Source organism: Arachis hypogaea, chromosome 6 (assembly GCF_003086295.3).
Source record: "Arachis hypogaea cultivar Tifrunner chromosome 6, arahy.Tifrunner.gnm2.J5K5, whole genome shotgun sequence".
Classification (NCBI taxonomy): domain Eukaryota; kingdom Viridiplantae; phylum Streptophyta; class Magnoliopsida; order Fabales; family Fabaceae; genus Arachis; species Arachis hypogaea.
This window is the reverse complement of record NC_092041.1, coordinates 6,074,934-6,205,878: the sequence shown is the minus strand read 5'-3', so window position 1 is coordinate 6,205,878 and position 130,945 is coordinate 6,074,934. Positions and strand designations below refer to the sequence as shown.

At 34.2% G+C, this 130,945-nt stretch overlaps 13 protein-coding genes and 2 long non-coding RNA genes across 31 annotated transcripts; 9 read left to right on the top strand and 6 right to left on the bottom strand.

The window, feature by feature from the left end:
• Positions 1-22,195: 22,195 nt before the first annotated feature.
• On the top strand, positions 22,196-25,577 carry LOC112695624 (uncharacterized). The gene is made up of 8 exons (XM_025748035.3): positions 22,196-22,403; positions 22,755-22,840; positions 23,038-23,233; positions 23,897-24,051; positions 24,302-24,445; positions 24,535-24,638; positions 24,792-24,945; positions 25,195-25,577. Exons 2-8 carry the CDS (start codon positions 22,766-22,768, stop codon positions 25,282-25,284), a joined length of 918 nt encoding a protein of 305 aa, XP_025603820.1. The 5' UTR covers positions 22,196-22,403; positions 22,755-22,765; the 3' UTR covers positions 25,285-25,577.
• A 96-nt stretch (positions 25,578-25,673) lies between these two features.
• Positions 25,674-29,562, bottom strand: LOC112695623 (aspartic proteinase). Its single transcript, XM_025748034.2, has 14 exons — positions 29,403-29,562; positions 28,470-28,842; positions 28,329-28,389; positions 28,138-28,232; positions 27,933-28,045; positions 27,649-27,817; positions 27,505-27,544; positions 27,338-27,402; positions 27,107-27,220; positions 26,949-27,001; positions 26,641-26,794; positions 26,425-26,544; positions 26,195-26,283; positions 25,674-26,059 (listed from the first exon to the last, which is right to left on the bottom strand). Exons 2-14 carry the CDS (start codon positions 28,827-28,829, stop codon positions 25,975-25,977), a joined length of 1,518 nt encoding a protein of 505 aa, XP_025603819.1. The 5' UTR covers positions 28,830-28,842; positions 29,403-29,562; the 3' UTR covers positions 25,674-25,974.
• Positions 29,563-34,310: 4,748 nt separating this feature from the next.
• Positions 34,311-37,036, top strand: LOC112695622 (uncharacterized). 2 transcript variants are annotated; one of them, XR_011862835.1, is made up of 3 exons: positions 34,311-34,650; positions 35,649-35,826; positions 36,418-37,036. It is a non-coding gene; the product is annotated as an uncharacterized lncRNA (long non-coding RNA). The 2 variants fall into 2 exon arrangements; XR_011862836.1 differs by having other exon boundaries at positions 34,312-34,650; positions 35,649-35,833.
• A 1,094-nt stretch (positions 37,037-38,130) lies between these two features.
• LOC112695621 (uncharacterized) lies at positions 38,131-41,989 on the bottom strand. 3 transcript variants are annotated; one of them, XR_011862834.1, is made up of 7 exons: positions 41,552-41,984; positions 40,723-40,844; positions 39,539-40,059; positions 38,954-39,298; positions 38,644-38,713; positions 38,484-38,570; positions 38,131-38,349 (listed from the first exon to the last, which is right to left on the bottom strand). XR_011862834.1 is itself a non-coding variant. In XM_025748032.3 (6 exons), exons 3-6 carry the CDS (start codon positions 39,178-39,180, stop codon positions 38,298-38,300), a joined length of 453 nt encoding a protein of 150 aa, XP_025603817.1. In that variant the 5' UTR covers positions 39,181-40,059; positions 40,723-40,844; positions 41,552-41,989; the 3' UTR covers positions 38,131-38,297. The 3 variants fall into 3 exon arrangements, 2 of the variants coding, with proteins under 2 accessions (XP_025603817.1, XP_025603816.1); XM_025748032.3 differs by having other exon boundaries at positions 38,131-38,380; positions 38,484-38,563; positions 38,644-38,706; positions 38,954-40,059; positions 41,552-41,989; XM_025748031.3 differs by having other exon boundaries at positions 38,484-38,563; positions 38,644-38,706; positions 38,954-40,059; positions 41,552-41,989.
• A 1,792-nt stretch (positions 41,990-43,781) lies between these two features.
• Positions 43,782-50,608, top strand: LOC112695620 (tRNA (guanine(37)-N(1))-methyltransferase 2). Of its 8 annotated transcripts, none has more exons than XM_025748029.3 (12): positions 43,782-44,252; positions 45,583-45,739; positions 45,873-45,970; positions 46,153-46,257; positions 46,630-46,692; positions 46,939-47,012; positions 47,540-48,077; positions 48,158-48,277; positions 48,475-48,633; positions 48,817-48,923; positions 49,132-49,206; positions 49,313-49,714. In XM_025748029.3, exons 2-12 carry the CDS (start codon positions 45,642-45,644, stop codon positions 49,370-49,372), a joined length of 1,497 nt encoding a protein of 498 aa, XP_025603814.1. In that variant the 5' UTR covers positions 43,782-44,252; positions 45,583-45,641; the 3' UTR covers positions 49,373-49,714. The 8 variants fall into 8 exon arrangements, 3 of the variants coding, with proteins under 3 accessions (XP_025603814.1, XP_025603815.1, XP_025603813.1); XR_011862104.1 differs by lacking the exon at positions 43,782-44,252 and adding an exon at positions 50,381-50,608 and having other exon boundaries at positions 45,510-45,739; positions 47,552-48,077; positions 49,313-49,515; XR_003150451.3 differs by lacking the exon at positions 43,782-44,252 and adding an exon at positions 50,381-50,608 and having other exon boundaries at positions 45,510-45,739; positions 49,313-49,515.
• A 285-nt stretch (positions 50,609-50,893) lies between these two features.
• On the top strand, positions 50,894-52,234 carry LOC140173409 (uncharacterized). The gene is made up of 2 exons (XM_072196602.1): positions 50,894-51,077; positions 51,376-52,234. Exon 2 carries the CDS (start codon positions 51,376-51,378, stop codon positions 52,111-52,113), a length of 738 nt encoding a protein of 245 aa, XP_072052703.1. The 5' UTR covers positions 50,894-51,077; the 3' UTR covers positions 52,114-52,234.
• Positions 52,232-55,326, top strand: LOC140173408 (uncharacterized). Of its 2 annotated transcripts, XM_072196599.1 has the most exons (4): positions 53,319-53,454; positions 53,602-54,187; positions 54,284-54,839; positions 54,921-55,326. In XM_072196599.1, exons 1-3 carry the CDS (start codon positions 53,446-53,448, stop codon positions 54,751-54,753), a joined length of 1,065 nt encoding a protein of 354 aa, XP_072052700.1. In that variant the 5' UTR covers positions 53,319-53,445; the 3' UTR covers positions 54,754-54,839; positions 54,921-55,326. The 2 variants fall into 2 exon arrangements, with proteins under 2 accessions (XP_072052701.1, XP_072052700.1); XM_072196600.1 differs by lacking the exons at positions 54,284-54,839; positions 54,921-55,326 and adding an exon at positions 52,232-52,422 and having other exon boundaries at positions 52,507-53,454; positions 53,602-53,715.
• A 1,846-nt stretch (positions 55,327-57,172) lies between these two features.
• LOC112695619 (probable L-cysteine desulfhydrase, chloroplastic) lies at positions 57,173-62,243 on the top strand. The gene is made up of 2 exons (XM_072196598.1): positions 57,173-58,679; positions 60,302-62,243. The coding sequence occupies exon 1, from the start codon at positions 57,302-57,304 to the stop codon at positions 58,673-58,675; it is 1,374 nt and encodes a 457-aa protein (XP_072052699.1). The 5' UTR covers positions 57,173-57,301; the 3' UTR covers positions 58,676-58,679; positions 60,302-62,243.
• Positions 62,244-62,415: 172 nt separating this feature from the next.
• Positions 62,416-65,911, bottom strand: LOC112695618 (uncharacterized). Its single transcript, XM_025748023.3, has 2 exons — positions 63,261-65,911; positions 62,416-62,978 (listed from the first exon to the last, which is right to left on the bottom strand). Exon 1 carries the CDS (start codon positions 65,611-65,613, stop codon positions 64,099-64,101), a length of 1,515 nt encoding a protein of 504 aa, XP_025603808.1. The 5' UTR covers positions 65,614-65,911; the 3' UTR covers positions 62,416-62,978; positions 63,261-64,098.
• Positions 65,912-70,731: 4,820 nt separating this feature from the next.
• Positions 70,732-74,052, top strand: LOC140173577 (uncharacterized). Its single transcript, XM_072198057.1, has one exon. The coding sequence runs from the start codon at positions 70,732-70,734 to the stop codon at positions 74,050-74,052; it is 3,321 nt and encodes a 1,106-aa protein (XP_072054158.1).
• A 2,192-nt stretch (positions 74,053-76,244) lies between these two features.
• On the bottom strand, positions 76,245-78,241 carry LOC140173325 (uncharacterized). Its single transcript, XM_072196433.1, has 2 exons — positions 77,445-78,241; positions 76,245-77,355 (listed from the first exon to the last, which is right to left on the bottom strand). The coding sequence occupies exon 2, from the start codon at positions 77,022-77,024 to the stop codon at positions 76,350-76,352; it is 675 nt and encodes a 224-aa protein (XP_072052534.1). The 5' UTR covers positions 77,025-77,355; positions 77,445-78,241; the 3' UTR covers positions 76,245-76,349.
• A 2,944-nt stretch (positions 78,242-81,185) lies between these two features.
• Positions 81,186-85,325, bottom strand: LOC112695616 (uncharacterized). The gene is made up of 3 exons (XM_025748020.3): positions 84,614-85,325; positions 82,556-83,996; positions 81,186-82,474 (listed from the first exon to the last, which is right to left on the bottom strand). The coding sequence occupies exons 1-3, from the start codon at positions 84,867-84,869 to the stop codon at positions 82,288-82,290; spliced, it is 1,884 nt and encodes a 627-aa protein (XP_025603805.1). The 5' UTR covers positions 84,870-85,325; the 3' UTR covers positions 81,186-82,287.
• Positions 85,326-95,687: 10,362 nt separating this feature from the next.
• On the top strand, positions 95,688-99,962 carry LOC112695615 (nuclear envelope-associated protein 2). Of its 6 annotated transcripts, none has more exons than XM_025748019.3 (6): positions 95,688-96,142; positions 96,648-96,910; positions 97,184-97,291; positions 98,191-98,652; positions 98,760-98,861; positions 99,463-99,962. In XM_025748019.3, the coding sequence occupies exons 2-6, from the start codon at positions 96,719-96,721 to the stop codon at positions 99,631-99,633; spliced, it is 1,035 nt and encodes a 344-aa protein (XP_025603804.1). In that variant the 5' UTR covers positions 95,688-96,142; positions 96,648-96,718; the 3' UTR covers positions 99,634-99,962. The 6 variants fall into 6 exon arrangements, with proteins under 6 accessions (XP_025603804.1, XP_072052687.1, XP_072052690.1 ...); XM_072196587.1 differs by having other exon boundaries at positions 95,937-96,142; positions 98,025-98,652; XM_072196586.1 differs by lacking the exon at positions 96,648-96,910 and having other exon boundaries at positions 95,727-96,142.
• Positions 99,963-100,345: 383 nt separating this feature from the next.
• On the bottom strand, positions 100,346-102,720 carry LOC112695614 (uncharacterized). The gene is made up of 4 exons (XM_025748017.2): positions 102,444-102,720; positions 101,340-102,176; positions 101,172-101,241; positions 100,346-101,002 (listed from the first exon to the last, which is right to left on the bottom strand). Exons 1-4 carry the CDS (start codon positions 102,502-102,504, stop codon positions 100,861-100,863), a joined length of 1,110 nt encoding a protein of 369 aa, XP_025603802.1. The 5' UTR covers positions 102,505-102,720; the 3' UTR covers positions 100,346-100,860.
• An 18,347-nt stretch (positions 102,721-121,067) lies between these two features.
• Positions 121,068-122,558, top strand: LOC140173324 (uncharacterized). The gene is made up of 2 exons (XR_011861942.1): positions 121,068-121,238; positions 122,432-122,558. It is a non-coding gene; the product is annotated as an uncharacterized lncRNA (long non-coding RNA).
• The last annotated feature ends 8,387 nt before the right edge of the window (positions 122,559-130,945 follow it).

Sequence of the window (130,945 nt, the reverse complement as noted above, 5' to 3'; positions counted from 1 at the left end):
TTTGCTAGGATCATAGTTATTACCACTGGATCATCATGTCCAGGGATTATTCCTTGCCCATCTTCTTTTGTGAATGAAATGGTAGGAAGGTCGGGTGACTCTTCCCCGACCTGATAGACTCTTTTGAGATGTCTTTTGCGAGAGGATTTGGTGAGTCCCCCTCCCGCAAATCCTCCTGAGATCATATGGATATGTCTCTTTGGGGTCTGCGGTGGTGGGTCTCTTCTATCCCTATCATCTCGCTTTCTCTTTCCATGACTGTCCGACCTTTCTATGAGATATCTATCAAGCCGACCTTCTCTAGCCAACTTTTCTATCACATTCTTGAGGTCGTAGCAGTCGTTTGTGGAGTGACCATATATTTTATGGTACTCGCAGTAATCGCTGCGGCTCCCCCCTTTTTTATTCTTAATGGGTCTAGGGGGTGGCAATCTTTCAGTGTTGCAAATCTCTCTGTATACATCCACTATGGAAACTTTTAGGGGAGTATAAGAGTGATATTTCCTTGGCCTCTCGAGACCGAGTTCTTCCTTTTTCTTAGCTTCCCTTTCCCTCTCTTTAGTTGAGGGAGGGGGTCCAGGTCGCCAACTCAGGTCTCTCAATTTGGCATTTTCCTCCATATTGATGTACTTTTCAGCTCTTTCTTGTACATCACTTAGAGAAACGGGGTGTCTTTTAGATATGGACTGTGAGAAGGGACCTTCTCTGAGCCCATTGACTAACCCCATTATGACTGCCTCTGTGGGCAGGTCTTGGATCTCCAAACAAGCTTTGTTGAACCTTTCCATATAGGCTCGTAGAAATTCTCCGACCTCCTGTTTTATTCCCAGGAGGCTCGGTGCATGTTTCACCTTGTCTCTCTGGATTGAGAACCTCATCAAAAACTTCCTTGAGAGGTCTTCAAAGCTAGTGATCGATCTCGGGGGAAGGCTATCGAACCACTTCATCGCTGCTTTCGATAAAGTGGTCGGGAAAGCTTTGCATCGCGTAGCGTCGGAAGCATCAGCTAGGTACATCCGACTTTTGAAGTTGCTTAGATGATGCTTTGGATCCGTGGTTCCATCATAGAGGTCCATATCTGGGCTTTTGAAGTTTCTCGGAACTTTTGCCCTCATTATGTCCTCGCTGAAAGGATCCTCTTCACCCAAGAGCGGCTCTTCTTGTTCGTCACGGGAGTTGTGACTCTTGAGGGAAGATTCCAGCTTTAAGAGTTTTCTTTCTAACTCTTTTCGCCGTTCCATCTCCTCTTTTAGGTACTTTTCAGTTTCCTTTTGCCGCTCCCGCTCTTGTTCTAACTGTTCCAGGCGGCTGTGGACTAACCCCATGAGTTCAGTTACATGGGATGGTCCTCCTTTTTCTGATTCGCGCCATTCTGAGGAATTTACCTTCGGGTTCTTTACTCCGGAGGTGCCTTCTCTATGCTGATTGTCAACTTCCTGGTGGAGGGCGAGGTCCGCATCGTTATTGCCTGTGTCCAGATTCTCTTGTTCAGAATCTGTCTCCACATGGCCTTCTTCGTGGGATCTGTTCGCCATCGATGGATGATCTCTTGGGTCCCCAGCAACGGCGCCAATGTTACGGTGGGTAACCGGAGATTAATAGAATGGATGACGTTGGTTGGCCCAAAGGTGTGGAGGAAGAGATTTCCGAATGAATGTGCAACTCGGGTGACTCCGTCCGACTTGTTTGTACGAGGAGAGGGGGTGGTACCTGAGGGGTGTCAGTGTATTTATAGTGGTGAGCCAATAACCACCGTTGGAGTAGTGCCGTATCTTTTGGGTGTTAACCGTCCCTTTATCTTAGGGAGGTTAAGATATGGCTTGATGAAGCGGGTAGAGAGATTTTAGGGGCGGTTACTCATTTGAATGAGCGTTTATCTGCCAGCTAATCTCATGTCCGATTTCTTTAGCGTAAGTCGTAGTCGACACCGACTTCTTATATGAAGGTCGGTGCTTAACTAGGGTTAATCCTTCGAATTAGGCCTTTTATTTGGGCCTAGGCTTTTATCATTGGGGCAGGATAGGAACAGTTATGTTATTTAAATTATAGTTCTTTGGCACTGAAAACAAGGTTATTGTTCATAAAAAACTCTTTTAAACTGAAAAAATTAATAAAATTACACTTATATGTTGATTTAAAAGTAATTTAATTTTTTTATTTTATCAAATTTTTCACTTTAAATATTTCTAATCTCCTTTGAAAAAAGGGACAGTATTATTCGGTTGTTAGTAATATAAATTGTCCCGTATGTTGCATTTCTTTTTATGCTACGGGCTTATTCAATAGGGTTTTAACTGATTCTTTTTAGCAAGGCAAACTTGTCCAAATAAAAAAAAATACGTATTTGAAGAATTAAAGTCCAAAAATCGTATTTGAGAAAATAATAAAATTTTTAATTTTATTTTAGAAAAAAAACTTTCTTTTTCTACTTTCCAAATACTTTTAAAATTGATCAAACATTTGAAACTAAAATTATAAACTACTTGCATTAATTACCAATAAGTTTGAATAGGAAACAGAGTATTTTACAGAAAAAAATATATTCAAGGATGCAAAAACTAAGTTATTAAAGAAGAATATGAGCTAGGTGATAATTGTGAATTGAAGTGAGAAGCATCAGAAGGAACACATGCATTATTGGTATCTTAGGAAAGTTCACTTTAGAACCTTTACTTATTACCAAAATACTTGGTCGATCACCAATCCATCATTATCAATCATGTATTGCAAAAGTTGTTCATTCAATAACACTATAGATCGAAAATATGTCTTTACCTTTAAGCATGGCATATCACTAACTGATGATTTTGTTTTTTCTGGTTTATGTTACAAGAATCCAGCAATTGGTCCAATAAAGATTAAAGAAAAGGAAGTAGACATGACAAGACAAAACAAGGAAGGAATCTCCAAAATCTCTGGTTAGTACATACGCGTTGTTAGTTTTTTGTTTTCTCTTTTGGGAAATTGCATTGTGTAGTGTTTACTACTTATTGTTTATTATTATTATTTTGTTTACATGAGAGGATACATCAAAGTTGCATAACATGTGCCTTCAATATTTAGAGGCTATGCAAGAAAGAGCTTAAACACCATACACCCAAAGGTGAGGTTGATGGCATAAAGGTAAAGGGGATTCTAAACCTACCAATATCAAGGGACAACTCGTTTAATCAAATTCAATTAGTGTCGCTATGTATTTTCCTTTCCCTTTTTTCTAAATCTCCTTTAACGATAAAATTAGTTTTTTTTTTTTGTGATATTTACTGGTCCAACAACTCAAAGATTAATTATTGAAAATCTAAATTTCATTCAAGAATTTATCGTTGGTCAATGAATTGATGCATGTACAAAGTTAGATTTAATCCGTCAACATTTACTTAAGCACACAGATAAATTAACTACTCAATTTAAATTAGTTCTGTAAAATTAGTGTTTAACCTTGTGATTATGGATAGCAAATAAACTTTAGTCCATTGGATCGATCCATTTAGCCAACCAAAAAAGATAGATTTAGATATTAATTTTATGTTGTTTAGAATAGTTTTTAATTACGAGTTATTGAATTTTGTAAAAAAATCACTTTATTTTCTTGCAATTCATCTAATTTTTTTAGTTTCGATTTAGGTTAAACTAAAAAAATCAATTTAATTCCTAAAAAAAAGCTCAATTTTCATTTTATAAATTTTATTTTAAGTTTTTATTTCGTTGCGAAATGAGAGTGTATTTTTGGAACTACATATTTAAATAGGATGGACTAATCCATTTGGCAGTATTTGGATAGTGTCTTTAAGACATAAATACATAGACACAAATACACAGTAAGACATAGACACATAATACACAATTTTTTTTGCTATGTTTGGTAATGATGTACAAGACATATTGATCTCAATCAAATATCATATTTACTCCTATCACTGCAACACTACTACCAACATTGCTTTCTACCATCACTGCCATTAATTTTGCAGCCTCAATCTAAAGAACTATGAAATATCATTAAAATCTTTAATCGAATAATCAAATCAATAATTTTTTTATATATAAAAAATTAAAACAGAGATCCAAAAAAAAGAAATTTGAACAAAATATATTCAATGAAAAAGAATAATAAAAAAATACAAAAAAAGCACAATTTGAAAAACAGATATTGAGGCGGTGAAGACAGATTTATATACAGGGAGAGGCAACGGAGGCATAAGTGCTGACACGAACCAACAAAGGCAAAGGAGGTGGGTGAAGATAGATCTAGAGGCAAGGCGAAGCAACAGAAACATTGACACAAGCGACGAAGAAGGGAGGCGAATCAAGGCAGATCTGGAGGCGGTACTGTTAGGATTTGGTTGAATTAGTCCCACATTGCTTAGGATAGCAAATGGAGTGGGTGGCCTAGGCTATAAATATGAGGCTAAGTTCTCCATTTGTTTTTGCACCAGTCAGAAATACTTTAAGCTTGTATCTGATTTTTCTTTTCCTCTGTACTCTTTGATTAGAGAGTGTTGTAAGGTGTAGTTAGATATTTGCTTTGAGAGAGTGTGGGTGTACTGGGGTGCCGGTGAGAGAAAGAAGTCTATGTGTTGTAACAATTTTCACATAGTGATATTCTCTGGTTGTCATTTGACAACGGCCGTGGTTTTTTCTCCGGTAATTGGAGTTTCCACGTTAAATTCTTGTGTTGTGATTGTATCTATTTTATTTTTCTGTCAAAGGTGTTTTCTCAAGGGGGAATGGTGTCTTATTCCCAACAAGTGGTATCAGAGCTTCGGTTCGGTGGGATTTATTCTTAGTATGCTCTGTGGTTGCAGCCTAGTCTGAACTTCCACATCAGAAAAGAATTTTGTCCTGTGGCTTGAGGTTGATCTTTGGTTGTTGTTATTGTTGCTGGAAGGCAGTGTGACTCTGTGAGAGTGCAGTTTGGAAAAGGTTCTGGCTAAGGAAAGACCTGGTATTTAAGTGTGTCCATTGTGACCCACCTCTCTTTCCTGGGGACCCTTCCTAGTGCATGGTCTACAGTTGAGTTATACTATTCCAGTATACGGTTGCAACAATGTCAGGATATTCAAGTGCTGTGAAGCTTGAAATAGAGAAATTTGATGGAAGAATCAATTTTGGCTTGTGGCAAATACAAGTCAAGGATGTGTTGATACAATCAGGTTTGCACAAGGCGTTGAAGGAGAAGATCTCTGGTATGAAGATGATGTTCTCTAGAAGACAAGAAGTATCCTCATGGTATTACCGCACTGCCATGGATAAGGATGAGTTATAGCAATTGGGTCCACAATTGCACACGAGCATTGGTTGGCGTTGAGATGCAAGGTGTGTGGCGGAGTTAGGTCGATGGCTGAAGAACTTCCAGGAAAAGCCAATTTGGAAGTTGCACCATGAATTTTCAGCAAGGTTTCGATCTGTACCAAGGTGAAATGCTTGGAGTGGTCTAATTCCAAGTGAGTATACTTTCATGGTGGAGTATGATAGTTCTCTGAACTATGATTGTCGGTATAGACAATGGCAGCAAAGAATTGTCGGTGTTGACAATGGAAGCTGAAGATGTGTGACTATTTCAATCAAGGTGGAGATTGTTAGGATTTGGTTGAATTAGTCCCACATTGCTTAGGATAGCAAATGGAGTCGGTGGCCTAGGCTATAAATATGAGGCTAAGTTCTCCATTTGTTTTTGCACCAGTCAGAAACACTTTAAGCTTGTATCTGATTTTTCTTTTCCTCTGTACTCTTTGATTAGAGAGTGTTGTGAGGTGTAGTTAGATATTTGCTTTGAGAGAGTGTGGGTGTACTGGGGTGCCGGTGAGAGAAAGAAGTCTATGTGTTGTAACAATTTTCACATAGTGATATTCTCTGGTTGTCATTTGACAACAGCCGTGGTTTTTTCTCCGGTAATTGGAGTTTCCACGTTAAATTCTTGTGTTGTGATTGTATCTATTTTATTTTTCTGTCAAAGGTGTTTTCTCAAGGGGGAATGGTATCTTATTCCCAACAGGTACGACGACGGGGATGATGGAAGGCAACAGGGAGGCGGCACAACGATGGTGACGGCAACAACGCTGAAAGAGAGATGAGGACGACAGCGGAAGAAGAGAGAGAAGGCAAAAGAGAGGAAGAGAGGTGGACAAAGGAAGGAGGCAGTGGCAATGCCGGTAGTGGTCGCGGTGACAATAGTGAAAGGAGAAGGCAGTGGTAGAACAGAGGTTGGAAGGTAGAATGAATTGGAAAAGAAGAGGGACAGTTATGAAAAGATAGGGTAAAGGATAAAATTGAAATTTTAAAAAATTACTATGGATAAAATTGAAAAAAATTGTGTCTCATGGGTTAATGTCTCAGTGTTACAACTTGAAGGAGATACACAAAATACATGCATTTTATGTACATCTATGTGTAATCGTATCCATCAAAATTTTGTGTCTCAACAAACAAACAGTATACACGTTCCACTGTGTCCATGTCTCTAATGGACATGGACATGAACCAAACGGGGCTTAAGGAACAGATTTTGGTAGGACTAGACAGGCATATCAATTGCCACTTTTATTTGTGTTATGTATAATATATAAATAATAAAAAATGTTTGGTTATTTTGTTGGTCTTATAGTTTTATTAAATTTGTAATTAAATTTTTATATTTTTTAATTGAGTTTCTATACTACTTTTAATTTTATAATTAGATAATTTTTAGTGTAAAAAATGTTAGAGTTAACTAATATGTTTTCACAAATTGAAGATATTCATAATTCAAAACTTAATTAGATCTTTGACCGCATATATTTTAGAAGAAATATTCTATTAATTTTAATATTTTTAACATAAAAATAACCTAATTACAAAGTTAAAAGCAATATATGAACTCAATTGAAAAGACAAAAAGTATAGAAATTTAATTAAAAATTTAATAAAACTATAAGACCAACATAGTAACTAAACCAAACAGTACTTTGAACATAAAATAGTGGGTGAAGTGTTCTCTTTCTCCCGTACAAAAAAAATTCTAGAAGACTTTTGCTTTGAGGGTTGTCGTCGCCGCTCCAACCTTAGTAACGACAGCCCTCCATCGTTTTTTCTTCTCAACCTCCAAACTTCTCCTCCCTCTCCTTTGTTCTTTTTCACCCGACCTACTTTCTTTGTTCTTCTTCTCTTCTCTCAATATTTTTCCCTTAGTTTTTCGTGTTTTTTTCGGTCTCTAGTTTGATTAGATCCGAAAATAAAAACTCCTTTTTTCTTATTCTTTCCTTTATTTTTCTTCCACTTTCTCTTCCTCTCTTTTTTTCTTTTTTGATTTTAGTCTTTTTCTCTGAATTCTGTTTCTATTTTTTTTATTTCTAGTTTATTTTATTTTATTTTTGTCTTCGTCTACAATTGTCACCGGAGGCTGTTATCGGACTTGAGTAAATTAGCTCTATGTTTCTGATTTTAATAATCGCTTCGTGATTTTTTTTTCTATTTTATAGGGATACTTTTGGTTTCCTTTATAGTTGCTAGATAGTAGTGATTTGATGCTACAGATCTTTTTAAATTTAGAAAAAAAATTCTATAAAAAAATATTTTTGTTCATCGAAAAACTTTTAAATTTAGAAAATATTCAAATTTATATAAAGAAAAAGATGTATCTTACTGCCTTACAGCATGTGTATATAAATATAGAAACAAAAGTGATTTAAATTTCTCTTTTGTTTCTATCTTTTAAGTTTTTAGTAATCAAATATTATTTTTTTATTAGATTATAATTTGATATATATATATATATATATATATATTTATTTTCTTATTATCGATATAAAATTAATATGTTTATGATATTTGTAAGTGTTATTTGGCTTCTCTATGAATGAAAAATGTTTTTTTTTTTCTAAAAAAAATAGTAGTTAAACCAATAGAAAAAATAATTTGATTAGAGTGTAGATGAAATTAAAGTTCTGATATAAACCCAAGTAAGCAATTATATTATATAACGACAATTTAGGAAACACTGCATCTATGAATTCTAATAATAGATATGTATTCTTTATTATTTAATCGAAATTTAATTGATGTAAAACTTCACGACTCGTACTTCAAAATATTTTAACATTTTCATAATAATAGTGTAAAGATTAATCAATGTGGAACATTATTATTTTATATGATTAGCATTTTAGCGGTTTAGGTACATCTCACTTCATTATTCATCTGCAAGCACATGAAAGCAACAAAAGCTCAGAATAAGATGGAAGTTGAAAGGAATAAAGGTGGCTTGGAAATGAAAGAAAGTGGGTTTTAAAGAACACAACATAAGATAGAAAGATTGGGTGATAGAAACAGGTAAAACGTGCATCCATGAGCGATATGATTATGCATTTGAACCTAAAAATAAAAACATTACGACCCCTCCTCGTGGAAGCAAGAAGGATTATTCCTTGAGCTGGAATCACCTAATTCAGATTTTCTGGAATCACTTTCAATATAAAAACAACATTCTATTGTGCGCTTTCACTGTTCAGGTGTCCTTTTGGTGTCTTCTCATTGTAACTAAGGCGCGTCTGTTTATAAACTAAGGCGCGTTTGTTTATAAAGCCACTGAGACAGTGACACAGAGATATACGATTGTGTTTGACAGAGGGATATGGACAGAAATAATATGTCCAGAGATACTAAATAAGTATATTTTGTGTCTATCATGATAAGAAAGACACGAAGACACTAACAAGAGATACAACTTATTTTTTATTTTTTTTATTATTCTTGTTAATTTTTCATAATTATATTTTTTATTAGGTGAATTCTACTCGACCCCCTCTGAAATAATATGTAAGTTACCCTTCATGATGTGTCACACTTTAATTGGTCATTATCTTAACTATAGTTGGGTTATTTTGTAATTTATTATTTTAGATAGGTAATTGTATAATTTTTTAAAATATTAAAATTCTACCCCGTTAATTGAAACACGTTCTCACGCAATCTCTTTCTACAGTGCATCATTCCTTAACGGGTCATTGAATTCTCATGACTCGTAACTTCCCGTTCTTCCCAGCGCCGACTTCATTTCTATCTTTTGTCCTCTCACTCAATCCTTTTTTTTGGCCATAACTCATGAATCACTCCTTACCAACATCAACATCATTAATGGTTAGTTCAGTTATTAAATTTTTTTATTAAAAAATATATATTTATTTAATTACATGATGGAATATATATTCATATGTAAAATATAATATAATAAAATAAATCTATTCAAAATACTTAAAAGTATATTTAAAATCATGAACATATAAATATAATAATAAAATTTGTACTCTAACCAAGTAAACATATTTTTTATCGTACATAAATTATTTAAAAAATAAATATATTATTAAAATTAATAATACAAATTTAAAATAATAAAATCTAATTTTTTACTGTATTTTTATAATATTTTTATTTTTTTAATTTACAATTTATTAATACTTTATTATTTAATTAATGATTAAACAAATTATTTTTATAAAAAATTATTTTTTGTATTATCTTAGAGAAGAGACCAATATAATAGTTTAAAAAATAACGTAAAAATAAAATTTTAAATAAAAATATTTAATATTAAAATTTTTAAATACAAAAATAATTTGTATAAATATTTAAAAGATAAATATAAATATATGCATAAAATAAATAAAACAGATAAAATGGGAGTACTCATGAGAAATAAATAATTATTTTTGTCTTCTTTATTTATTTTAAATATATATTTTATATTTATATTTTGAATATTTATACAAATTATTTTTGTATTTAAAAATTTTAATCTTAACTATTTTTTATTTAAAATATCATTTTTACATTAATTTTTAAACTGTTATATTGGTCTCTGCTTTAAGATTATACGAAAAATAATTTCTCATAAAAATAATTTGTTTAATCATTAATTAAATAATAAAATATTAATAAATTAAAAATTAAAAGAATAAAAATACTATAAAAAATACTTGTAAAAATGTTGAATTTTATCATTTTAAATTTGTGTTATTAATTTTAATAATTTATATTTTTTAAATAATTTATGTATGATAAAAGATATATTTACTTGTTTAGAGTACAAATTTTATTATTATATTTATATATTCTGATTTTAATTATACTTTTAAGTACTCAGAATAGATTTATTTTATTATATTATATTTTACATATGAATATATATTCCATATATTATTTTTAATGAAAAAAATTTAATAACCGAATTAACCATTAATTATGTTGGTAAGGAGTGATCCATGACAAAAAAAGGGGATTGAGTGAGAGGATAGTAGATAGCAATAAAGTCGGCGCTGACTATACTGGGAAGAACGGGAAAGTTACAAGCCATAGAAATTCAACGACTCATTAAGGAATGATGCACTGTAAAAAGAGATTGCGTGCAACTAAGTCAGCGCTGCTTACCGGGTAGAATTTTAATATTTTAAGAAATTATACAATTACCCATCTAAAATAATAAATTACAAAATAACCTAACTATAGTTAAGATAATAACCAATTAAAGTGTGACACATCATGAAGGGTAACTTACATGTTATTTTAGAGGGGTTGGGTAGAATTTACCTTTTTATTATTACATTTTTCATCTCAAATTTTTTGAATGAAAATAAATTAGATTTTCATAATTTGTTCTAGTTTATTATCAAATAAAATACAAAAACATAAAATTTGTGTCTCTGTCTATCAGTGTCTTATCCTATCCTATTTTTAGTGTCGTGTCCTATTCTCGAAAACAAACGCAGTCTAAACTCCTAATAAGGTCACATCACATTTATAAATCACCTTTAACTACCTCCATAACCATACTTATATTTTAATTAATTTTAAAAGGATAAATTACTACTGTTTTAATTCTTCCGGTTTGAGTTAAGTTATAATATTATTTCTAATGTTTGAAGCATCTTATTTTTATCTAAAATATTTTATTTCGTCTTATTTTAATTTTTTGGTCAAAATTGAATTATTTTTCTTTAAAAGAAATCCTTTTTTTATGAGAAGTGTTAGGGACAGTAACTTTTATAATTTATAGTTATTAAATAATTATCAATAATGTTTTTAATTGTATGAGATTTTATTCAATAATGTTAAATTATTTACTTTTTTTTGTTAGTTACATACCGATCAGAATTTAATAAAATTGCTGGCTTTCTAGACTTTTCCTTCTTTTATTATAACTTTCTTCTAGATAATAATAAAAATAATAAATGACCATTTGTACCCATGAAAGATGAAAACGATGACATTTGTACCCATGAAAAATCGAAACTAATCTTGTACCCATGATAGATGTTGTCCGTCTAACAAAAGTGCCCTGCCTTGGATCTGAACTTGGTTCGTGGGTTTCCGAACCTACGTGGCACTCCCACCCCCCCAAAGCTCCCAGCAGCATCAGACAAGCCAAAATTTTCAATCAGCAGCCTGAATCAAAATAGTGAAAACAGCAGCATGAATCAAAATAAACCTAAATCCACTATCCAACTCAGATTATCTAACAACCTAAGCAACTAACATGCATTTCTAACTAACCAAATTAAGCAAAATGAACTAAAAGCAATACAATGAAAGAAACAGAACTCAACAAATGAAAATAGAAACCTGAAAAGCAGAGAATGAACAGGTGAAGGGAATATGATGGCTAAATTGGCCGGGGCAGAAGCGGCGGCCTGGTAGTGGCACTGCTTCAATTGCAGCAGCGGAGAGTGAACGCAGCCATGAAACAGAGAAAAACGAAGGGGATGGAAGACACAGGGGCTGCACCATGTTCTGGTCGTTCCATGGGAGAACGGAAAACGGGGCTGGAATTGCGACGGTGCTAGGCTGGTTCGCGATGGTGAGACAGGATGACAGAGAAGGAAGAAGAAAGGGGGAAAGGGGCTCATCGTCGGTGTCGCTGTGGCTCGTCGACGGCGCGGCGGTTCGGCTAGTGAGGGAGAGGGAGGAGAAGGTGGCCGGTTCGTTGGTGTGGCTGAGAAAGACAGAGAACACGCAAAGGGGAGAAAAGGGAAGAGGGTTGCGGTGGCTCGTAGAGGCCGACGGTGATGGTTGGCGGAGCTAGGGTTCGGACAGGGGAGTGGTGACGGGTTGAAACGCCGTAAGGACGCTGCGGAGAAGGTTGGGTGTCGCGGCTGTTTGGTGGCAGACGAGAGGAGACCCAGAAATGGAGAAGGTGGTCGCTGCCGCTCAGGGTTTTGGTGGAGAGGAGGAGATGGCGCTGTGGTTTCTGGGCTCAGCGGAGGTGAGAAGAGGGGAAGAAGAAGAGAAAGGGGCGCGGCGGTGTGGGTTGTCGCCGGAGGTTGTGGTGAAGAAAGGTGGCTGTGGCGGTGCTGAGGTGATGGTGATGGAGGTTATGGTGGGTGGGAAGAGACAGTGATGGATGGGGATGATGATGAAGAAGATGAAGATGATGATGGTGAATGGTTGGCTCAGATATAGCTTTGGGGGGTGGAAGTGCCACGTAGGTTCGAAAATCCACGAACCAAGCTCAGATCCAAGGCAGAGCATTTTTGTCAGACAGCATCTATCATGGGTACAAAATTAGTTTCGAGCTTTCATGGGTACAAATGTCAGCGTTTTCATCTCTCATGAGTACAAATGATCATTTATTCTAATAAAAATCATAATTGCAATGAGTAGTTATAGTGATTTGAGAAAAAAAATACTTATTTTCTATTTTTTTAAACAAATATTTATTTTATATTTAGACGACAGACTTTTAAAAAAATTAATATTAAAAAATAAAGTATTATTGGCTTTTAAAAAAGATAAATAACATATTTTAAAAAAATGTATTTAAATATGCTTAAAATTTAATAAAAATATTTTATTAAAAAAACTTTTTTTTCAATTAAACAAAGGTGAGTTTGGATTGATTTTAATTTTTTTAAATATTATTTTTTAATAAACAAAAACTATTTTATATTTAGATAGATTTTTAAAAAGAATTTTTAAATATTAAAAATATTTTTTGCTTTTTTTTTAAAAGTAAAGTATTGTTGGCTTTTAGAAAATTAATTTATTTTTTTAATATAAGTATTTTTCTTAAAAGATGTATTTAAATGTGTTTAAAACTTAATAAAAGTTTTTATTTTTGATAAAAAAAATACTTTTTCCATTTAAATAAGCCAATTTAAATTAATATTAAGTCAATCCAAACTAATACAATAAAAAAACTAAAATATAACAAAATAAGTTATTTAAGATAAAAATAAATTAAAACGTTCTAAATATTAGAAACAAAATTAGAACTTAACCTAAACAATAGAGATGACTAAAGCAGTACTTATCCAATTGATAATTAGTCGCTGATTAAGAGCAAATTTAGATTATGCGTATTGCATTTTTACATCTCTATCTCAAATAATATGGTCTAGCCGTCTAGAGCATTTATAAGTACAGACACTATAATTTTTAGGAATAAATTAAATCCCTCAATTTTAATATAGCGTGAGCATCAATTAACCATGCAGCAGTGAAGTGTAAAGTGTAGCAATAATCTCTAGACATTTACCACAATTTTCTGATTTTGTTGGAATATCTTTTTAATGCTTTGTTAATTATACAGGCATATAGTGCAATTGGAATTACATATAATAATTATTGAATGGAGAGTGTTATGGCAGAGTGTTAGATAAACAACGATCATATTGAATAATATAAACAACCACCAATTAAATAAAAATACACTATATTTTTAAATTATCTACCTAAATCTTAATATTAAAATAACCATTCATACCCCTAGTAAAATGAACATCCGATATATCTATTATTCACATTATTTAGTATTTTCATTATCTACCTATATTTTTTTTTATCGAATTGAAGGACTATCTAATTCCACTTCAAAGTTAAAGCGAACATTACTAAACAATAACCAATATATACATGAAAAAAAAGAAAATGAAATATATAGTTATTACTTACTAGTTGCTACTGTGCTATACTGTTATGAAAATAAATTTATGAATTATTAATATGAAATCTATAGAACTTAAACATATATAGCGTGAAAATTGTACCCTTAAGTGTTCTAATTCATTATTCTTAGATGCATATATATGAATCTAATAATTAAGCATGAGAGGAGAATTGCTGGGATCGTAATTAATAGAACGAACTCATTGTTCATATGCATGTTACAAGTAGAAGAAGCATTTTCTTATGTATATATATATTGATGAACACACCAAGTTCACATCAATAAATAAATAAACAAGATGTAATAAATTGATAGAATAATATATAGTTGCATGTAGGGTAGGGTTAGTAGAAGATGAGAGTTGCAAATCAAGTTGAAGAAGGTTCACAGAAAGTACGGCTCCTACGGTGAGCAATGAAAGCATCAGCTTTCTTGTCAATGCCGGGTTCTGCAACACCCCAACGACCTTTGTCTTCGTCACTTGGCCACACTTTTCCCCATGAATCACACATTTCACACTGCCCTACTCCTCTGCTCTTCTTCCATTTGAAGACCCTCAAAACAAAACCAGACAAACTCATCAAAGAAGACTTCCCTTGCCTCTTGTTACCTCCCATCTCAACTTCTCAATAATCATAAATTCATAGTGCTGCTCAATTTATAGTGCTAATTGCTGGGGGAATAAATACTACATATATAGTACATTCAAAAAGGAGAAAAGTTTTTAAAATGTGATATTTTTCAAAATTGTCTAATTATAAAGAAATTATTTTTGAACAACTACTTTAACTTTTTTTATATATATTTTGATTATTTTTTTTGTATAACAACAAAAGAAAGAGAAATAAAAAAAAAACGAAGACTAACTCTTCTTCAGACTGATTTGATTCTGAAAACAGGACAGGACAAGACAAAACAAAACACAAAAAAAAGAGACACAAAAATTAGTATTTTATATTTTATTTAATGATAAGTTAAAATAAATTATGATTTTTATTTTGTTCATACACAAAACTTGGGAAGAAAAATATGAATACAAAAATTGCGAGAAAATATCATTATTTGGAGTTCGAATATATTTAATTAGGTACGCACTTGTTCATTTATTTTGTAAGAAAGTCAGCCACACCATTTGTCTTTCTTTTCATGAGATTAAATCGCACTGTCTAAGATTGATAAAATTTAATGTTAAAAATCTTCATGATTATATCTCTCTCTACTCTAATTTAGACAATCTAATTTACACTCAACTTTCTTGAATTCTATTTCCCAAGCCAGCGGCCAAATCGCAATCAATTTTATAATATTTTGATAGAGTAAAATAGTAAATAGTGAATTGTATCTAGCTAGGGAAGAATCTAACACAATGAGCTCGATGGGGTTCAATGGTTGGTACCACATTTTGGTAAAAGCTAAGGCACATTTTGTGTGGTCCGCTAGTTTTAGTTTTGTACTTGACACACACACACTTTTGGTGAAGACTACTGTCAATAATGCACGATTGTTGGTTATGCTTTGAATTTTGTACTTGCTTCTACTCCTATCAAGATTCACGTTATTACTTAAATTATTGCTTCTTTCTCATTCATGCACTTTATGCAATTCACTTTTCTACACTTTGTGCTGCTTATGGAATCAATTCTTTATTTTCATGGCTTCACGCCATTTATGTATAACATAATTCACACAACTTTCAATCTAACCTAACACTCGGCTGCATATGTTTGAATTTCTCCATTTAATCAGGTTCGATCGTTACTCCTCCCAACCTAGTAAAAGCTTACCCTAATTTTGTGCTCACTGAAGTTTTTTACCTAACACCCTACTCTTATTCTATGTTACTGATTAATTAGCTTCATATTATTCATGAGCGAGTATATATATAAAGTCTCCTATTGTCTAAAAAAATTACGATTATTTCAAATAACATTGGTTAATTTTGTCATTTTTATTTTTATCTTTTGTTGATTAAAAAATTGTATTTTATTTTTTTTACAGTTGTGTTATATATACAAAAAAAAACATTCATATAAAATACATATTAAAATACAAAATAAACACTAAAAATAAATTCAATATCATACATTTATACACAAACATATATTGACTGATTTGACCATTTCTTTTAACTAACAGATTATCTGTTTATTCCATGAAATTTATTAATTATGTCACGTTATTATTGTACCACTCAATTTATGATAAATAGAGCTATGCGTTCATTTGAATGAACTTCTTCAGAAAAGATGAATTAAAATAATGGTTAGATTTATCTGAATAATCAAAATTAAACATAAATTATGATTTCTTCCTTGATGGAAAGTCCCTGCAGGCTTGATTTGCATGTAATTTGGTAAAAAGGGATAAAGGAAACTCGACCACAACAGTGGCTGACATGAATCCAAATGTTAGAGTACGGTTCTATCTGCTCCTTAAACACTTCTTTGACCAACAATTCCAACACCTATCATTCACATTCACTTCATTTTTTATTCATATCACATTTATAAGTTTTCACCAAACTTCGGATAAGTGTAAATATCATTTGTTACTATTCTGGATATTGGCAGAGCAATAATTATTAGTTTATTACAAATTTTGTATCAATCGAGACCTTTTTTTATATTAAATTAAGCATGTTCAATTGTAAAATCAGTGATCATGATCACTTGTTATGTGCCACCTAGGTGTAAGAAAAGTATCTCTTTATCTATCTATTTATCTATTTATAATATATAAAAGCATATACCAATTCTCTCCGCAATAAATTTAAGCCATTTTTTCTTTACTAATAATGTCATATCAGCAATTCTAATTAATGACTTGGCAAAAGATAAAAACCAACCAATTACTATTTAGTAAAATTAGTAAAATGTTTTTAAAAAATTAAAACAAAAAGCTTTTATCTATTATTATTCAATTGAAACATCAAGTACTAATTAAATGCAATAAATATATATTAAAAGTATCATAATAATAATTATAAAAAATTTCAGTTACAAATATTCAAATTCTACAACTTATACATATTAAGACTCTTACTACTCTTTATTTCTTAATCTCTCATACTAATTGTCAAAATTTTTTGAATTTAATATAACATTTTTATATATTTTTCATTTTTATTCATTTATTTTTTTAATTATTTACAAACAGACAAAAAACCGCAAAAAAAAAGACAAAGTATAGCCATTAATACGAATTGAAAAATGAAAAAAAAAGAAAAATACAATTTTGTATAACTCTAATATAAATAACCTATGTCTTTTTTAAAAATAAATAAATTCAAAATCTATTTATAATATGTTCTCTAAAATATTTTTTAATATAACATTTATTAAAATATACTATATAGTATAAATAATCTATCTCTCCGTGAGTCTCACTCTAGTATTATAAATAACAAGTTAATTAAGAATATAATTTCAGTAATTATTATAGATGCTAGATAACTTACCTTTTAAATTAATTTTGAGTGACGAATTAAGCTATAATTTATAATTATCAGTCTTACAAACTTCTTTGGTATGCCTCAACTTCAACTAAGGTATAGATATAACTTGTTAGTTAATTAGCTTTACTAACTCTTTGGAGTTTTTTTTTTAATACAATATTGTAGATATCAAGACACTCCGATGTTTAAGTAAGTATTTATTCGAACAGCGAAGAGTTTTGTAAAATGATTCAAATGAAGTTATTTTTCTCATGTGATTTTACAACAATTGGGACAATGTGTCCGTTTTTACATTTATAGATCAATTACAAGAGAAGCTTTGAAATGACAAAGTTATTCTTGTTTATTGATGTTAACATTTATTTATTTGTTTGTAGTTGAGAGAGGAGTACATGATGTAAACTGTAATGAATAATATATAGTACCTAAGTACAAGAGATGGATGAGAGTTACAATGAAATAAAAAATAATTACAAAATAAAAGAAACAAAATTGTTACTTCTGGACATGATGAGCTGCATGGCAGTGAACTTCAGAGTCAGAAATGCGTTTCTTGTATTTGGCAATGAAAGCAGAGGCCTTCATGTCAATGACAGGATCAGCCACACCCCACCTTCCTCTGTCTTCATCACTAGGCCACACTTTTGTAACTGCCTTTGTCCCTTCTTCATAATAATAATTACCTCTCTGCCTGTTGTTTGATTTGAAAATGCTGAATACAGACATGAATGATGAAGATTTCCTTTGCCTGTTGTTGCCCCCCATGGTTAGATATGAATGAAAAACACACACACTAAGACTAGTGTGTTGTAGTGTGTTGAGTTAAGTAGAAGTTGGAGGCTAGGTGTGTCTCAATTTATAGGACTAGGCTAGCTTTGTGAAGCTGAGAAAAGGGTAGGGTGTGGAGAATCTGATTCAATTGTGAAACCATGCAATGACCAACATTCATGGTTCAAATGAAAACTGACAGTGGAACAGTGAACAATGTTCCAACTTTAATAAAAAGGCACATTTTCTGTGGTCCAGTGGTTTCTATTTGCCCTTCAATTTTCACTTCACCCTTTTCTTTATTTGTAAGACAGATACATTTTATTATTGGATCTTCATGCATGACTTTTGTGTACATTTGTACGTACGTACTAGAGTAGAGTAGAGTAGAGTAGAGTAGACTTATACCTACCTACCAAATTTCCTTTTTATGCACTCACTCTTATTATTGCTGGTGCACTAGGATTTATCCTTTCTCTCTTGGCTATACTAACATGCATTATTCACTCTATTGCAACTTTACAGCTGCAAATTTCTTCACTGGGCAACAATTTTTTATTCTAATCTTAGAAGCATAATAACTAAACTTTTAGCATTCATTTCACAAAACTTGGAATATAATGGCCTTTTCTAATAACAGAGAAAATATTGTATAGAAAGTAGGACTAATGAACTCAAGTTCTTTCAGATATACTAATTTCTTAATCTAAAGTTAATTAACTCAAAATTCCAACAAATTTTCCATCAGCTTGTATAAAAAATAATTTGTGATCAGGTTAAGATTTCCATTAAGGGGAAAAGCAAAATTGTATATGGATGAGATATTTTTGTGTGTTTACAATGACAATGCCTAAACATAAAATGAAGACAAGAAATGCATAACTTTAGCATAAAGAATAAGAGGAATTGGGTATTGAGTGAGTGAAGTGGTCAAAAAATGCTTTCATGTTTTTGTATTTTGGGGCATATAGTGATGAGTGTAAGGTTTAGGTGTTTCTCAAATATTTTAAGACAAAAAGAGAGTTCTGTTTAGGTGCTTTTTGAAACAAAGTTCATTATTCTTCTAAGCTATTCTCTACCAACCGTAGAAAAGTACTTAGTGCCTTTGAGATGGTGACCAGCTAAGAGATCAGAAGAAAAAGGTTCACAAAAAACAGTATTACATCACAAGTTTAATTTCAAAATTGCTGTTCTTGGAAGGAAAATGAACTTTGGTTCTTTAATTTCCATCATTATCTTATTGCCTTCAAGCTGTCATGAGGAATCTGCAAAAAATCTTAATTATATTAAAATTAAAATACCTTTTAAGGGCCAAGGTTTGGCATACCAACATGTACTTTTAGGCACACGGAACTGTATATATTATATGTGTATTCCCTTTTCTATATTTATATATAAAATATAATTAGCCCCTACAATAATATATTCCTTCTTGCTATTTTAAGCCATTGTGATGTGATGGTGCTTCTCTTTGCTGTAATCACATTTAAGAATAATGAGGACAATCTTATTAAACGAGTTTAGCTTCCTTCCATTCATATACTTTAGATAAAGATCATAGCTGTTATAATTAAGAAGAAAATAAGTTCACTGAATTGAGTATGTTATAAAAATTAAAGCAGGATTGTGTGAAAGCGATATCTATCTCATAACATCTTCTGAGAAGGTTAACTTCATTCCTAGGATTTTCAGCATAATGCTATCTATGTATGTATATAGAGCTATGTGAAAAGCAACGTGGAACTAAGCTAAAGGTTCTTTTGATGCAAACGTTTCATCATCACTACTAGCAAAAGCTGCAACATACATATAAATTAAATGATCTTTTGGTTTGGATAGACAAGTTTCTCTGTACAATTTATTCTCTTCCTTTTCGATATTCTAAAACTTTATATCTTGTACATATATATCTATCTAGTCTAGTACAAATTTGTAGCTATTGTGGGATTTATCTTAGAGATATTCGCATCTACTGCGAATAAAATAAAATGGTAATTAATTATGTTAAAGGGTCCTTAATTAGATATATAATTAGCATGCTTTAACTGTTTTTGCGCTTTAATTTTCGTGATGGATTAATATCTACATATAAGTGTTTTGTATTTACAAGCTTTACAAGTCTAAATGAAACCCATCCAATAAACGGGTTGCTTGTTACGTGCATTTTTAACAGAATTTTAAATCAATTCAAATCAATTAACGCACAAATATATAAGTTCCATTTTTCAAAATATTTCGTTTTTTTTCGAGTTTCTTGCCGAATTTGTTGGATCTCCTTCATGCTTTCTCTCTTTGCTTCGTTTTTTTTTATTTTCATGGTTTCTGAAATAGCATTGAAATCGTTTTGAAGATAATGGAACTTTAGAAATACACCCAAACGATTACATAAATACACCTAAATGGTTACAAAAATACACCCAAACGGTTACAGAAAAGATTATAGAAATACACCCAAACAGTTACAGAAATACACCCAAAGGATTACAGAAATACACCCAAAGGATTTAAAAAATACACCCAAAACAGGGAGAGACAATATATTTCTTCTTGAAATCTTTTAATGTTTTGCTGGTTAAGGATACATGGTAGAGACAATCTAGAAGAAAAACTTAGAAAAACAGTAAAATAGTACCTTGAATAATGTTTCTTCCTTTTTTCTGGTGATTTTTGATGGAGATTTGTATCTTTTCTTCTTGATTTCTTCTACTCTTTGCGAGGCGTTTTGATTGAGGAAGAAGAGGAAGAGTGAACGTGTTGTGGAAGGGGCGCTTATTTTTTTCATCATGGTTTGCGTTTTGATCGAGGAAGAAGACGAAGAGTGAATGTGTTATTAAAGGAGTGCGTGTTTTTTTCTTGGACTTGGAACAACTTGTATAACTTGTAAGCCAAAAAGCTTGTATGTGTAGCAGGCCTCTTTAGTGATATGGTCTCCATAGCAGATACAAGAAGTTGATATAAACTAAATAAACTGGTGCTTGTTACTAGTAGTAATCAATTGCATAATAAGAATTTTGATTCTTTAAATTTTGAATTTTTATTTTAGATGATAAAATGTGATTTCTCGTTCTTAAATAATTTTTTTCTCATATTTTCTCTTAATCCTACTTATAAAATAAATAGTGAGATATCACATTTTTTTCTCTAAAATAAAATTTAAAATTAAGAGGATCCAAATCCGGATAATAATATTCATCATTTTCTTTTATTATATTTTCTAATTAATAAATTTCTCTTCTTTAGTCACTAAACATAAATTTTTGGATATTCATTGGCCAATAATCAATAAGTAATTTCTAATTTTGTTCAACTACATCTTTTGATAAATAAAAATTATTTATAAAATATATCGTTTAAATAATTATTAACTAATTTATTATTATCTAAGTTCTATTTAAAAGTTTGTTATTAACTAATAAATTATACAAGGTAAAATTCAAATTCAATAAACAACTATCATTTATACTTGGAGTTTATTCTTAAAAAAAATTCTCACTCTTTAAGGGTGAATCATTTCTTAGTGTTAAAAATTAATTTTTCATCATAATTAGAGTCAATATGTTAAAAATAAATAAATAATATAAAATTATTGGGTTCAAATTATAAAAAATAAATTCTACTAATTAAAAACCGTTGAATTATATTGTCTTCATCTAACCATTAATCTATTTATGCACTAATATTAGTGCAAAATGATGTAGCATCAAAAAATCATTCACCTTTTTTTTAGTTGTCTACGGTATCTTTCAACCCAATAGGTCAAGGACTAATTTGTTGTGGATCTGAGTTCCATTTAAAGGTCTACCGTTGTGGATCTGAGCTCCATTTAAGAGTCTACTATTGGTCAATGAGTTGCTGCATGCACAAGATGGAATTCGAACTCTCAACACTTACTTAAAAGAACTAGTGAGCTGACTACTCGACTAACCCAAGTTGGTTTCATTCACCCTCTTTTATAGTTTGGGTTTTAGGCTTCTTTCAATTTTATGAAAGATTAGTTTAGAATTTTTTGTAGCAACAGAAACGGCCCAAACCCATATTTTCAAAAGTCAATAGTCAACACGGTCCATTCTTAATTAGTTAATTAATTTATGTTTTTCTTTTTCTTTTCTTTTTTTATTACAAAAATAAATCGGTGTGATCCGTTTATTTTCGTGATCAAATCTGAAATATCAATAAATCTGAATGCTGAAGACTATGCATTGAAATCCCAAAACATCATCCAACGCAAGCACCGTATCTTTGCCATAACAACTTTGAATTAAGGTATCCTCTTTCCGATACCATACACTCTTCTGAGCTAGGGTTTTCTCAATCCATACTCTCTATTTATTTATTTATTTGTTTATTTCACAGCTGGGTTTTGGTTGAATTTCAAAAGGGTTGTGCAAAATCCTAGCTTTTCAACCTGGGTTGGGTACTTTTAATTTTATGTAACTTGAACTACATGGATATATGTACTATATAGGCCTGCTTTTCAATTACCCGGAGCTTGTAATTTCATATGTATGTTCAAAAGCTTGTGTTTTGAGTAAGGGTTTTTGATGTGCTTGTTGATCCTATGTCAATAAATATCTTTGCATCTTATTGTTATGTTTGTTTCTTGTGACTTTGCAGCTACATGCATAATGGACTATCGTTGGACCAATGGCAGACAGGACACTGGCAGTGGCCGAGACAGGAGACAACATAAAAGAGACCAGGTACTAGATTTGATTTCTTTGTTTTGTTTGTTGAAGAAGCTGTTTGAGTTTTATATATATATTTTTATCTGCTACAAGTTGCTGATTTAAGAAAATTAACATTTGATACTGGTAAGTGGTAAATCAATTATGTCAGCTTGCACAACTATTGTTGTTATTTCATTTCTATATGTGTTGAGATGAAGTGCTTGTTACAGGCATATCAGGACTCCTTTGTTGAGAATTCGTTGGAGGATTTTCGTTTGCCGATCAACCACAGGCCAACAGAGAATGTTGACCTGGAAAATGTAGAACAAGCATCCCTTGATACGCAGTTAACATCATCTAATATTGGCTTCAAGCTTCTCCAAAAGATGGGTTGGAAAGGAAAAGGTCTTGGGAAGGATGAGCAAGGTCTGTTATTGTATTATTTTCATCAATAGTTATCAATCTCTTCCTCTCTTTAATCTACTTAATAGGAATGCATTTAGCCATTGTCTATCCTTGTATGCTGTGTGACTTTCATTAAGTCCTTTATCATCAATTCTTAGTGGTGTTGATGAACTCACAAGTTTTTCTTCCCGCTAAATCACTTATTGCAGTGGTATATAATACCCTATGAACATTCAAAACTTAAGAATGTACATCTCACTGTTTCTTCTTTCTTGTCCATACATCTGCATGTAGTTGTTTTCATAGACTATTGCAGCAATTATTGTAATTCTATCTGTTATATTTTTTCTTTTCGTAAATTTTGTATCCATTAAGAATAAGAATAGTTCCCTATGTGGCATTTAGAAACTCCATTTAGTGTTCTGCAAAGTAAAAACACTTTTGCAGAAGAGTTGCGATACTTCTCTTGTGCTGCTTCATTATTTAATTTGTTAATGGTGGGCTTGCACTTTACTCTCCTGGTAGATAGTCATTTTGGTAACAAAGATAATTTTATTTTCTTCCTTTTAAATATTAATTGTGTATGTTCCTAACTATGGGATGCTTTGGCAAAATACAATTTGGTTTTGCCATACACTTGGATCAAATGATTTCTTTGTTAAATTGTCCATCTAATTCGTGTAGGAATCATTGAGCCAATAAAGTCGGGGATGAGAGATCCAAGACTTGGGGTTGGTAAACAAGAGGAGGATGATTTTTTCACCGCAGAGGAAAATATCCAGCGAAGAAAACTAGATATTGAGTTGGAGGAGACAGAGGAAAATGTGAGAAAGCGGGAGGTATGCCTCATAATTTCCTTTGTAGTTGTTCTTAGTGCATGAACCATGTAGTAGTATTGAGGTTGATGTATCCATTTTCTTAAACCTGAACCTAGTAGCAGAAGGCAGCATATACCATATATGCATGTCTTTTGACCGGATTGGTATGTCATAAGGAACCATCAACTTTGGAAGATCTTGAGAATTTCCTGCAGTTTTTATTACCTGGTGGCTTCTTCTGCCCTGCTTCGTGCACATTATGAAAATTCAGGTGTTAGCAGAACGCGAACAAAAAATTCAAACCGAAGTGAAAGAAATTCGAAAGGTGTTCTATTGTGAACTCTGCAACAAGCAATACAAATTGGCAATGGAATTTGAAGCACACTTGAGCTCTTATGATCACAATCACAGAAAGGTAGTCAATTTACTTAAATACTAACTTGGTTCCCAAATTGGCACAAAATTTTATTTTTCTTTTAATGCAAATTCCTTGTGTGATTACAGCGTTTCAAACAAATGAAGGAAATGCATGGTAGTAGTAGCCGAGATGATAGGCAAAAACGAGAACAACAGCGTCAAGAGAAAGAGATGGCGAAGTTTGCTCAAATGTATCGCTCTTATACCTGTTCTACCTTTTGTGTGTTGATCTTTCTGTAGAGTTCTTTTAGTCCCTCTTGCCCCCTTATGTTTCTTCCATGGGTGGGTTTTAACTTCCTTCTTCCCATGTCATCTTTTACTCTGAATCCCTTAACACTAATCAGGGCTGATGCACAAAAGCAACAACGACTTCAACTGCAGCAAGAGTCTGGATCAGCATCAGCTTCGTCTGAATCAAAAACTGCTACTGCACTAACAGATCAAGAGCAGCGGAACACGTTGAAATTTGGGTTTTCTTCTAAAGGCACTGCTTCCAAGGTATATATATAGATCAAAGTTTTGTAAAGAAATCAGGATTTGGTCTCATGATGGTTGGGTATATGCTTAACATCTTTCATGGAATTGCATCATTGACTACTTGATGTTCTGTTCAAACTCAAGTCTTACAGTTCCTACCGAGACTTTTTTAACTATTCAATGTTGCGATATTTTTTTCGTCTAAAACTCAAGGTTTTCTGTCTAAAATATTTGTATGGTAGCACTGATTCTTCCCCCTAATTCATGCAGGTCTCGGTTGGTATCAAGAAGCCAAATATTGCAAAGAAAAAAAATGTTCCCATTTCATCGATTTTTGGCAATGATTCTGATGAAGAATAGTGGAACCTTACTCTTGCTGCTCTGACTCAGCATGATACTACCTGATATATCCTCCAAGTGGATTGGTTTATGTGAAATGTTGTATTTGATATTTGTCAGAATTGTCAGATCAAGAACATAATATTTGGGTTCTATTGATTTGGAGAGTTGGAAGTTGGGAGTTGGGTGAAAACAATATACCTGAAAGAAATATTATTCATGGGGTTGAATTCTGTGTCAAAGGATTATATGTGCGTGAAAGAAATATTATTGATGTGACGCTATTCTGTCTTTAAAGGGATTATTTATGTGAATCACTATCCCTGACACTTCACTTACGATATTGCATATGTTGTTTCAAATATGCATGTCTTATACGCCATTTGATTTTAAAAATGAACATCAAACCATAATACTCAATACCAATTTTATTCATAAATTAACAGTTTCTCTTTGGTAAAAAAAAAAATTGAAGAGATACATATATATACACTGGAAATCCTGAACAGTGTTAAACATGGAATGAAATGAAACTCTCTTAATGTAAAAAGCACAGTATTTTACTATTTTATCCTACATTCATAAATACATTTGTGGAATCACAAAGTGAACCTGAAATATAGTAGTAACAAGTTTTAAGAGCTGCTTTACAAATTACAACACGAGCAATATTATTACAACATCATGGAAGATAATCCTCCATAAATCTGGTTAAGCAGATTTAGCAAAACCAACTTGGAGATTCCCGTAGTCAAAGACAGTGTGATAGACCCTCATGAAAACATCCCCAAGAATCCTGCACACAAATAAAGTAGTATCACAGAAAAAGGACAAAGCTCAGTATCATGTGTAGTTAATCCCATACCAAAGCAAGTTTAAGCATAAATGCCTTTAAATTGATTGATAAATTAATATAAACAAGGTAATATACCAGAGAGGTCCCCTTGGAGCAGGAACATCAAGAGCAATAAACCCACTAAGGCAGACCTCTGTAATGCCTTCTCCAGTTCTCAAGATATACTGAAAATACCAAAAGCAGTTTTGGAATTAACACAGCAAACTCACGTGTTAGTGTTAGCTGCAATTCATAGAAATTAGAAAATAACAGCATAATTAGTAGTGAAGGTAATTTTCCAGTTCACTGAAATCCCAGGGCCTAACCTGGTCTGGTGTAAGAACGAAAGGTTTATCGCCAATAGTAAAGGTAATGTTTGGCATCCGAGAAAGACTATCACAGCTTATCACTGACTCTCCAGATGGGCTTGGCAGGCTCTCACAAAGCTGCCAATTTTCAAAACAAACACTCAATATATGCTTATAGCATACAAGTACGAACTACGGCTCAAGCTTGTTAGCCGGATGATTCAGAAGGCTTACTTGATTTACATAGTTGAATACTCTATCCTTCGTATTCTTTTGACTTAGTTGATTTTGGATCCAAATCACAAGCATCTGACAAGAAGAACACAAAGGAGTATCTTTGGCAGACACCTCACTCTGAACCTTTTCGGTCACCATCTCAATCCCAACACTGCACAGTAAAGGGAATGCAAGTAAATCTAGAAGCCTTAAGTAGGCCGGAATATTGCAGAACAAGCAAGGTAGGTTAAAACCTCAAAAACAATGGAAGCAGAAAAGAATACATCAACAGGTAAAAAGGCTTATCAAATAAAGGATTTCCAGACCTCTTTTTGCTAGAGCATAACCCAACTTGCGAGCATATTTCTCCTGGTTGTACCTGCAGACCCAGATAAAATTTATGTTCAATGAGTGGAGATGCATCTGGACAAATGTCGGCCACAAATCATGTTCAAATGTTCACAGGGAAGGCAGGAAAACATACCCCTGACACTAAAAGATCCCAGATCAACTCTCCATATTGAGAGACAACTTCCTTACACTCTACACTCAGAACTCCTTCAGCACCAATAGCATGGTTGATTTCAGCCACAACAGGCTAAAATCGATCACGAGTCAGTGTATATCATAGAACAGAACTCCGTGTGAGAGGGAAAAAGGAAAGAAAAAGAAAACCAAAAAAGAAGAGAAAAGATGCAAGCATGCAAGCACATACAGTTGGACCAGCAAGCAAGGATGTTCCAGAGTCCACAATTGCAGCGCAGCCACCCTCACAAACACCTAAAAATAACAATGATATTTGATATACATAAATATTACAGAATTTGGCGCACTTCGAAACAAAGAGCGAAGTTGCAAATTGTTAGAGAACAATAAATTCACCTGTTGAAACACCTCCAATATAAAAATCTCCCATCTCAATCTGAGAGAGAAAATTTTCACGTTAAAATTTTTCTGGTGTAAAGGATTATATTATACATATATAAAAGGAATTCCTAGATAAACTAAATCTTAAATTTTGCTAACCTGCCAGTAACCTTTTGTAGTAACTGGAACATAAATGTGTTCTCCTTTGAAGTGCTTAGGGTCAACCCCACCAAAAACTAGTTCACCACCCTTTTTCGCATTTGGATCCCCACTGAGCCAGAAAGAGAATACCTTCTCGTTGACAAGATTTTGATCCATCATCTTGTACCTATGGTTGTAAAAGAATGAACCATAAATTAAAAGGCACAGTAAATATTCATCATACTTAATCTAGCATGTAAACCAGACACATACAAAAACAAGAAAAGGGTCAAAATATATACCATACTGGCACTGATTTCTCGACTGAGATCTCTTGAAATCCAAGCCCAAGTATGCCGTCAAACTTCGCTGCCAGAAAGGTAAGACTTCCTTCACGAGTAGCTTCAATGAAATCCTGCAGATTATAATAGTGACACGTGTAAATTTGCTACAAAACCAAGCAATTTATGTTGGGAAGGAAGCTCATGAATAGAGTCAGTCTCTCACCTGATTCTTGACAACAGCATCACCGACTTTAACACTATCTTGACTGAAGAAACCAGATATTGATCCAGTACCATAGGCTATTTTACATGATGTTCCTGATTAAGAAGTTAGCAGTAGTAATACTATAATTCAGTGTTTTCATCAATCAAAGTTCAACATAGTGAACATGAATACTTCAAAGATAACATTACCATTTTTTATGTATGTTTTAGATTTCTTTGGCTTGTACCAATTGTGTGTATAGCAAGCAAGCTGGAAAAGAACATTAAGTCAATAGGATAAACTTGTATTTACAGGGTTGCAAAAGCACAAAAGTTAAGCAGTGAACTCACAGAAAAATAGCACTTGGAGGATGGAACCCAAAGGTTGGAACTGCCAGTATCAAATATGACAGTAAATGGCTGTGGAGGTGTGCCGATTCCGATCTCGCCAAAATACTGAGCATCCATGTAATTCTTCAAAGGTACTATATCTTCACCATTTGACCCAACAAAATACTTCTCATATGCACCCATGATTGGCCTTCCAGACATTAAGACTTCTCTCGCCTTTTTAGCAGCATTAATACTTTGAAGATCAAGAGGCCTTTTGCTCAGACCAACTCTCAGAAGTCCAAATGAGAAAGAAGGAAGAAGTGAACAACATGTTACAGCCCATAAACAGAAAACCAGTGCCAAATGCTTGGCCCCCATATTCAGGGAAAATCTGTCACCAAAAAGAGAAAAGAAACTTCAAGTAAGTTGCGCTGAATACAATGCTAACTTTACACAGTATAACAATAATGACACTATGAAAATTTAGTCTATTTTCTACACTACCAGAGCATCAGCTTCGTATACAAATAATAAGACATAAAATCAGATAAACTGATAAACAGAAAGTTAGATATTATTAGGCAGCTGCTGGCTTCATTTTCTTACTAAGCACTCAATGCTTAACGTGAAAATAGTTGACTTTCTAATATCTAAGCTACCACAGTGAGTTTTGAATTTGATCAAAAACGATTTTTTGTTTTTCCAGGTATGGTCAATAAGGCAGTGACGGAAAAAAGTCAAAGTTTAAAACGGGACCAAATCCTTTAACTAATGCTACAATTTCATACAGATCCCGAAGATACGAATAAGAATAGAAACATCAAATTCAAGACCAAAGAAAAAGGGAGAGCAAAACAAGATCGTATTCAGATAAAACACCGGGGATGAAGGATTATTACAGCAGAAGAAGTAAAGGAGAAGTCAAAGACGGAATGAAAAGAAAAATGAAACCTTTGTTGGTGGATTGAAGCTTGAAGCGCAGAGCTGAAATGGAAATTGAAAAAGGAGTGAGTGAGGTGCACCCAAAAGTTGGAAGGTCGCTAGTCGCTACCCAATATTAATAATCAATGTATCCTCCACGTTGGCCAAACCAGTTAGACGATAATTCAATTTCATCCATCAACGCAAATTTTAATTTAATTTTTAAAATTTTAATTATCTTTATTTAATTTTCAAATTTTATAAATATAATTCATATTAATTTGTATATTGTTTTTATTTTGACACTTAAATAGTCCAAAAAAAATATAATAAATAATATTTATTAAAAATTTTTTACTTAAAACAAATAATCCAATATTTTTTTAAAATATTTGAGCGTCAAAATCAAAATAATATTATTTTATAAGTTTTAGCATGATATTTAATTATTTATGTCAATATTTCATTAAATTTTTTATTCAAAAATTATTCTAAAGACTAATATAAATTATGTTTGTAAAATTTAAAAACTAAAAAAAAGTAATTAAAATTTTAGGTACTAAATGAAAATTGAATTCAAGTATAAATTCATGAATTAAATTGAATATTAACTTGTAATTATATTTTAAAAAAATTGATTTTTTTAAAGAATAAAATATGATTTTTATTTTTATTTTTTAATTTTTATAAGATTTAATTTTATTTAGTTTTATTTTTAATATTTTTATTCAGTTAATTTTATCTTTTAATATTTTTTATTCATATCAAAATTATTTTTAAAAATTCTTTATTTTGTTTATAAAGTTTTACATTAAATTAAAGTCTAGAAATAATTTTGATATAAATAAAAAATAATAAAAACAAAATTAAACGTAAAATTTAAAAGAAAAAAGCATAATTTATTCTTTTAAAAAAAAGTAAAATTGTACTTAAAAAAAAACAATTCGCTTTTTATGAAATTGATTTTATAAAATAAAAAAAAATTACAACTCATGTTGCTAATTCTAAAACCGTAGCGATTCATGTTTTTCCAAGTAAATTTCCCATAATTTTTACTTTTTACAATTATTTATCATCAACCAATGATATTAAAATCTTTTATCCCATGATAGTCACCTTGTAATTATTTCTGAAAATTTGTATTTTTCATCAACTAAATTGATTCAATTTATTCGTATTTAATTTGATCAAATTTAATAACAATAATAATATACAAGTATAGATATATATAAAAAAATAATAAATAATTCAAAATATAAACGACAACTAATTATTTTTAATTAATATTAAATAATTTTTTAAAATTGTTTTTGAATTTTTAATTTGATGACATTTTCAATGATTCTGTATACATATTCTGTTTCATTTTGCGTGTCCATATTATAATCAGTAATTATCATCTCTTCAGGTTCAGCTCTAGCTTCTTCTTCATTTATTTATTCATTTATTTTTGGATGACGGTATTACTTTTGAATTATTTCATTTATTTACAGTACTTATTTGTTACGTGGAACTTATTGTGTTGTAAAATGCCAAGTAGATTCGTTGGTTACTATCGGATTCATCGTCAGTATAAACAGAAATTAAGTATTAAAATCTGGGATAACAACGAAGCAACGATAAGCACATTACGTTTACAAATTTCCACATGACGTTAACTATTTTGAATAGGCTAATAATAGAGTATTTTTATTTATTTTTTGATAAATATATAAGCAGAAAGCTTGAACTGGAAAAAAAAAGTAAGCAAATACATAGAACAATGTTAACTATGCATTAAATATTATCATTTTTAACTAATATTTGATCAACAATAATTTATATTTATATTTATAGATATTTTATACATAAAAATATATAATTTATATTTTTATTTATTAAAATTTTATACACATAAATTAATCCAGTTTATATTTATATTTTTAAAATTTGTACACATAATTAATAAAATTTATTTATTAAAGATAATTTAATATTTATATTAATTAAATAATAATAAAATTTATTAAAAATTACTCACTTCCAAAAATTTCTTAAATACATAACATCAACGTATTTCTGATACTAATACTAATTAAGAATTAGATTCTTCGTTTTAGCAAGTTGTGGTGTCTCATTCCAAAAATATGCAGATAATATCTTCAAAAATGTTCCGTAAGGTTGAGAAATGGCATTTTAATAATTCATGTACGCAACCAACGTCTACTATATTTTTTCTTTTTATAAAACTTCAGTTGTGGTTGCTTGTCATGTATGCCAGCCCTCGTATAATACTCCATTATGACAACAATATATACCATATGCTTTTTTTTTCTTTTAATTTTATCCATTACTATTAATTATAGGAGTTACTTAGATAAGGATGTTTAAAATATTTTTTTTAAATATTTTTTAGTAATTAAAATTCAATACGTATAATTAATTAAATTATATTATTTTATCAAAATTAGATCAAATAAATTAATTTAACTAAAAAATCGATAAACTATATATATATATTTGACTAACCCTTCTCTTTTCTTCTCTTTTTTCTATGTTGTTATAAAATTGAGATTTAAGGTTCTCAAAATTATATATATATATATATATATATATATATATATATATATATATATATATATATATATAATAGAAGTATTTCGATCATTTTTTATTATAGGATTATTGTAATTATTTTTTATAAAAAAATAATTTAAACTGATTTAAGATTTGATTTATTGATTTTTTGGCCATATTAATTTATCTGATCAAATTTTGATAAAAATAATATAATTTAATTGATATGTGTATTAAATTTTAATTACTAAAAAATATTTTTAAAAAAAGATGTTTTAAGTGTTTTTACCGGTAATAATTATTATTTAAAACTTTTTTAACAAGGGCACACACAATGGTCTTATTTTATTGTGTTGCATTAAATGTTTTCATTGTAATATATGCGCAGTTTAAAAAGGATACTGAGATGAATTGTTATATTAAAGGTTGTCTCTTGCACCTCCGGATGGGAGTAGCAACACTAAAGTTGAATCTTGCACTATCGTGTGTAAGGAAGGTACCTGGAACTTTCGTAGGATAGTTCAATGGTACGATTTGTTTTGTTTTAATTATTTTTTGGCCTTTTTTGTTTATGAAAAGCCGATAAGAATAATGACTTAAATAATGTCTTATTTTGTATTTAACAATTTGTTTACGAGTTTCGATAGAGAGTCAATGGAATATTTGTACAATGTGTATAATGTGTTATTTATTTGACCTAATATAAATTAAAAAATAAAATCACCTATACTATCCAAAATAATCATATCATGAAATCAATCATTTTAAAAACGTAAACTGACTAATAATTATATTTTTAATATTAAATTGGACATTCTTAAACTTTTCTTATACATATTGTATAAATATTCTATTGATTCTTTATACTTTCTCTTTGTGGGTATATACATGCATTCTATTTTCTTTATTGCTCCGCCAAACACACTATTAATCATTATTATTGATAGCGAACGGGACGAGACACTGACGTACAGTCGCAAATTCTGCTTAACTTGAATTTGTTCTTAACATCCCACTTTGCATTAACCACTTTATGGATTACGTCCTTTTCCGAATGCTCCATTTGTTTCTTCTTCTTTTTTTTATACTTTTATAGGATTAATATATCCTATTATTATTGGCCTTTGCCCTACCCTATTTTTTTTCTTTTTTTCAACATGCATGTCACGTGCAACTATTGAAAGCTAAGGTCACGAATGCTCTAATGTTCGTTTTTTAATCTCTCATAGCTCTATGATTTGGAATATCTCCACCTTATGTATTGTTTATTATTTGCAGGTGTACATGTTAGAAGAACGAAGAGCATGCAATTCAACAAATTACAAGTGTATGGAATAGGCAACCATCTCATAAGTTTTACCAGTCAGCCATAATAATCGCTTGGTAACTTGGTAGATCCTGGATGTGCGTCCCATGATAGGGATTTTTCACTTTAGTCCATTACAATCTAGTATGGACTCACTCTTACGAAAATAAATTTTTTCCTGATACAAGCCCAACCCAATTATAATAATTTTTTTCCGATGAAGATGTACCTATCGAAAAAACATGAGGCCTAAGCCTAAAAAACCCATGACCAAAATAAAAAAAGTATGTATTGCATTTAGCAGATAACTTGGACTGCGTTTGTTTTCAGAGACAGAGGACATGACACTGAGACATAGACAAAGACATTATGTCGATTGTCGAGAGACACTAAATTAGTCTATTTTGTGTCCATCATAACAGAAATGATACAGAGACACTAATAAAGGACACAACTTATTTTTTTATTATTCTTATTAATTTTTTATAATTATATTTTTCTTCTCTAATTTTTTAAATGAAAAAAAAGTAAGAATAAATTAAATTTTTATAATTTGTTCTAAAGTATCACCAAACAGAATACAAGAACACAAAATTTTGTATCTCTATCCTTTGTGTCTTGTTCTCAGTGTCTTGTCTTGTCCTTTTTTTAGAAACAAATGCAGGTGTTGGTGGACTAGTTTGCGAAATAATAAATCTATCAAGTATCTATAATGGTGTTTACTTCAATACGATGATAAATTCATACGTACCAATACATTTAAAATATAGATAAATAATAATAAGTCAATAAGTCATGTAAAATTTATTTTCTATGTCAATATTAGATTTTAAAAAAATATATATATATACCATATCACTAATTTTACTAAAATATTTTTATAATTTAATAAAAATAAAAAATATTTTTATTTAATTTTATAAAAAAATTAAATATCTTTTTTTATATATTAGACAAAAATTACTCATTATTTAATTTTACCGTTTTAAAATTTAAATAATTTTAAAAATAAAAACAAAAACACATTTAATAAAATTATTTGTCTCTTTATAAACCCTAATAATAATTCATACCAAAAAATTAAACAAATCTAGAAAATACTACAAGAATTCATTTGCTTTGCTTTGCTGGTTTCTCACATATCTCTTCCCTTCTTATCACTTTGTATCTCCCTCTCTTCTCTTCAATCTTGCCTCTCCTCCCCGGTAAACAAGACAAAGAAGCTTCCTCCACGGCGCCCTGCCAAGGTCACCGCAACTTTCGCGTGCGCCTCACCCAGCCGAGGAGAAGCGTCAGAGAGCGTCGCCATCTTGTGCGTTCCAGAGAGCGTCACCGTCTTCTGTGTTCCAGAGAGCATCGTCATCTTCCTGGCCGTCTTCCTCGTTTTTCATCACCGTAGTCAGCCTCTCCCTTCTGGTAATTCCCTCCCTGTGATTTCTGTGATTTTAATTATTATAGCATTGTTGTGATTTTGGTAATTAATGTAATTTGGTTTGATTTCTGTGATTTTATATTAGTTGTTGTTAATTTTGACAAAATGAAAAACTTAAGCATCAATGTGAGAGATTGTTGCTGGAGCTTCTGGGATTGCTATTTTGCCTGGAATTGGGGCCTCATTAGGGGAAGTATTAATTGATTGTGTATTGGCTCCTATTCTGAATATTTGGATGAGCTTATTTTGCTTTCTTGAAAAAAAAAAAGGAAAAAGAAAAAAAGGAAAAAGAAAAAAGCATCATGTTTTTTAATTAATATACGATGAAAAGAAACTTTGATTAAAAAAAAAAAAACTGATTGTAGGAGTTCTTTAAGCTATCTAAAATCTATAGCTTACTTTAGCATATTAGAAGAATCATGTTAGTTTATTCATTTATTTTTTTAATTAACTCTATTCGGCATCTTTGATCCGAGAAGAGCAAGCAAATACAGCATTAAAATTTTCGTTACATGAACAAGCTTTCATCAAATCAACCATTTATATATTGAAATAGTGTATGATTTTGATTGTAATCGAGTCTCACTGATGTGATAGTGGAAACTATGTCTTATATGAACAATAAAAGGTAGAAAATAAATTAAATGATATATTGATCTGCATAAAGCCATAAACTCGAGTCTCTAGTTCAAATAGAAATTCACTCCCAATTTCTCTGAATTCTTACAAAACAATGAACTGCCTATGTATTATTCCCTCTCATTTTCTCATCTATGTTCATCACTTCACCCCAGTTCTCATTTGGCTATGCTCTGAACTTAATAGAATGAACATTCATTTTATTTCAGATTTTGGCTTATTAACAATGTGTATTAGTCTTTACTTGTCTCCCCCTTAACATATGTTATTATGTTTTGATGTTTCTTCATCTGTTGTTTAGGAAAAGAAAATTTAAAAGCTGACTAATTTTATGGTTCTCCAGGTCTTTTGCTGATGGATTTCCAAATATTTTTATAGAAAATGCAGAAGAGCTCCGAGGTCAACATGTTGCTTTTCTGTGAGAAAGACTTTGAATTCAGAACTGTGGCATGCTTGTGCTAGCCCTCTTGTCTCTTTGCCTCAAGTGGGAAGTCTTGTTCATTACTTTCCCCAGGAACATAGTGAGCAGTTACATCTCTTCTTGTGATAAAATTTTCAGATAACTCTTTTTAAGATTTACTTCGTTAATACATAATCACATATAGCTTTCCTTATGAATGTCTCTGTATGGCCTCTTATATGCATTCAGGATTTGTCTTAGGTTCTTCTTTGGCAAGTTAGCAATAACATCACACATAGCTAGGACCTGTATTTTTTAGTGATGCAGAATTATACAGTTCCCTGGTTTCTTTCTTTATTTCTTTTTGGTCTAATTAATCAATAAATCTGAAGTCATTCAATTTTTTTTGGTGTTTTACTAATTCAGATTGCAGCATGGAATTGGTTTAGGTCCTACGTACTGGTACTTCCTAATATAAGACACATTGTCAATAATTTATTTTAGTATCTTTCTCATCCTAGTGCTCCTATATTGCTATTGTCATTCTTTGGGTATCTGCTTGTCAGGAAATGTTCAAGCTTAGTATTTCTTTATGATGCTATTTCATTCACTTTTCTCTAATTTTATGCACTATTAATAATCGTGAATTTAGTTTATGGTGAATCAAGTCTTTTAAAGTTTTTGCTAGTTGATCATTGTTCTTTTATTCTAGTTAAGGCTTTACAAACATTGAAGAAGGCTTTGGGGCTTCCTCCCAGGTTTGGGTGGAATGGTGATCCTTGTGTTCCTCAACAACATCCATGGATTGAAGCAGACTGCCAGCTAAACAAGAGTAGCAGCAAATGGCTCATTGATGGACTGTAATTTCTTATTACCTTTATTAGGTTTTTATTATACATTTTGTTGTGCAGACCATTTAGTGGCATCTTAGCTTAATGATTACCTGCTTATTCCATGCAGTCTTTTCTTTCTTGTTACAAAACCAAATACCATTTCTTTTTTTCCCCTTTACCACATAGCTCCCTAAGTAACAAATTAGAAGCCAATGGTTATAGGTGTCTCTGCCCACAGAAAACTTGCAATCAGATCCTGTTAATTTATTTTGGTTTACAGACAATGTTTTCCTAAATCATTTGGGAAGTTTAAGTTTTGGTTTGCTTTGCTTTTCTTTGGTTTATGAAAACATCCCTTTCTATGTTCCCTTTTTGAATGTCCATATCAACTCCACTCTGCACTTGACAAAGAAGTTTGTACCACTAGGGCATGAAGCCATTATGTTCATGTTGAAAACTCAAAATGAATATTTAATCTCAATATTATTTGTTATTTCATGCTGTTTCTGTTGATGAACAGTGGTATTGACAATCAAAGTCTAAAGGGCTTCTTGCCAGATGACATATCCAAACTACACAATCTATAAACCCTGTGAATTATAAGTAGATTATTTTCTGTTTAAGGCAAAGTTATTGTGTACCCTAATATTTATGTCAATACAATTCTTTTTTTAAAAAAGTAATGTGTGTAAATATCGGATGTATAAACTATATAAATTGTACTGGTGACAATTAAATAACAAGTACCGATTAATCTTTGAATAATTTGTCGAACCTTTATATTTTTCCTTATTTTTAACTCATGACTTAATAAGAAATAGAAAGAAGTAACAGAATCTCTTCTATTCCTCATGCTTATTTTATATGTGCACTTGGAAAAGTAACTAGCTTGCAAGTGCTGTAAGAAACTTGTTTGTCCTCCATCTATTTAACCCGTATTTCAGATTTGTTGAGTTGATTCCATTTTCATAGTTCACAAAACACATGGTACAATTCCAATGTGTGATTATCATGTTCAACACTGTTGAGTTGGAAATCAGTAACAGCATTAATCCTTGTGAATTGAGCAGCAGTTGTTGAGCAATAAAAATGTATAAAATCCATGGGGAAAGATATTCTTTATATAATATATTTATGATGCTGTTTTTTTTTTTACAATGGTAGTGGATATTCTTTGTCAAGAAATTACTCCCATTTGTAAAAGCTAACCAAGGTTGAAACTAGCCTAAGAGGGTATTAGGGAAATTGAGGCCATCACTTGAGTAAATTGAAACTTTGAAATTAGGGAGATCAAGGGGATCTTTAAAACATCCCATGAACATTCTATTCTCATTGGCAGTAATACATGCATTGTTTTAATTCTTGTTAGAATTCTGGTCTAGTTAAATCATGTTGAAAGGTGGAATGGTTGGTTCCGAATTCCGATATCATAGACCTATGAATTTATATATATCATAATTTACACGTGTGTTGCATCTTGCTATTCAAGCTGGCAGAAAAGTCAACCAACCTGAACCATAATTGATGCAAAATCCAAATAAGGTTCCCATCTAGTATTATCAAAGCATTCAAGAGAACACAAAGTCGGCGAATTATCAAAGCACCTCATCTAGAGCATTAAAAAAAATAGAATTTAATAACTAAAGGTAAAAAATATAAGTAAATACAATATTTTAGTGAAACTGTATAAATAAAGATAAAATTTTGCAACAAGGAAAAAGCATAGTTCTCCAAAAGAGAATTGTCTATCCGAAATTTGTCAACCAGGAAAACAACAATTTGCCGGAAGTGCTGAGGATCTTTTGCAATAGCTGCATGAACATCGAGAACTAGTATTACAACCTGTTTGTTTTTTTAATTAAAGAAAAGGAAGATGAATCACTGATAATTCCAGTAAATTGCCTATTTCAGAAAGCGAAATTTTGGTGTATTAAAATGAATTTACCTTCAATGCAATCTATATCCTGCACTATGAACATAGTAGTGTCACCATGCGCTATCTGGTGACTAGAAGATCGTGCGATCCTAAAGTCTACAACGATGTTAAAAAACAGAAACCAAACAAAATTTTCAGTACACCTTTTAAAGAACAAACAGAGACTAACCTTAAGGGAATGATGAATATCAACACCATCTCTTGACAAGAATCTAAAGCAGCAACATTCATCCTGCAATCTTATTTCCATCATGTCAAATAATAATTTCTGTATCAGTTTTATAACAGTTAAGTTTCCTAACTAAGAAATATGAAAAGAAAACAAATTTCTGTATCAGTTTTCTACTCAATAATTTGAACACATCCATGAATGACCATAATAAATAGCCTATTATGTCAATGTCACAAAAGTCTATGATTCAAGATCCTATACCATAAAAAAATGAAGAAAATTTAAAATATAATATGTAGATTATTACTCTGGCTTTTTGTTGTTGATGGCATCATTCAAAAGTCCAACCCATGTATAACTATCACTGGGTCCACTAGAATACGGCGAGACATGGGATAACTGAGGATATGATTTACTTCCAGCAATAGAAGGATAATAGTTGAAGTACGCCATGCCATTTTGAACAAGATGAAAAGGAATTGGGAGGACTCCACCATAAGGTTGATAAGGATGGACCATTGGATAATGATGCATAGGATATTGTGGCAATCATGGTTTCTTGGTTGTGGCTACACCTGCAACTTCCGACACTTCTATTCCTGGTGTGTTGGTCGTATCTTTTAATGTCTCGAGTTATAGTGATCTCTTCAGTCTAAACATAAATCAGAATTTTCAAACAATTACGGTACAAAATTTAATAAAAAAAACTAGTAAGACAAGCTAAAGTCAAGTAAGACTTTTCTCAAAGTCTTGACCTCACTCTCCTTTAATTTCTCAATTGCACTTAGGACAATGTTATGTCAATGCTGAGTGAAAGATTAGAAGCTCTGACTTCATTAGAAGCCCATAATTTTCTTTGAAGTTTTCTCATTTTAACAATCTTTGTATATACCATTTGAGGTCCACCAAATCCAATAATCCTAATCATATGTGTAATCTTCTTCCGTAGAAGTGTCATCTTCCTCATTCCGTCTAGCCTTGTAATGGGGATCCTCAGTACCGCCAGTGCCTCCATCCATCATAGCTATTGTGCCAGCACCATTAATATCATAACCAAAGCCACCTCTTACATCATGGTCATGATCTGCACTGGTGAACTCGTGTATTTTGGCATTCTTGACTTCTCACCTCACAGTCATGCTTCTCAGTGACACTAGGTTCATTGCTTGAGGTTTCTACTTGATCTCTGTTGCGCTTCAGTGTAGATGCAGTTGATCCTGCAACTATAGTATCCTGCAACTTCTCTCTCTTCCAGGGGTTCCACCGATCACTCCATCCATATCTACACAAGTATTCTCGTAATTCTCTTCGTTTTCAAGAGTACTCTGCATAGCATTTAATTGCTCCTGTTGCTTAGCAAAGAGTACTTGCATCTCCTCAGTAATGGAATAAAATGCCCGTAGTTGTGTTTCCCTGCATGACATCAATGAGCTTCAGTGGCAAAATCAAAGCATAATGCAGGTGTAGATGTTGCCTCATAAAGTTAAAGTGCCGATCAGCATTTAATACAAACAGTGCAAAGCTGCAGCATGTTAACCAATAGGGACTACTAAACAAAGCTGATTAACTTAGCATGAATGACATATCCAACAGATGAATACTAGGATCTGCAATTTTCACTGCAATGACATTGTTGAGTAGTCCATTCTAATAAATACAATAAAAACTATTCAGCCGTGGTCCTACTTTTATTTAGGCTCAATTGCTCTGCTACTGCTTTCATATTCTTGTAGATGTTTATACTTTATACATCCTTTATTCTTCATATTTTCAGGATACCTGAATTCCATTCAGAATCTATGATAGTAATGTTCACATAACCATAATATACACACTAGTGATAATTCTAATTAAGAAGTCATAGAATTCCCGCTCTTGTCTATTTTAATCACCAATTTTAGAAAAAAATGTTATATGTAAACTGTAAAGCAAGCCAAAGATTTACAGTATTCAAGTAAAGTAGCCCATGCTGCGATGTCCTCTAATATTCTTTTCTACATACAGATTCATTCTTACATAATTTTCAAACTACAGTTGTCCGGTGATCATATTAAACAGAAACAACTTGTTCCTTACCAAAGCATAAGTCTTTCCTTGGCACCTCTTAATCTCCTCCTCTCAAAATCTAGATCCCGCATTGCGGCATTTATCTCAAGCTCAAGAATAGAAACTTTATCCCATGCTTCTTCTCGAGCTTCCTGCTAACAACAGCAACAAATATTCAGTTTCGCATAAAGAAACTTCACCACCAAAAGAAAAATAAGAGCTAAAAATAAATAAATAAAAAGATAGAAGAGAATAAGAGGGGGGGGGGGGATATTGAATTAGAAAGCTGAAGCAACTTATTAATTAGAATTTCTCAGTCTGGCAACATATAAATAAGATACTGTCATACTCTGAAGTCTCACGGAAATAAGCCATTAACAGTAACAGCAATCGGTGGAAAGCAGACATCATTTAAACAAACACCTATATACAAAAATAGATTTATCACCTAGGCAGAGCAATGATAATGGAATATTTAATCACCCAAGCAGAGCAATGATAATGGAATATTTAACAGCACAATAGATTTATCAGAAGCAACACCAACATTTTTCCAAAGAAGTACAATGTGGACGTGATTAGATACAATAACAGATTCAGAAAAGAAGGTGAAAAAAGAAACAAGCATTCTCTGAATACAAACACAAGAAAGTCAAATTACTACAGAAAAATTACATGAAAATCCAGCACATAATTACTAAACCAGCACACAATAACCTCAGAAAATCCAGCTAATCAGCAAATCAATTTGAAACAAATAACAAGTATTATCAAAAATCAATTGCTAAACCCTAAACCAGCAAGCAGACGCCAAGGAAATGGCTGTGAAGTGCGAAACTGCGAACAGAGTATTACTTACAGGCGAACAGAGAGAAGGCGAGCTTGGTGATGACAACGACGCGGTGGGGGCTGCAGTGGTCAAACCCGTCACTGCGGTGGCTGCGCTAACCCCTGGAAGAGAGAGAAGTTGCAGGATACCATACCAAAAATGCTACAAAGGCAGGATCAAGTGCATCTACACGGAAGCGCAACAGAGATCAACTAGAAAAAGCAATGATGCTGGTGAGGTGAGAAGTCAAGAATACCAAAATATACAAAAGTTCACCAAATCATGTAAGAGGTGGCTTTGGTTCTGATATTGATGGTGCTGTCACAACAGCTATGATGAATGGAGGCAGTGGCTGTACACTGAGGATCACCATTACAAAGCTAGACAGAATGAGGTTCTCAGAGAAGAGAGGAGAGGAGATGAGTTTGTGCCTTTGATAAGAACAGATGGGGTAAGGGTTCACTACTTGAGTTTTGCGTTTTGCCGTTTTTCCCTTTTGTTTTGTTTTGTTTTTTTTTTTCTACAGGACGAAACGGCGTGTTTTGGAGGGTTTTTCGAATCGGAAACCCTCCAAAAAATCGGACGGTTCTGTTGGTTTATTGGTTAATTAACGGTTCGATCGATTTTGTAACTAGTTTTTAGTCAGGCGATTTCTAAACCTACTCAAATTTGTTTGGTGATCGATTTTTGGTTAATCTAATTAAACTGGTTAATTCAATTTGGTTTTTAGAATTATGGTTTAAATATTTTGAGAACAGTTTTTTCACCTTAAATTTTAAGGGGGAAACCATTTTCAAGAGCTATGGCTTAAATTTTTGTTTTATAGCTTATTATTTCAAACTAGGGGTGACAAGCAGGAAAATCCGCCCTTAGAGCCGTCAAAATGAGCAAAACCCATCAGATCAACCCGTTTACCGGTTTAAATGGGCGGATTTTGCCTCTAAAATTAAATCCGTTTAAATTTTGGGTTAAACGGGCTGAGTTCGATTAACCCGAAAAAAAATGACGAGTTAAACGGGCTAGCCCGTGGGCTAAACGGTGGCCCGTTTACTTTTTTTACATTTAAAAAAAAACACTTTTAGTTGATATTTTTGCCAATCCGACCTAAAAATCCGAACCATCAACAAAAAAATATTATTTTTACCTAAAAAGTAATATTTTTTGTCAAAATATTTTTCAAAAAATAAAATAAAAAGATAAACGGGTTGGTCCGTTTAACCCATCGGAATGACCATAAACGGTCCAACTGAAAAATTATAGCCCGCGAATAAAGCAGGCTTAAACGGTCCAGCCCATTTAACCCACAGACTTAACACCGGGCTATCCCGTTTGACAACCCAACCCGCCCCATCCCGCCTCGCCTAGTGAGACGGTCCTAGAATCTTACCCCGCCCCGCCTAACTGTAGGCTGGCGGGCTAAGCCTGCCAAATGTCCTTTTTTTTTACTTTTAACTATTAAATAATATATATAAAGACATAAAAAAAATTCTTCTATTTTTTACTTTTAATTATTATAATTTCTAAAGGTATAAAAAAATTATAATTTTTATATTCACAAACATTAAAGTCTTTATTTTCATCTAAAACATAATTATAATTATTGCCTCAAAAGCAAAATAAACATAATTATAAATATTATCTCCAAAGCATAATTTAAAATACTCAATTTTCATCTTCATTTTCTTGTAAGTTGAGTTGGGAAAAGTTAGTTTTTGGCAAAAAAAATTACAAAAAATACCCCGTTACCAAAAACACACTAAGCCCGGCGGGAAAACCTGCCCTGCCCCGCCAAAGTCCACCAAAACCAACGAGTTAAGCGAAATTTTGCTATTTGGTGGTTCCAATTTTTCAGCCCAACCCGTTTTTTTTTTTAATTAAAGAAGCACAAAACGTAAAAGCCCTAGAATAGCTTCGGGCTCCATCTCTTCACGTCTCTACAGTTAGTCCATTATTCTTCTTCGTTTCTGGAGAGTCATAGCGTCGCCACCGCTGCAAGAGCTCTCACCTCTTTTGTTCCTGTGTGAAAGGTGCACAACGTGTCCCTATCTGTTATGTTTAATGTTCTAAAAACCGGTCGAAACGAAAACAGTTGGCAAACACGGTTTGAACAAAAGACAAAATCGTCAGATTTAAAAACCGAAATTTGACTACCAAACCGGCCAAGAACCGGGCTGTTGAACTGAATCGGGACTCGGCCGGTTTTGAAATTTGGCAAAAAAACGCTGCGTTTTCCTTTCACCCACGGTCCACTCACCCCTTTGGCCCTCCACTCTCACCTCTCGCTCTCTGTAGTCAGTTCTCACGTCTCCAGTCTCCACCTCGAGCTTCCGGCAGAGAAGAGAACTCGAACGCAGCTTGGAGGAAGCACCGAAGCAGCCCTCCATCTCGTCGCCGTTCTTCAACGTCCAGCTACCGCCGCCGTCCGCATTGCTACAGCTTCGGCGCAACGTCGCCCTTGTTCGCCGCGCGGCCGCCTCCTTTTTGTTCAAGCTTCTGCCTCTGTTTTTTGGCCAACCCTTGTTCTTCCCTTTTTGGGCAACCCTTGCTCTGCCCTTGTTCGAGCTGCTTAGCCCTCTGTTCAGCCCTCTACGCCGCGTGTTCGAGCCTCTGTTCCGCCGCCTTTCAGCCACCGTTCCGCCGTTGTTCAGCCTCCGTTCAGCCATTTCCGTCGCGTTTTAAAGCTCCTCCCTCTCCCTGTACTGTTTGAATTTCAGAACTGTTCCATCCTAGGGTGATTTTTTTTCCTTCTTCTTGTTCTTTCTTGAATTAATTATTCAGTTATTGTTTTATTTTATTGTTGTTTTCATGATTAGTATGTTTTTCTAGTTCTTATTTTGTTGTTGGTTCGCTGTAGTTTAAAATTTTAATTGTTCTTGTTATTTTGATTTTCAGTTTTAATTGATCTTTTTCTTAATTTGTTAATTTGATAAATTATTATTTTGGTGTTGTTCTTGACCTTTTGATTGTTATATTGTGTTTTGCTGTTGTTGATTTAATAAATTGTTCATTGAGTGGAAGATGAAAACCTGCCATGTTAAAACTGCTCCTGCCATGTTAAACCTACCATGTTAAAACTGCTCCTATTGGTTTAGTATGGCTCAATCCTTGCTTCCAAAGAGATTCTACCACCATGCTTTGGACCTTCTCTCTGAGGTTGGCCCTGTGATGATTAAGGATGTAAATCTTGTGACCCACTTTAGAAATTAACTTTTTAGTTTCTTTTTTAAATTGAATGTCGAAATTTTGTTTGTTGATGTGTGAATATATTCTTTCATATTCCTCACTAAGTCGTAGTGATCTGTATGCCTTTGATCCCATAGCCTTTGTTTGTTATTGTTGCATATTGGTAGATAGAAGGCATCAAATTTTTGTGACATATGGTAGTAAGTAGTAAGTAGAGTGGTTTATTCTTTTATTTTCTTTTAGAGATATGTCAGATAGAACAATGTATATACTTTTGAAAACCAAATTGTTTCTTTTGAATCAAAATTTGGGTGATTACTCTTTTCTAAATATGCAAGCAATTCTGTCTAGTTGGCTATGAAAGCTTTCATTTTCTTTCTAGTATTAGTTCATGTTGTAAATGACCTTGTTTTGCAAATAAAACAGTTGTGAAGTTACCATGAAACAGTGGCGTGGAATAGTCTCTCACTCTTTCTCTAATTTATTTTCTATTTTTTCCTTTGGAAAAAAAACATATTAGGTATTTCCTTTGATTGGAATGTAGAAGATAATACATCTTTCTATGGTTTTATTCTTTATTGTAACAAATTTTGAATAATTGTTGTTAGTTAATATGGGAACCTTGCTGTTAGTTATTTTATTTATTATTTTATTATAAAACGGTTATTTCGGTTGAACTACGGTTGAACCAGTTGGACCAATAAATCAGTAAACCAGTAATTAGAACGGTTCAATAACCGGTTCGGTTTTCAGAACCTTGGTTATGTTGTTCTTTTCATCCTGTCCTATTTAATCTCTCATTGTTAATGGGCAACGAGTGTGTTTGGTGCAATAATTTTATTAGGGCGTCTAAACTAGTCTGGTGTTTCTGTCTTTAGATAAAGCTTGATTTTATTCTACCACTTATATTCATCAAGCTTAATCTTGGAACTGCACGATGTTGTTGGATGAGAGTGAGTTTGATGTCCACTTGAAGCTTTGGGTGCTTCGAATTCCTTGCCAACATTGCAAACTCGCCACTCGAATACTCAATGGGTATTCCCCCAATTCTCTCTTTGTCTCTTCATTTTTGTGTGTGTGTTTTATTTTTTGTGTTTGTGTATTTGTGCGTTTTGCAGCTTTTATATTCCTAATTAGAATTTGAGTTTGGTTCGTTGTGATTGTGCAGTTACATGCTTGATAAGCCCCGGGTTAAACCCATCACTGAGGACCCGACATCTCGTAAAAACCGTTACATTATTCTCTCCGAGAAAGTTCAGAACCAAGGTATGAATCTATGTTTTAGGCAATGAATGAGTTGAAATTCTGCACTGATGTTCAGGTACGAGCTTGTGAATATTTATAATTTGTGTTCATGAAAAATGATTATGAATTGTATTTGTTTTGCACTATCTAATAATGAATTTTGGTGAACTTCTTATTGCTGACTTGATTTGGATGTGGAGCAGATTTATCCGATATTCCGAAGGAAAAGCTCGATGAGCTTAAGGGCTTGTGTGAGATTGAAGTTGTGCCTTACTCATTAACATTAGGGTATTCATATTGGAGTGCTGGTGAGTGCCACTGTTCTCTTGAAGCATGCTGCATAGGCTATAACAATTATTACATGGGCCATGGGTCAAAAAACTCTTTGTTAGGACTACATTAATCAGATATTAAACAATTAAAATTTTTTGTACTTCAAATTCGCTATCAAATATCATCTCTTAAGTATTGGCATACCAAGTTTGCATGGACCAATTCTTTCCTTTCCGATCTGATTTCTGGAAAACATGCATCTCTTTTACATTTATGCTAGGTAATGTTTTCACAGGATCAGCATTCATACGATGCTCTCTTTGTAATGATTAAATTGTTTTATATGTTGCCCCTCTCTTTCTTCCTGCTCATGTTTATGACCACCTGACAAATATCTTTGTTGATAGATCACGTGCTTAAGCAGATACTGCCTGCTGGATTTGAGGTTCCCTCATCCTTTGAAACAATAGTTAAGTATTTATTTCATTTTTTCCCTGGTATCTTCTTGTATGGCTATATTACTATAATGATTCTGATTCTACTGTTCTTTGATGTGTGTATATCCATCCAATTTTGCATGTTCTTTGAAATGAGCTAAAAGCATATTCTTTTTTAGTTGTTAAACATTTATTCTTTCAGGGTGGGGTTGTAACTTCTTAAATTTTATTAGTTGGTCAGTCACTAATGCTAAGCTAACATTTGTCCTACTAATGCAGGTCAAATTGCCCATTTAAACTTACACAAGGAATTACTTCCCTACAAAGATGTTATTGCGAAGGTTATTTTTGATGTATGTTTTCTTACTTCCGTCTTTAGTTTTAGCTTTTACTTTTCAGTTGCTTTTTCTATTTACATCCACTAGATGAAATAGTTACACTTAAATTGTTAATTGTTAGATACTTCTGCCCTTTTCATCTTCTTTGGGAATAGCACTTTCGTTAGATACTTTTGTTTAGGTATATGAACATAATGCTTGCTGCAGTATCAAAGTTATGAAATTTATGATGCGTCCTTTCTATGTAACATTTTTCTATTTTGAAAAGTAGGCTTTGAATCCTCTGTTCTATTGGATGTGATGGCCTTATTTTATTGCTGCTGTCTTCATATCTCTGTGTTGCTTCATGCTTATATGAAGCAAACTGAATTTTTATTTTTACCAACAATGGATAATACAATAATGTCTGTTTGTATGTTTGAATGGCATGGCCTTTGTGACATAGACGTCCATTCAGTTATTCATCCACAAACTCAGTCTTTATAGTGTCAAGCATATTGTTTTATTTATACATATTTCTCCTATTATTGTTCATGTTTTAGCTATTTATGCAGAAAAACTATCCAAGAATCAAAACCGTTGTTAATAAAGTGGGAACTATTACAAATGAATTTCGTGTTCCAGAATTTGAAGTTTTAGCAGGAGAACATGATATGGTGACAGAAGTGAAGCAATATGGTGCCACTTTTAAGCTTGATTACAGTTTGGTTTATTGGAATTCTAGATTGGAACATGAACATAAAAGATTGGTTTCTCTGTTCCAACCTGGAGAGATCATTTGCGATATGTTTGCGGGTATAGGTCCTTTTGCAATTCCTGCAGCCCAAAAAGGATGCCTAGTCTATGCAAATGATTTGAATCCAGATAGCATTCACTATCTGAGGATCAATGCTAAAGTCAACAAGGTCGAAGATTGCATATATGCATACAACACGGATGCTAGAAAATTCATCTCCCAGCTGATGGAGGTGCCAACTAGTGAGGTTAAATTAGAATGTAATGTTCCAAGTCTGAATACATGTGAGTCATGCAACACAAAAGATGATGTTGAAACAAGTGCAGAAACTGCCTTGCTAATTGGTAATATCTTTACAGGATATAACTGCAAATACTGGTTTGATATCTTAACATGTTACCTAACACTGATATTTTTCTTGCAGTTGATAGAAAGGGCATAGGAGATCGCAATAACAATAGTTTAGAGGATGTAGAATGTCCATCAAACCATGATGATACATCTGTAACTTCTGCTAAGAGATCTTCTAGTAGTTCCCATGAAGGTATTCTTGATACCACTGTGACACCCCAGGATATCACTACCTGATCTTTATAGTCTCAAAATAATTCTGCAATTTCTGTTCTGGAAATAAAGAAATTTAACCTTGTTGAACAGTGCCCTTTCTTAGTGAGAAACAAAGTATTCAAAATACTCTGTAAGATTGAAATTAAAGCCTGATAAAGTTGTTTTTGTTTACAGAGAATGGAAAGACTCGTGGAACTGATAGCTTTAAAGGTAGTGGGAAAAGAGGAAGCCAAAACAAGAGAATGAGAGGTTCCGAGTTCACTGACACAAAAACTTGGGAGCATATTGACCACGTAATAATGAACCTACCAGCATCAGCTGTTCAGTTTCTAGGTACAGATGGAGTGATGTCGTTGGACGTAATGTAACTTATATTTTTAAAGGAACCTTCGTGCAAGACTCTTGTTGTCTTCCTATGCTAGGAGTTTCATAACTCATTCTTTGCTTTGCAAAAAACTCTTCATTATCTTTGAGATTTATTGGCAGATATCTGACTTTAAAAAAATGTTCTGCCAGATGTATTTAAGGGATTAATCCAGAGGAAATATTGGAAAGGAAATCTACCATGGGTCCACTGCTATTGCTTCATTAGAGCAACTGAAACTCCAGAGACGATAATAGCTGTGAGTTCCTTCTACTAATGGTATTTCCCATTTTCTTTTTCCTATGTTTGGTAAGAATATCAATGATTTCACTGACTTGTGGTATTTACAATGTTTTGCCCATTCGGGTGGCTTAGGAGCCTGGATTTTGTAAGACAGTTCACAATGGACACTGATCAAACTCTTACTTCACTTACTTAGACAGTTGATTTTGAACTTAATTTCGCAGGTGGTAGAGTCTGCTTTGAGTGCCTGTATACAAAACCCAATATTTCATCGGGTTAGGGATGTAGCTCCCAACAAGGTATCAGTATTCAGTACTATAGATCACTGCTATTATTCTATTTGATTTGTTTTTGTAGAAACTATAAAATATCTGTATTCATGGTCTTTTTCTATTTACTTTGCAGGCAATGTTTTGTTTAAGCTTCAGGTTGCCAGAAGCATGCTGTAGGGAAGATGATCAATAACAAGAGCATGCTTTCTTGATGCTGCTGAAGAGATATTAGCTTTGAATGATTTATTACTCTAGTTTTCCGGGTATAACAGGGCCATGCCATGCTATCTGACTCAGAAAAGCATAGTTAAAAGTGAAAATCAGCAAAAAGAATAGGTCACTCTTCAAATTGTTTCCTTTTCCTCTTTTCCCTCTTCACACACACACACACACACTATAGGGGCTTGTTGATTCTTCTAGAAAGAAGTTCTTAGCTTGCCTAATCATATGTTGTGATGAATTGGTGACTGTTTTTGAGCAATGATTAAATCTGTAGATATTTCCCCAGTTATATGAGAGTTAGTATTTTACAGCATCCTACTTTAAGTTCTCAAGCTTTCCTTTGTGATTGATAAACAATGTTGGGATTTAAGTTTGGGCAGTGTTTTACTTAATTATTATGCTCTGTTGTGTTTCCAACGCTATTGTCCTTTCTTATTATTAGGAAAGTTGGAGTTTTTGTTCTTGGAAGTTATATGAGAACACTTATCTCCATACTGTGCAACTTTGTCTTTGGTAGTTATTGCTCTCAATTTGGAATTATGTGCTGTCAAGGACCAAAAAAGAAAAGAAATTACGAGTAATTATCAAGTTTAAGCAAATAAAACTTTCACAACTTATCTTAGCCACTATCTCTGATGAAAAGAAGCCTAGCAAAGAGGAGTAATATCTTATTATCTCATATTGCTTTATTTCTTTCGGCTGAAAAAATATATAACTAAATCTTACTTGGTATGCATACTCTGCTAATGGAGGATTAGATTTTGAAGCAGCTTAAATATATAAGTGGTCTCAATTGGTTCAGATGAAAATGCAAAATAATAAGAAAGGAGAAATCAAAGATGTGAGAACGTAGTGGATTATACAATTGGACTAGTTTATACTTGGTTTATCTTAGTCTATTAATCAGAAGCTCCAATTCAAAAGTTGATGCATGTTTTTAATGATTAGTTGTTGATTCGTTAATTGTTGCAATTGGCAGGGCGCCGTGGAGGAAGTTTCTTTGTCTTCTTTACCGGGGAGAAGAGGCGAGATTGAAGAGAAGAGAGGGAGATACAAAGTGATATGAAGGGATATGCGAGAAACCCAACAAATCAAAAAAGAACAAATGAATTTTTTTAGTATTTTTTAGATTTGTTTAATTTTTTTTATATGAATGATTATTAAGGTTTATGGAGGAGTTAATACTCAAAATAGTCCCTGAAAGATATACCGATCTCCGTTTTAGTCCTCGAAAGATAAAATTAATCAAATTCGTCTCCGAAAGTTACTCACGTTGATCAAATTGGTCCTTACGTCATCTCAGTTGGTGATGTGGCTAATGTTCGCTGAGTTAGAACGTTAAGTGCCAGCGTGGTAGACTCCAAAACGACGTAGTTTCGTTCCTCCACCCCCCAAATTAATGGAACGACGTCGTTTATGGTCCAGAGTGGGATATTCAAACGTTCTTCCCATCTCTTCTATCATAACAATCCTCTTCAACTTTCGCTCCAAAACCCCTCCTCTTCTCTCTACTCTGGTACTCTGCCCAAGGATCCTTTGATCAGAACCTCGTAGCGTTATTGACGATTCCTGTGCGTGTCGAGGCTTGTAGAGTAGTTGGCTCTACTACGTCGGATAGTTGGAGGAGCTTGCAGAGGAGTTTCGCTGTTGGAGGAAGGAACAGTAACTGCCATAGGGTAAGATTTAATTTTTTTGACAGTTTCTATTGATTTTGCAATGTTGGTGTGCGTTGGTTTAGGTTGACTTAGTTATAAGAAGCATCTAGTAAGACTAGGGTTCGGATTAGGAAGAACATGTTTTGTATGGTTTTGTCGTTAGGGGTTTCGTGGTCGTAATGCGATGGGTTTTTCTGGGGAATGGAGGGTTTGCGATGGGTATGGTTATGTTGTTTGCTGTGTGTTTACATGCAGTTGTAAGGCTGTAGTTGTTTCAGATTTTGTTATTGACTACATTTATTTATTTATGCACTTGTAGATGGAGGGTCCTCCTATGACATTTGTATTTCACCATGGTGGGAAGTTTAAAAAGGATGAGGGTGAAAATCTGTACTATAAACCGGATCACACAAAGGTGTTAATGGGAGTTGAAGGTGACACACTGGATGTGTTCTTTGTGAAGGGATACTATGTGAAACTGGGATATGCTGAGGCTAGGGAGTGTTGGTGGAAATCTCCAGGGGTTCCCCTTGAATATGGGCTGAGGAGGCTGGCCACAGATCATGATTTGATTGCAATGGTGAAGGATTGCAGGAGGAACTTCAACTTGATCAACCTGTATTTCAAGCATGGTGTTTCAGAGCCATGTGTGGTTGATGAGCAGGAAGAAGATGTGCCAAAAATTAAGCAAACCCAAATCAAGAGACATCACTCTCAACCCACCAAGTTACCATCCAACCAAAAACCATGCTCTGAATCCACGAAGGCATCAGCTAAAGGTAGCAGATTATCCTCTCAGCCTTCAAAGTTGCCTTCTCAGTCCACCAAATTTTCTACCCAACCCACAAAGAAATCAAGTCAGCCTACTAAACTGCATATCCAGCCCACTAAGCAACCAATTCAACCCACTAAGGAGCTCACTAAGCCTAGTGGACCATCATCTAAGCCCATGGATCCATCATCTAAGCCCACTAGACCCTCATCTAACCCCACCAGACCATCATCTCAGCCCACCAAAACATCACATCACCATGTGCAAACTCTAATCACAATCTAAAAAATCCTATAGTCAGCCTATCAAACCTACCCCTGCTCCATCTCAGAACAAAGGAAAAACCAAGGTCATTATCACCACAAGAGCTGGAAGGCATGTGAAGACTTTGGAGGTTGAAGAAGACAGTGACTCTCATGACTCCTATAAGAGTGCTGAAGACAGCCTTTACAAACTTCCAAAGGTACTAGGGGATGATGAATCTAGCAGTGAGAGTGATGATGGTGTGAACTCTACTGGTCAGAACTATGAAAGAAATAGAGACTGACGATTCAAGCTATGAAGCTTCTGAGGATGAGGATGACAGTGACTCAGGTATTTGGCTAACTCAATTGGTTTTGTAGTTGTTGATTTAATTTTGGTAACATGACTAATTACATTGTGGTTTCAATTTGGCAGACCTAGAAGATAATCCCCTTGATGATGGTGATTCGGATCTCAACTCATGGCACTCGGAGGACTTAGGCCAGGAATTGGAGTCTGATGAGGAATCACCAACTATATATCCTCAGTATAATGACAAGGCAAAGTTCGGGGACCTCAAATTTGAGGTTAGTATGATGTTCAAATCAAAGAAACATTTTATGCATGCAACTAGGGACTACACAATCCAGTTAGGTAGAAACATATTGTTTACAAAGAATGAGAATGTTCGGGTTAGGGCTGTGTGTAAGGCTGAGGGTTGTCCTTGGGTAGTATACTGTGCACGTAGTAAGCAAGACAGGTCCTGGCAGATTAAAACCTTAGTTCACAACCATATCTGTCCTAGAAGGCGAAAAAATAGGACAGCTACCCAACAATGGATACAAAGCAAACTTGTACCAAAACTTAGGAAGCACCCTACAATGAGACATCGAGAAGTGTATGAGTGGTTTGTGAAGAGATGTAATGTAAACCCCAACAGCACCTGTATCACTAGAGCATTGAAAGCTGCTAGGAAAGTGGTAGAGGGGGATGAAGTTGCCCAATATGGGTTAATCTGGGACTATGCTAATGAATTGCTTACAAGTAATTCCGGGTCTACAGTTCAAGTAGGTGTAATCCCGATGCCAGAGGGTCCTCCTCAATTTGAGAGGTTTTATGTGTGTCTTGATGCCTGTAAAAAAGGTTTTAAGGTTGGGTGTAGACCGATGATTGGTTTGGATGGGACTTTTCTTAAGACCCTGCACGGTGGACAAATATTGACTGCGTGTGCTCAGGATGCCAATAATCACATCTTTGTCGTTTGCCTATGCAATTGTGAATGTGGAAAATAAAGACAACTGAAAATGATTTTTGGACCTGTTGCAGTCAGACCTTGGCAACTACAATGATAACAAGTTATGCATCATTTCAGACATGCAGAAGGTGAGGACACTTTTCATTCTCGTATTCATAGTATTGGAATTTATTTGATTTCATGAGATATACTGGTAGGACTAAATTGATTTAATGATGAACTTTGAGAGATTAATTTGATTAACAATCTTTTCGGGTTTCTCTGTATTTGTCAAGGACTTAGCAGTGAAGGAAGTCATGCCCATGGCCCAGCACAGATTCTGTGTGTGGCATATGTGGTGGAATTTTTCAAAACAATGGGGTAGCACAGAGTTGAAAGACCTAGTCTGGGAATGTGCTAGGTCAAGAACACGTAATGAGTTCGAGAGGAACATGAAAAGAGTAAAGGTCATCAACGAGCAGGCTTGGCAGTATCTTGAAAAGTGGTCGAAGGAAGCTTGGAGTAAGGCGTACTTCAGTGAGGATCCTAAGAATGACAACATTTGCAACAATGCTTGTGAATCATTCAATGCTAAAATAAAGCATGAAAGGACCAAGCCGATTTTGACTTTGGCTGAAGAGGTTAGAAGAATAATCATGAAGAGCATGGTCGATAACAAACTGAAGTTGAGCACTTATCAAGGAATTCTACCCCCAGTTCAGCAAAGCAGACTAGAAGCCATGACAAAGTTATCTAGTCGTTGGTCTCCCCAATGGTGCGGGGATGATAAAGAGGAGTTGTTTGAAGTACATGGCTGGCCCACAAACATGGTGGTAGACTTGGGAAAGCACACTTGCACCTGTCGGTTCTGGCAACTCACAGGTAAATCATTCAGACCCTATCACTCCTTCCCTTAGCATGAAGTATTCAGAGTTGTTTTTTATTTTCATTATATTTGTCTGTATGTACTGGGCATAGGGATGGCATGTATGCATGCAATTTCAGCCATTCAAGACAAAAATGGTAAGAGGACTGAGGAGTATTGCCATGAGTTGTTGACAATGGAGGCGTATAAAAGGACATACTGTTTCAATGTTAACCCGGTGAAAGGACAAGATTTGTGGGAGAAAACATCCTCACCTGCCCCTGTTCTACTCCCAATTAAGCCAAAACCTGGCAGGCCTACCAAGAAGAGGAGAAAGGACAAGGGAGAGCAGCCAGTTGGGTCAAGCACCAATATGAAGTGGAAGTACAACCCAATTAGGTGCATGTATTGTGGTGAAGTTGGACATAACAAGCGAAGCTGTGCAAAGAAGAAAAAGGAGGATGCTGAGAAACAAGCTAGGCAAATGCAACTTCAGCTTGCCTTGCTAAAGGGCCTACTCCCCCTACAGATGAGCCAAACACCAACAATGAAGTTCAATCACAGTCTCCCCCTCCTCCCCTAGTCCAGCCACAACCGGCTGTGGAAGTCAACCAACCAGGAGGAACCCCACCAATGCAAAATACCCAACTGCCTGTTCAAGACCTTCAGGTTATTTAATTGTTGCTTTTTCTACTGCACAATTGCATTTATTTACTTGAAACTAAATGGTTCTGCAACTGGCCTATGCAGGGTGCAAAGAGAGGCAGACCACCCAAATTGCATGTCATCAAAAGCAAGGCCAGATCGAATGCCTCCACACAGTCACCTGTGGCCATATCTGCTGAGACATTAAAAGGAACAACTTCCGCAACTGCAAAGAAGATGCAACCTTCATGACATTCGTTCCTACTCCAGGCTTCAAGCGTCCAAGAAAGAAAGATTAATGTGTTTAACTAGGAAATATATTTTGTATGTAGTTGCAACTTTGCTTTTTGGAAACATGCCTCTGTAAACTGCTTCTGTTTTCAGGATCATTTAAGTTAGGCCTAGTATGTTTTTTTGGTTTAAGTGAACAATGCTGTTTAAACTTATGCTTTGGATTGTTCTTTTAATTTCTGGATCCTTGATCACCCATGTGGTGTGTCTACTAAGACAATATGATATCATTATGATGCTTGTTATGGCTTACAATGATTTTGACTATTCTGATGTATACAACTTTTTGGTGAACATATACTTAGGGTTCAAACATCACCATCATGTATTCTCAGTGTAACCCATCATACTTAAACAACAACTTTATGTTAAATTAAACACGATTAAACACAGTTAAATCATACTTTCATTCATAAGTAACATCATCATGACATATCAACTAATTCAATTTCAAAGATCTAACAACACCTCTAAAACACAAGAACATAACACTCCATCTGTGGCTTTACTTGGAGATTAACGTGAAAAACAGTGATACACACAATACAGTAGCCACGACCACTGCAACTGACAGGAACATTATCAGCATCTTCATTGCTCTAACCTCACCCTCCAAGCTACCCAATCTCCATGACACATTCAGTCTCCATTCATCATAGTCCCCACCAACTTCTGCATCAGTTTCCACCCCTGCTATATACCCATCTTCCTCAACCCACCTGAAGAAGTTGCAGTAGCTTCCTTGCTGAATATTTTCAAAAAAAAAAGAAAATCAATTTCAACTACCCAGCAGAATAGACATAGGAATATGGAAAGCAAACTTAATATATCGTAACCTAACTCATCGGGTATTTCACACAAGTGTGGAACAACCTATCCGGATTATCTCTTGTGCCGGATTTTTTGATTGTCGTCTTCAACCAACAAAAGCAAGTCTGGTCCTTCATCTTCCTCCTTCGTCGCATGGAAGACTTCGACTCATGGCTACCGATAGACTGCGAAGGCAGGTCACCACTGCGGCTTCCACTCATCATAGCGGCGACTCTACAAACATACATCGTCATCTACTACGAGCATCACGCACATTTATGCTTCAGATTGGGGGTTAGGGTTGTAATATTAGGACTAATTTGACCTAAATAAGTAAACATATCTTATCAGCATTAACGGTTGCCATGCTGGAGTCTACCAGGCTGGCACTTAACATTCCAGCTCAGCAAACGTTAGCCACATCACCAACTAAAATGACGGAAAGACCAACTCGATCAACGTGAGTAACTTTCGGGGATGAATTTGATTAATTTTATTTTTCGAAGACTACAATGGAGATCGAGATATCTTTCAGGAACGATTTTGAGTATTAACTCCGTTTATAGAGAGACAAATAATTTTATTAAATGTGTTTTTGTTTTTATTTTTTAGATTATTTAAATTTTAAAATGATAAAATTAAATAATTAATCTAAAAGAGTAATTTTTGTTTAATATATAAAAAGGATATTTAAGTTTTTTTATAAAACTAAATAAAAAATAATTTTCATTTTTATTAAATTATAAAAATATTTTAATAAAATTAGTGATATGATATATATTTTTTTTAAAAATAATTGATGCTGGCATGAAAATAAATTTCACATAATTTATTATTATTTGTTTATATTTTAAACGTATTGGTACGTATAAATTTATCATAGTACCAAAACAAAAATCATCTATAATTATATGGTATGGTAAGTCTACGTTCATTTGAGTATCTAATCTAATAATGATAAAACAAATGAATGCATAGTTAGCATGTAACCAAAGTGTTGTGTTGATGCATGCATTCAGGTTAGGCGTAGTAAGTGTTCCAGATGAACTCAAGATAGCTGCCGTGTTGATGTTGAAGAATTTTGCGAGTTCAGTTACACACTTGCACGTAGATGATCACATTTCCTACCGCATAACGCATGGCATAGCTTGAGCTTGCAATTGGAATGATGAGAAACAAGAAGAAGCAACAGTCGACACACGCGCGATGTCACGTGAGTCAGGACCCGCCAAAATTATTAATGGAGAAACAATAATAAAAGAAGAATAATAACTGGGTACTCTCTGACTCATCACGTTCTTCTCTAATATCTTTCTTCACGCATATGGTGGTGTTCCTATTCTACTGTCACTTCTCATCTCCAAAACCCTACCCTCTCTCCACCAATGGATTCTCCCACCACCAACAATCACAACCACATCCACACTCACCACCTCAACGGCGCCTCCACCATTTCCCAACCATCTAAGAAGCCTAAGCTCTTATCATCATCCTTCATCACTCCCGCCGAGATTCACGAGGAATTCTCCCACCACGACCCCTCCGTTGCCCGCATCAACAACGGAAGCTTCGGCTGCTGTCCCGCCTCCGTCATCGCCGCCCAGCACCGCTCCCAGCTCCACTACCTCCGCCAGCCCGACAATTTCTACTTCAACGAACTCAAGAAAGGGATCCTCCAATCCCGCACCATTATCAAGGACCTCGTCAACGCCAAACACGTCGATGAGATCTCCATCGTCGACAACGCCACCACCGCCGCCGCCATCGTCCTCCAGCACACCGCTTGGTCCTTCCACGAAGGAACCTTCCAGAAGGGCGACGTTGTCCTCATGCTCCATTACGCTTACGGCGCCGTCAAAAAGTCCATGGAGGCCTACGTCACCCGCGCCGGAGGCCACGTCATCGAGGTACCCCTCCCTTTCCCCGTCGCTTCCAACGAAGAAATCGTTAGAGAGTTTAGAAAAGCATTGGAGAGAGGAAAGAGTGAGGGAAAGAGGATCAGGTTAGCCGTTATAGATCACGTTACTTCGATGCCGTGTGTGGTGATTCCGGTGAAGGAATTGGTTCAGATTTGTAGGGAGGAAGGGGTTGAAAAGGTTTTTATTGATGCTGCACATTCAATTGGGTGTGTTGATGTTGATATGGAAGAGATTGGTGCTGATTTTTATACCAGCAATTTGCATAAGTGGTTCTTTTGCCCTCCTTCCATTGCGTTTTTGTATACAAGGAAAACCCCTAAGGGGGGTTCTGAATTGCACCACCCTGTGGTGTCTCATGAATACGGCAATGGCTTGGCTGTGGAGAGTGCTTGGATTGGGACCAGGGACTATAGTGCCCAATTGGTGGTTCCTGCGGCTTTGGAATTCGTGAATCGGTTCCAAGGGGGAATCGAAGGGATCAAGAAGAGGAACCATGATGCTGTTGTGGAGATGGGGGAAATGCTTGCCCAATCATGGGGGACGCACCTTGGGAGTCCTCCGGATATGTGCGGTAGCATGATCATGGTGGGTTTGCCTACTTCTTTGGGGATTGCTTGTGATGATGATGCTCTTGGGTTAAGGGTGCATTTGAGGGAACAGTTTGGGGTTGAAGTCCCTATATACTATCGGCCGCCGAGAGATGGCGAAGTCGGGTGTGTAACTGGATATGCCCGGATTTCTCATCAAGTCTACAACAAAGTTGATGATTATCACAAGTTCAGGGATGCAGTTAACCAACTTGTCAATAATGGTTTTACCTGTGCTCTCCTTTCAGGCTAAAGAGGTGTGCTCCTCTGCTTTGCTTTAAACAATACATTCATTTTTTGTTAATAAATGGTTGCAAATTTTGAAGTTGCATTGGATGTATAATTCTGATGCTGCTGGCTCATTTAGCAGATGATGAAATCCGCTGAGTCTAACGGTTTTTGAATCACTAATGTTTAATTTTGACAGCATTGCAGCATCAAAGCTGAGCTCATGCTTCCTTATAGTTTATATGTTTGAACGCTGCCTGTTAAGCATTAGAGACATCATAGATTTACATTATTTTCTAGAGAAATGTTAGGGGACCATCAGAAGTTATTGTTTTTGGCTATCATTTAGTTATCAATTCAATTCCTTTAGTCTGGTTTTTTTAGGCTGGTAATCAAACAACATCTTTTATCCCATACTTTTAAAAACATTGATAGCTAACTGATGACCCTCTAGCATTCCTCTATTTTTTATCCAGTAATAGGAAATTAACGGCAGTTACTAATTTCTCTCATTAGCCATTGTGTAGGTAGATTATTAAATTTGAATACCTTATGAATCTAATCGTGTTACCAAATTTCACTGATGTTTTTCTATGTCAGTCTTCAAACAATGCCATAGATTAACCCTATGTCCTCCCTCTCAAAGTAAAGGAGACAAATTTTGTGTATATATTTAATTTGTGGAGCAACAATCAAACGATTGATCTTTCATTTTCATAATTTTTCATTATATATATGGTTGTTCGGATTGAATATTGAGAATTTACTCTGCAGAATGATTAAATTTACCATAGATAATTTCTGCTGTATACTTATCTATTGAAACCAGTTCTTAAACAGGAATGCTTGTCTTGGGGAAGCATTACTGAAAAGAGCTACTATTCTATGTTTTTAACTTTTCTTGTGTATAATTAAAGAAAATACCAAGAAGTTCAATTATGACACTGCTGACACACTATATAGAGGAGATTTTAATAAACAGAGCAGATTCATTTAAAACTGTCTGGAAAAGTTCATGCAATTTATTATGTTTATCTGCATACAACAACATTTGTCATTCAGATGGGGTTTGCTTGCAAGTTTTTATTTTCAAGGGAAAGGAATGGAAGGTAATGGTTTAGGGTCTAAATCTTATAGATCATTTGATTCTTCAAACCCTTCACTTCCTTCCTTTTCACCCGAAAATCATAATACATAACTACTTACATACATACTATTAGGGTTTAGGGGATTTGTTATGATTCTACTTGTTTCTTATTTAGAGCAATATGCTGCTTATTTGCAGTTAGTAAAAGCTTCAAAGTAGTTTTATGACGAATAAAACCGGATGGTTCTGCGGCTGCTCACGAGCTGGATTTGTTGTAATGGTTTCGGTACCATGAACTCCAGGTTGTGTAGAGAAACTGCAGAAAATGTTCATCTTTGCTTTGCTTTGCTTTGCTGCATTGTTCCCTGGGGATTAACTTCAATGTTGAGGTCATGTAGTGATCATTGTAAATATAATCCTGATTCTCAGATGGTTTGATGCTTTTGACCTTCACTATGCCAATTGAAGTTTTAAGTTTAGCTCAATGCCAATTTTTCCACTGTATATCTACCATGCCATGTTCATTTCTCCACCATTGATGAAGCTGTGGGGATTTGATCGTAGGTCATGTTGATCCTAATTTCCTAATCCTTTCACTACAATTGCACAACCATAAGCAAATAACAGCAAAGCTAAATTTGACGTAAGTTGCCTGGCCTGATTTATGCTTTACTTATTTTAAATATATACATTAATTATAAAACTAATAATATTCAATTTAGTCATTTCGGTACACATTGATTTCTTTTAAAATTTTATTTTATTGATAAAATTGCTCTCTTTGTTTATTATTTCTCGAGATTGTCTCTCCTCCTCAATGATAAGGTTATGGTTAAGAAAATAAATTGATTAATGTTAGTATTATTCGAGTAATTATTTATGGACAAAATTCTCTATACAAATTACATTTTTTATGGAGTACTCGTTAATAAAACTTTAATTTTTAAAAATTAATTTTTTTAACAACAATATAATTACTAAAAGTCTAAAATTGAAAGTTTTGCTGGGTTTCGTAACAAGGTTATTTCAATTGAAAATTTTTCTATTTTTGAATAAATGTACTATACATGAATAGAAAATTAGAAAATTTCAAATTTCTTTTAACTTTCCAATAAATACTTTTTATTAATAAATTCTAGCAAAAATCTCGTTCTAAAAAGTATTCTTGAAATTAATTTTTGAAATTTTCCTTGATTGATGATTCCAAATATGCTGAAGAGATTTGACCCATGGCCCAATGGCGTAACAACCGGATCAAACAAAACAGACCAAGTGGTGAGGAGTGGAGAATGAGAGGGAGAGAGAGAATGACTAGTGACTAGTGACTAGTGAGCGAGCGAGGGAGAGGAGAGATCCTTTGGTAACCGCCAGAGTCCCAGACACCACACCACACCACAGTCCACACTCACTTCAAGCACCTCCTTCTTCCCCCCTTTTCTCTCTGAATTAGTTAATTCCTTTCTGTAAAACCCTAACCCTAAAATCACAATTCACTCACTCTCTCTGGACATGTACCTCCACGCGCCGGCCACGCCCTCCACCTGCACCAACTGCGGCCTCACCAGCCGTTGGTTCTTCCACTACGTCCACCTCCGCAACACCGAGCGCCACCTCTGCACCTCCTGCGTCCTCCGCCTCCACCCCTCTTCCTTCTGCCCTTCCTGCTTCGAGTTCTTCGACCCCCCTCTCTCCACCTCCTCTGCCGCCCCTAACCGCTTCCTCTCCTGCGTCAAGTGCTCCTCCTTCACCCACGTCCGCTGCCTCCCCTCCCCTCCCCCTTCCGCCTCCACCTTCCTCTGCCCTCCATGCTCCACTCCCTCCCCTTCTTCCTACTCTTTCTTCGAAGTTGACCATTCTGCCCCTCCTCACAATCTTGATACCAAACTTGCTTCCGCCCTCCTCTGCGCCTCCAAGATCGCCAGCTCCTCCCTCAACCGTTACCACTCTTTCGCCCGCGTCAAGGCCGATCGCTCCGTCCGTGAGTCCGCCGCCGCCAGGAAGAAGGCCAAGGACGCCCTCGATCACCTCTCCGCCGTCGAAAACGCCAAGCGGGCCGCCACCGCTGGGGTTTCTGGGTCGAGGAATCTCGGGATTCACAAGGTTACGAACCCTGTGAGTGTGAATGCGAATGGTAATGGGTTATCTGATAACAAGAATGGTTTCGGAGGTAACAATGGGATCGCAACCGCAACTGGAACGAGTGAAGATGTGAAATTGGAGCGTGTACAGAGCAATAACGGTGGTAGATAATTGATTCATGGTGTTGGCTTTGGCTAAACCTAATTGGGTTGAGTTCCATTTGTTAATTAATGAATCAATTGAATATTGAGATGAATTCTGCTAGTTTTTTAACCCAAAATTGGTTATTTTTAGCTGACTATTTTGTAGTTAGAATCTGGATTTTGATCATGTGACAAGTGGGAACATAATTGACTTCGTGTAAAGTTTTCATTCCATGCTTTTGTGATTATGTAATTCTATTGATTTGGAAATTGCCCTTCTGTAATTATTCTATGCTCATTTTCTGATATTTAACATTCTACTCTATTCTTTCGTTCTTCAGAATATATAGTTTTTCTAATTTGTTCTGTTTGATTTTACTAAAAGGAAGCTGGTGAGTTTGTATGATCCTATGTTGCAGCAAATGACAACAAATGAGTAATAAAAAAGAATGCATATGAGTGGATATACCTTTTCATAAATAAAGAAAATAACTTAGTAGACTTTATGCACATTACAGGCACAAGGCTACAAACTTTTCTTTTGCCCTCTTAAAAATTGAATCAAAAGAATGTCGAGCGATTACAATGGTTTTTCAACTTAACCACAGTATCAGAGTCTCTCCCTTGTAGCACTTCTCACTTTTACGCGTGCTAGGAGTATAGTCTTGTATTTCTGGTCACAAACAAAGAATGCAACATTTGTTGGAGGTATCATTAACGCTGGTAGCAAACATCGTTCCTCTCCGTGCATATAGTTTTCATCCCACACTTAATTTTATCAGAGTCAATGGGATCCTGTCCCTGCATGCTTTGGATTCCTATGAACTGTCCGAAGCATCTAAGCCGCTGGTCTTTTTGGCTTCTCTGTTCATTTCGTTCTCCGAAAATGAGAAATATAGACTGGAGCAAAAGTTGCAGCAGTATGCCAAGATACAGTGTCAGAAACCATGACAAGTCATCCTCCATTATAGCAGCAGTTAATAGTTTTGTCAATCAAGATCAGTGGGATTTGTAGGCTTCTGCAAATCAACAAAATAAGAAAACCTCAATTCATAAAACCTGTGTGTATCTACATTAACAAAAACAAAGAATCTAAAGTCTTATCCCTCTTTGCAGCAAATACATAATATAGAATAACCGAGGTTTAAAGTTATCTTAAGATCCGTTTTATTTCACCCCATTATAAGTAAGATAGATGCTTGCACCCAAAACATGGTGTCTATAATGTAAAAAATGGTAAAATGTCCTGTAATTTTAGTTTTATCCAGGTTACATGAGTCATTTGATAATGTAAGTCTTACCAAGCATGGCAAATAGATTTGAATGAACAGCAGCATCTCTGATTTTAAAATTGTCTTGGCGCTGCAACTCTAGGTGCAGAATACCGAATAGACGACTCTTAATGCATAGCAGCACCAATTATGGAACTAGCATGAAAACTCTCGGTACATGGAATGCTGGTGTTTCATGTCTCTCCAAGCCCTTCTGCAAGTATATTGCTAACAGTATCTTGAGCGGCAGAATTATCAATCGATAATATATCCTGACTCCTCGTTTCTCTAGCATCAGATCCGATCAACAATTTATGAGTGGTAGCATCAGGAAGCCAACCCTTTTCTAACATTAGGTCCAGTAACCTCCGTGCCTCATGTTTCTTACCCTCTTTCCACAGACCAGTTATCAATAAGCCAAACATTGCCGAATTCAAAATGTCAGATTTGGAAAGAAGCTTATCAATAGCACTGGATATCATACATAGCTGGGAATGATTGGCTATGAATGACAGCTGATCAAATAGTTTACCTGGATCAGGTACTATGCCTTCATTTATCATCATATTGAAAAACAACACGCATTCCTTCACTTGATTCTGTTTACTCATGGTATGAATGAGGATGCAATATGTTTCTGCATCAAGATTGCAGCCCTCTACTAACATTTGTGAAAGGACCACCAACAGGTCTTTTGCCTTCCCGGATTTAGACAACTCACGCATGATTGTAGTGTGCGCGTCAATACAGCAAGATGTACCACAGCAAGAAGCCAACTGCCACATATTTATAGCTTTATTGACCTGGCATTCATCACATAAACATTTTATCAACTTACAGTAGGACCAAGGATGAAGAGAGCATCTGTTCAAGGCCATGTGGTAGAAAACTTCAACAGCCGCTTCAGAATTTTTATGTCACAGAGGCCTGCAAGTAGTTCAGAATAAGATGTACTATCCAAAAGCCAGCATTTGGCACGAGTTCGACGAAAAAGTCCAAATGCATCTTCATACTTGCCCACTCTGCAGTAGCCAAGTATAAGAGAAGAATATGTTTCGACGTCAAGATGAACTCGTAACTTCAACATTTTTCCAAGAAGTTCAAATGCCTTCCCGATGTTTTCCTTTTCACAAAGGCATCTAACGAGGATGCTCCAAGAATGACAATCAGCTATATTCCTCTCAAACATTGAATCAAGCAGGAAATATGCATCCAGAATATTACCGGCATTGCAGCAACCTTCAAGCAATGCATTGTAAGGAGCAGTTTCAAGGACTTGTTTATCTTCTAAAAACATTATAGCCTCACTTACTTTCCCCAATTCACAAAAGCAATTAACCAGATCAACAAAATCATCATCACTGGGTGAGATATCACTTTCTATCATACCATTTATAAGGCATATAGCAGAATCTAAATGGAGATTTCTGCACAAACACCTCACCAGATCCCCATAAATTAATGAATCTGGCTTAACATCAGAAGCTTTCATCATTTCAAATAACCTTACTCCCATCTCTACTTTATTTTCATTGCACAAAAGAGGTATGGAAAAGGAATAGAAACTCATATCAAGCTGATATTTTTGTTCAAAGATTTCCCCCATAACAGAAATAGCCTCATCCACTCGATTTTTCGCAACTAGGCCCTTCACAAGAATTTCAAACGTCTTACTATTTGGACAACATCCTTTATTCCCCATCCTCCTAAATTGATTCAAGGCCAATTCAACCTGATTATTCATGAACAGTGCCTCCAACAAATAATTCAAAGTATGTACCGTTGGTAGGATTCCTGTCTTCACCAACTCCTTATAAACAAACAAGGCATTTTGAAAATCTCCACTTTCTTCCACTAGGGCTCCCAGCAAAACATTGAAAACTTCTACTGGGGGCTTATATACACCCGAATTCTTCAAGTTCCTAAACACTTCCATAGCTTCATTAATCCTATGATGTTTCACAAAGGTATGAATCAATGCAAGAAGAGCTTCTTCAGCATCAGGGCACCAATCCTTTAGCATGCTTTGACATAAAGCCCCCATCTTTTGAACATTCCCAGCCATACCCAATTTCCAAATGATCCCAAAATATGTATGGGAACTGTGGCGGAAACTCTTCTGCCTAGAAGCCCATTTGAATGTCTTCACCGCAGAATCCAAATCACTAGTACGGTCCAAAACCCGGATCAAGTTATCGGGCATAAGTTTATTCCTCAAAAAGTTAATATTTTGATGAAACTCAGATGAATCATTGGAGGTTGCAATGCTTTCGGTAAGATCTTCAACACGACGGGGGCATGAGGTTGAAGAAATCGAAGCACTTCGAGAAACCCATCTGACGATTCGAGTTGAATATGCTAAAGATTGGAGCTTTAGTGCCATAGAGCAAATAATGATTCCCCAATTATGTACAGAAAGAAGAACAGAGAAAGATTAAAACATCGGCCTGAAATCTGACCTGAGACTGAGAAGCACCTACCAGTTTTGAACAAACGCCATGGGTTCCGAGTTTCGACCGTCTCATTCAAGTTTTGCTTTTTTTTTTTTTTTTTAAAGAGATGTAATTAAGGGGCTGTTTGGGCATTTAAGTTTAAAGTTTGTATATATTCTTTGGACTTTTTTTCATAGAGAATTAAGTTTAAATGGCTGGGCTCCTTACTTTGATTTATAACTTCAGTTTACTTGAATAATTATTGGAGATCAGATTTATAGGTATGCAGATCCCGAAAAAAATTGTAGATATTTTTAGATGTACGTGAGTTTTATTTATCAATTCTTATAAAAAATTATCAAAATTTTCTAAATATTTTTATAATAAAAACAAATAGACAAGAATCATGAACATTTAGAAATAGGTGAATGCTATGGTGCCTACTTAGTATTTACTAAAAAAAATTTAAAAATAATATTTAATTTAAAAGATATAATAATAAATAATTTTTATAAAATTAAAATTTATTACAAAAAATAAATTAGGCAAAATTTAGACACCAACTCATAAATACCATAAAATTAACCTTAAAAATATCCACATATTAGCCACCAAAAAAATCCACAGATTATAATGTTGGTCTAAAAAATTAGTTTTTAATTTTTATCATAATATTTTTTATATAATTATATATATTTATCACTCTCATCCAAATAGAATCAAAAATAAATTTTTTATTTTTTAATTATTTACTAAAATATAATTTCTCATTTTATATTTTTTAAGTAACAAAAAAATATTAAATAATAAAACAACATATTTTACCAAATATTTAAAAAAAGTTAAAAAAATCAACTTCATATCAATACAGATTCATTTATATTTTTTTATTATTATTTTGTAATTATATTTTATTTATATATTTTTATTCATATTAAATTTTCACCAAGGATTCTTTCTTTTTCTTTTTTTTTTTGCAGACCAAGGTCAAAGAAGCGGGACTAATTCCGGAAAAGAAAAAATAAAAAGACTGCCGGCAGTTCCCTAAGCCGTACGCTTAAAATAATTCGAGAATGTCATGAAAATTTTCTTTACAAACAAAATGAAGGTTTTTAGTCATTCAAACAAGTGTAATTATTGGATCATCCTTAAACGCTCGTTGTTAAGTATGGAGTGCTGCACACCTTGGAAATTCATTAAATCTAAACTCTTTATTTATTATATTTTATTTGAATGGTTTAGATTTAAAAAGACAACCTGTTAATCAGGTTAATCATTTTTTTACAAGTTTTAGATTTTTTTTGAAAATCTCATATATTGGACTGAAGTTCAAAATAAAAAAATAGTACATAAATATTAAAAACAATATGTCTGTACAAAAAAAAATTTATTGGATTTTAGAATTAAAATAAATAATACATAAAAAATAAGTTAAAAATTCATGTACTAAATCTAAAAAAAAGATATATTAAAATCTTAAAAAAAATATTAAATATATATTATGTATATAATATTAAAATTTAAATAAATTTTGTTTTGTGTGAAATAAAACTATAATATTAAATATAAACACAATGATAAAATTTTTTGTGTTATATATATAATATTAAAATTTAAATAAATTTTGTTTTATGTGAAATAAAATTATAATATTAAATATAAAGACAATGATAAAAAAATTTGTGTTATATATATATATATATATATATATATATATATATATATATATATATATATATATATATATATATAATTTTGTGTGAAACAAAATTAAAACATTAAATATGAATAAAAAGATAAAAATTTTTGTATTATATAAATTTAATTAAAAAGAACATATATACAACATAAAAAGCAAACAAACATATAATAATTTTATTTTGTGCAAAACAAAAATTTATATAAAAAATATTTATATAATTTTTTATTAACAATTTTTTTATTGAAATATGTTATTTTATTATATTTATAATATATTATTTTGGATAATTATATTATTTTAGTTAATATATATTATTTAAAAAAATATTTAAAATTTATTATTTTATATTAAGAATATTATTAAAAATATATTATTAGTTTTTCTTAAAATAATATTTTCTTTTATTTGGTTCAAACACTATGACAATAAATTTTTTTTACGTAACTGCGTCTATTCAATAAATATTATATTCATTTATTTCTATATTGCATGTAAAATAAATAATTAATGTTTAAAAAAAGTTAATAAAAAAAAGAAGTATTCTTTTTTTACCCATTCTTAGATGAAAATTATGTCATTTGAACTATAATTTGTTGATAAAAAAAGAAATATTCTTAATTATATATTAAATAGAATAATTATTTACTAGGCTCATTCTTATACAAATAAATTTTTTTTTTAATTTTATATCTGTAATATTTTATACCAATTAACTTTAAAATCTAATTATTTTTTGAATAAATTAATAAAAAAATAATACAAATAATTGTTTAAATATAATTATATTTTAATTTTTTATTTTATTATGTACAATTTGAGGATAATTTGAAATAAAAGATAATGAACTTGTACAACTGCCATCTATTTTGTGCTTTGACTTTGTCGTCATATGATGGCGCCTTCATGGAGACCGTGATTCTTCTCCAGAATCAATTTTGCGTTTGTAGTTAACCAACCAGCAGCGACAGCACGCGTCTTTCTTTTCTATGGCATCAATTTTTCGGACTTTGAAGGTCATTTATGATAGAAGTAGAATGTGGTGGGTTCAAGAGCGTTAAAATCTGTGACTAGACAATAACAGAGTAATGGACGAATTCAATCAAATTTTTCTGAGAATTTTTGTGGTGCAAAGGTCGTCCGTGTGTTAAATGAGGGAATTAATATTTTTGTTAGTGTCCGGTTTGTTTGTTCAGCCCATGACAAAAAAAATAATAACAATAATAAATAAATTAAATTTACCTGATAACTTTTGATAATAGGTTAACTTTTAAAGAGTGTTGCACTCCCTACTTTACCTGGAGTGCACTAGCTTTCGCCGTAATTATTCGTGCATGACGTGATAAAATTAAAATTATAATTTTAAATTATTTTATAAAAGTTAAGAGTAATTATTTAAATCAGTTTTCGAGAATTTTAGAATTAAACATTTTAGTCTTTAAAAAAAATTAATACACATATTAATCTTCAAGGTTTTACTCCGACAGACAAATCAATTCCTAGTTCATTTTTCGGCAGTATAATTATCCAGATCAGTCCCCAAAGATTTTAAAAACAGACATTTTAGTCTCTAAAAAAACTAATGTACAAACCAATCTCCAACGTTTCTCTTTATTAGACATAATAGTCTCCCGTCCAAAAATAAAATAAAATAAAATAATTATTATTATTAATTGCACAATAATATTATACTATATTTTTTATATTTTTTGGACAAAAATAATGATAAATTTATTCATTAAATTTTTTTTATATATATAGTGTCACTCAATAATAATAATAATAATAATAATAATAATAATAATAATAATAATAATAATAATAATAATAATAGAGATTATTTTTCAAGAAATTTAAAGAAAATCATTTGATATTTTTGTATTTAATATAATCAAAAGATGTCCTAGATAAAAATATATATATATGTTTGTATTAAAAAATATGTATTAAAAGAAAATATTTTAATTTAGATTTATATTAAATACATATTTTTTTAATACAAACATTTTTTTTAAATATTACATCTTTTGATTATATTAAATATAAAAATATCAAATAGTTTTAACTTTGAATTTCTTATAAAATAATCTCTAATAATTTTATTAATTATGATTATTATTATTATTAATTACATAATAATATCATACCATGATTTTTTGTATTTTTTAGATAAAAATAATGATTTATTTATTAGATTCTTTTATATATATATAGTCACTCAATAATAATAATATTAAATAAAATTATTAGAGATTATTTCACAAGAAATTTAAGATTAAAATCATTTGATATTTTTGTATTTAATATAATTAAAAGATGTACTATTTTAAAAAAAATGTTTGTATTAAAAAATGTATTTAATATAAATTCAAATTAAAATATTTTTTTTAATACATATTATTGTACAATTAATAATAATAATTATTTTATTTTATTTTAATTTTGGATGGGGGACTATTATGTCTAAAAGAAAGAAACGTTGGGGATTGATTCGTACATTAATTTTTTTTGGAGACTAAAATGTCCGTTTTTAAAATCTTTAGGGACTGATCTGGGTAATTACACTGCCGAAAAATAAACTGGGGACTGATTTGTCAGCCGGAGTAAAACCTTGGGGATTAATCTGTGTATTAATTTTTCTTGGAGACTAAAATGTCCGATTCTAAAATCCTCAGGGACTGATTTGGGTAATTACTCAAAAATTAATTTAAATTATAATAATTTGATTAATAAAAAAGTAATGAGTTATGTATTTGTTACAGCCTGGCCCAAAAGGGATCACGGGCCAAACCGACCCGGTTACCACCCGACTCGAACGGTCGGGTAGAAAGCATCCAGCTGTCAACCCGGACAAGCGTCCTAGACAGCTGTGGTAGGAAGCTTCTATCATAATGGGCTCTACCCTTGGGGGGCCCACGCCTGACACGGTATAAATGGGGAGGGTCCTACCCATCCTCCAAGGTACGTCACACATACCACCTACCCACTTTTCGCCTGCACACTGACTGACTAGAGCGTCGGAGTGTCTTTGCAGGTGACACCCCCAACTCTCCACAACGAGACCTCGGCTGCTCGGTTAGACCACCTCCAGCACAGTCAGAATCAGACACCCCACCAACTCCAACCACTACCCGAACCGTCCGGTACACGACTAACCGTACATTGGCGCCGTCTGTGGGAAACAACCGAAGCTAAATGGAGATCGTGCCGGGTCCAGGGGACCACGGGCGCGCAGCGGCCCCCGAGGGGGCGGCCTCCGTCGCCTCGCCCCCGTGAGAGATTAAAATCCCCTCCCCGATGAACCGGGTTACAGTCGAGAGCTCAAAAGAGGCGTCCTTTCGGGGGGACGGGCAGTGACAGCGCCCGGATAATGCAGGAGCTGCGCCACAGGGTGCAGAACCTGGAGCGCCAACTACCAGATCAGGAGCATTGTCAGCAGACCTCCGACCCTGACTACTCTCAGTCCTCTGAGAGCCGGGGAAGAACCTCCAACCGAAGCAGTCGCTCCCGACACACCTCTATACCGAGATCAGAATCGGAAAGTAGCCGGGAGGATCGGGAACGCCCCAGGAGGCGAAACGATACAATCATCTACGCCCGGGGCAAACGGGCGTGCATCATGCGACAGGATCACGAAAACGGAGCAGGAAGGTCCGAGAGAACACGGCAACCCGTCATCATGGGCGCCACCCCATTCCACCGTTCCATCCTCGAGGTCCGGTTGTCGAGACACTTCGACAAACCAATGGACTTGAGGTATGACGGGACACAGGACCCGCAAGAGCACCTAACGGCCTTCGAGGCCCGAATGAACCTCGAAGGAGTGGGAGACGAGGTAAGGTGCCGCACTTTCCCGGTCACCTTGGCAGGCCCGGCGATACGGTGGTTCAATAGCCTCCCGCAGGGTTCTGTAGCCGGCTTCTCGGACATCAGCCGCGCCTTCTTGGAGCAATTCACTACTAGAATCGCAAAGGCAAAGCACCCAATCAATCTCCTCGGCGTGACCCAACGCACCGGGGAGACGACCAGGAAGTATCTAGATCGGTTCAACGACGAATGCCTGGAAATCGAAGGACTAACCGACTCTGTGGCCAATCTTTGTCTGACGAATGGCCTTCTTAATGAGGACTTCCGAAAACATCTCACCACCAAACCGGTCTGGACGATGCCTGAGATCCAGACCGTAGCCAAAGAATACATAAATGATGAGGAAGTCAGCCGAGTCATGGCTGCCAACAAACAGCAGCCCTCCCACAATCAACCCAGGCAACATGGTAACGGAGAAAGGCAGAAGAAGCAGGTCAGAGATGGGGGCCCAGGCAAGGCACCCAGACCGTTTTCTCGGATAGGAAAATTCACCAACTACACCCCGCTCACTCTCCCCATCGTGGAAGTTTACCAGCAAATCGCCGAAAAGGGAATATTGACGAAGCCCCGACCTCTGAAAGACCGTACAGGGGGGAACAAGAGCCTCTACTGTGATTACCATAAAGGCTATGGGCACCAAACACAGGACTGCTTCGACCTGAAAGATGCGCTAGAACAAGCCATCAGGGACGGTAAATTGGCCGAATTCTCCCACCTTATCAGGGAACCAAGGAGACGACATCGCGACCACGATGAAGATGGTAAGACCCGATCGACGAAATGGCGGCAAGAACCAGAAAACAACGATCACGGCCTCAACATAATAAATGTGGTGACCGCCAAAAACACAGTGCCAAAGTCGAGGTCTGCGCACAAGAAAGACGCCAAAGTCCTGGCAGTTTCCTCCTCGCCGGCGCAAAGCTCCAAGAGGTCCCCAACTATTTCCTTCGGGCTAGAGGATCATTGGTTTGACAAGGTCCCTGAGAACCCATCCATGGTCATTACGGCTAGGGTGGGAAGCGGCCTCGTCAAACGAATCCTTGTGGACACGGGGGCAGACTCGAACATTATGTTCTGCAACGTGTTCGATACGCTGGGCTTACGGGACGCCGACCTCACGACTTACCAGCACGGTGTCATAGGATTGGACGACCACTTCATCAAGCCGGACGGGATAATATCCCTCCCGACTTCCATGGGACAAGGACAAGGACGGAGGTCAATAATGGCCGAGTTCGTGGTTCTACGGGACTCCACTACCTATAACATCATCCTGGGGAGAAAAACGATTAGCGATGTTGAAGCAGTAATCAACACGAAGCTGTTGGTTATGAAGTTCGTTGCGTATGACGGATCTGTAGGATCCATAAAAGGAGATCTGGAAATGGCAATCGCTTGCGACAATGCCAGCCTCTCCTTGAGAAAGAAGTGTAAAGAAGCATCCAGAGTGTTCCTTGCTGACCTAGACGTCAGAGTTGACGACAAGCCCAGACCAGAACCAGAGGGAGACCTGGAAAAGTTCAGGGTCGGTGACACGGAGGAAAAGTTCACGTTTGTTAATAGAAACCTCCTACATGAACTGAAAGAACCTCTACTGGAAATGATCAGGGCCAATGGAGATCTATTCGCTTGGACACTAGCCGATATGCCGGGAATAGACCCCCAGGTCATGTCCCATCACCTGGCCGTCAAGCCGGACACCTGTCCAGTGGCTCAAAGGAGAAGGAAGATGTCGCAAGAGAGAGCTGAGGAGGTGGCTAGGCAGACGGCCAGCCTCCTGGAAGCAGGTTTTATACGAGAACTAGACTACTCGACCTGGCTGTCAAATGTAGTTCTGGTAAAAAAGCACAATGGCAAATGGAGAATGTGCGTAGACTATTCCGACCTCAACAAGGCGTGCCCCAAGGACTATTTTCCCCTTCCCAACATAGACGCACTCGTTGATGCGGCGGCATGGTACCGGTATCTGAGCTTCATGGATGCCTATTCCGGCTACAACCAAATACCGATGCACCGATCCGACGAAGACAAGACAGTATTTATAACACCTGGGGGAACTTATTGCTACAAGGTTATGCCATTCAGCCTGAAAAACGCAGGGGCAACATATCAAAGGCTGGTGAACAAAATATTTGGCAACCTCATAGGCAAGATAATGGAAGTCTACGTAGACGACATCCTCGCAAAGACTACACAGCCTGACGACCTCCTGAGCGACCTGGGAAGCGTATTCGCATCTATCCGACAACACGGCATGAGGCTCAACCCCCTCAAATGTGCTTTTGCCATGGAAGCTGGAAAGTTCCTAGGATTCATGATAACCCAAAGGGGAGTAGAAGCCAATCCCGAGAAATGCCAAGCAATACTGCAAATGAAAAGCCCAGGCTGTGTCAAGGACGTCCAGAGGCTGGCAGGTCGCCTTACCTCGTTATCCCGCTTCCTCGGGGCTTCGGCAGCAAAGGCCCTGCCCTTCTTTAATCTGATGAGAAAAGGAATAGCATTTGAATGGAGCCCCGCATGCGAGGAAGCGTTCAGACACTTCAAGGAAATCCTAGCAACACCTCCTGTGCTCGAGAAGCCCAAAACCGGAGAGCCACTATACCTATACCTAGTTATAACGGGGGAAGCCCTGGCAACGGTTCTAGCACGAGAAGAGGGGAAGGCTCAACAACCAGTCTACTTCGTAAGCAGAGCCCTACAAGGGGCGGAACTGAGATACAGCAAACTGGAGAAGCTAGCTTTGGCGCTCCTGATCTCTTCTCGAAGATTAAAACAATACTTCCAAGGCCACCAAATTGTCGTTAGAACAGACCAAGGAATCTGACAAGTGCTTCAAAAATCTGATTTTGTGGGAATGATGATAACTTGGTCCATTGAGCTCTCCCAATATGACATATGGTACGAACCTCGGCATGCGATCAAGGCTCAAGCAATGGCAGACCTCCTGGTAGAGGTGACGGGAGATCCAACCGAAGAGACCGGCACACGGTGGAGGCTCCACGTTGACGGGGCCTCCAACCAAACGTCCAGGGGTGCTGGAATCATGTTAGAAAGCCCAGCTGGGGTCGTATATGAGCAGTCGATCAAGTTCGAGTTTCCCGTTTCGAACAACCAAGCAGAATACGAAGCCCTCCTAGGAGGCTTAGCCCTGGCAAAAGAAGTCGGAGCAACGAGGGTAGAAATATGCAGCGATTCACAAGTCGTCACCTCGCAAGTAAACGGGAGCTACCAAGTCAGAGACTCGCTACTACAAAAGTACTTGGAAAAGGTTAGGGAATTGAGCAAGCCATTCGAGGAGGTCACGATCCAACACGTTCCAAGGGAAAGAAACACACGGGCAGACCTCCTATCCAAGTTGGCCAGCACGAAACCGGGAGAAGGCAACCGATCTCTCATTCCAGGCATGATGAAGGAGCTAGCGGTTACCCTGTACCTGTCAAGGCCGAGCCCCTCCTGGATGGATCCCATCACTAGCTTCCTGGAAAGCGGCAAACTCCCCGACGACGAAAAGGATGCTAAAAAGTTGAGAAGGGAGGCGGCCAAATACGCGATCATTCAGGGACAGTTGTTCAAAAAGGGACTCAGCCAGCCTCTGTTGAAGTGCCTACATCCCAACCAAACGGACTACGTGCTCAGAGAAGTCCACGAAGGATGTTGCGGCCACCATATAGGGGACAAAGCCCAAGCTAGAAAACTAATCCGAGCATGATACTACTGGCCATTGATGATGGCAGAGTCTAAAGAATTCGTAAGAAAATGCGTCAAGTGTCAAGAAAACGCCAACTTTCATAAAGCACTAGCTTTCGAACTAAGCCTGTTAACGTCCTCCCGACCTTTCTCGCAATGGGGAATCGACCTCTTGGGACCCTTCCCGGTTGGTCCAGGGCAAGTCAAGTATCTCATAGTCGCAATCGACTACTACACCAAATGGATAGAGGCCGAGCCACTGACCAGCATATCTTCGTCCAATTGCAGGAAGTTCATGTGGAGACAGGTACTAACCCGGTTCGGCATCCCGGAAGCTGTCATCTCGGACAACAGGACGCAGTTTACCGACAAGAAGTTCACAGAGTTCCTCGCCGGCCTGGGCATAAAACAAAAATTCTCCTCGGTGGAGCATCCCCAGACAAACAGCCAGGTCGAGTCGGCAAACAAGGTCATCCTGCTAGGACTCAAGAAGCGGCTTGATAATAAAAAAGGTGCTTGGACCAACGAACTCGCCTCAGTCCTCTGGTCCTACTGTACAACCGAGCAGTCATCCACGGGGGAAACCCCCTTCCGTCTAACGTACGGGCTAGACGCGGTAATACCTGTGGAAATCGGTGAACCGAGCCCACGACTGCTCCTAAAGGGAGTCGAGGAAGCCGTCGAAAAGGACTTAGTGGATGAGGCCAGAGAAATGGCCCACTTATCAGAAACAGCACTGAAGCAAAGAATGGCCATGCGTTACAACACCAAAGTGCTCAAAAAAGAATTTGAACAAAACGACCTTGTCCTAAGGCGCAACGACATTGGTTTATCAACCCCAGGAGAAGGCAAACTGGCGGCGAACTGGGAAGATCCCTACAGAGTCAAAAAGGCGATTGGCAAAGGCGCCTACAAGTTGGAAAAGCTCGACGGTACAGAGATATCGAGAACGTGGAACGCGAGCAACTTGAGGAGGTTTTACTCCTAGCTCACATGCTGATTCGGCGACCAAACAAGCTAAGTAGTTAATTTTAGTCAATTTGAGATTGTACCTTCATTATGACTTTAGACCTTTGTTCAATTGCCGATTAAATTATACTTGTCAAAGTTTTCTCTTGCTTGCTTTTCCTTGGTCAACTCACCGCGTGAACAAGACAACGATACGCGGCCTCGGGATTGATCACCCCGGGGGCCCCCTAAGCTAACGCCATAACAAACGGCTACATCAAAAGCCACAACTCGGCTTAACCAAAATACCAACAATACGGTTAACAAACGCAAGCGACAAACCAATAACGGTGAAATGATGTCAAATCAAGTCAAGAACACAACCAAATGAACAAAAAGTATTAACTACACTAGCCGAGCAAACGGCCCAAGAGGTCATTTTTGCAAAGTTCTACAAAACGAATCATAAAATAGTTTCACAAATCTCTACAAAGCCACGCGACATCCAAAAAACATAAAGAGGTCATTTCCTAGGCATGTCAACAATCTTGCCGTTTTAATCATCTTGAAGACACCAAATGCCGACGTGTCGAAATCAGGGGCAACGATTTTGACCTGAGCCTTAAGAGCCTCCTCAGTCGCCAGTATCGCACCTCTTCCCTGCTTCACGACTTCTTTATACTTGGCCTTCCACTCCGCGAGTTCAGCCTGAGCAGCCTCTTTCGACGAAATGGCCTCGTCGCGCTCTTTCTCAAGAGCAGCCACCCGCCCTTGAGCAGCGCCGACTTGACTTTCTAAAGTCATTTCTCGCTCGACGAGTCGCGAAACAGTGGCATCAGACTCCTGCAGCTTTTGCTCAGCAACGGAGGCCTTATCCTCGGCAGCCTGGAGCTTCTCAGTAGACTGGGCGAGTTGCTCCCGAAGAGTTTCAACTTCGCGCTTAAAATCATTATTGGCTTTCCCAGCAGATTCCAGCCTACTGCGCAGAGACTCCATCCTGGACAGCTCAAACTCGGCCTTTCGAGCTATCACAGCACTGCGCAAGAGGGTACGATACATCCACCTCGCCTGCCCGGCAAGAGAGGATTCATGGAAGTGCTCTTCAGTGCCAGGAATCAATTGGGCATCTATGAAGTTCCTGGCATCAAAGTTTTTCTCCATCACGGTGAGAACCCCTTCATGACTGCTAGATGTTTTCCTCTTCTTGAGACTGGGCACCTCTTCCACGTCGTCGTCGGTCACTGGATGGGATGTCGAACCCCCAATACCAACCACTTCGTGAAAAGGGGAAATACGTGCCCCTTCGGTCTCATGAGTCGATGTACCCTGAACTGGCGTACCGACCTCATGACCCCCGTCCCCCTGCACGGAAGAAGCCTTGCTCTTATCCTCTGGGGAGCAGTCGACTTCTCGTTGGCCGCTTCGTCGTCGCTTGCATACAGAAAGGTCTGGAACAAATCAGGGAGACCCGTCACCTCAGCAGACATCCCCACTATAACAGGAAAAAGAAACCGTTTAGTCGCAATGGGATATAAGATAAAGCAAGGAATAAAGAGGAAAGCTCAAGTTAAAACCACTCACAAATATAGTTCCGACCGACCTCCCGATCACCCATAAGGAGATGAGGGTTCACATGATTCCTCCCAAAGACTGCCAACAACACGTCGGCAATCTTCTTGTCCACAGCGGACATACCCTTGTAAGTTACCTTGATGAAGGTATTAGACCCCGCCCCGAAACTCCAGTACGTCGGGATGAGGCGTACCCCTTCTAGCGACAACCAGAAAAGATGACGACCTTTAACGGGGCGTACCTTAAAGTATTTATCTTTAAACCCATGGTAGGAGTCCTCAAACAAACCAAAAATCTTTCGACCTTGGGCAGATCGGAAGGACATGAACCCCTTCTTCGCCTTCCCTTCCTTCGAAGGGTTTGTAAGGTTAAAAAAGAAAAGGAAAACATCCATAGACACCGGCAACTCGAGATATTCACAAACCATCTCAAAACATCGGATCGAAGCCCAACTGTTCGGATGCAGCTGCGATGGCGCCACGAAAACCCGACTAAGAAGTGCCATTTGGAAGGCGGAAAAAGGAATGCGAACCCCCACTTGAGTAAACATGGACTTATAAAACCAAATCCAGTCGGAAACTCGGGGAGAATTGAAGTTGATCTCGTATAATCGCTCGTTGGGGGCCAGGACGAAAACATCATAATTAGACTCCTCATCAGTTCCTCCACATAAGTACTCGTTTTGCCGGAACTCGGTGAGCTCCTCCTCGCCCATTTGGTTGGGGGAGTCCCTCAGATCGGAAACCACCCAGGCGCAGGGGTCGTACGCCGCGGGAGAAGGGGAAGCTCGTGAGGCGATGCGAGCCATATCTACATGGGGGCACCACCCAGTTAGTTTAAAAGGTCGGGTGCTCGGAACGAACTTAGAGACTACACTTAACCTATTCTGCAATTAAAACTAAGCATGGCTAAATGCAAAGTCCAAACAAGGCCTACCCTGGAATGGTAACCCCCCTAACGCACCTACTTGACGCCAAGACCAGCCATTACGCGAAATCAAGCAAACAGCATGCATGAAGAAGAAACAGCGGCAAAAGTAAAAGGAACACTAAAAAGAGAGTCAAGAAACACATGTTTTACCTGGATTGATTACAGAGATTTGAAAAGGAAGGCGAGAATGACACCCTGGGATCTTCTGAAGAAGGAGAAAATGGAGATGACTAGAACGAAGACGTAAGGATGAATGCCAAAGCAAAATGTAGAACAGTTTTAAAACTACCACCCAAAGGAGCACGAAAAGCCTGGGGACAAATTAGTCTTTGCACGCAGGGTTTTTTTAGCCCATTATGAGCATTTAATGCTCTACGCAAAGAACGAGGCAACGAAAGGTCGCTTCAGCAACGAACGGACACGCGCGCGAGGGGCACGTTCTCTCCACGAATGGCCGACCTGACGACAATGTGTGAACGAAGAGATAACACGCCACCAACCCCCCTCCACTGTTATTGCCGACGCGTTTGGGGCACTGTTACAGCCCGGCCCAAAAGGGGTCACGGGGCCAAACTGACCCGGTTACCACCCGACCCGAACGGTTGGGTAGAAAGCATCCAGCTGTCAACCCGGACACGCGTCCTAGACAGCTGTGGTAGGAAGCTTCTATCATAATGGGCTCTACCCTTGGGGGGCCCACGCCTGACACGGTATAAATGGGGAGGGTCCTACCCCTCCCCCAAGGTACGTCACACATACCACCTACCCACTTTTCGCCTGTACACTGACTGACTAGAGCGTCGAAGTGTCTTTGCAGGTGACACCCCCCATCTCTTCACAACGAGACCTCGGCTGCTCGGTTGGACCACCTCCAACACAGTCAGAATCAAACACCCCACCAACTCCAACCACTACCCGAACCGTCCGGTACACGACTAACCGTACAGTATTTAATTTAATGTTAATTGTATTAATTTTAAAATAGTTATTAATCAATTTTAGTAATTTATTTTTTTAATAAATTAGACATATATACCGAATGTAATTATAAATGAAGATAAGATATAAAGTAATATGTCGATAATACCAATATTTTAATTAAAAAGTCTTCAACTTTTACTCGGTGTATAACTAACTTGTAACTAAACAAGATGAAAATACTTAGACTAAACTTATTGCGTGGATAAGATGGTTGGATACACAATAAATCTCCAAAAAATACTTGCATTATCGTTCTATTATGATTATAAAAACTGCTTAATAAGCTATTCTTTGACAACCTTTTCATCTTTATTATTGAAAAATTGTAATCTTCTCCACCAACATAAGTTAGTTGTGAGCCCATCTTTCACTTTTAGTAGCTTCAGAAATATTGTCAGAAGTACTTGTAGGTTCATCTGCAAAAAAATAAGCTGGGTTTATAACTAAATTCTATTTGTCCCATATAATCGTAGTACTTCTACACCAACTTCATTAACTGTATGATTTTTACCAGCAGAATTTGTTTTCTCTCCAAACTTAATTGATGTAATAGATTTAGAAGACACAATGTCAAATTGTTTGTCACCTACTTGTGAATCAACGTCTTATAAAAATATAAAAGTTATGTAAAAAGATAAGGATCTAATTAACAATCCCACCATTGAAAGTTTATATATTCTAAAAATTGTAATTTAAAAAATTCATAGCTCAACCGTAAAATTTACAAAATTTTGAGCAACAATGGCAAGAACTTCGAAATTGTCCTAAAATCATACATAAAACAATAACTGTTCCGTGGTTAATACTACATACTCTTAAATAAAACACCACCACTTAAACTCGCAATCTATTAACTATTTTAGAATATTACATATCAACAATTATGATAGTGCACCAAGAAGAATTTTTTATAGACAGAAAGTCCACTGAATTTATTATAAGGAGAGTGCATTTGAAGTTGGAGAATTTTTATATCATTTAAATATAAGGGATAAATATATCAATATTAAGAAAAGATATATATTATATTCCGCCAATTTTTGTCAATACCGGAATAGTTTAATAATGCTAATTTTGTCCCATATCCTTTTTCACAAATATGAATTAAATAAATAATTTTTTTAAAATTAAATTGACAAATTTTTTTTGTAAAGATATTTTACCTTATTCATGGCCGAATAATCAGTTAGAAGTGTTATTATATCAGAATTTACAGGGAAGAAAATATCCTAATGAAAATTTAAACACACAATGAGTATATGAAAAAATTACATATATACCATGATTACTCCAAACTTAAAATACTTGCTCAATAGTGTACTTCTATTTGAAGGAATTGATTATGATCTCATCGTGACACAACTTCACAATTGTGATAAAAACCGATTGAAAAAAAAATTGATATTCTCCAACTTCACACAAACTTTGAAAAGAAACATTTTATTCTTGAATTTATTTAACTCTTCAGAAAATTCCATCCTGTTCCCACCCTATGTTAAATCTGTTAAATTGAATTGAAGAATACTAACAGTAAAATATTAATATGTTAATAAAATAAGTATACATTTTATTTTTAATTTTTATATATAATGTTTAAAATGTATGTAAACGAAAAATAAAAGTTGGATTACATGATGGTAAAGTTCTGATTGAGATCAAACATGTAAATCAAAGATGAAAATTTCAAAATTCATTTTGTTGAAAAAGTTGGATGAAACTTATAAACTAAGCGAATAATTTGAACATCTCCAAGCAGCAGCACTAATTTACACCTGCAGTGATCGGAGAAGGCAAAAATTGGCACTACTAAAGCAGTACCAACAGTCCACAGAAAGAAAATTTAACTAAGAACATGTACCACAATCATATTCCAACCAAAAACAATGCAGAGAATATTGTCATTAAACAATTCTTATAATACACTGCAAATATGTAAATACTCCACAACTTAATTACTAACATTTATACATGCAGATGCTACATTAACAAGGGCAATAGAAATCAGCTAGACCAGAGACGAACTTCCGATTGAATTACCGAATTCCGTTGTTTGAGCCAGATAGCCACCCAAAAGCTAATTCAAGATAAATAGGTAAAATATAACAGCTCCATTGGAACCATCAGCAGCAAGAGAAGCAATCGAATGCATTAACATTGTGTTTCACCATCTTGTCTAAACTCCATAACGTGATTTGTTCATAGTCAAAACTCCATACATACCTTGTAATTTTGTTGAGAATAGTTTAATATGAGCTTCATTGCAGGGGGAATGCAGTCTCCATCAGTTTTGTACAATTTCAATGTTCTCGGTCCAGTAGTTAACCTTCCTGTAACATTTTGGAAGATATAGCCATCAATATACAAAAGGCAATGAAACATTTCCTGGATTCACATTCCAAAGTTGGCCAGATAAAGATAATTTGGTAGACAACTTCTCAGGTCATATTCCAAAAGCATAGAGGATGGTTCCATAACTAGTCTGAAGGTCCATGTACTTCCAAAAAGACACATCGGATAAATATCCTGAAGATTATGTAGAATATTCAATCAGATGATCAAAGGAGTTCAGTCTAATAAACCGTCCTCCAAGCAAAAAATCAATTTGTAGGAAGATAAAGAGATGACCATAAACTCGAGAACCGGGGAAGGCATACTAATTCCAGGATTAACTAACTGGTTAACAGGCCTTAGTAAAAACCTCAGCATCCACAACAAACTCCTGTGTTCTGTATGTTTCAACTATTTTCCAAATGCATCTTTCATCTCTTTCTCAAGCTTATCGGTATCACCATAACCACTCAAAATATCTATAATACTACAGTCACCGTTACCTAGGAAAAGAGGTTTATTTGGATAATTCCTAGTCCAACTGGCTCTTAATACATTCAGTAACTCTTTACTTTTCTCTGGATGCCTTTCCATTACCAAGACCAGGTGAAATTTATATGCTTGCTACAGCCCCTGAATTGGGGCTAGTCTCAGGAAGAGTAATATTAAGTGGTTGCCAGCCAGACTGAGGATGCACAATCCATTTTTTATGAGTAATCAACATGTTTAATATTTGAAGCACATCACCCAAAGAAAGTTCCTTAAAGCACAAATTCTTTATGACTATACCTGCTTCATACCTAGAGAAAGACAGTAGCAACATGTAAGAAGAGAGAGACAATTGTAACAAGTGAAAACAAATTAGTATGGAACATTCTTACTTGCACTGAGTACCCATCAATGCTGATCTTCCTGAAGAAGTTGTCAGAAACTTTTGAACTTCATCCCAGGTTTCTTTTGAGTGCTGCTTAGGATTACCAGCTATAGGATTTATGCACTTCCAAAGTTTATCATTCTTACCAACATACAGCTGCAAAGCACCTAAATTCTGTTTCACCACCATCTGCTGCTCAATAGCACTCTCCAAAGCTTTCTTAACATCAGTGTTGCGGTGCCTGGGATCTCCATATCGAATGCAATCAGTTATATTTGCCTCTGTTGGCATAATCTTCTCATTTTTTAGTGAATTCAAGGCTAGTAAAACAACCCCTATAAGGCCTTGGACATATTCAGACGGTTTAGGGCAACCTGGAGATCCCCACATGCCATTACCAGAATGGTTATTATTACCCGTCGATGATGCAAGTTGATGGTCTGGACCATTTCCATTTGAATAGCCTTGTAAATGTTGCGTGCTATTGCTAAGTACCATATGTCCATTTTGTTCAACAGTTGATGTTACAGGAAGTGGAGCATTATTGTTAGGATTCTGCTTCAATTCCCCACTGCGTTGCTTAACAGGACGTGGATTATGAACACCATTGGGATATCCAGAAATGTTCAGATTGCCAATTTCAGGCACATTTGGTGGTGGAACTGCAGTGAAGCTGGGGACACCAGTCCTCGGTGGCACTGGTGAATTTGCAAAAGTATGGGTACTTGGAGGATAAGAATTATTTGATGCAAAAGGAGGTTGCAGTGGGAAACTGTTTGGTCTTAAAGGAGGCTGTGAATAAGGATTTTGATGATTTCCCTGTATATTATTGCTATTGTTCCATAACTGTTCAGTATTGCCACGAATAAAATTTGGAGCAGGTCCACTTGAAGAAACATTTGGATTGAAGTTGCCAGGTCGATAAGAGTTTATATTATTACGACTATCTTGATGCCCAACTGGCGGTGGATTCATGGCCTTGGGTCCATTTGTCTGACCCGAGTTTCTCCAATTTGTTTTCCCCTGATACCTAGGATCGTATCCCCTTCCTCCTCCATTTGGAAACTTCTGATTTCCTACATGCACTTCGGTGTAGGAATCAGCCTGTGGCTGTGTCTGAGCGACACTAGTGACCGGAATTGTTAAGGTGTCGGAACTTGTTACAAGGCTATTATTACCAAGTTGTTGTGATTCGCCATTAGTTAGAGGAGGCCCTCCAGCTAAAAGACTAGTCCAGAGCCATACACTCTTAGCAGCTGCTACTAGTGGTGCAGATGCTTTCTGAGGTTGCGCAAGAAGAATATTATATCTTCTCATCCGCAGTTGATGGAGAGCATTAGAGAAGTCTCTGTCGCCAGAAATTAATAAATAATTAGCAGGTGCGGGATTGTCCACTGCCCAAAACAGCATGTCAACAAGAATCTTCTTGTCGCTAGCATCTTTAACGCCTGTCGATAAAAACTAAACATTAGTTAAAACAAGATCAGATGTTTCCCTCAAGTTCCACATAATCCACAATACAATTAATCAAAGGTAGGTGGTAAGGCCCAGGAGGTTAGTGACACCAAAACATTGCAAGGTTTATGAAAGGAAACCAGGAATTCATCAAACTTTTAACCAATTCCTCCAGAGGATCAGATCGTCCATCATGACCTTCCGTTAAATCACTTCAAATCCCCATACAAAATCCAAGTTAATACAAGTGTGATGATTCCAACGGGTAAGAATTTAATTCTATCAACGATAAATTAAACAGCTTTCAGATTTAATCTGAAGGCCGCACAATCATGCAATTGAAGGTCAAAATAGCTTAAAGAAGTCATCCACGGTGGGATTAAGGAATCCTTTAAACCGTTATTAAAGAGGAAATCAGTCAAACAAACAACTGAGCGTATAACAGAAACGAACCAGACCTAAAACACGGAAAATTCAACTTCAATCAGACGCTACAGAGACAATTAAATTTCAATCTCATCATGCAAGACTCCAATCAAAGCCAGAGATCAGAAAACAATCTAAAAAAACAGATAGAGCAAGTTGAAGTAATAATCGAGTGGATACAAACCAGCGGGGACATGGTTGAGGGAGATGCCGGTGCTGGAGAGAGCGTGCTGTACAGAGGCGGGGATACGAGTGGTGTCGCCGTAGGCAGAGACGGAGACGGGACCACAGTAATTCATGCGGACCAGTGCAGAGCTGATGTTCTGAGCGATGGCGTGGGGATCGCAGCCTTTAGGAACGTGGCAGTTCTCTATGTCCCACCACACGGAGGTCTTGGCCGTCGAATACTGTGCCTCCGCGTTCGGTCCACCTCCGCCCATTTGATCACGGATCTGAACTGATCTCAGCCGTCCGATCTAAAAATCGAATCGATCACCGTGATAATTACAACTGAACCTAACTATGGACTAGAAATGACTTTCTATTGTGTGAATAGAAGGGGATAAGACTTCGTTGCTATGGCGGAGAGAACGAGTTAGGAGACAAGACGCAGAAAACAAAAGGGGTTAGCGTTAACTAAGCCATAGACTCTTGGGAGACTCATTTATGTATGGTGTCTGGAGTGTGAGATGGGTTAGCGTGGTTTGACTCATTTACCCCTTTGAGGATTGAGGAAAATGGAAAATGGAAAATGGAAAATGGAAGGTGAATGAGTGGGTGACATCACATTGCTATTGTGCGCCGAGGGGGCATAACTGCCTTCGTGGACTGCTGACTGCAGTGTCACGGGAGACTTTTGTCCGGTCATCGCACAAGTCTTCGGGGTAGGGTCGGTCGGAGTGTCCGACCATCTTCCTCCTCATTTAATAGGTTTTCCTTTCATCAATCATTAATCAAGTTTTTTTTCTTTACTATTATTTTTCTCCTTTTTTAAGGACTACTATGTGTTTATTTGAATTTTTTTTAGTAAAAAAAATAATTTTTCTAAATAAATTGCGTTTATTATATTTTCAATATATTTAATACATCTTTTTAAAATAATTGTTTATTTTTTTAAAAACAACAATACTTTATTTCTAAAAAAAAAATTTAATCTTCAATTATCATCCTTCAATTTTAATTTTTTCTCTACATAATATATATATATATATATATATATATATATATATATATATATATATATGAGTTTAGTTAATATTTGTCTTCACATGATAAGATTATTATTAGAAAAATTTTTATATTTAATAAAAAAAATTTTAAAGATATATATATATGAGTTTAGTTAATATTTGTCTTCACATGATAAGATTATTATTAGTAAAATTTTTATATTTAATAAAAAAAAATTAAAGATGAATAATTTTTAATATTTTTGTTATTATTTAACTAACATAAATATTAAATTATTATTTTATTAATTTATGTTTACAAATTTTAAAGAATATAAATATAAATTATATTAATTTATAGATACAAATTGTATTAATTTATATATATAAAAATTTAATAAATATAGATATAAATTATATACTTTTTATATATAAAACATCTATAAATATAAATATAAATTATTACTAATTAAGTACTGATCAAAAATAATAATATTTATTCGTCATGTAATATTATTTTTTAATAAATATAAAATAAATATCTTAAAAACTTAAATTTTTTATAATTTTAATAAAAATGAATTTAATTTATAATCTTAATATATATTTTAAGAAAATAAGATAGATAAATTGTATATATTTTTTGCATTCAATACAAGCAGGTTAGCGCGTACTTCCAAATCTGGAATAACAACACCCGTCCAGGTCCACTCATCCATGTGCAATTGTTTTTTGTTATTTTCATATTTGATTGTCATAATTTACATTAAAATTGGTTTTAATAAATTTTGATTTAAAATTTGATTGTTTATATTTTGTCAATGTAATTTGTTCACCCATCATAACCTACAAGTTTTTATTTAAATAAATATAGTAATTATTGAAATAAATAATTTTAAAAATTATTATTGAAATTCGTCTACAAATCTTATCTAGATAACAAAGGTTGATGGACGACAATAAATATATGTTGTTGACAATAAAGTTTTGGACCTCAATTTGAATCTTTTCATTATTTTTTCCTCTCTTTTACCTCTTTTTATATATATTATCGAGTAATACGACGATGGTGCGCGCAGAAGGTAGTGATCGGGACATCAATCGGCTAAATGAGACTTAGCATTACGCCAGAGCATAGAATTTTGAGGTTAGTTTTGTTATCTTAACTTTTATGTAATCCCGTATAAATATATATGTATATATGTAGTCATGCTTAGGGTACTTGCCAAAAACTAGAATACAGTTTGTATCATTAGGAATAAGTCACTAATTGAAATTTGAAACTCTAGTTTATTTTTCCTGTATTAGGTTGTTACTACATAATTATTAATTTAGTTAGTAACTTGCAACCAACCCTCGAACGACTCTAATTCCTTCACGACAAACACGGAAGCCCGCCGATCACAATGAGTAACACACATCTTTGGGATGCCTTTTCTATTCTTCTCCATGGTTGCCATCAGCCTCTGGTAGAAGTGGTTTCCAGCAGCCAGCTGTGACTGCGCCTCCCTGCCCTTTGTAACGAACAACTTATGCAACCGTTTGTACGTGATGCGCACGATGGCAGAAATCGACAAATACCGTGTACCCATAAGAACTGCATTGATGCACTTCAACAGATTTGTTGTCATATGACCAAACCATCGACTACTGTCGCAGTGTTGCAGCCATATCTCTGGGTTGAAACGGACAGCCCAGTCTGTCATCCCAGCCAACAATCCTCTCAAGGCATCCATGTACCACTCGTACCCAACCTTGCTTGGACTATAAGCGGCGTTTATAAGGTATCGTTTGCCCTCGGCTAACTTAAAACAAATCATGAAGTTCGCAGACATGTGTCTAATACAGTAAGCATGGAATGCCCTAGACGGATGCCAACCACTATCATCGGCATTGAGTGCAACCTTAATGGCCTGCAATCTATCGGAGATAACCAACAGGCTTTCTTGTTGGGTAACATGGCATCTCATATTAGTAAGAAAGAACGACCATGACTCCATACTCTCGAACTCCACAATGGCAAAAGCAATAGGCAGGATATTGATGTTGTCGTCTTGTGCCACTGCAATAAGCAACACCCCCACCGTATCTGCTATACAGATACATGCTATCGACGAAAACAAACGGTTTACAATGCTTGAAAGCCTCAATACAGGATGGAAAAACTCAAAATATTTTGTCGAACACCCTACAGTCACAGACCAGAAGGTGTCCATCGTAGTACGGTATGGTCTGTAGCTCACAAATATTCTGGAGAAACAACTCTGCAGCGCCTGAAGCAGTTTCAACACCTTGTTGTATGACTCCTCCCAATTTCCATAAATCTAAGCAATTGCCTTTTGCTTCGTCATCTATACCTTTCTGTAAGAGGGTTTGAAGTGATAGCTCTGTCGGGTCGCACCTTGCAGGACAGGGATGCTGACGGATGTGTTGGATTGTATCAGCGACAGGATGACCTTGCAGATGAGACTACTATCCAACTGTCGATGGTCCTAAGACATGGTGGGTGCTAAACAAGTGTGCACTCTACCAACTCTACGGACCTCCCTAACGAAATAAAACATTCATGGTTGGAAACTACTTAATATATAGCAACCATAAATAACTACGCCTCAATTAAACTTGAACTCATAAGTATCCAAGGTTCTGTCGAAGGGCAACATGGAGACTCCATGGACATTCATTTGCAGCTTGACGGCAATACACATGATACTTTAATCGGTTTGAGATCACTTGGTACTCAGCACTCCTGCGAATACTGTAGTTCTTCACACCCTGCATCACTGCATCTCGGTATTTGAATCTGTGACCGGCCCAAAACTCTATCCCATCGTCTAGGTTGTAATCCTCTTCTCCAGTGTTAGAAAACGAAATTCTCTCAAGCATGGCGTCCAAATACAATGTATGATAGTGACTTAGTACATCTGATAGCGCGGAATTGGGTGGGTGGGAAGGGGGGAGGCAAAACATAGCGCGTCGCTATCTCGGCAGGCGTCTCCAATACAAACTCCTCCTCATTACCCCCCTTCAGAGGAATCACTATCGGCAACGTACTCTTTGTCGGAGTCTTCCTCGCCCACCTCCATGTCTTCCACTGGAATGGCAACATGAATGGGTGGTGGTGTGAGAGGTCGGTCATCCTACACATAGGTCGAGTGTACAAAACCACCACCACCAACATCTCCAACCTCGGCGGAAAACTCCTTCACTTGTTCCGCCATGATTCTCCAATGGAAGTCAAACATGAGTCGCACATACTCGTTCCCTAGAAGGCGAAATAGTCAAAACCGAAATACTCGATTACTCAACGGTGCTATCAACCTATACCCTACCCTTCTGACCTTTCTCGTTCATGTGCCATCAAAGTTGCTTAATATTAAACTCTTCAACTCAGACAACGAACTTATACGCCGAGTGCACAAGAGTATCAGATTCTCAAACTCAAATATCACCTCATTATCGATATTTCTCATGCAACAATTGGGGTAAACACACACAACTATATATACGTTATTATTGGCCATTTTTGTCTTCTTTTTATGAGAAAAATGGGAGAGAAGAATATATGAAATATATGTGGAGAATGCCAAAGGTTGCGCATTCTTTTATAACTGTTGAAATTTGGTCTTATTGTATCTCGTTTACACTGTAAACGCATTGATTTAACATGTATATCGTTTATAGTATAAACGAGATAACTTTGCACGTATCTTGTTTACACTGTAAACGAGATATACACGTATCACACGTACGTGCCTTATCTCGTTTATAGTGTAAACGAAATATGTACAAAATTATTTTATTTACACTATAAATAAAATAAAGCTTTGAGACACATTTTAATAATAATTTTTAAAATTATTTATTCAGTAATTAATACATTTATTTAATTTATTTAAATAAAAAATCCTCATAACCTATATGTATATGATAATCTACAGATAATGTTACTTGTTAATATATCATAGATACTATGTCATTATTTTTGTCTTATTTGTTTTAAATTGTGTTGTATTGTTTGTCATATATACCCATCTATTTACTTTTAATTATATTATTATCATTTGAACAGGTTTTTTTTAACATTTTTTCAATCACTTTCTCTTGTTCAAGATAAAGAATATTGTGCATTATTTTTCTTGACATATTCGCTATATTTTTTATCACAAAAAATTAAACAATATTTACGAACTTATAAAAATAAGCAATAAGAAATAGAAAATAGAATGGAAACAAAATACTCTTACCCAATATTTTTCAGCATGCCTTTAATATAATTTAATTTAAAAAAAAAATTACTAAAAATATCCTTTTAAAAAATAAAAAGATAAATATTCTTTTTAAAAACCAATCCAAATTAATGGTTTTTCTTTAAAAAGGCTTGTTGAATGGGTCACATACTGACACTACACACTAGTGGCCAGTGGGGCTACAGAGGATGAGTGAGTTAGTGGGTGGAATTGACCTTTCTCTCCTGGCACGTATAAGGACTTTAATTTTTCAATATTCAAATACATACATAGTTATATATATATATATATATATATATATATATATGAAAGAAAAAGTACAGGAAACAATGCTAATTGCCAATAACGTGAACAATGAATTAAAAAAAAAGTAAAATTAAAATTAAAAATCAGATTATTAATTAATTATTTAATTTTAAATTTTAAAATTTAAAAAATTAGAATTAATATTTAAATTTATTTATAATATATATAATTATTTCTATTCTCACCATAACTTTCGGTATACATTTAAAATTTGTCGTCATATTTTTTGATTTTCACATCGTGTTATTGCACTTTTCACCGATCATATTGACACTGTCGTAACCTCCTACCGATACCGTCTCTATCTCCGTCAGTCAGTCCGACGCGCCACATTTTCTGACGCACATCCAACGCTACTGTTGTTATTTTCGCACCACTCTCCCGACAATCATCATTGAGGACGACAAATCCTTTCTGTAGCGCGTCTGTTGTGCCAAGCTCATATCTCTCTCGCGTGTCGGAAGTCAATCTTGGAGTCATTTTCAACCACCGATGTCTCTCTCTTTCCATAAGGTTGTACTCCTCGCCGCTGAACTCGTCGTCCCCGGCGCTGCTATGCCACGCACCCCATCCGTCATTGTTGACAAGGACGTGAAAATTTTTCTGAGAAATGTAGGACCCTTCACCTATACTCTTTGTGTATATTTACGGAAAAGATTGAATTTGCATGCTTCCTTCGTTATCATTGCATGGAGAATTCTTAGACTTTGGGATACTTAAATGGCCACAGTCATAACTAAACATATTATAGGATAATCATTTTGGTAGGTATGTGGATGATTATTTTAATTGTATGTGGATGATTATTTTTATTAAATTGGGTTTAGTTATATATAATTAAAATATGTTAAATATTCAATTTATTAGGTATGTGGATGATTATTTTTATCTTTAAGTGGATGGTTATTTTTACTATGGGTGAGTGACGCCAATAGCAACGTGTAAAGTGGAATGATTATTGATGAAGGTAGGGGTAGCTGATTGAAAGAGAAGAGAGTATTGAAGTAAAATGCTTTGATAAATTAGGATTTTGAGATGATTATTTTTTTCAAATAATTGAGTAAGTTTTTTTTATTTTGGTAATTTATAGAGTATTTTTTATTTTTTTATTTTTATATGTATTTGGACTAAATTTATTGTCTATTATTCATAAAGTTCAAATTTCTCATTATCTCCCTAACAAAGTTCAATATGAAAATAAACCCTTTTTCCCTTTTATTAAAGGGCATGGCTCTTTAACTACTCCAAAAAGAAAAAAAAAAACTAACAAATGTGGCAATTTATGATTTAATATTTTTATAAAAAATTGAGTAAAATATTATTTTTTTTAATATTTGGAATAAGTATTAAAATTGTCTCTAATATTTAAATCATCCTATGTAAATTCTTAATATTTTAAAATTATCTCAATATTATCCTATCGTTAGTGATCTGTTGACAGAATTAACGGTGAGACAAAATTGAGATATTTTAAAATATTAGAAACTTAAATAAGATAAAAATATTAAAGACAAAAATAATACATTACTCTTAAAAAGAATTACTAAATCAAGTAAAATAATAGTAAATTTTTATGTAATAAATTGCATTACAAGATCAAGATTTTCACTTATATTTATAGAATGAGTAATATATAAACTTTTGAAAAAGAAAAAACAAATATAGTATATATACAATAAAATATAAATTATACTTTTTGCTCTATAATATACCAAATTTATTTAATGTTTAATTTAATTAAATTTTATTTTTTACTTTTAAATAAATTTTACCTTTTTTCTTCAATAATTTTAATTTTTTATGGCAGATAATTATTCATTTTTTATTTTGTTGTTAATAAAAAATAAATTTATTTAGAATGAAAGTAACGAGATTAAGAGTAAAATTAAAAAAATAAATTGATTCAAAATAAAAATAATGTGATTAAGAGTAATTTAATTAGATATAATTAAAAAATAATTGAGTAATCATCCATCGTAAAAAATTAATATTATTGAATGAAAAATTAAAATTTATTTTAAAGTGTAAAATAAAATTTATTTAAATTAAAAATTAAAGAAGTTAATAATCAATACATCAGACATAAAAGATATAATTTATACTTTATTATATATGTATTATACTCATTTTTTTCTTTTTTTTAAAGTTTATTTACTAATTATTCTACAAGTATTTTATTATGAGTAAAAAAGTTGAATTCGTAATACAATTCATTTTGTTAAAATTTACTTTTATTTTACTTGTTTTAATAATTTTTTAAGAGTAATGTATTATTTTTGTCTTCAATATTTTTGTTCTATTTGAGTCCTTAACGTTTTAAAATTATTTTAATTTTGTCTCATCGTCAATTCCGTTAAAAGATCACTAACAACAAAATAATATTGAGTCGATTTTAAAATAATAGCGAATCAAATAGGATGATTTAAATATTAGAAATAATTTTAAGATTTATTCAATCGTTGAATAAAAAATTATACTTTACTAAAGAAATGGTAGAAAACGAAAATATTTTTAAATTAAAAATTAAAAGCTATGCTTATGTTTGAAATTGAGTTTTATGACGTAAAATGATTATCGGCTATGAGATTCTTTTATTGGTGTTTTGGTTAGGGTTAAGAATAATTATATTTAATCCAAAAAGGTTAATGAATATAAACTTTTCGTATGAATTAGGCTAAAGACATAATTGGTCTTGGTCTACGGACTTAGAGAGGTAAGGTCAGATTCCTTTCGTATACTTTGCTACCTCACAAGCATTTGCATTGCGCAATATTGCAATTCCTTTTTGTAATTTTTATTTTATTTTTCAGTTATATTGCAACTCCTTCCACAAGTAATTGTAATATTGTATTATGCAAAAAGTTTCGGTCAATGATCCACAACTCTACCTAACTTATACGTCGGATCACTACTCATTCAACTTTCAATTTTCGAACACTCCAACGTCCATTTATTATTGAGTTGTGACAACCTAGATTTTATCTTAAATTAGAATGATTTTTATGAAAAGCAATGTTACTTAAACATTTTTCCTTATCAATAATCCCGACTCCCGTGACCACACTACTCAGGTCTCAGGCCACTTAGGTGAAATTTTCATTTTTAAAAAATAATTTTGTTTTAAGAGAACACTTGAAATTAATATGGTATGAAACTAAACGCAAAGTCTAGACTCTTTTGAAGAAAGGTTTTGACTTGTTTATCAGAAGAGTGAAACTGACTTCAAGTAAATAATGGTGGAAATATATGTAAAAAAATTATGATGTTTTAGTTACCAATAATTTTAGGCAATTTAAATAAATCGGAGTTAAAAAATACCTGAATTAAGTGTGATATTTATAGAAATAGGTAGTTATAGAACTAACAATATATATTTGCTTGTAGATAAGGTTGGGTGTAAATTTAAGGTATACCCTATCTTCTTTACCCGCACTTCTAATAAATAAAATTAAAAAGTAAAATAAATAAAAAGTTATATATTTTTTAAAAAGTTATATTACTTATATTTAATAAATAAAATTAAAAATAATTTTTAATAAACATAAATAATAAAAATTATGTTTATAGAATAACTTTTAAAATTTTAAAATCACAATATATAAATATAAATATAAAATTTTGAATATTTATTAATATATTAAATTATATTAATTTTTTTAATTCTAATAAATATAAATTAACTTTAAAAATATATTTAGATATTTTTAAAAGTATCCATAACTTTTAAAAATTATAAATACAATCACATAATACTTTTAATTCACCAACACAAAAAAAATGTTCGTGTTTTTTTATAAATTTTAATATATATAATTTCATATATATATATATATTTATTTATTTATTAAAAAACTTAATTTTAATATATTATTAGTGTAAAATATTTAAAAATGATTAAAGTACATAAATTTTTTATAAATGATCATTCACGTATTAGATGTAAAAAAATATTTTTTTTTATGTGATATACATAATGAAATATTAAAATTTATTTATATCAATTGTATACTAAAATTAAATAGTTTAAATAGGACTCAAATATCTAATGTATTAATTTTTATAGTTTTACTGTACATTTAATTTTTTTTAGTAATTAAATTGATCCAAATTCAATCATTTTAAAGTATTATGTGTTTTTTTGTTTAATTTTTTTATTTTTGTTAAAAACATATCATAAGAAAAATTATGAATAGATAAAATAAAAATAAAAAAATGAACAAGATAATGATGATGATAAAAAAGAGAAGGAGTTATACAAAATTTATCAAAAAATAGTACAATAACTTTTTAATTGTGATACAGAAATTTTTTAAATTTGACATAAAAAAATTTTAATCGTGACACAAATTATTATTAAGACGGTGAAAGAAGAAGAGAGAAAATTTTTTATTTTGACACTAAAATTTTGTTAAAAAATATAGAGATATCTTTTTTAATGTTGTATTTTTTCTTTGTTATTATTATTTTTTTGTTATTTTTACTTTTTTTTTAAGCATTGCTTCTCATATTAGACTTGAATGAATATGTTTATATTGTATTACAATTTTATTTAGTTGAATGAATGTAAGTTCACACTTATTAGATTAAATTTTTGCCAAACATAAAAATAGCATCAAAATTTGTTTAAAGTGAAATCAAAATTTAAATACAATAATACAAAATGTAAAAAGTAAGTTATATACTAAACGATCACTTTGACTCTATAAAATAAAATAAGATAGCACCGAATTGACACTAAATATTCAGTAACGGGATACAAAAATATTGAATCTTTTTAAAAAATATTACATATTCAATGAATTGAATGTTTATCTTATATATAAAACAACACATAAAATTTTAAAAAATAATACTAAAATATTTTTACTCTAACATCGAAGTTTTTAACTAAATGATGTGATAGAACTAAGAACTTATTTCATAAAAATTTGAGTTGCAGATTTACAAAATTTAAATGGAGAATAAGTAAAAAAAAAAAAATCCGTAGATAACGTAGTAAAATTAAGTAGAACAAGTACAATAATTTGAAAAAAATGAACATGACATATACATATAAAAAATATAAAATAGCATATAAATTTTTAAGAAATAATATCGAAATGTCTTCACTTAATACCAAAATTTTTAATTATAATATTGATAATAATGATGACGATGATAACGAAGAAATAAGAGAAATAAAAAAGAGAACAGAATAGATCAAATAAAAAAAAGGAGAAAGAGTTAGTAGTAGTGTTAGTAATAACGACGATGACGATATAACCAAAAAGAAAGATGAAAAAAAAAGAAAGAAATAACAGCTACACTATGATAAAACTACTCATCTAAAAAACTTATTTTAATTTTAAGATTTATCAAGAATCGAACTCTGACAGGACAGTATAATATTAATGGTCATATCTCTAATACTTCCTAAACCTCTATTGTATATATTATATATTTAGATTATTGGCTCCCTATATTTTTTCTAAAAAAATAGTAATAATAACTTAGTTGAATTTAGTTAAATAATTCATTTTATGATAGAACTTTTATGTAATCTTTAATAAGCAAATTGAAAGATGTGGAGAAAAAAAAGATATGGTAGAAAAAAAAACACCCCTCCCGGTCACATATCATAGCACAAGCACATAATCAATTATACAAGGGAAACAATTTTTGTTTACATTAACGGCTAAATATATAGGCGGTAATTAATTTTAGTTTGAATAAATTAAATATAAATTTTAGTTATACAATAACAACTTTATTTGGTTGTTGAGAGTGAATATTTCAATTTAATAATTGCATAAAATTGTAACGGTAGATGGTGAAGCGAGGGCGTCAGTGGTGATTCATTGCCGGAATAAGAGTGAAGAGTGAAGACGCGCTTGTTTTCCGTTGCTCTTCATCCAGAGAGAGAGAGAGGATAAAAGCTTCATCAGTGTTCTGATCCGAACACACGGAAGCACAAATGAGTTATGGTTATTGCTTTCAACGCTCGAAATCGTATGCTATCTCCCTCAATTATTCCAATTATCCACTTATTCTTCTTTCTTACTTACCTCAGATGCTTATAGTATGAAATTGAGAATTGATAGTTTGATACCATTTACGTTTTTATTAATCCGTGTTGACAGATCCTACACCCATTCTCATCTATCATTATCATCAATTATGGTAGAAATTGATACTCTGTTTCCTTCATGCCTTAGAATAGACATAATCAAATTCCACGAAATTAATTCCATTCCGCTCACTTTCTTTGACTCATCCACCTTTTATAATCTCTGAGAGAAAGAGAACTTTTATTTTCTTTTCATTTTTTTTTTTGGATTTTGTCTTTGCTAATAACCTTTTTTCTACGAGTTACCTTTATTTATCTGTTATCTGTTGGTTTATCATTGTTTTTACTTGTTACAATTCATATAAAATGTTCAAATGCTGCAAAAAATTATCATGTTAGGTATACGTGTACGTGTGAAGTATAATAGCCTTTTTGGGTTTAATTTAGGGACCAAAAGCTGCTGCGTTGTTGGTAGGTAGGATTATGGAGTAAATGTAGTTGAGGATTTGGAATTTGCCATGTCAATTTTGGAAAAACCATCATCATCATCATCATCAGATCGAGATGTTGATCCATTGTTAAAGGATTTAAATGAAAAGAAGCAGAATTTTAAGCGTAACGTGGTGTCACTGGCGGCTGAGTTGAAGGAGCTTCGTGGCCGCCTTGCATCACAGGAGCAATCATACAATAAAGAAACCCTAATAAGACAGGTCCACTATTTCCTTTGCTTTTTCGGGATTACTGATTTACTTCTTTGTCATTTGACTATTTGAGAATTTCATTCTTCTTTTATTATTTTAGGAAAAGATAGAAATTAATACAGCTCTTTCTTTTTTCTCTACCTTTTGGCCGCACTGTCATTACAGCCTTGCTATCAATCATTTCTACTTTTTTGAGTCTTTGTAGATGTGGGGTCAGGGAAACGAAAATTCTCAATTGAGCAATGTATTTTATGGATTTCGATTTTGGTTGATTTTTCACAGGAAGTGGAGTTAAAAGCCAATTTCATGGAAATGGAAATTGTCACGTTGCAGAAGAAACTAGAAAAAAGAAATCAGCAGATTCAAGCTTCAGTCTCTTCTGCTGCCGAGGTTCTAATTATGCTTCCTACTACTAGTACTATCTATATATGACAGTATGACACCTGCCTTGATTTTATACGACACTCGTGTTGGAACTGCTGTTAGTTATAATTTATTATTCACAACTTTTTTGTGGTACAAGGAGCACATTTTTTCTTCTATTGCGTGTATTTTGCTTTTCTCTTTTTTACTCATTTTCTCATTGAAAACAAGTACTATACTACACAATACGCGATGCTCATATTTTAATTTTTATACTCTCCTTTTTCTCTCCTTTTCATCTGGACACCTTTTCTGTTTATAGGAACCTTACCGAACAGTAATTATTAACTTCTAAACAAAGTTCTTAAAATTGTTACTTCAAGTGTGGAGTATGGAATAATTTATCATTTTTTTTCCAAGTTGGAAAATGAATGATATAAATAATAGTTACATAATGTCTATCAAAGGCTGGAAATAATTTTTGACTTCCATTGTGAACCAGTTGATTTCAACTATAAGAAATTAATCCATATGCTCAAGTGACTTCTACAGTGCTAGAGACATATAATAGTAATTACCTCTTCTACAGTTGACTTCTACTTCTACTAATAATTAAAGACAAGCGCAATAAGTTGTGGTTCTACAGAACAAAAACTTGTAAATATCTGCAGAACCCTTCACATAGGTGGTAAAAAATACCAACTTTCAAAATTCTTTCACTAGAGTAACTATTTTACTCTGTTGGTTAACCAAAATGCAGATGAAGGTGTACAAGTGGCGCCTATTTAATGGATTGTGTATGCATGTAAAAATACATAGAGGATCTACACCTATCCTGCAAAGATGAACTCTTATTTTATATGAACCAAGCAGTGATTATCTCATACTTGTGAGTATATTTTTGAAATCTTGAATTCTTGATGCAGCATATTAAGGATATGAATGATATAAGATCACAGCTTTTAGCAGCTAGAGCAAGTGCTGATGCAAATGCTGCATCAACTCAATCAGCGGAGCTCCTATGTTGTGAACTTATAAAAGAATTAAATGAAAAAAACAGTAATCTAAAGGAGCAAGAGGATTGTGTCATTAGGTTGGTAGAGCAACTGCAGCATCTGCAGAAAGATCTTCTGGAAAGGGAATCTTCACAAAAGCAATTGAAAGATACTGTTCTGAGAATCGAGAATGATATAATGGAGACATTTAAAAGAACTGGGGAGAAGAAGGAGTCTACTCTGAGGAAAATTTTAGATGAGTTTTCTCCTAAGAATCTTGAGAAAATGAATAAGCTACTGGATGTTGAAGATGAAGAGATAGCAAAACTGAAGGATGAAATTAAGATTATGTCCACCCATTGGAAGCTAAAGACAATGGACTTAGAGTCACAGGTAAAGCCATCATTGTTTGCCTGTGTAATTGTTCATCCATATATTTGATGGTCAATAGTTTATGTTTTTAAATGGCATTTTTATTTTATCTGCATTTACAAATCCAGTTGGAGAAACAGCGACATACTGATCAGGAGCTGAAGAAGAGGATCTTGAAGTTGGAATTCTGTCTGCAGGATGCTCGTTCTCAGACACGGAAGCTCCTGCGGGTAAATCTATACACCCCTTTTCTGTTGTTTTCCATTTGAAAATAATTTTACTTTTCTTGATGTTTACGATGAATTGAATTCTACAGGCTATGAAATTATTATATGGACACAATTTAGATATACTAAATCAACTAAAAATTGACAAATTCTCGTTGATCTTGTTCATTAAGGGCATCATACGTATTCAATTCATGTGAACTGTTTTCATCCATGTACTTGATCAACAATGGCGATATGTATGTCTATTCTTTTATCGACTTGATTTTTTCTACTTAATGCATACTAGTGTACACAAGAATTTCTCTTTATTGTTATTGGATGCAGCATTAGCTTTATTTTATTAATTTAAAAAAAACCTTGACTGCTTTTGGGTCAGAAAGTGCATTGATTTGTGAAAGATGATTAGGAAGGGCGTTCAGTATTCATTTACCATTGGACCCTTCTTTATGAGCTTTCATGGGTACCCTTGATTGGTTAACTGTCATATTGCCATACATTCAATCAACTTGCTTTATGAATTATGCATAATAGCATGCATAAAAAGACTTAATTTCCTTCTAATCAACTTGCATAATTCATTTAATGTGTTTGGAAAAAACAGATCGGAGAGCGACGGGACATGGATATTAAAGAACTGAAAGACCAATTAGCTGCAAAACAACAGAGTGGTTATGTGGCTGCAGAAAAGCAAAGTAGTTTCTGGGAAACTTCTGGATTTAAAATCATGGTTTCCATGTCCATGCTGATCTTGATTGTATTTTCCAAGCGATGATACCATTCTGATATCCGGTAATTCTTTTGTGGGAGACAACCTAGAAACTTCAAGTTTATCCAAGGAGCATGGACAAAGACAAGTGAAATAAATCAATTTTTGCTTTGTAGAAATGCCCTGTTGGAGATAATCTAGCTTTAATCTATGGTAACATCAAAATCAAGAAGCATTTTTTATGTGAAGCTCATTACTCTTGTGACGAGCTATAGGACCGGTATATTAGATTATTATTAATTTAGGTTCCAATTTTTGCCATTTCCAATTCATGATACATTATTCTTTAGCCCATTGCGAAATTTTGAGCCATAGAATGAAGCTTTCCAGATGAATTCTCCATTTTCAACCATTTAATTTATATAATCTTTCATTGTCCACATATGTAAGTTTCTTTTGTCAATAAAATCCTGGGTTAAAATCATAGGTGGACCCATTTCACCCACATTCCATAATGCACAATCATGAAATGTCTGTCATCCACTTGAAAAATGCCCGTTACGCATGCAACAGTGCTTTGTGTATGTTCGAAAAATTGTGTCACATGCAACGGTTAAAAAGTCAAGGGGTTTGATAAAGTTTGCTATTGCATAAAAGGTTCTCAATTGAAAGAAAAGCGTGCTTTCTAAAATAGAAAAACGATAAAACGTCTTTTGCAAAATCACAGTATGACGGTGCAAAACATTTATACTTAATAGCAGCGTAATGGACTCTCTGCTGGAAATAAAACATTAGTGATTGGCATCTCAAAAGTTCACAGTACATTCAATCATTCAAGCTCTATGAGATAATTATCCAAAGAACGTGGTTTCTCAATTCTTTCATGGTTTATCCAGATAATGAAACTGTTCCCTTGATCACCTAACATATCAAAGTGAATAACTCTGTTGGAAAATAACAATCTCATTTATATGCAAATGAATTTCCAAATGAAATCTAACCAGTGCGTACAAATTACATAAAGCCATGAACTAATAATATAGTACCTTCAACATGAAGCTATCCTATGATTTCCCCTAAGCTAAGGCTTAACATACAGGTGAGCATATCCAGCATTCACTATCACAGATTCCCTCTGATTCATAATACTTAGTTATCAATCGATGTGGAGGGAGTACTATATATCGTTGGCTGGCTCCTTGTCTTTCTGCATTGCACCTATAGACCTGTACATACCTTCTAATGTCGTACTTCTAAAGTGATCTATGGTTCCTGTTGAAAACTAGGGTCTCTCTATTGGTTTAAAATGAGTGTTCTGGTGACCAAGGTTATAGCCAGAACCATGCAGCCGAGAAAAGGTCTTACACCAGCTGAATGTGAGGAATCTCCATCAGGAGGGCTTAGCAATCCCAAACCTGATGGTGAGCTAGCAGATCTGCAAAACACAGCATTGTATATTAGATTTAAAATCATTTTATGTGTCTCTCTAACCCAATAGTTTAAGCTTTTGGGAGCAATGGTTTCACGACATTATGCGCAACAAGGTGTAATGGTATTGCCAAAGAATTCAAAAAGCAATGACAACCATGTCATATTTCACTTACCCTGATGTACCCGCTCCGGTTAAAGATGACGACGACGACGACGATGATGGGTAAATGCAAGAACCTGTACCTAATCACAATTGAAAGGAGATTATTAAGTATGATATTTCAACTTAGCATAATATATAAAATAAAGTAAACTTAGATAATAAGGTATTAAGGCCTTACTTGGGTTGGTGTTGACTAAGGTAGCAGTCCCTCCAAAGTCACAACTTGTTGGTGCTGGATTCTTCTGGTAATAGCTGTTGAATGCAAAAGAAGCATGATTTTGAACAGAATTTGGATTGTAACAACTCCCACCTTGCTGTAACTGTGAGCAATCTACACCAGGCATTCCACAAGCATAGTCAAGTGCTGATTGAAGAGCAGTTGCTGAGACTCCACTCTTTGCCACACACCAGCTCTGACCCTGACCCTGACCCTGAGTTGCTGGTGGAGCATTTGTGCTTGTTGCAGGAGGAGGCTGGTTGTTTGTGACAGGAACAATCCCCGATGGTGGCGGATAAGAAGCCGCAGGGTTCGTGACAGGTACAGGTGAATTCGCCGGATTTGTGGGGGTTGAGGGAGGAGGTATGGAAGAGGGAACTGTTATAGGCACTGAAGTGGTTGGATTGGTGGGTGAAACTGTAACTGGTGTGGATGAAGGAACTGTGATTATGGCTGGTGTATCTGAAGTTGGATTTGTAGGATTAACTGGTGAAGGTGTGTTATTTGTCTCATCTAAAATTCTTCTTGTATAAACTTTGCTTAGTTCTTTTTCTCTCTGAGACAAAGGAAATAAGATCTCTTCCTTTTGAGCAAAACCATCAACAGTTATCTGCAATTTTTCTGCATATAATGCTACTATTCTTCTAGCTATCTGGGTTCCTGATTCAAGATATTTTGATATCCCTTCACTAAATTGAACAAACCCCCCCAAACTCACATGGTAGATCTTGTTTCTCTGGATGAATGTGGGTGATTCAGTGTCTTCACTCTCAGCAAAAGAAAACCCCACCAATGTACCTGCAAATGAGTTAGAACAAATAGCATCAGATTCTGCAAATAATTCCAACTTGATTTTCAAATGATCTACCTCCAGAACAAACTGGGTTTATTCCAAAGAAAATACAGATAAGAAATTGAACATCATTTCAAAGATGTAAATAACAAAAAGGATAGATGGCATAGATTCTAGGAGATTCAGATGCAAAAGGAAACAAAGTTTTTTTTTTTAAATAAGGTTTATATGGGACATGTATTTAAGAATATTCACAAGAAGGAATAATTTACCTGAACAGAAGACAAGGATAAAAGAGAGGAACAAGAGGATGATAGAAGCTTCCTTGGCCATTGTTTTTTCAAAAGAGTATAGATTGAAAAATGTAGAAGGTTGGTTGGTATTGTTGTTCTAGTGTGGGTTCACAGAGAGGGCACTGCTTTTAAAACCATGGCAAAGAAAGTGGAGTGAAGATATGAAGGTGAAAAGGAGGGGAAAAAGGTTTCTACAAAAGAAAGCGACCAACTTGTTGTAAAGAAAAATTATAAAGAAAAGAAAAAAATATGTTTCTTTGTCATTAAGGATGGGGGTTATTATATTACTTATTACACATTTTTTTTTTTCATATGTTCTTACTCTAACACTAAGGTTATTTTTTATTCAATGACATAAGTTGTTTTTTTTTTTTTTTGCTTTTGGGGGTGACTTATGACATAAGTTGTTTAATTATGTACCAAACATTTATTCATTTTTCAAATAGATTATAAAGATTTTAAATACCTTAAAACTAAAGATTTTTTAAATCTTTCTATTTTCGTATGATTTATATTTATAGATTTTTTTACGGTATTCCTTAACCTAATAAGTCACTAATTTATCGGAAATCAGAATATATTTTTAAGAGTCTATTTGAGACGCTGACCAATGAGTTATTACTACATGTACACAGAATTCAAACTCTTAACATTTATTTAAGTGGACTAATAAATTAACTACTAGATCAATCCATCTTGACTATATTTATAGATGAATAGAGTGTAAGTGTAGTCCTAAGAAGAAAAAGAATCACCACTCCTAATGCTTTAATTTGTTATTTATCATCTTTTTGCAAGCCCGATTGACAAAAAATGACCATGTGCATGACACACATTTGGAGTGCTGCACTGTTGCTATGCTAAGGCCAGACAAGGCTCGTGCCCTCTGAATAATGTTAAGAAACTTTATTTATAAATTTTGACTATGCTCATCAGCACATATATAAATTTATGTTGTGGCTTGTATCCTCAGAAATAAAAGGAAATGATGGCAAATACAAATCGGCTAATGTTGTTGGATTCCTGAGTCACTCATGAATTGGTCGAGGTCGATGTACCCACCGCAACTTCATTGTTGTGGTTGTTAATAAAAATATTATTAATTCGAAAGACATGACTTTTGCAATTTAAAAAATGCTGTGGAATTTAATTCTCCACCGCCATGTTAAAAATAATTAACGGAAATTTTGCTCTTGATTGTGACATGTGTGAAAGGAAAACAACTTGCCAGGAGAAAAAAATGGCTTTATTTAGAGGGCCAATAATTTGATAACCCTATCTCAATAATCCTTTTAAAAGTATTTACAAAATTTATTTTTATATCTATATTTAATAAATTAACATTTTCCCTGTAATAACTCTTTTGAGTTTAAGATGCTTTTTATATGAAAATGAATATTATTACTTTCATTTTTATAATGTTATTTGTTTTTTTTTCAAACTTATGTAAATATATAATATAAAAAAACATATATGAAAAAGCATTATAAAAAATGAAAGTGATATTATATAATATTTTTAAATCTTAGATAGTTTTATTATAGCGTTTGGATGAAAGGAAAATAGATAGGAGATAATGGACATGGAGGCAAATGGTTAACTTATGTTATTGGCGATTAAACTCTATGACCATGCTAGGTATCTTAACACTCTCATATTAGAACCAACCAATAATGAACCCACATCTACCTTCAACTTCAAGCTCCTCGCATATAACCATTTTGTTTAACTAACTTGGTTGAAATCAAATGGTTAATTTATTCGTCTAAATAAATAGAAGTTTAAATTCTATTATATACAATAATCATCAAGAAGTGAACAAGAGTAGTTTTGTATAATGGGTTTGGAGGTAGAAACTAGAAACGAGTTCTACTATTTGAAAATTTTGAAAACTGAATATGGAAAAGAGGTCCTTACACATACAAGTTTTTTTGACTTACAAATCTTATAAGTTGGCACAAGTTCAACAAAACACACGCATTACACTTCTATATTCAAGAGTAAATAAACGCACGTTATTCAACCACTTCCTGTTTCCAAAACGCACTACTCACCATGCATTATGAACGACTCTTCTTCTTCTTCCTCTATGAAAATGAGTTTTTTTTGCCAAATTTGAAGATAATGGAACTTCAGAAATACACCCAAACGATTATAGAAATACACCCAAACGGTTACAGGAATTCACCTAAATGATTATAGAAATATACCCAAAGGATTACAAAACTACATCCAAAGGATTTAAGAAATACACCAAAAATTCGTTGAAGTACACCTTATTCATAATTCATAACTCTTTCTCTTTTTCCTCTTCATCTTCTGCTGTTTCTTCTTCTTCAAAAATGATTTCAGAGCTTGATGTCAAAAAACAATGAAAATCGAGAATAATGAAGAAAGAAAACAGAGAGAAAAACACGTAAATGAAGAAGGAGAAAGAGAAGGCAAGAAACGAAAGAAAAGAAGAAGAAGAAGAACCTGCAGCAAGAAGAAGAAGAAGAAGGTGCAGTAAAAAAAATAATGGAAATCGAGAATAACAAAGAAAGAAAACAGAGAAAAAAGTACGTAAATGAAGAAGGAGAAAGAGAAGACAAGAAAAGAAAGAAAAGAAAGAAAAGAAGAAGAAGAAGAGGAAGAAAAAGAAGAAGAGGAAGAGAAAGGTGCAGTAAAAACGTACAGTACGGTTCGAAGCGCGTTATAACTTGTAAAGACTTGTATAAAAAATGTTTGTACGTCGAGAATTATTCTATTGGAAAATAAAGGTTGAAAGAAGAATTTGAAATAAAAAAAAACAAAAATAACAGAAGAATTATAATTGTAAAAATGTACATAAAATAAATTTTGTAAATAATTTTAAAATAGTTATTGATACCCTCTCTCTTACTAAGGATATCTAGAAAAGATTTAAAATTGGGTGGATGGGGTTGAAGATTCATATAAAAAAAGGGGTCAATCTCGTTCAGCAAGAACCATTGTTAATACTTAATAGTAACAAATTGACATGTGTGTATCTAAAGCCTAAAGGAAGAAAAATCATGGAGACTAAAAAGTCATTTGAAGGGTATGGAGAAATCTTTATTTAGGATTTAGCCGAAGAAAGTTAAAAGTAAAAAGTATTATCCTTCAAATGTAGTTAGTGTTGGATCCGTTATTATTTTGATAAAAGAAAATTTAATAAAAAGATATTTTTTTATTTTTTAATATATTTGATAAATTTTTAGTAATAAAAGTAAAAATATTAGAAAACACAAAAAAAATCTTTTTTAAGAAGTTGTAATTTATATTTTTTTAAAAATTTTTTCTTTAAAAAAATATATTTTATGTAATAAATAAACAAAAAAATATTTTTATATTGTTATACTCAAACATAATTGATAAATAAAAAAATCTTTTTGCATTAGATATCTAAACATAAAATTATTTTTACTTTTTCATAAAATCTTTTAAAAAAATATAATTCAAAAAAAAATTATCTTTTTTAGAAACTCACCTAAACAAGCCCTTAATGTACCAAACATATTAAATATTTAATTCTTTTCATATATATATATTTTTTAATTTATAACATTGTTAATAAATATTACTGAACAATTTCCACTTAATTATTTGCTCTTTCGGTGTGTTCTATAGATAAGATGGAATTGAGTGAAAATTTGTTTAGAAATGACGCAACTTTTTGGAGTTAACAAGTCTGGTATAGTTTTTTTGAGCCAAAGTCTCGATCAATAATTCTAACCAAATGTGTATTCCAATTGTTTATTTATTTATTTTTGAAATATAGATGAATAAGTATTTTGTAACTAAATTTTAATTAAGTTTCTAAAAGAATTAGTTTTTTTTAAATAACAGAAACAAAAAATTATAAAATTAAAAATATTTTTTTATAATAAACGCAAAAAAATTTTTTATAATAAATACATATATTTTTAAGAAAAAATACAATTTTTTAAAAAGAAACAAAACAAAAATGTTTGAAACTAAAATACATAAATTTTATATAAATAACAAAATATAAAAAGAAAAAAAATCTTGTTGAAAATGAAAATAAAAAAAAATAAGAAAAGAAAAAAAAAACAGCACGAACAATAAAAAAGAAGCAACTATATATCAAGAGGGAGGAAGAAAGAAGAGATGCAAAAGATGGTAAAACTAAATTTTTGAATTCTTTTATTCAAGGTTAAGGCTTTTATCCATATATAAATTTAAAAAATTCAAATTTTTAGAATCACCTAAAATAAAATTAATTACACAAAAATTCTCTTTTTAATATTATATAAATTATTTTAGAATGTTATTATTTAAATTTGCAAATAAATAGTCTCAAAAAGAGACGATTTATATATTAAAATTTCAACTTGTTTAATACATAAATTGTCTTAGGACATACTTATTTAGGTTGATACATAAATAATCTTAGAGGATTATAATTTTTGTGCTAAATTATCAACTCATTCTACACAAAAATCGTTTTAGAGTGTAGTTATTTAGTTATTTCTTAAAATTTTTAAATTTATTAATTTTGTTATATAACAAAAAGTAAATAAAAATAAAATGATTGTGTTTATATTTTTTACATATCTCATTAATTTAGCTATTTTTATATCTTTTATTTTCTCCAATTTTATTTTTAATTTAGTAGTTGAAAATAATATAAACTTTTTCGTTTATAAATGTTGGTACTAAAAAAGAATTTTCTTGACTAGAAGGCATTTCGATTATATAAGCAGAGACGAGCAAGACAAAGTCGAAGAAAGAAGGTGCGAAGGGCGTCGAAATCGAAAGATAGTTATTGTCTTCCTTTGAACATCAAGACTTGTTACTCGACTTTCAAGTTGAGGGGAGAACATAGGTGCAAAATTTTGAGAAGTAAGCTGAAGAAAATTTGGAACTTGAAGACCAAGGAAGATGTGGATGTCAAAATTTGGGAGTTAAGATTTTTCATGGTCAAAACAAGGTCATAAAAACAAGATCATAGTATGAGAAAAAGGAGAAAGTAAGATCATGATCAAGATGTTCCATGCCAAGATTCTCATAGTCTATAAATAGAAGAAATTTAAAAGAGTTCTGGGACTTCCATAATAAAATACTAGATCATCACATAAAATTCTGCAAAAATTTCAGTCCTAGCGACGCAACGAAAGATCATGGAATGCAAATGTATGTGAGTATTAAGAGTCTATTTTATGTTATTTTCCTTTGTTTTCTTTTCGTTTTAATCCATTTCTTTTCATTTATGTGTTTTTAATATTTTATTGTTATTTTATTTTTTTTCCATTTCAAGTTTACTCTTTCTTTTATTTAAAACTTTCATATTTTTTTTATTTTTTTATTATAATTTTTTATTATTTGTCACAATTCAAGCATTTCATATATTTCTTGCATTTTCGACACAAACACTAAGCAATATCCAGGTCGAGCCAACTCTTATTTTAAAAGAGTTATTTGCTTACCGAACTTAAATATTGATACAAACTTGATTTGACACTATGCCGAGGTTTACCAAAAATAAAGTGAAACAAATTGGCACGTGTTGGAGGTGATGGATAACTCACTATACTTTTTGTTAAATAGATCCTCAAGCTCAGCAATCAAAAATAGATCACTTTTATAAGATGGATGTTCGAGATCCTTCCACAATTCGTGTGAATTATCACACCACAGTCCCCTCTATGAAATTTCTGGGTTCAATGATTCACGTAGTCATGAAGTATCTGTTGAAACTAGTTTGAGGAAGGTGCCATCAATGAATCAAATTTTATTCTTTGATTTTAGACACATCCACACATATCTGAACCAGGTGTTATAGTTAAATGTGGTCAGTGGAATGGTTGTGAAAGCAATTCCAAGGGTCTCACTTGGGTGAAGATAGTAACAACTTAAAAGATCTTATAAAAATTTACTGCAGTGAAACTTTGTATATTTGAAATATCTATCTTTCACGAGGTACTCTCACTACAAATTTTTATATGTAATGAAAAATTCACATCTTATTGTAGGCTTCACGTTCATCACTATAACAAAACTCTGTTCAAATTTGTAGAGTTGTGGTGAAACAGTGTAACAAGCATCATATAAAAAAAACTCTAAAAAAAGAAAGAGATAATTAAAAAATAAAAAAAAAGTTTATTATCTTTGTTTTTATATTAGAGGATATAAAAACAAAATTCATCTTAGTCAATCATTATATCTCATCAAGCAAAAGTGATCCTAAAAGAGATAGAGGCTAGTTAGAGTTTTTAAAATTTGCATAAAGTACCCTTTATTTAGGATTTAGCCGAAGAAAGTTAAAAGTAAAAAGTATTATCCTTCAAATGTATTTAATGTACTAAACACATTAAATATTTAATTCTTTTCATAATTTTTTAATTTAAACATTGTTAATAAGTATCACTGAACAATTTTCACTTAATTATTTGCTCCTTCGATGTGTTCTGCAGATGAGATGGAATTGAGTGCAAAATTATTTAGAAATGACAAAATTTTTTGGAGTTAACAAGTCCGATTTAGTTTTTTGAGGCAAAGTCTGGACCAAAAATTCTAACCAAATACGTATTCCAATTTTTGTTTATTTATTTATTTTTGAAATGATAGATGAATAAGTATTTTGTAATTAAATTTTAATTAAGTTTCTAAAAAAATTAGTTTTTTTTAAATAACAGAAACAAAAAATTATAAAATTAAAAATATTTTTTTATAATAGATGCAAAAGTTTTTTATATACATTTTTAAGAAAAATACAATTTTTTTAAAATGAAACAAAAAAATATTTGAAACTAAAAAAGATTAGATTAAATTTTTAATATTATTATTTTAACAATTTTGTTATTACAGAATTTTAAATTATAATATGTATATGTTATTATATAAAATATTATCTTAAATATTATATACATATTATAATAATTTACGCATAATATTATTAAATATATACACATAATTGACCATGTCTAATAATTATAAACTATAATAATAAAAGACAAACAATTTATAAAATTAAAAAAAATAATAAGGTGCATAACATACAAAAGGGCATTACAACATATAAATATAAATATAACACTAATTTAATTAAAAAAATATTAATATTTGATCTACTATTAATAAAATGTAATTAGTGTACTAAAATGAAGATGATAGAAGAAGAAGATGATAAAAAAAGATAGTTGAGAGAGTAAATTTTATAATTAATTTTCAACGGTCAAAATTAAAAACAAAAGTTACAAATATTGCTTCAACTAAATGTACATCTAAGATTAAAAATCATGTTAAAAAAATCATTTAAACAAATTTGGTCGAACATTCAATACTTTTCAATGTACGTTTATGCTGAATTATTTGTTGTTTAGAGAGGGCTGGTTTTAACTTGGAATTGCGGTTTGAGGGATATTATATGTGAAATGGATTGTCTTGACATTCTGTCCATCATGTATGAGCTTACAAGTGAGTATTCATTTGAAGTAACAGATTTGGTTCACAAGATTCATGAACTTTTATCTCGTCCTTGGTTTGTTCACGTTGAATGGGTGTCCCGATAAGCAAATAGAACTGCAAATTGAATGACTAAATATGGTGCCAAGAGTAACTCTAATCATGTTATTTGGTTTGAGCCTTGTGTTGATCTCCAACAAATCATCCGCTTGAATTTAGGATAATTTTTGCTTTGTTTCTTTCCTTATTTAGACAAAAAAAATGTACATTTATGCTTTTAAACGCTAAATCAAATATACACTAAAAAGTCTAAAACCTCAAGAATTTTAGTTTATTAATAAAGAAATTTTTAATAACTAAAACTTTTAGTTGTTACTCTACAAAAACCGCATGAATATTTATTTTCTTAAAACCTAAAACTCTTGATTTTTCAAAAAAGAACTTTTCATATTTATATATCTTTAATGAGTAGCCTAAGACACTTTAACATAACTCTAAAGAAATTAATTGTTTCAAAATGGATTGGTACGGTCAAATGGTCAATACTACATTACATATATAGACAAGACCACAAACCAAGTCCTGTGCTTGAATAGAGAAAAGAAAAAATTAAAAATAAATTGGAAGACATCTCAACACTTAGCAGTATATTAGTACATTAGTATAATTATATTTAAGTTTTTATTACTATATTACCAGTATTACAGCAATATATAAGCTTAGCAATTTTTGTTATCAAAATCATTAAATCATCAAATACATACTATATAATATACTCAATAATAATAAAATTTCAAATTATTTTTAATTGCAAACTACTACATGTTTTTATGTTTATTTTATATTTGCTTTATTTTTTTTATATATAATGTACAAATCTCTTAGCAATTATATATCCATAGTTTCACCAATCTTTTTTCTTTTTAACATTAATTCAATGGTTATTCATTCTTTTTTACAATTTCAATTAAGTGATCCATTACCACAACTTTTGTCAGATTAAAGATAAAAAAGTAGTAAAATATTTTTATTATCCGATTAATTCGATTAGTGGTGTGTAATTTCCTCGGGTTCATTCAGCAGTTTGTTATGACATGGTGGCATCATGATAAGGAAGAACTACCGGATTATTATAAATTATAGTTCGAACTGATAATTAATTAGATTATTAATTTAATCGATGAATTATTGATTTATTCGATTGGTTTAATTATAATTAAATAAAAATATAAAAATGAAATTAAAATATAAATTAAATACATATTTTTTAAAATATATTAATAATAATAAAATATTAAATTTTAGATATAATTTATGGTATAAAAAAAGATAATATTATGTGTTTTTATTTGTTTAGTATCTAAGTCAATTTATGTTTAAAAGGATAAACTAATAAAAATTCATTTATCATTTATTATATATCTATTTTTTGTAACATATATTATTAACAAACAAGATGACATAGTAGAAATAGGAGGTGTTGTATACTTGTTGTACCATGTTCCAATCAACCTGCCAACAGTTTTGGAGTTATACTGGACGGGAGCTCCTACGATGATTCGACGGCACACAAGTGCTTCATGGACCCGATCCGGTCTAGTGCGGCCTGAAGCGTAAACTGTCCAGACCACCAGTTTTTTAGTTGAACTGGTTGGTCCAGTTCTATTTTGTTATTGTAGTAGTTTTTTTTTCTATTGTTAACTCCGACTATATTTTATCATTCCAGAGCCTCCCTAACATTCACTGTGAGACACAAACTTTCTTCTGACGCCAGGAGCACCAAAGCTCATGTTATCTATTTGAAGGACTATCATTGTAGCTCACTTTAGCAATTTTGTCAACTCTAACTCTTTATATCATATCTCACAACACTTGTCATAGGATAAACTAACTCCAAAATATAAGTCACTTTCTCTAGCCATCATCTCAAATCTAGAACCTAACACTTATGAAGAAGCAGCTGCACATGAATGTTGGTGAAAGGCAATACAAGATGAATTGACAGCTTTAGATCATAATAGAATTTGGTGTCTCACTGAACTCCCAATAGGCAAGAAGGCTGTGGGTTGCAAATGAGTTTTTCGGATAAAATTTAATCCCGATGGCACCATAAAGAGGCACAAAGCGAGGCTAGTTGCAAAAGGATTCACTCAAGTGCAAGGAGTAGATTATGTGATACTTTTAGTCCAGTTGTGAAAGTGACTACCATACGAGTAATGATAGCATTAGCAGCGGCAAAGAAATGACATTTGAAACAGCTGGACGTCAATACTGCCTTCCTTCACGGAGATTTGGACAAGGAAGTTTATATGAAGATACCACCCGGTCTGTATCACAACCAGGTTTGGTTTGTAAATTGCAAAAGTCTCTATATGAGTTTAAACAAGCAAGCAGGCAATGGAACATTAAGCTCACTCAGACTCTTTTGGATGCTGGTTATAAGCAGTTTTTTTATGATCGTTCACTCCATTAAGAAATAATCCAAAAGCTTCACTGCCATTCAAGTATATGTTGAGACTTGGTTTTAACCGGGAATGACATTGGCGAAATCAATACCATCAACCAAATTTTGGATGACAAATTCAAAATAAAGGATCTTGATGATCTCAAGTACTTCTTGGAATGGAAGTATCATGCTCTAACTCTGGAATTCACATTTATCAGCGTAAGTATTTCATGGACCTTTTCAAGGATTTTGATTATCTAGATTGCAAGCTTTTCTCCACTCCTTTTGATTATAGTCAGAAACTCTCGAAGAAATCCGGTACCATTTTACCGGACAACACTACTTACAGACAGCTCATCGGCTGACTCCTTTACCTCACAAACATTAGACCCGATATCTCTTATGCCGTGGGACGTTTGAGCCAATTTTTTGACTGTACAACCACTTCTCACCTACAGGCTGCTTTTCACATACTTTGTTATTTAAAGAGCAGACTTACAACTGGTCTATTCTTTTTATCTACTTCTAATTTGTATCTTACCGTAGTTATTATTTCATGTTTGGGAACTCTCTCGTTAGTTGGAAGAGTAAGAAGCAAACTACAGTTTGCCAAGTTCTTTGTAGAAGCTGAATATAGGTCTCTTGCTGTTGTCACTTGTGAAACTAGTTGGTTATCTTTCTTAATGAATTTCATTGGTTTGCCCGCTTCAAAAGTCTATCACTCTATTTCGTGACAACCAGTCAACCATTAACATTGCCAATAATCCCATCTTTCATGAAAGAACTAAACATATTAAAGTGGACTGCCACATTATTTGTGAAAAAGCATTTGTCTAGTCTCATTCATCTGATGCCAGTTCGTTCCAAAGACCAACTTGCTGATTTTCTTACCAAAGTTCTGCCCAGCGGGTCCTTTTCTTACTAATATTTCAAAACTAAAATTATTAGATTTATACAATTCTAGCTTGCGAGAGGTGTTATCTAAATTATTTTTTATCAATAGTAGATGTAGGCTTATTTGTTATAATTTTTTTAGTGAAAAAATATAAGGAGGATATAGTATATAAAGTGTAATAACCGATATTTTGAAGGAGATTTTTCATTATCTTCAACAATGAGAATAACTTACTTTTATTCTCCTCTTAATTCTTTCTGATTCATCATACTATCAACATCAGATCAAGAGTACAAATTCCATGACGAGTCGGAATTTTCATAGAGTAAACCAAGTGGGATATATCCTGGCCAAATGTACATCCTTTCTCCTTTTTAATCGAAGTAATGTTTGTTTACTACAAAAGTAAGTGAAAAAAAAATATGCTGAGATTGTGAGTCGCTTTGCTCAATTTTGAGGGCTACGTTACACAGAGCTCTGTATGGAAAGGATTCTGGAAAAAGAAAAACTAGTATATAAAATATTTCTAAAACAATGTCTGCATAAAAATAATTTAAACAAAATTGAGGAAATATTTGAGAAGATGACGGATTTAAATTGAACCTCTTTACACTCCTATACAAAAGACATGGAAAAAGATTTATTTGAATTCCAGATGAAAATGGAGAAAGACAAGGTGACACCTTCACCTTACCATTACAAGACGATGATCGATTTCATCATATGGGTCAAAGAATATAGCTCAAATGGAGCTAGTTGATCACATGATGTGTTGCCTAGATTATTTTTTCTATCAATAGTAGATGTAAGCTTATTTGTTATAATTTTTTTAGTGGGAGTACATAAGAAGTACATAGTATGTAAAGTGTAATATCTCAAGATATTTTAAAGAAAATTTTTTCATTCTCTTCAACAATGAGAATAACTTATTTTTCTCATTCTCTTAATCTTTTCTGGTTTATCAAACTATCAACATCGCAACTTGAACAACCTAGGACATGAGATTTTTTTATGGTGCGGTGAGTGTGGAAACAAAGCTGTGAATCAAATTGAAAATATTTATTGAGTTATTACACTTTATAAACTATGTATTCTTATGTACTCTCACTAAAAAAAATTATAAAAAATAAGTCTACATCTACTATTGATAAAAAAAATTCTAGATAATAAGATGAGAACCCAAGGCATATTTTTAGATATAAAAACAAAATCCATCCCGCCAATCATTAGATCTCATTCAGCCAAATAGACAAAGTCAAAGTGATCTTGGAAGAGATAGAGACTAGTGACTTAAGAGGGAAATGTTGGCTGGGAAGACATTTATTATTAGCTAAGCTTGGTGAAGAAAAAGAGGTAGCTAGAATTTTAAGATTTGCACAAATTATCCAAGATTGGAAGAATTTTTTTATCAATAGTAGATGTAGGTTTATTTATTATAATTTTTGTAGTGGGAAAACATAAAAAGTACATAGTATATAAAGTATAATAATTCAATAGATATTTTTAAAGGAATTTTTTATTCTCTTCAACAATGAGAATAACTTATTTTTCTCTTTATCTTAATTCATTCTGATTGATCAAACTATCAACATCACAATTTGAGCAGTTTAGGATATGAGATTTTCTTCAGCTCAGCATTACAAATCCAATGAAGACTCGGAATTTTTAGAGGATAAACCAAGTGGGATCTATTCACTATTTCACAAGACTGGCAAAAGTTTACAAGTAACTGTGATAGTAAATTTTGTGACTTCCTGCTAAATACAAATACTTTCTCTTTTTTTATCGAAGTAATGAGTTTGTTTATAGGGTGCAAAAATTCAGTGAAAAAAATATGCTAAGATTGTGAGTAGCTTTACTCAACTTCCGGAGCTACGTTACGTAGAGCTCTATAAGAAAAGGATTGCAGAAAAAGAAAAATTAGTTGTTGGAAAAACTCAACACAGGTTTAAATCAAGAACCTGTCTAACAGCGGAAGCATAAAAAAAATAATTTTCCCACAACCTATGCGATTAATGGGCAACACCAAAGATACTCCAAGCAGCAAATATAATGGCAGAAATTAAATAATCAGACACTAGAATTTTAACGTGGGAAAACCCCCAAAAAAGAGGGACAAAAAACCCACGGGACCTAGTCCAGACAAAATCTTCCACTATCAGAATAATGGGTACACAAACAGTCTTCCTAGTGATATTAGGGCATCTCAACAATCAACAAAATACATCATCAAAACTGATGGAATCAACATAAACCCTCCACAAAAGTGGGTATCTCAAATCAGGCAAAAGAGAAGGCAACACAACTAACAAGTTATATCCTAATGTTCATCTCCACACCAGGAATAACATACTAAAATTTCATAAGAAATGGAGCAAGTTTACCAAGTCAATGTGATCAAGGTTGGCTTGCCCTTTTCCCCCAAATTTCTCTTCTCCTTCGAGGCCGCAGCACTGTGCTTTGCTTCCTTTCTTTCAAATTTATTTGTTTTCCTTTTTTTTTAATGAGATGTGGGCCCCACTTAGTTGGGGACCCACCAACAAATCTCTCCCTCACCAACTCAAGTGGGGATAGGCTGCTCCACCAAACCCGCCTTCTCTTTGCAGTAATCAAACTTCACTGCAGGTAAACTCTTAGTCATCATATCTGAACCATTATCATCGGTATGGATCTTCTCAAGTGCATATGACTTCATCTCAAGCGCTTGACGTATCCAATGATACCTCACCTCTATGTGCTTCGATCTGGAATGAAACGTCGGATTCTTGCTGAGATGGATAGCACTCTGACTATCACAAAATAACACAAACTTCTCTTGATTGATGCCTAACTCTTGTAGGAATTTCTTCATCCACAAGAGTTCCTTAGAAGCTTCAACAACAGCAATGTATTCTGCCTCTGTAGTAGACAAAGCAACACATTTCTAAAGTCGAGATTGCCACGACACAGCTCCCCCTGCAAAAGTCATCATATAACCAGAAGTAGACTTTCTTGAATCAAGATCCCCAGCCATATCTGCATCTGTGTAACCATCCAACACAGGTTGGCCACTCCCAAAGCACAAACAAACTCTGGAAGTACCATTAAGGTATCTGAGAATCCACTTCACTGCTTGCCAGTGTTCCTTGCCAGGATTAGAGAGAAACCGACTAACAACTCCAACTGCATGAGCAATATCCGGCCTGGTGCAAACCATAGCATACATCAAACTGCCAACTGCAGATGCATATGGAATCTTCTTCATTTTCGCTTTCTCTTTCTCACTTGTAGGACATTGCTGCGAACTCAGCTTGAAATGACTAGCAAGTGGAGTACTAACAGGTTTGGAATTACTCATGCTAAACCTCTCTAAAACCTTCTCAATGTACTTCTGTTGTGACAACCACAGTTTCCCATTCTTCCTGTCACGAGTGATACTTATGCCAAGGATTTTCTTTGCAGGACCCAAATCCTTCATAGCAAAGGATCTGTTCAAGTCTTTCTTAAGACTTTCAATCTTCTTAGTCTCATGACCAACAATCAACATGTCATCAACATAAAGCAAGAGAATTATAAAATCACCATCAGAGAATTTCTTAACATATACACAATGATCAGAAGAAGTCTTACTGTACCCATGAGCTTCCATGAAGGAATCAAACTTCATGTACCACTGCCTTGGCGCTTGCTTCAGCCCATATAAGCTCTTCTTCAACTTGCATACAAGATGCTCCTTTCCTTTAACCTCGAAACCCTCTGGTTGCTCCATATAGATTTCTTTATCTATGTCACCGTGAATGAATGCAGTCTTCACATCAAGCTGCTCAACCTCTAAATTCAAGCTAACCGCCAATCCAAGCACAACTCGAATAGAGGACATCTTCACAACTGGAGAGAAAATCTCCTCAAAATCAATACCTTTCTTTTGCTCAAAGCCTTTCACAACCAATCGAGCTTTGTACCTTGGCCGTGAGACACTTTCATCCGCTTTCAATTTGAACACCCATTTATTCTTGAATGCTCTCTTACCCTTCGGCAACTTCACCAATTCAAAAGTATGATTCTCATGCAAGGATTTCATTTCTTCTTGCATGGCCTTCAACCAATCTTCCTTATGCTCATCAAACATAGCTTCCTGGTAGCTCTCTGGCTCCCCAGTCTCAGTGTTCATCACATACTCATGAGGAGAGTATTTCTGAGAAGGATGACGCTCTCTAGTAGATCTTCTCAATTCAGGCTCAACTGGTGGTTCAGGTGGAACTTCAACATCTGGCACCTCAGGTTGAGGTGTAGGGTCATCATGCAAATCATCACCATCATTATCAACTTGTACATCTCCCCCATCAATAGGAGGTCTAGTAGAAGGACCAGGTTCATCATCAATAGAACGTCTAACAGTTACTGTTGGCTTATCTGTCTTCTCAAGATCTTCAATAGTTTGGTCTTCAAGAAAAATCACATCTCGGCTTCTAATTATCTTCTTGCTCACCGGATCCCATAATCTGTAACCAAAGTCTTCGTGACCATAACCCATGAAGATACACTGCTTTGACTTCCCATCAAGTTTAGACCTTTCATCTCTTGGAATGTGAACAAAAGCTCTGCAGCCAAACACTCTCAAGTGACTATAGGAGACATCTTTCCCTTTCCAAACTTTATCTGGAACATCACCATTTAGTGGAACTGAAGGAGAAAGGTTGATCAAATCTACTGCAGTCCTCGTTGCTTCACCCCAAAAGGATTTAGGCAACTTTGCATGAGAGAGCATACACCTGACTCTATCATTGATAGTGCGATTCATTCTCTCTGTAACTCCATTATGTTGAGGAGTCTTAGGAACCGTCTTCTCAAGCTTGATCCCATGTCCTTTACAATACTCTTCAAATGGACCCCTATATTCACCACCATTATCTGCTCGAACACATTTCAATTTTCTTCCTGTTTCTCTTTCAACACTTGCATGAAAGTATTTGAAGATTCCGAGCACCTGGTCTTTAGATTTCAAAACAAAAGCCCACACTTTTCAAGAATAATCATCAATAAAAGTAACAAAATATGATGCACCACCTAGTGTCTTAGCATCCATAGTGCAAGCATCAGTGTGAACTAAATCTAGAACATGTGATCTCCTATGAGGTCCAGAATTATGAAATGATACTCTAGCATGCTTTCTAACAAAACAATGAGTGCAAGTATTTAAAGTTGTACCTTTCACTGGAAGTGAGTGTTTCTTGGCCAAGACGCTTAGTCCTTTCTCGCTCAAGTGACCAAGACGTATATGCCACAAATCAGAAGAGGAATCATCAGCTACATTCATCTCTTCTTTGCACAACATTGCTTGCAACCGGTAGAGAGTAGTAAGACTATTGTCTTCTCTAGCAACAATGAGAGCCCCTTTGGTAATCTTGCATTTTCCACTACCAAAGGAAGTGCAATATCCTTCTTGATCCAATGCCTTCACTGAAATGAGATTGAACCGCATATCTGGCGCATGCCTAACATTCCTCAACTGCAACTTGCATCCCATATTAGTTTCAAGCCACATATCACCCATACCAATGATATCACACACTCCTTTATCTCCCAATTTGATCTTGCCACAATTTCCAGCAGTATAGGAAGTGAAAAATTCACGCTTCGGAGTGACATGACATGAAGCACCAGAGTCCATAATCCAAGTGGAATCATCACATACAAGATTCACATAATTTTCATCATATGTGATAAGAACATCTTCATAAACAATAGCAGCAGATTCTTTATCACTATCTTTACCTTTGTCTTCGTTTCTTCCCCTTGATTGTTCTCTTTTCAACAACCTACAATACCTCTTGATATGCCCCGGCTTGCCACAATGGTGACAAATGAACTCCTTTCTTGGCTTGTACTTTCCTCTTGACTTGCTTCGACTCTCTGACCTGTCAGAACTGTGAGGTTTTCTACTTTGACTTCTCCCCCGTGACTCTGAAACAAGTGCTTCTGATTGGGAGGAGGCATTAGTCAAACCTCGCTCTCTTCTTCTGGCTTCTTCATTCAACATACTCTCTTTAACCATTGCTAATGTCAACTTTTCTTTTGGAGCTGAGTTAGTCAGTGTCACAATCAGAACTTCCCAACTATCAGGCAAAGAGCTCAACAACAACAAGGCTTGCAACTCATCATTCAAAGTGATTTCATTATTTGTCAGTTGGTTCACTGTCTCTTAAAAAATACTCAAGTACTCCGGCATTGATTTACCTTCAACATACTTCATATTGACAAGCTTCCTAATCAAGAATGCTTTGTTTTGCACATTCTTTCTCTCATATAACTCCTTCAATTTGTTCCACATCTTCTCAGCATTCGTTTCGGTGTCAACATGTGAATACACACTAAGATCAAGCCATTGCCTCATCAAAGCAACTGCCTTCCGATTCAGCTTCTTCCATTCAGCATCGGATTTAGTACCTTTGGATTTATCTCCCTCCACAGGATCATACAAGTCCTTGCTATACAGCATATCTTCCATGAGGGTCTTCCAAATTGAATAATTTTGGGAATTCAATTTGACCATATTCGGTCCATGAGTATTTTCCTCCATTTAATCAGCACAGAAATAAACAACCAAAGCTCTGGATACCACTTTGTTGGGAAAACTCAACACAGGTTTAAATCAAGAACCTGTCTAACAGCGGAAGCATAAAAAAAATAATTTTCTCACAACCTATTCGATTAATGGGCAACACCAAAGATACTCCAGCAGCAAATATAATGGCAGAAATTAAATAATCAGACACCAGAATTTTAACGTGGGAAAACCCCCAAAAAAGAGGGACAAAAAACCCACGGGACCTAGTCCAGAAAAAATCTTCCACTATCAGAATAATGGGTACACAAACAGTCTTCCTAGTGATACTAGGGCATCTCAACAATCAACAAAATACATCATCAAAACTGATGGAATCAACATAAACCCTCTACAAAAGTGGGTATCTCAAATCAGGCAAAAGAGAAGGCAATACAACTAACAGGTTATATCCTAATGTTCATCTCCACACCACGAATAACATACTAAAATTTCATAAGAAATGGAGCAAGTTTACCAAGTCAATGTGATCAAGGTTGGCTTGCCCTTTTCTCCCAAATTTCTCTTCTCCTTCGAGGCCGCAGTACTGTGCTTTGCTTCCTTTCTTTCAAATTTATTTGTTTTCCTTTTTTTAATGAGATGTGGGCCCCACTTAGTTGGGGACCCACCAACACTAGTGTACCAAGCCTTTCTAAATTAAAACAATGCTTGCACAAAAATAATTTAAATAAAGGTAAGGAAACATTTTAAAAGATAGAAATTTAAAGTTTCTTTCATTCTCATATTGGAACCTCCTTACACTCCTCTACAAAAGACAAGAAAAAGATTTATCTGAATTGAGGAAGAAAATAGAGGAAGATAAGGTGACACCTTCACCTTACCATTGGGATGATGATTGATTCATTAGGTGGGTCAAAGAATATAGCTCAAATGGAGCTAATTGTTCACAAGATATGTTACCTATATTATTTTTTTAGTAGACTTATTTGTTATAATTTTTTTAGTGAGAGTACATAAAGAGTACATAATTTACAAAGTATAATAACCAATGTTCTAAAAATCAGTTTGGACTGGCCGGTCGAACCGGCCAAACCGTAAACGGACAAAAAAACGATTCGGACAATCAACAAACCCGCGAAATCTAAAGACCGGAATTAAATCGGTGAACTGGCCAATAATCGGTCGGTCGAACCGAACCGTGATCCAGCCGGTTTTTGGCTGGGCAGCAAAACGCTGCTGTTTCCGCCTCTGACACCTTAAATCAATGTTCTGATCCCTAATTGCCTTCACAATTCTCATCGAGTTTAGAATCAGATAACGCCATCACAGTCTCACAGTCTCACACGGCCACACGGGTTCGTTGTCGCGCAGTCACCTCCTTCGACCAGTCACCTCCGTCGTGCAGCAGCCGTCGTTCGTTGGAACAGCCACCTCCATCGTGCAGCAACCGTCGTCCCTTCGAAGGTGATCCACCACTGCTTGGTTCACTCGGCGTCGCTGTCTCCCACTCTCCCTATTGCATGTTCTGTTGAAGTCTTGAAGGTGCCTTCGGGCTTCAGAGTTCTAGGAATTTTTTTTAATTATGAACTTATGATTATTTGATTGAATTATTGAATAACTGTTGCATGTCTCTATCTCCTGATGAGTTTGATTGAGTAGCTCTTTGATTTTGTGACATGATGAACTCTGAAACTGTGAACTCTGAATTGATCCTGCTAAACTGAACTGGATTTAGAACTGTGAACTTTGTATTGTTATTAGATTGGATTGTATTGTTATTAGAATGGATTGTTATTGCCTGTTTCAATTGAATAATTGGATTGGATTGTATTGTTATTGGATTGCTGGTAATGTTTAGGTATGTATTATTATTGTATTGTTATTAGATTGCTGGTAATGTTTAGGTATGGATGAATAATTATTGTTACTTAAGCTGTGAACTTTGTTGTTGTTACTTCACTTGTTACCATCGCAGGTGCCAACTCTGTTTCACCGGTCAGCACTGTTGCCCTCTTTCTCAGTATCTGCTTTGCTTTGTTCTAGGCTTCTAGATTTCTTTGTTATTGAAATTTGATTTTATTTCTGGTTAGGATTGGTGATCTAAATCTTTTATTTGAAAATTATTTTTTGGTTCTTTGATTTTCAAGTTGCTTGCTACTTCAATTTGAGGGGATTCTGAATTTTGGTTTAAACTATGATTAAAGGTTCTTTGGTTTGGGTATTCTTCACTCTCCTGGAAGCTTAGCTTTTAATTAGTTGAGATCAAATTATTGTTTTCAACCTTGGTGATTTTTAGATATTCTTTTTGGTTACTTTTTTTTTAATGTTTCAATTGGTGTTCTTGTGTTGTTGCTGTGATTTAAATGTTATTTTTTATTCTTTCTTTTTTTCGAATGTCCAGTCAATGCTTGATTGATTGGCTTTGCTCACTGATTATATTTGATGATAAATTTTAGATTTATAACTCTATTACTGCTTTATTGTCTGTTTTGTATAGTTAAATTTTATTAAAGTTTCTTGAATTTGTACTATGTTACTGATTCAAAGTTTTTTGAGTTTTGTTCATTGTTTGGTTGCACCGTCCCTGCTCTCGATCTCTGCCGACTTGCTGCCCCTCCTCTGTGTTGAATTTTTTTTGTTTCATGTTTTTGTTTCAGGTCCTGTTGTGTTTGTTGTGCAATACTATCAATTTGTTTTACTTTTTGACTCAGCTACATTAAGACAATATTTTCTATCTGTAACTCGTGCATTGTATATTTATACTAGACTATAATTATGTTTTAATGTGTTTATTTATATTTTATTTTTTATTTTATTATAAAACGGTTTTTTCGGTTCAACCACAGTCAAACCGGTTAAACCTATGAACCAGTGAATCAATAGTTAGAGCGGTTCGATAATTGGTTCGATTTTCATAATCTTGATAATAACTCAATAGATATTTTTAAGAGAATTTTTCATTCTCTTCAACAATGATAGTAACTTATTTTTCTCTTCCTCTTAATTGCTTCTGGTTTATCGAACTATCAACATCACAGCTTAAATAGTTTAGGACATGAGATTTTTTTTATGATGCGGTGAATATAGAAAATAACAAAACTGTGAATCAAATTAAAAATATCGGTTTAGTTATTACACTTTATATATACTATGTACTCTTTATATACTCTTACTAAAAAAATTATAACAAATAAGTTTAAATTTACTATTGATAAAAAAAATAATCTAAGTAATAAGATGAGAATACAAGACATATTCTTAGATATAAAAACAAAATCCATCGTAGTCAATCATTACACCTCATCCGGCAAACTAGAAAAGTCAAAGTGATTCTGAAAGAGATAGAGGCTGATAACTTAAGAGAGAGATGTTGGTTGGAAAGACATCTATTACCACTGTATGCTAAGTTTGGTGAAGAAAAAAGATATAGCTAGAATTTTTAAGATTTGCACAAGTTATCCAAGATTGAAAGAAATTTTTTTTTATTAAAAGTAGATGTAGGTTTATTTGTTATAATTTTTTGTAGTAAAAGTATATGAGAAATACATAGTATATAAAATGTAATAAACAACAGATATATTTAAGGAATTTTTTGTTCTATTCAACAATCAGAATAACTTATTTTTTTTATGGTTCATCAAATTATCAACGTCACATCTTGAGGACATGAGATTTTGAGAGGATAAACCAAGTGGGATATATTCACTATTTTGTAAGGCTAGCAAAAATTTGCAGGTAACTGTGATATAGTAAATTTTGTGACCTCCTGTCAAATGTATATACTTTCTCTTTTTTTATCGAAGTAATGTGTTTGTTTATAGGATGCAAAGCTCAGTGAAAAAAATTAGTATACTAAGTCTTTCTTAAACAATGTCTGCACAAAAATAATTTAAACAAAACTGAAGAAATCGTTTGAGAAGACAAGAGATTTAAAGTTTCTTTCATCCTCAGATTAGAACATCCTTACACTCCTGATAAAAGATCTGGAAAAGATTTATCTGAATTGCGAATGAAAATGGAAGAAGATAATGTGACAATTTCACCTTATCGTTACAAGACGATGATCATTTCATCGGGTGGATCAAAGAATATAGCTCAAATGGAGCTAACGGTTCACAAGATGTGCTACCTAGATTATTTTTTTTATCAATGGTAGATGTAGACTTATTTGTTATAATTTTTTTAGTGAGAGTACATAAGGAGTATATAATATATAAAGTGTAACTCAACAGATATTTTTAAGGGAATTTTTCATTCTCTTCACTAATATTTTTCTCCTCCTCTTAATCTTAATCTCTTCTGATTTATCAAACTATCAACATCACAACTTGAACAGTTTAGGACAATGAGATTTTTTTCATAGTGCAGTGAGGTGGAGAGTAAGAAAACTATTGAGTTATTACATTTTATATACGATGTACTTTTTATGTACTCTCATTAAAAAAATATTCACAAATAAATTTATATCTACTATTGATAAAAAAATATAAGTAACAAGATGAGAACCCAAAGCATATTCTAAAATATAAAAATAATCTATCGTCACCAATCATTATATCTCATTCGGCCAACTAGAAAAAGCCAGAGTGAAGAAAAAGAGGTAGCTAGAATTTTTTAGATTTGTACAAATTATCCAAGATCGAAGGAATTTCTGGTCAGAATTCAAGCATATGGGATATTAGGAAAAGTAAATGAAGCTGCAGCTGTATTTGGAATGATGTCCAAGAGATGGCCAAGTATTACTTCCAAAGATTATTGGAGTTCACTAAACATTTACATCACAAATATTATGTGGGAGAAGGCAAAAATTTAATTGAACAAACGAGAATAAGTGGGTGGTAGATGACCCATCAATTTTAGATAACACTGTTAAATTATTAGTTCAAGTAGAAGAAGTGGAAGAGCTGCAAAAGGAATTAACCTACAAAAACTTCAAGTCATTTAAGTCTACCTATATTGCTATTATAGAGGAGTATGATAAGAGGGAGACTACTACAATTCAGAGAAGATTGTGCACCAAATGAAACAAGACTACGAGCTATGATGGGCACTGATTTCTGTGTTTGTTTTTTTTTTTGGTAAAATCTGTGTTTGTCTCTCTGTGTAAGATATTATCGTAGTTTCATTAACTGTATTTTGAAAACATGTACAAGTATATTTGTATATGAACAGATAGTTGAATAAAGATCATCAATGATATTATCAACTTTATGCTGTAGTTTTACAGATAAATATTAAGACATTTGAATTGTAATATTATGAAAAATGGAAAACAAAGACAGAAAAACTGCAATATTCTTGGTTATTTAAGAAAATTTGTGTAACATAATTAGTTTGAGATTAAATGTTTGTATTTTATTAGACTATTATACGCACCTGAATACTATTCAAATTCATTCTTTATTAGACTCTATTGCTTCGTTGATCATTGATAGCAATATACAAGCTTAGCAATTTTTTTTATCAAAATCATTAAATCATCAAATACATACTATATAATATACTCAATAATAATAAAATTCCAAATTACTTTTAATTGCAAACTACTACATGTTTTTATGTTTATTTCATATTTGCTTTATTTATTTTTTTTATATAATGTACAAATCTCTTAGCAATTATATATCCATAGTTTCACCAATTTTTTTTTTAACATTAATTCAATGGTTATTCATTCTTTTTTACAATTTCCATTAAGTAATCCATACCACAACTTTTTCACAATTATATATTCACTTATTATCTGATTAATTCGATTAGTGGCGTGTAATTCCCACAAGTTCATTCAGCAGTTTGTTATAACATGATGGCACCGTGACAAAGAAGAGCTACCGGACAACTATAAATTATAGTGTTTAGAATTCAACTAGTAATTGATCCGATCATATGACTAAATTAATTGGTGAGTCATTGATTTATCCAATTGGCTCAGTTATTATTAAATAAAAATAAAAATAAAATTAAAAATTAGATGTATATTTTTAAAAATATATTAATAATAATTAAATATCAAATTTTAAAGTCACAAAAAAATATCAAATTTTAAATATAATTTATAGTGCAAAAAGAGATAATAAATTAATTACTAGTATAAAATAATTTTTCAATTTAAATGAACGAAAAAAAATAACACAATCAATATCAATATATCGATATATTTGTATATAACGTGTTCTTATCATAGTTATCAAATTCGGTACGATCCGGCTAAAAATCCGGTCACCCGGTCATCAGACAGGGTCAAGCCACTCGTAGAACCGGTTATGCATGAGACCCAGTGAAACCTGGTTCGACCTGATGAGTTTTCGTCAAAACTGGTGAACCGTCCGGTTAATTCAACTCAGACCGAGTTGTGTTTTTGTTTTTGTTTTAAAACAATTGGGAACGACGTCATTTGGCTATCAGATTTCCCCCCTCCCCTTTCATTCAACGAAACCCTAAACGCTATTCCCCCTCCTGCCCTCCCCATTGCCTTAATCTGATTCCAGTGGAAGTGTGGAAGCCCCCAGGCCCCAGCACTCGTCTGTCGTCTCTCTGCTCCTCCGTCCTCTGTCGTCGCCTCGTCGGCAATCGGCAGTCGCTCACCCTTGCCCTCACCTCGTCACTCCATCAGTCCATCGTGGGTCACCTCGTTACTTCGTCGCCTGGACCTCGTCACTCTCGGTCTCTCACGGTCACGGTCTCACTCCCTCACCTCGTCGCTCACCTCGTCTCCTCACCTCGTCGTCGTCGCGGTCCCCTGCTCCTACCCTGCGTTCATTTCGTCGGCGGCAGAAAGCTCACAGAAGATAGAAATCAAGCAGCATCTCTGCATCTGCTCCCTCCGATCAGTCGGGTGGTGGTGGTCGTCTTCTTGGTCGCGGTCTAGGAACCAGTTATCCAGGTGAGCTCCCTTCAATTTTTTAACCCTGGCCTTTCACTAGAATTGTTGAATACTGAACCTGGTGGTTGCTGGTGGTTGCTGTTGACTGTTGTAATTGAATTTTAGAGTTGTTGAACAGTTGAAGCTGAGCATATTTTAGTTAGTATTGTTATTGAATCTGGTGGTTATTACTAATTTACTATGGAAAAGTATATGAAACCAACTAATAATCAGCCAAGAATGGAACAACATAATTAATTATAATTAGTTTTATTAATTTATAATTTAATTTGTTTTTTAAATTATTGTTGACCACGTTCAAAACATGAGGGAAGATACGTAGTGATAGGAGAGAATCACGGAACAGATGCTTTGATCATTCATTAGTTGGTTCCATATAATTAATTATGTTTTATTAATGCGTAACACATGAAACATAGAAATTATATCCAAAACCATCCAATTTACAAGAAAAAGAAACATCCGTGTGCCTATCAGTAGCAACATCCGATTAAAGTCACCGGTGCCTCTGGTTTACCAGTTGGCTGATTCTTGGCTTATATAGAGTTGGTTCCCTAGCATTGTTGATTTACTATTGTATTTGATTTTTAGAGTTGTTATTGAATCAGGTGGTTATTACTTTAGTTAGAATTATTGATGAACTTGAACTGGTGGCTGCTGATGTTTCATTTAGTTTTTTAGTGTTGTTTGTTGCTGGTTGCTGTGTTTTAGAGTTGTCGTGTTTTTTAGAGCTGTGGTTTGTTGCTGGCACTTTTTTTGAATTGCTGTTTGTTCACTCTTGAATCACAAAGTTAGAGAACTTTGGTGGAATGGTGGTGGTTGCTGTGTTGCTTAAAAACTGACTTATGTAAATCTTTTATTGCAAAAAGGTTCCACCTGCTGTTGCTCATCAATTTAGGCAAAATATTGAAGACTTTATGAATAAGAAAAGGAAATCTCAAAAAAATTATGCAGAAAGTTATGGAGCATGTGATGAGTTTGAAAGTTATGCAGAAAGTTAAATTAAGAACATATTTTGTATTAGAGACTAGTTTATTATCGTTTTAGATTATTAGTTATGTTTAAGACTTGATATTAGATTATTAATGTTTGTAAAGACTTGCATTTTAAGTTTTAAGAAATTATTTTAATTTTACTTATATAATTTTATATTTTTAATTATGACCGGATTAACCGGATAAATCAGTGACTAACTGGTTGAACTAGTAACCCAGTGATCCGGTGATATGACCGGGTTGATTACCGGTTTGGTTCTGATAACTATAGTTCTTACTTGTTTAGTATTTAGGTCAATCCATATTTAAAAGGATAAACTAATAAAAATTCATTCATCATTTATATATATTTATTTTTTGTAACATATATTATTAACAAATAAGATGGCGCAGTGGGAATAGGACGTGTTATATACACGTTGTACCGGGTTTGAATTGACCTAGTTGTAGTGGACGGAACCATTTAAAGAGTTTTAAATCCTGATCCAAATCCATATCCAAATTAAAATCCAAAATTGAAAAAAACCCTAATCTAAGACTGAGCTGGTGAATCCACAATCCAATTTCACACGCACAACCGTGTTAATGGTCTTTTCCTCTTCGGCTCTTACCGCTTGGTGCTTCCTTACACATTCACCATGGTCATCCTTTGGTTTTGCTGTCGCTGACTCACCGTCACAGGTGCGAGCAACCATTTTTCCTTCTTGCTTCTGGGTCAGTGGCTCAAGGATCTGAAAGCTGAGCTTGCTTTGCTCTGTGTCGCCAAGGTCACTGGTCTTTTCTATGTTTACTTTGATGGGTTGCTTTCTTTCTGAATTGATTTTGGTGGTTCATGAATTTTGACCTATTTCTTGTTCTGTGAAAAGGGGTTGTTTGCTTTTTGGATCAGTTGAGTGTGTGTGTGGTGTTTTGCTCTGTTTATCTTTGTCTGAAGGTGAATCTTGGGTGCTGCTATTCTTTGATTGCTTCTATGTTTTCTTTTTTCTCTTCATGTTATTTGGTTTAATACTTTAATTGACTCTTTGGTTGTTTTGTTGTTTCTAAAGTTTTAGTTTTTATTGGAATTTACATGCCAATTAGAGTAATCTGTAACTAGGATGAGGATTGAAGCTGTTGGTTAAGGAATTTGTATCTCTTGCAACTCTGTGATGATGTCATATAATATTCATACAACTATACAAGATTGTCCATTCTATACATTGTTTGTTGTTTTGTCTTAGAACCTTTTGTAATGGAAAAATGATACAATCTTGTAATCCACTATAAGTTCTCAAACATACATCTGAAACATGCTTAGGTCAAAACACTATAAGTTAACAATCAGTTTATGAAACTGTTTACCTACCACAAGACAGATTAAGGGCAGGATGATTCTTCATTTTCAGCATTGTTTATGCATTTTTCCCAGCTCAATACATGTTTAATTAATGCTTTTTCTCTACCATGTTGCATATTGTTAGTTGTAATTTCTATCTCATTAGCATGTGAAATCAACTCCGCCTATGTTACACTAGTGGTACATAGCCGGTCCCAAGCCCGGATAAAGGAGGAGGGTTGTGTTAGGTCTTCGGCAATCAACATAAAATTATAGCCGAACCCCCATGACATGAATCAAAGACATTATTGCGCTAAAGCTAGGTCGTTGCCCGGAAGCAACGCGCCGTATGGCTCGAGTACAGTGTCAAAGCAAGAGCCGCTACATCGGTACCCGGATGTAGTGTTAAATGAGCAAGGGTTCTCGCGTTTTCGTGAACGGACGAGGGTAAATAAGCTAGTTCACAAAGTAAAAGGTAAAGGTCGAAACGACAGAAGGTTGAGATTTGGGACATGGAACATAGGCACTCTAACAGGAAAGTCCATGGAGGTGGTAGACACCATGACAAGGAGGAAGATTAACATTATGTGCCTACAAGAAACGAAATGGGTTGGTGCAAAGGCTAGGGAGTTGGATACTTCTGGTTTCAAACTTTGGTATACAGGAAAAGTGAAGAATAGGAATGGGGTTGGAATAATTGTGGATAAGCAGTGGAAGAAGGATGTAGTGGATGTTAAGAGGGTGGGAGATCGGATCATCTCTATCAAACTTGTGGTGGAGGGAGGTGCTTTCCATGTGATTAGCGCCTATGCACCGCAAGTGGGTTCAGACGAACAATACAAGATTAGGTTTTGGGAGGATCTAGAGAGTTTGGTTCAAGGCATACCTTTGGGAGACAAGATTTTCTTAGGAGGAGATTTAAATGGCCATGTTGGGAGAGAAGTGACTGGATATGGGAGTATTCACGGAGGCCATGGTTTCGGGGTGATCAATGCCGAGGGTAAAACTATTTTGGACTTTTCCTCAACCTTTGATCTTCTCATCGCAAATACATATTTTAAAAAGAGAGACGAACATCTTATAACCTATAAGAGTGGCATGACAAGCTCTCAAATCGACTTCTTCTTGTTGAGGAGAGTCGACCGAAAATTTTGCATTAACTGTAAAATTATTCCGGGAGAGAGTTTGACAACACAACATAGGGTGCTCGTCATGGATTTTCGTGTTGAGCAAAAGTTGAGGAAAAGACATCATACGAAGAACCCAAGGACGAGGTGGTGGCGGATGAAAGGCGAGGAACAAAAAAGCTTCCTAAGACGGGTAGGAGAAGAGGCAAAGTGGGATGGGAATGGAAGCGCGGAAGAGATGTGGAGGGAGATGGCAGAAGTTATTAGAAGAACAGCGAAAGAAAGTTTTGGTGAATCTAAAGGAATAGGACCAAGAGACAAGGAGTCCTGGTGGTGGAATGCGAGTATACAAGAACAGATAAAGATAAAAAGGGAATGCTTTAAAGAGTGGTCTTTATGCCGCAATGCAGATAACTGGGAAAAATATAAGACGGCTAAGAAAGAGACAAAAGTGGCTGTAAGTGAAGCAAGAACAAGAGCATATGAGGGTCTCTACCAGTCTTTGGGCACGAAAGAAGGAGAAAAAGGTATATATAGAATCGTAAAGAGCCGGGAAAGAAGAACGAGAGATTTGGATCAGGTTAAGTGCATAAAGGATAAGGATGGAGAGGTGTTGGCTCAAAAGGAGAAGATTAATGAAAGGTGGAAGAGCTACTTCTACGAGTTATTTAATGAGGGACAGAAGACTCTTCCGAGCCTTGGTCGATTATGTACAAGGGAAGAAGATCAAAACTTTGACTACTATCGAAGGATTCGAGACTTCGAGGTAAAAGAAGCTCTAAAGCAGATGAAAAATGGCAGGGCAGTAGGACCTGATAATATCCCGATTGAGGTTTGGAAGGGTCTTGGAG

Bases quoted from the DNA above. Each gene is read 5' to 3' on its own strand.
- LOC112695624 (XM_025748035.3), top strand. From the start codon at position 22,766: ATGGACTATCGTTGGACCAATGGCAGACAGGACACTGGCAGTGGCCGA. The intron at 24,052-24,301 runs GTATGCCTCATA...ATGAAAATTCAG, and splicing joins AAAATGTGAGAAAGCGGGAG to GTGTTAGCAGAACGCGAACA. The intron at 24,639-24,791 runs GTATCGCTCTTA...AACACTAATCAG, and splicing joins ATGGCGAAGTTTGCTCAAAT to GGCTGATGCACAAAAGCAAC.
- LOC112695621 (XM_025748031.3), bottom strand. From the start codon at position 39,180: ATGCATCATTATCCAATGGTCCATCCTTATCAACCTTATGGTGGAGTC. The intron at 38,707-38,953 runs GTAATAATCTAC...ATAAGATTGCAG, and splicing joins ATCAACAACAAAAAGCCAGA to GATGAATGTTGCTGCTTTAG. The intron at 38,564-38,643 runs GTTAGTCTCTGT...TGTAGACTTTAG, and splicing joins ATATTCATCATTCCCTTAAG to GATCGCACGATCTTCTAGTC.
- LOC112695620 (XM_025748029.3), top strand. From the start codon at position 45,642: ATGTTGTTGGATGAGAGTGAGTTTGATGTCCACTTGAAGCTTTGGGTG. The intron at 45,740-45,872 runs GTATTCCCCCAA...GTGATTGTGCAG, and splicing joins GCCACTCGAATACTCAATGG to TTACATGCTTGATAAGCCCC. The intron at 49,207-49,312 runs GTATCAGTATTC...TTTACTTTGCAG, and splicing joins GGGATGTAGCTCCCAACAAG to GCAATGTTTTGTTTAAGCTT.
- LOC112695619 (XM_072196598.1), top strand. From the start codon at position 57,302: ATGGATTCTCCCACCACCAACAATCACAACCACATCCACACTCACCAC.
- LOC112695615 (XM_025748019.3), top strand. From the start codon at position 96,719: ATGTCAATTTTGGAAAAACCATCATCATCATCATCATCAGATCGAGAT. The intron at 96,911-97,183 runs GTCCACTATTTC...GATTTTTCACAG, and splicing joins AAGAAACCCTAATAAGACAG to GAAGTGGAGTTAAAAGCCAA. The intron at 98,862-99,462 runs GTAAATCTATAC...TGGAAAAAACAG, and splicing joins AGACACGGAAGCTCCTGCGG to ATCGGAGAGCGACGGGACAT.
- LOC112695614 (XM_025748017.2), bottom strand. From the start codon at position 102,504: ATGGCCAAGGAAGCTTCTATCATCCTCTTGTTCCTCTCTTTTATCCTT. The intron at 102,177-102,443 runs GTAAATTATTCC...ACTCATTTGCAG, and splicing joins TATCCTTGTCTTCTGTTCAG to GTACATTGGTGGGGTTTTCT. The intron at 101,242-101,339 runs GTAAGGCCTTAA...AATTGTGATTAG, and splicing joins CTTAGTCAACACCAACCCAA to GTACAGGTTCTTGCATTTAC.
- LOC140173408 (XM_072196599.1), top strand. The intron at 54,188-54,283 runs GTAAATCATTCA...TACTGGGCATAG, and splicing joins TCGGTTCTGGCAACTCACAG to GGATGGCATGTATGCATGCA.
- LOC112695623 (XM_025748034.2), bottom strand. From the start codon at position 28,829: ATGGGGGCCAAGCATTTGGCACTGGTTTTCTGTTTATGGGCTGTAACA. The intron at 28,233-28,328 runs GTAATGTTATCT...CTTCTTAATCAG, and splicing joins TAAAACATACATAAAAAATG to GAACATCATGTAAAATAGCC. The intron at 27,403-27,504 runs GTGAATTTATTG...TGTTATTTTTAG, and splicing joins TATTGGAGGTGTTTCAACAG to GTGTTTGTGAGGGTGGCTGC.
- LOC140173409 (XM_072196602.1), top strand. From the start codon at position 51,376: ATGGAGGGTCCTCCTATGACATTTGTATTTCACCATGGTGGGAAGTTT.
- LOC140173577 (XM_072198057.1), top strand. From the start codon at position 70,732: ATGCAGGAGCTGCGCCACAGGGTGCAGAACCTGGAGCGCCAACTACCA.
- LOC112695618 (XM_025748023.3), bottom strand. From the start codon at position 65,613: ATGGCACTAAAGCTCCAATCTTTAGCATATTCAACTCGAATCGTCAGA.
- LOC140173325 (XM_072196433.1), bottom strand. From the start codon at position 77,024: ATGGAGAAAAACTTTGATGCCAGGAACTTCATAGATGCCCAATTGATT.
- LOC112695616 (XM_025748020.3), bottom strand. From the start codon at position 84,869: ATGGGCGGAGGTGGACCGAACGCGGAGGCACAGTATTCGACGGCCAAG. The intron at 83,997-84,613 runs GTTTGTATCCAC...TTTTATCGACAG, and splicing joins CCTCAACCATGTCCCCGCTG to GCGTTAAAGATGCTAGCGAC. The intron at 82,475-82,555 runs GTAAGAATGTTC...GTCTTTCTCTAG, and splicing joins TTGATGGGTACTCAGTGCAA to GTATGAAGCAGGTATAGTCA.